We start from the raw sequence: 114,309 nt of genomic DNA, 5'->3' as shown, positions 1-114,309 counted from the left end.
CCCGAGCCAGGACTCGCCCCTGCTCAGCCCCGGGGCCCGTTCCCAGCCCCGCACACGCAGGACAAGGGCTCCGGGCACCGCCCGGCTCGCTCCGCGCTGCTGAGCCCAGGAACCCACCCCGGGGCTGAGCCCCGAAGCCCCCGCCGGGGCCGGACAACGAGCGGGGGGGGTCGGGTCGGGACCGGGATCCCGATCCCGAGCGGTGCTTGGGAACCGTCGGGGGGACCCGCGGAGCGGGCCCAGCCCCGTGTGGCCGCGGGCGAGGACGGGGGGCGCCGGCTCCGGCCCTCGGGCTTGATTCTCCTTCGCTCCCCCGGCGCCCCCAGAGCGGCTCCAGCGCGGCCGCCCGGGCTCGGACTCTCCGCAGCCGCCTCCGTCCGGAGCAGCTCCGAGCAGCCCCGGCCCCGCTCGGCCGGGCCCCTGCCCCGCTCCCCGGCCCCAGCTCCTCCCGGGGCCCCCCCCGCACCAACACCCGCCCCGCCCGCTGCCGCCCCCAAAACGGAACCCGAGCCCTTCGCCCCACGCCCTGAAATAGCCTCGGCCCCGCCCCGCTGCGCACGCGCCCTGCGGCCCCGCCCCCCGCGCACCTGGCCCGGCCCCGCCCCGCTCGGCACGCGCCGCCTCTTCAGCCCCCGCGCGGCGCCGGCCCCGAGCGCGGCCGGACGGAGCCGGGGCTGGGAGCGGAGCTGCGGCGGCGGGACGGCCCGGGGGCTGCTCCTGGAGCCGTGCGGGGCCGGGGAGCCGGGCCGGGGCTTCGGGCCGCTGGGCCCTGCGGGGCCGGAGCAGGAGGCCCGGCCCGTGCCCGCTGCTCGCCGGGCGGTTCCGAGCGCCCCGAGCCCCGTTTGGCCGCCGCTCTCCCGGCCCCTTGGGCAGGAGCAGCCGCGCTCCGGAGCCTGGAGCGGCCCTCGGTGCCGGTCCGGCCCTGCCGGCTCGGGAACGGTTTTGCTTCGGCCGCGGTGGGACGGGGGAGCCGGGGTTCTGCCGGTGCCGGGCTCATGGCATAAAGGCGGTGGGTTTGTGCGGACACCGAGTAACGGCTGGAAGGGGAGGGTGGAGCGGGTTTTCCTCCCTCTGCCCCAGTCACGGCCCCTTTCTCCCCGGCTGGGGCAGCCCGGGCTGCGGGCACTGACCCCCCGGCCCACAGCCAAGGCCGACCCGGTTCGGCGGGTGAGCCCAGAAACAGCTGCTGGGCCCCCCCGGTGTGCCCGGACACACAGGGCTGGGGCTCTGCTCCGGCCCCCAAACACAGGACTTAGTCTCTAAGCACGAAGCTGGCCGAAGGAGCCCGGGTTTCAAGCCCCCGCAAAAACCACAGGGCTTGGTCTCCTCAGCCCTGGAACTGCCCCGGGGAGCCTGGCTGCAGTTTGTAGAACGCAGGACTTAGTGCCTGTTCCTGAGCCCCCGGGGACTCTGCTTTCAAGCCCCCAGCAAGCAGGACTTCGTTTCTCGCAGATTCTAGCACTGGCAACGTGAGCCCCATTTTGAGCCCCAACCATTCAGGACTTAGTCTTTTTTTTCTGAGGGCCAGATGAGCTGGGTTTCAGGACTGCAAAATGCAGGACTTGGTCTCCTTCTCAGGCCAGTTCCCAGCCCCCCAAAACGCAGGACTTAATCTCTGTTTCCAAGCTCTGAACCTGTCTATCCCCCCCGAGCCACAAACCACTCCCTGAAGACACAAGACTTGTTCTCTGTTTCTCAGCTCTAACACTGGCCAAATGAGCCTGGGCTTGAGCCCCAGAACTGCCCCAGGGAGCTGCTTTCAAGCCCCCCAAAGTTGCAGGACTTGGTCTCTACTTCCAGCCCCCCCAAAAGCAGGAGGTAGTTTGTGGGTTTCAGCCGCACCACTTGAGCCCTCCCTCCTCAGCCCACATGCCCAGGGCTTGGGCTCTGGTTCTGAGACATGAACTCGTGTGTCCTGGTTGGACACGGCAGCTAAATCCCAGGAGCTGCTCGTTCTTCCCGGGGAATGGGGGGGGGGAGGGAATCGGGAAGAAGCAGAGACTCGAGGGGTGAGATATAAACAATTTAATAATTGCAATGTAGAAATAATAACGATGACAATAGAATAACAACAGCAATGACATCAAGAATAGAACATACAACAAGTGAAGCCCAGTGCAGCTGCTGGACCCCCCTCACTCCCCAGCCCATCTATCCCTCCACAGCGATCCCGGAGGAGGGAAACCCCCACCCCGCAATCCGGGAAGAGCACACGCGCTTCCCGACCCTCCCCTCTGTGCTCTGAGCATCCCATGGATGCGTTATCCCCAGTCCCCATGGGCAGGGACCCCCGGCTGGGGCCGGAGCCCTGGAGAGAGCGGACGGCGGTCCCGGGTTCCAGTCCTCGGGCTTTATTCCCCGGCAGCCCGGAGAGAGGGAGGGAGAAAAGAGCCGAGCGGCCCCGCACCGCTCCGCGCCCGCCCCCCGGCCCCGCACTCACCGCTCCGCGCCCGCCCCCGGCCCCGCACTCACCGCTCCGCGCCCGCCCCCCGGCCCCGCACTCACCGCTCCGGGGCCACCGCTGCGCATCGACCCGCCGCCCCCGGCCCCGCCCCGCGGTAATTACAGAGGCTGGGGCTAATTACAGAGTCGGCCCCACCCCTGCTATTTATAGACCCGGCCCCGCCCTGCCAGAAACCGGCCCCGGTGTGTTCGGCGGGTGTTTGGTGCAGCCCCCGATGTACAGCTGGTGAACATCCCCCCGTCTGCACCCAGAGCCCGAGGAAGCTCCTCTGCTCCCGGGAAGAGTCACGGACGTGCCCCATCTTCCCTGGGGGGGTGTCAGCCCCTTCCCAGCTCGTGTCCCCAGCCAACCATCCCGCATCCTCACCTGCAGATACACATCCACACAAACACCCAGTGACCGCAGCGCAGGGCTGACCCCATCCTGCCCGCTGGCCTGGGTGTCAGTCCCACAGGCTCCCTGACAAGCTGGGACACCGCAGCACCCCCAAAGGCCACCCTGACCCCCCTCCTGGGGATGCTCAGCCCCCCCCGTGCCGGCGGGAGGGTGGCTGTCACCCGAGCCCCAGCAGTGTCGCGGGGGCCACTCGGTGGTCGCTGCTGCTCCGACGCTTCCCCCGGTGCTTCCCGTGTCTCCCGCCGGAGGCATCCCCTCCCGAGGAGCCGGGCCAGCCCTGCCCAGGGTCCCCGGGGTGTCCCACGGGGGGACCGAGCATCTCAGGGCTCCCGGGCAGGAACCTTGTGCCACACGAACCCCCCTCCAGCAGAAACACCCCGCCCGGGTGGGCTCTGCGCAGCATCCCCGGAGGCTGCACAGCCCAGCACGGCCGGGCCGGAGCTCCAGCCCCCAGCGCGGCCAGGGGGTCCCCACGGCGACCCCCAAAGCAGCCACTGAGGACCTGCCGCCCCGGGGGTGGGCACAGGCTCTGGCCACGACCAAGGAGCTGCCGCGGCTTCGGGCCAGGGAGGACAGCAGCAAAACTCAAACCCCGGGTGCAGCTTCCCCGCGGCTCGGCGGGGGTCAGCAGCACCTCGACCCCCTGCACCCCGCAGCCACCACCACATCCCCTTCCCCTCCGCCCCCAGCCCAGGTGCGGGTCATTTGCCATCGGGTGCGAGAGGCGGGGACGAGGGGAAAGCCCCACCCAGACGGGCTGTGTCGTGACGGGCTGATCGGAGTGACCCGCCCTCATTGTGTGGTGGTTTTTGCTTTTGTTGTTGTTGGCTGTTGTGGGGTTGTGTTTGTGTGTGTGTGTGTGTGTGTGGTTTTTTTTTTTCCCCGTGCTCTGGCAAGGGGGGTTGGACTCGATGATCTTCGGAGGTTCCTTCCAACCCTGAATTGTGATTCTATGATTCGGTTGCATCGCGACAGCTCGCGATGTCGCTCCCCTCTGGGGGGGCAAGGGGGTCGGTGCTGTGGGAAGGCTGCAATCCCAGTTAGCCCAGTCACGGGGGTGTGTGGAAACGGGACAAGGGTGGGCTAAGCTGCCCTCCGTGGCCGCTGGAAACGCTTTGGGAAGCAGGAACATCCCCGCTGCCGGCCCAGGGCTTTGTCCCAGCGCAGCCGCCCCTCGCTCCCTGCAGCCCCGTCCAGCCGGTGCCCCCTGCGCTGGGGCTCCCGGGGCTGTTCCGGGGGATCTGCAGCGGGGGCCGGCTCGGTTTTCCCGCAGGAAGCCGCCCCCTCCAGGCCTTTTTCTGGAGGTCAAAAGGCACCTTTCCCTGTGCCCCTTCCCCGTGGGGTCGGGGGGTCTCATCCGTCAAACGCTCCCTCCCCAGCGGTGCTGCTGCCCCGGCTCAACCCGCGGCTGGTTCGGTTCGGGCTGGTCCCTTCGTGCGGGCAGCACAAGCGCTTGGCACGATCTGGGCAGGGCACCTTAAATCCCTTGGAATGAAGGTTTATTTCATCCGCCTGCCCGGTCATAATGCAACAAAAAATACCAGATCAGAACCGTTAAAGAACCCCGGGCAGGGCAGCAGGTTCTGTGCCTGGGGGGCAAACCAGAGGTGTACCTGCCTGCCCCGGCCCTGCACCCACCCCAGGCATCCCCAGCCCCATCCCGGGGAGAAGGTTCCTCCAGCAAAGCCCTCCTGGTGTGACACTCTCCCCCCAAGCCCCAAGGCACGACGCGGGCAAAGGCAGTTCTGGTGTTTGCCAAAACCACAGCAATTCCTTCAGTTCCTCCCTGGCTGGGACAAAGGGGCTTTTGGGGCTGTTTTCCCCGTGGAGATGGGCTGAGGGGAGGCCAAGGAGCCCCCGAGGCTCAGAGCAGCCCAGGCCCTTCATCCCTGGAGCTGAGCAGGCGAGACGGGAGCGGTTTCAGGAGTTTATTGCAGGGCGAGTCGGTGTCCCCGGGCTCCCAGGGGACGTGTCACCTCCCAGGGCAGGCGGCGGCCCCCGGCCGGGACACGGGAGGATGCTGGCGGTGGAATGACGGTGCCCTTGCTCATCCTCCTCATCTTCTGCATCGGAGAGCGGCGACCTAGGGGGTAACGAAACCCCTGTGAGTGTCCCCGCCCTTCTCCCTCCTGCCTCCCCACCCCGCCACCGCCTCCACCGGCATCCCCCGGGTGCCTGGGGATCATCCCCCGGGTGTCTGGGGATCACCCCCCGTTGCCCCCCACCTCGGGCCCGTGTGCTGGGGCCGCGGGGCGGCTGCCGCCCCCGCCGGGTGCCGCGCTGCCCGGGCCGGCTGGGGCCGCGTCCCCTGCGGCGGCTGCTGGGGCGGGCGCTGCGGCTGCGCTGGTCCCGGGCCATGGCTGCTGCCTTCGGGGGGCTGGGGCTGCTGCCTTTGGGGGGCTGGGGCTGCTGCCTTCGGGGGGGCTGGGGCTGTGCTGGGGGTCTGGGCCTTCTGGGGGCTGCGCTGGTTCCCCCTGGATACAGAAGGTTGGGTGGGTGTGACGTGTGGTGTCATCATAATGCTGGTGGTGATGCAAGGGGGCAGCCAGCAGTGCTGGGGGAGAAGAACGGGGGGTGTGTAGGGGGGGTGCCCCCACAACCCACCCCCAGCAATGTGTGCTTCCCAGATTTTCAGCTGTTTTCAGTGTCCTCAGCTGCCCGAGCCAAGTCCAAACCGAAGCCAAACGTGCGGGGGTTTGGTGCTCCAAGCAGCCAAATACAGGGCTCATCTCAGGCGGGGGTGTGTGTGTGTGTGTGTGTGTGTGTGTGTGTGTGTGTAACCCCAAAGCACATTTTCCAACCTAAACTTGAACATCTAACCTTGAATTTTTTTTCTTGTTGTTTTTCCCCCTGGCTGAACACCCAGAAACTGTATTGTTTTGAAAGCCTGAAAGGGTGTCTACATCTCTAGTTGGATGTTCAGCAAATAAGAGAACACTTTCAGGGGTGCTGGCTACATCATTTTACACCTTCAGGAGTGACCACACTCAGCAAGGGTGATGCTGGTTCTCCTTTAAAGCATTTAACCAACCAAAGACAGAATCAGATACTTACCTTTTCACAGCACCAGGTTCTTTCTGGTGTGGTTGGAGTGCCCTGTGAAAGGAACCACTATTGGGTAGTCCCAAGCAACATCTGTTTTTGTGGAAACAAATATGTTACCGAGGCAATATGCACATACTGCAGTGATTGACTGTTCCAGTTACAGGCTGTTTTCTTCCAATTACCCATTTTCACCTGCATGTGCCCTGCCTGTCACACCCAAACCAGAGGGAATGCTGCATTGGCAGGGAGAGCTGTTTACCCAAACAGTTGTCTCTGCTCCCAGGTAGTATGGAACAGAGAGGTGTTGGTACCTCAGATGGGTTGCAGAGGGGGAATTAACACATCACAGTCACTGAGCAGTCACAGGCTGCGGAGGTTGTTGTCCCCCTGTGATGTCCTGACCCACTGCAGGGAAGAGGGAAATGTACTGGTCTGTACTGCGCAGAAATCCACTCTGCCTGGGTGGGAACCAGTTCCTTAGTCCCCACTGTGCATCCCTCCTGCATCATTCCTGCACATCCACTTGCCCCAGGAGATTTTCTGTGCTCTTGGAAGATGAAGTTCTAACATGTTCCTGCTTGACTCCTGATTCCTTCTCTCCAGAGGTCACAGAAGTGACACCCAGGAGGAAGTAGCAGGCAGCACACTCTTCCTCCCTCTCCTTTCCTCTTCTGTGTCCCAGCTGTGTCAATGTCACCTTCAATTTCACACCTGCTCTGACATCTTCTGCATCCAACTCACCAGGTGTGATGAAGGAATGAACTTATGTTTTGTTTTCAGCATCTGAAAAGCAGAGGCTGAGGCTCCTGCCAAGATGCTTTTGGCCTTTCACGTGTACTTTGTATTCCAGGTGAGAGAAAGCTTTGCATTTGCATTTACCTGCCTGCATGTTTCTCACAAGGGACTTTACTTTGAATAACTTTGCTTTTAGCCCCTCTTCACTTAATGGCCCCTTCCCACGCTAAGTGCACGGGGGCACTTTGGGAACATAGATGTGGTTCTTGTGCAAATGGCACCGGAGGTGGAACAAGCCACTCTGGGCTTTCAAGATGCATTTCTGAGGCTCAGAAGCACTTCAGCTTTAAACGGATTTCCTACAATAACTGATTAAGAGCACTCCCTTCCCCAGGTCACAGGAACCTGGCAGCATGTGAAATGTAGCAGGTTGCCAGGGCAAGGCAGGTTGAAAGCACCTGCTTTTCCTCAGAAGCATAAACCTCCTCAGCTGACACCACAACAGCTGGAGCCCCCTGTGCTGATGTGAAGTCTGAAGGGACCGTGACGTGAAACCAGCAGGAAAGGAGCATTTGGTGCTGCAGGTCTCTGTTGTGACCAAACGTTTGTAAGGGGTTCTGAACACACAGCACAGGGAAGGAGAAGGGCAGCTGGGAACAGAGGGCCACCCTCTGCCCCCCTCACACCTACAGTTGTTGTTCAGGTGCCCATTCCTGAGCACAGCCAGAGGGACCCTGTGCCTCACGGTCACTCTGCCCCCGGGGGGCCTGTCCCTGCCCACTGGGTGTCCCAGGAAATAAATGGCAGACAACTTGAGAGTTGCTACTTGATGTTTTTATTTGGTGTTGCCTCTAATGCTGTTAGTAAAGCGTGTTGGAGTTTCTCTGTGAGGAGCCTTGTCTGCTGGAGCAGCTCAGGTGGCCTCGCTTTCCCGTCCCTCCGCAGTGCAGCCGCGCTTGGGGACAAACTGAGCAGAGGGATCGTTGAGATTCTGCAGAGATGGTTTAATGTGGGATTGCCACCAGCATGTGAAGTGCTCCTGCATCCCTTTTTGAGGGTGACCACAGTGGAGAATTCTCAGTATTTGGGTCCAGGACCTGCGCCCTGTGAAACACAGAAAAGGAATTGATTTCAATGCGTTACTATAGTTTTCATTTCTTGAGCACCCAGGCAAGTTCCACGTGAAAGGCAAAGCAGCCACCCTGAAAGGAGCAGCTGGAACTCTTCCCTACAGAGCACAGCACTGGAAGAAACCACTTTTGCACTGTCTTAATATCAGTGTACCCAAGCCTGAACTTCCTTTCTGCGTTTTAAAAGCCTGAAAAGGACATCTCCTGCTTTGACCACAGATGATTGGCATCTTCCTAAGACACTGGTCACAGATGCTGGAATTGCTGCCTTAACTACAATTCAAATGGTAACAAACCATCTTTTGAAAAGACTCCTCACCCTCATACTATTTTTAAAGAGTTAACAACTGAATTTCCTCCCATGGAAACCTACCTGCTAGTCTTGCAGAATTTTTCAAGCAGTACTTGAACAAGCTCTCCTCTAGGAACGTTTCGAAGTTGCCCTTTCCTGTTAGAAGAGACATGCTCGGGTGGTGTCACCCTGTGAGCCAGCCCAGCAGGGGAAACCCAGCCCAGGTTACAACTGCTGCTGTCACCAATTGCAAAGCCCTTTGATTAATGGGGCTGTTTAATGCTCTCAGGTGGTGCTTCAATGGATCTTAGAATTCTTGTTTCAGGCCCTTGCTCATGCGATCTTAATTCTCTACAAGAATGTGAATTCAACTGGACACTTCAGATTTACTTGCCCAGCTGGAAACTGCCCAGAATGAACTTGGAGAACATGATTCTTGGCAGAATGAAGCTGAAGTTCAAGCTGCGACTAAAAGCTGAACCAGGAGATACAAAAAACTTCACCCGCCCAGGCCGTGGAAACCTGGCCTCTTTTTATTAACTTTGCTTTTGCCTTTTTTTGAAACATCACTTGGTGTTTCTACTGATGTGATGGAGCATCCAAATCAGTAATCACAGACCAGAAGACCAGGGCCAAATTCCAGTGCAAACCACCACAGCAGAAGAACATGCAAAGGCTGCTGCTGCAGGGCTGGGAGTGCTCTGGATGGACCAGGAAGCCTCTGGATCACTGAAAATCCACCCTTTTCTTTTCCCCCAAATTCTCTGCAACCCACACTCTCCCCCATGGTCAAATCAGGACTCCTGTTATTAAAAATCAAGTTAAATATTTAATTCAAATGAACTTTTCCCAGACAGTAAAGGTCACACCCAGGACATATCTGGCCCTTCATTTTGCAAAAGAGGACACTTAAAAATGAGACACCTCCCCCCCCCTCCCCCTCCTACAGGAATCAAACCAGAGAAAGACTTGATATGTTCAAGAATTTATTGCTACGTGCTCCCCAGTACAACAAACAGTATCAGTAGTGGACACTTTCTAGGAAGAGAAATGAGCTCGGCAGGAAAGAAACCAAAGAGGTAACGAGGATTCTCCACACCCACATTGTATATATATATATGTATAGAAGGTAAAGACGAGAGAAAAGAGAATTTGACTTTTTTTGGAAATTCATAGAAACAAACACACCTTACTTGTCTGTCTGAGGCTCAGGGATTGTCTGCACCATCTGTTTAATACTCCTTTCTTGGACCTTCAAAAGCCTTGCAGAAAGGTAGCAGCATTTCTCAAGAGGCCCAGATGTGTCCTGCAGGGTGTGACCCCACCCTTCTCCAGCAGGATGAACCTACCTGCAGTGCCTTTCCTTCAGAACTCTTCTGACAACCATTTCCAGCCTTCAGGTGTTTCTAGAAGTTCATCCTTGGGCTCCTAAGCTACAAGGCAGCATTTTAGAGGTACACACTCCCTGGGCTTGTAAATGTGTCCATCACGAGGACTTTTCAAGGGGAAGCAAACATTGCACCTGAAACTTGAATAACCTGTTTAGAAACTGAAGATGCCTGTAATAAAAAACTGTCACAAGACACTTCCTTTTTAATAGAATAAGAGCAACAATTTATCTACAGTAGTTGAGTTAGCTTAAATTTCTGTTCTATCCATATGACATAGCATGTACAGGGATCTAATTCCATCTCTCTATTTTATCTTGGCAAAAAGAATAGCCAACTGCCCTTAGTGTAAATATTTAGCACATAAAATACTATCAAGAAATCAACTTTTAATAAATATCTTTTAAGTTCTCAATCCTATATACAAGTACTTTACAGCAACACACAGGAGAGAGCGTGGTTGGGTGGCCTGTGAACAGATGGTTACTGACATAAATTACGAGTACATTATTGCAGTCAGATGCATTGTGGTCGTGGAGGTTTGGAGGTGAACCATGCAGAAAAAATAAATATCTCTCTCACCTTTAAATCAATGCTTCCAGAAGGAAAAAATAATATATATATATAACAATAAATTCTACTGTAAGTCTTGCCACAGCTATTTCTTGTTAGCACTGGGTGGGTGGCTCTAACTAGACTCAGACCTCGAGGTTTGCACTTATTGGTTTCCGCCCCCCCCCCCCCCGTTTCAAAAGAAAGCATCACATTGTTGATACAAAAAACCCAAAGAAACAAACAAACAAGAAAAACCCTTTCCAAGTGTCAGTAGGTGTAATTCCTGTGAAAATGGAACTCCTCCTTTTAGGACAACACTGCTTGAAAACTCAGCTCTGGGAATGTCCCTAAGGCAGTTCTCCATGGCAGGCACCAGCAACTGTCCAGAACACAACGTAGGGAAACAGCTGTCTGACAGCACAGAGACTCTGAAAAAATAAGACTGATTTTCTGCAATAAGACAGTATTTACACACCAGCTGCAAATCTGCTCATACAAGATCCATTTCTAGAGATAAATTAGCAAAACAAGTCTCATGGATTCAGTTGTTCCACTGCGGAAGGATGTTGTGGAGTGTAAACGTCGGTATCTCCTGTCGTGGGGCATTTTCTACATGTGTTTAGAACCAAAACCAGGGAGGTGAGTGCTGAGGTCAGGGCCACCTTTCTGTACCAGAGCTTGCCTGGGGCCCTCAGTAACTTCTACTCCCTGTTTGGGATATTCTTTGGTGCTTCCCTCCCGTGTGCCCAAGCTAGCCAGGAGGACGGTAGCAACTAGAAAGTGAACCAGCACTTCTTGGTCTTTGTATTTACAAGGGAAACCAGTTGATGACCTGCAGCGTCCTGCTCGTGGAAAGCAGCATGCACCAGAGTCTCCAGAAGGAAGGAAGTGACACCCCAAACAAAGCCTCTGTCCTCCCCAAGGCACTCACACTCATCTCTCCACAGCAGAGGACCTTGAAGGCCACCTCTTCTCAACCTGCTTCTCGCTCTTCCTGGAGGTTCTCGACGGAGAAGGGGCACCCATGGTGGTGTTACGAGCTGGCACCACAGGACCAGCTGCTGCCAAGGCAAGGGCAGGATGTGGATTGAGGCTGCTGCTGTTGGCAGGGGACTGGTGCAGCAAAGCAAACAGCCTGGAAGTCTTCCTTGCCTGAGCAGCTCTCCATTGTGGAAACTCGGCATCTTTGGGCTTGGAGTTGGACGGAGAGACGTGTGTATCTGTGTCCTCTTCTGCAAAAGGAAGCCTGCCCAGAGAACCTGTCCCGGGCAGGAGCTGTGCATGATGGGGCACTGCAGGGGTTGGGATCATCAAGGCCGTGGGCAGATGGCTCTGGTCAAACACGGCTTCCTCCTCCCTCTCAGCAGCTTCGGTGAGGAAGGGCGGTGGGAGGGCGCTGCTGCGCTTGCTGCAGGACTCGCAGCACAGCTTCTTGTAGCCAGGGATGGAACAGTAACGCGCCAGTACCTCCATTTGGCAGAAGATGGACTTGTCTCCCAGGCAGGGCTCGTCTGCAAAAGAAAGGCAACGTTGAGTGTCACCTAGTGAAGAGCAGCCAGATGCCCCACAGCATTTTGATGGGCACGGATAAAGTTCTGCCTGTGTTTCATCAACGATGGGCCACTCTGAATAGGCCACCAGAGATGCTTCATCCCCTGACAGAACGTCTTCAAAGAAAATGTTAGGGTTGGATAAAGTTTTGTTTGGATAAAGTCTGAGTTTTTCCATGACCTAGTGACTGGAGAACTGATGGAAAGGTTCTAACAGCTCAGTCAGAAGTAAGGTGCCTTGAAGTGAAGAGTGTGGCATCCCTTTCAGTCAGGGACAAGATCTTAAAGGGGGTCAAAGATCTATTAGAGATCGATCCCCCAAACATCAGGGTTTCTTTAAGCATTTGCTGGACATTTGCTCCACAAACAAAGATGCAGTGGTGGCGTTGGACAAAACTGGCAGAGAGGAAAGCACTGATGCAGAAGTCAGAAGGAAAAGAAAGCCCCAATACAGAGCTAAGAGCACATCAGCCCTTGGGTCCTTCCCACTGTCACAGGCTCAAAGGTGATGTCCTAATTTTGACTGTAACCAGGACTGGGACAAACACTGAGGGTTCCTAACACCTCATGAGCAGGTGGCACTGTTGAGAATTCCTGTTCTTAATCTTGCAGTCTGTCCTACTGACTGTACCAAGGGACAAGCTCCCTGGGTAGCCTGGGATTCTGTACAGGAATGTGAGTTTAAGATTTCACTCCAGTTTTTACAGAAAAAGCCGAATTCTCTGTTAAGTATCTGAGCAGAAAGACACCCAAGAAGGTGGGAGGTTGGCTCCAGGCATTTGAAATGAGCTGCACTATTTGCAGATTTTTCAAGGAGGAGATTTAATCCTAATATTATTCTCCTCCCTGTGTCTAACACTGTTACTGCTCTGTGCAGCTGGGAACACCATGTGCCTTGGCAGCACCATCACCCATCAGAGTCATGCAGGAGGACACCTGGGAAGGTCACCTCCTCCTCCCACAGACACCTGCAGGGACCCTCAACACAGACTGTGCCTCTCAGTGGCCTGTTCCAGCCCAATCCCTCTCTCTGGCTCTTAAACCAGGTGCTAAGGCCCTGGCAGGACCTTAATCAGGTCAGGAACCCGCAGACATCTCACACTTCACAGGTCATCACAGCAGCCATGGGGGCAAAGAGCAGCTCATTGCACCCCAGAACTAGCCAAACCCTTTGGGGAGAGACCAGCAAAAAGTTTCCATGATCAGAATTTTCCTAAGACATCCTGGCTGGCTTGAAATGGTGTGGATGGATTTGACTTAAAATAGAAGCATGCAAAATTCTCATGTGAGAAGCCAGAAGTTAACCCCAGCTTACTGAGAAGACCTGTTCCAGGCCTAGTCTTCCATTTGTTGTTGGCAATGACACAGTCAACATTTGATGGAGCAGCAGATGACACCTAACACCCCTTAGTAAGCTCTGAAATTAAATCAGCTTTCGGTACTGGGATATTTTTCTGACCCCCCTGTACAGATGCTGCCTCACCACATGTCAACCATGTGTTATTAACTGCAGCCCAAGCTCATGGAGCAGAGTCAGTCAGCTCAGTTCCAGTGAGCTCAGTGAAATCACACACACCTACAAGAGTGGGGCTGGGGGATGGTTTTTATAAAGAGAAAATTACAGGGACTGGGGCGTGTAATAAATAAATAATTTCTTATCCTAATCCGGGTCTGGTCCCTGGGCAGGTGTTTGTTGGTTCTGGGCAAACCTAGCACTCAATCTTCAGCCTCAGGTGGGGACAGACACACTCCATCAAGGCACATTTTCAGCAGGAATTTAGCATGGGAACCTCCAGGGCTGCACTTAGAATTCATCTAGACTAGGAAAGGTAATATTGAAACACGAATCTTTGCATAATTTATAGAACATGCAACTAGTGTTACCTGAAGTGGCAAACAAACAAACAAACAAACCAACAAAAAATTAAGCACCAAACAACTGGTTTTGCCTTTCCACAGTGACAAGGCCTCTTCCTTGGTCCTCTTCTATGACTGATTTTTGTGACAGTGGTTTGTGAGGGTTTCGATTTCATGACTGAAGGTGACAGGACAAAGGTTTGGTTTTGTGCTTATCCAGTAGGCCCTGTAAGCACGATCTTGGAGCTGTGTGCTCACACAACCCCATTTCTTTTATTTGTTTTTTTTTTTTTTCCCCTATTATTTAGCTTAATTCTGCCCAACCTAATCAACAATCTGCTCAGTCTGCACATGCTCGTGTCCTGCTGATGGTGATAGTGAAGGTTCTCCTACTCCCTTCAGGGTAACTAAGAGCAGAAGACACAAGACAGTGCATGGGCTCCCAAGGTCATCTTGAGAAGGTGAAGCTAATTTAGATCAACTAAAAAATGTTCCCACTGGACTTCAGGACTGACACAGCTCCTGCAGGAGGCATCACTGTGACTCGAAGTGCATTGCTTTCTGGCACCATCCCTGTGAGAAATCATGCTGAAAGCTGGTGTTTAAGGACTAGAATGCAAAACAAACCTGCTTGCTTTCTTTTTCATTCTGTACCTTGTGTTGCCAACAGAGACAGTTTTGAGCTGTTAACTTTCAAAAGGCTTTTGGAGGGGCTGTTCTGTAACGGGCTCTTTGGTGGAGCTCATCTATTTGTCTATGGATCACAAAAACCCACTCTTCTCATCTGGCACAGCCACAGAAGGATGACTGCTGCTCAGGTGACTGGTGTGGACCTGCAGGATAAACTCCTGCCTCCTGTTTCCTTCTAATCACAGAGACATATCAAATTGAAGTGAAATACCTATGGGAGGTGTCCTCTTTTTTCCACAGACTCAGCTCCACTGAGGCACGTGGTGGAAGAGCCGGTGTCTCTGCTCCCATACACAGACATTTGTTGTTTCACGAAATGGAAGAGAAATGCTAAGATAGTGCCAAAGAAATCCCACCACCTGTGGCCAGTGTCAGATGTTCTGGCTGGATGCAGCTCTCCATGCCCTTGTAGCTCACATTGTTTTCACAAGCTCAGCTCATGCTCTGGGTTTGTTGCATCAGGGCCAGACAGATCAGCAACCACTTGTTCACTCTTTTTTTGGTTTTGGGATGTGCTGCTTTGTCCTCCCTCTTTAGGAAATGTCCCTGGGGTTTCAGAACCCAACTGGGCTCCCCCTTAATGACAGAAATCCTTCACTCACTGGGGCATGCAAGATAGGGGGGCCTGTTAAACATCCCAAAACGTAAAACCCAGTGAGTATTAACCAAGGTGATTCAACTGCAACTTGCAAAGGGCCTGTGCAAGGGCACCTATTGCTTATACTCCACAGAAGGAGATCACAGGTCTTATAGGTCAGAGGCTCTGAGTATTATGATGGTGGGAGAGCTGTGGTGCTCTCACAGGGAGTAAAAAGATTGTGACCTGCTTAATTCTGAAAGGCAGGAATTTAACACTGGCTGTTCAAGAAAATCCCAACTGATGCTTAAGGTACTGATTCTTTAAGGTGATGCTTAAGGTACAAGATCAAAACACTGGTATCACCAGTGAAAAACAGGATTTTGAATTTGTAGAGTCACAGACAGTGATTTGCTCCACCTAGTGGATACGAGGTTTTGGAACTCTCCATTGCTGCCAGAATCGTGCTCTGCTCCAGTTCTTTCACTGACTGAAGACAAGGAAGAGCACAGACCTGTGGCCAGCAGTTTGATGCACTGTGGGAAAACACACTGCATCTTCTAAGAACTCTTACCCTGTTTTTTCTACCAGCTAGTCATCAGGGCTAGGATTTAAAAAACAAAATCACTCCCAAACCTTCTTGGAGTCACAGACTCCAAGGAAGAAAGGTTTTTGTCTTAAGAAGCTTAAAAAAATCTGTTAAAAACATTCCATGAGAACAATGTAATGAGATCCCCAGGAACCTTATTAATGCCCTGGGGTGCAATTTGTAGATATTATTTTCATTTCCTCAACTGACAGACTTGTATAACTTATCCCGGGATGACTTATCCAAGGAGCACCTACTTTGGATTGACCTTCACCCCTAGAACACATTTTTGCGAGCGCAACTCAAGTCGAAGGAGTCTAAACTCCTCTTTCAGCAGGTCTACAAGCCAACCCCTCTTTCAGCAGGTGTGCAAGCCAGCCCCTGCTGTGCCTGGAGCTGCCACACCAACCCCCCTGCAGGCCAGAAGACCAGGAGAGGTTCTCTTACCGTGGCAGGGAGCCAGTTTGCAAGGCCTGACAGCTTCAGGCTTGTCCCCGGCGCAGCGGTCCCCGGCGCGGCAGGTGATCTGCCGGGTCTCCGTCCCCTCCCCGCAGGTCACTGAGCACTGTGGGACAGACACAACTCAGGATGTTTTCAGCTGGCACAGCAAAAAGTCATGTCTCTCCAACAGCCCCAAGGTCAGGCAACATTTCAGCAACTGGTTTTTGAAAAGCAGAGTTTAGGGAAGGTAGATGTTGCGGAGAAATACGCAGAGGAGGAGGATGGTATTATCCTTGGTTCTGGCTTTCATAGAGCCATAGAGTGGCCATAGAGTGGTGAAGGTTGGAAGGGACCTTCAAGATCATCAGGTTCCAAACTCTCTGCCATGAGCAGGGACACCTCCCACCAGACCAGGCTGCACAAGCCTCATCCAACCTGCCCTTGAACACCTCTAGAGAGGGGGCATCAACAACTTCCCTGGGCAACCTGTTCCAGTGCCTTCCTACCCTCATGGGGAAAAATTTCCTCCTGATGTCTAACCTAAATCTCTCCTCTTTCAGTTTAAAACCATCACCCCTTGTCCTATCACTGCCCTCTCTGATGAAAAGCCCCTCCCCAGCTTTCCTGGAGCCCCTTCAGGCACTGGAAGGTGCTCTAAGGTCTCCCTGGAGCCTTCTCTTCTCCAGGCTGAACACCCCAACTCTCCCAGCCTGTCTCCAGAGCAGAGCTGCTCCAGCCCTCTCATCATCTTTGTGGTCCTTATTTGGACCTTCTTCAACTGCTCCATGTCTTTCCTGTGCTGAGGGCTCCAGAGCTGGACACAGAGGGGTGGGTCTCAGTGTTTCTATAATGTTACATTTATTACTAGGGCATATTAGGAATTTTGCTACTTATTCTACCTGATCTTGACAATGTAACATAAGGAGAACACAAAAGGCAGAGAAGACTCTCTGCTCACTGAATTAGCTGTAAGATTCAGCTGCTTGCTCCTGAGTCATTCTAAAAGCATCAACACTTGCAGGAACTCTGATTCCAAGAGTTCAGGTTATAAGGGCCACCAAGATGACCCAAGGGCTGGAGCAGCTCTGCTCTGGAGACAGGCTGAGAGAGTTGGGGTGTTCAGCCTGGAGAAGAGAAGGCTCCAGGGAGACCTTAGAGCACCTTCCAGTGCCTGAAGGGGCTCCAGGAAAGCTGGGGAGAGGCTTTTCATCAGAGAAGACAGTGACAGCATAAGGGGTGATGGTTTTAAACTGAGGGAGGGGAGATTTAGGTTAGATATTAGGAAGAAATCCTTCACTCTGAGGGTGGGGAGGAACTGGAATGGGTTGCCCAGGGAGGTTATTGATGCCCCATCCCTGGAGGTGTTTAAGGCCAGGTTGGACAAGGTTTTGTGCAACCTGGTCTGGTGGTTCCCTGCTCATGGCAGGGGGGTTGGAACTTCATGATCTTGAAGGTCCCTTCCGACCTTCATGATTCTCTGATAAGAAATGTGACACTTCTGGGGAAGGCAGAACAGCGGGGGTTGTGCAGGGAAAGGAGAAGCTGGAGACGGCGCTTCCTACCTCAGCCCAGGGCCCCACCTTCCAGTGGGCAGGGCAGGGGATGCGGTTGCAGGGCCGGCGGCTCTCGGGGCGGTCCCCGCTGCAGTACTTGGAATGGACCGAGCGGTTGGTGCCCTCGGGGAGGGGCTGGAGGCAGCGCACCGTGCGGAGCTGGTAGCCGGAATTCCCACAGGTCTTTGTGCAGTATTCCCACTCATCTGCTGCCCAGCTGGGAAGTAAAAAAAAAAAGGAGTCAGATGCCATCACCACTTTCACTTGTTATCCACACTGCTGCTAGCCCTTAGCATCCAATGTTTTGCCTCTGCATCATGGAATCACAGACTGGTTTGGGTCGGAAGGGACCTCAAAGATCATCTAGTTCCAACCCCCCTGCATGGGCAGAGACACCTCCCACCAGACCAGGTTGCTCCAAGCCCCATCCAACCTGCCCTTGAACACTTCCAGGGATGGGGCAGCCACAGCCTCCCTGGGCAACCTGGGCCAGGGTCTCACCACCCTCACACTCAAGAATTTCTTCCTGATGTCCAAACTCAATCTCCCTCTTCCAGTTTTAATCCATTCCCCCCTTGTCCTCTCCCTCCCTGCCCTTGTCCCAAGTCCCTCCCCAGCTTTCCTGGAGCCCCTTCAGGCACTGGAAGGTGCTCTAAGGTCTCCCTGGAGCCTTCTCTTCTCCAGGCTGAACAGCCCCAACTCTCTCAGGCTGCCTCCACAGCAGAGCTGCTCCAGCCCCTCTGATCATCCTCGTGGCTTTCCTATGGACTTGCTCCAGGCGCTCCATATGTCCTTATGCTGGGGACTCCAGAACTGGACACAGTACTCCAGTGCCTTACTAACTTCATGGTGAAGAATTTCTTCCTAATATCTAACCTAAATCTCCCCTCTTTATGTGGTTATGCAACCACTCCATATGATCAGTAGCCTCCTTAATCCAGGCAGGAAAACCCATCCGTAGCGCAGGAATTCAAAAGCAGTCAGCATCCTGACAACCCTGGCTAGGGTTAACTCCCACACCTACCCCCGGGGAGCAAATCCCTTCTCTGGTGACATGGGACATACTCACAGAGGCTGGGTGCATTCCTGGAGATTGCACATCCTACGGATGGGCTTTGGCTTTTTGCTGGCTTCACAGAAGCTGCGATGAACCATTTTGTGATCGCTTTTCCTGCGGCATCCGTACTTGGTGTACTGGAACCCTGGGAAATATTCCAGACAAATCAGGAAAACCAGGTCCTCGTATACAACTGTTGGTCTAAGGCCAAGTTTTATGGCCTATTAAATGGCTTTACAAGTATTTAAACATGCTCACAATCTGTTCAGTTGTCAGGCATGCGATTGCTGCACAGAGTTCTGTGGATGCTGCTTGTGACACGACACTGTGACAAGTTGTTAAGGCCAGAAGGGACAGTTACCACCCCTTAATCTCACCTCTGCATTACACACAAATCATGGCACAGGGAACGGGGAAATTACATCCCTAACATCAAGCAGCAGGTCACTGGCTAACCTGGGAAAGAACCCAAGCCTCTTTTTAGCACTCTTGCTCCCAGAACTCATCTCCTGCTCAGCTGCTCTACCTAAGAGTTCAGGTGACTTTGACACTTGCACTCCCCATCCAGCCTTTGCTCAAGAGCAATGTACACATCATCAGTACAAGGAACACTCAGCAGCCTCAACCTCTGAGTCTGTACTTCCAAAGTGGCTTTGGGTACTGAATTTCAACACCTCAAAAGGACTTGTCCTTTCTCAGCTGGAAGTGTGACACCTTGGAATAATCAGGCATTTCAGATATTTTAAGCTTAGGCACCCAAAATGCCAAAGTGCTTTTTTTTTAAAAAAAGGAAGGGCAAGATTTCTAAAGCAGTCACTTTTAGTGACTTTTAATTTTCACTCTGGGGAATTAGTCATTCATTACTAGGAGATGCTACATCCCCCCACTTACCTCCACCACAGGGTTTGGAGCACTGTGACCAACTCTTCAATGCCCACTCAAAAGTGTCTATTTCTTCCTGCAGGACGTTGTTGCTGTTGATGGTGGGCACTGAATCCTCATGGATGATGTACTTGTAGGTCAGGCTGGATCTTGTGTCGTTCTCCCGAGGAATGATCTATTAATAATCACATGTCAAGAGTGGTACAACACCAGAGCTATTATTTAGTCATTTGCAAAGTAAAGAAATCAAGGCCCAGCTCTTAGGGGAAAGATGGAAACGGTTCGTTAACTATCTGGGGGGAAGGTTGGGTTTTTTGTCTTCACAATTAGAACTAACAACAGTAAGATCAACACAGAGCCATTTCAAATGAGAAGTAATTCTAGACTAGCATTTTAAGCTGGCCACGTAGGCCACCACCATCCTAGGAGGAAAGGATGGTGCTGCCACATTTCCTCGGCTAAAGAGCACGGCTGCTCTCACCCATGGTGTGACCTGCAGCACCCTTTTCTGGCCCACGGACAGTGTCCCACTGATGTCTGACAGTGCCATACTGGGCTGCTGGTGGCCACAGCCCTGCTGCACTGACAAGACAGTGGTCTGCAACATGTCACAGCTGGTGAGAAACAGGCTCAGGTCTATCAGCTATCTCCTCAGCACGTGTCTTACCCCAAGTGCTCCGCGCTGGCCACGAGCTCTTCAAAGAGGACAAACCCACCAGCTCCCCACTGCTCAGCAACCAACCTACCAGCACCACCACGGCGTCGTGCAGGGGCCCGTCCGTGTGCAGGGTCTCAATGTCATCTTCAATGTTGTACTCCCACTCCACGCCCAGGTCGATGAAGGAGCGGGATCTGGCCTCCTCCCCCTTCCCGTTCAGGATATAGTGTCCCGTTGCCTGGTTCTTAATTGCTAGAAGGAGTGGAAACAGTGCCAGTCGTGCCTGCCACCACATCCTCAGCAGCCATGGTGGCTTAAGCCATGCCATCTCCAGCTTGACAGGAGATTATTCTAGAAGGTCTTTTGCAAATAAACCCAACACACCAACAAGTGCTGGCCTCCAAATTCCAGTTTCATGAGAGATGCACTGACAGATTGGCTTCCATTTGGTACCTCCTTATGGACATGAATGAGATCTGGATATAGAACTAAAGATCCACTGAAGCACCTCTTCCCATGCTCTGTGCATGTTTCACAGACCAGCTTAGTTCCTCAGAAGCACGGGTAGCAGCAAGGAACTTCAGAATCAATCATCCTTCTCATTTGCATTAAGACCAAAACCAGCATTTCTGGAATGCCAATTCATACAGCAGACACCTCAGGAGACTTTCAGTGCATCTCTTACTGTCCTCAGATTATGAACAGGACAACTTTTTCATGCCATACTAGTTTCTTTTGTGTACCTATGTACATACCATAAAATCAGTAAGCAAAGGGCTGGAGCATTTTAATCCTTGCTTGGTTTTGGGTTCCTGCACCACATCTTAGAAGTCATGTAGTGTGTGGTTTCTTATTCTTATTCTTATTCTTATTCTTATTCTTATTCTTATTCTTATTCTTATTCTTATTCTTATTCCTATCCTTATTCTTTCTCATTCTTATTCTGCTCCAACTAGAGGCCAGTACACTACAGAGATGAAAGATGGACTCTCATTTTTTTCTTTTGTACACCTTCTTCTAATGCACTGTAGAACATGAACAAAAACCAGGCAGGTTTTTAAACCTTGCAAGTTCCCGTGATTGTAGCAATCCAAGTGCAGGGGCTCTGCAGTACCTAATGGGCAGCTCCATGGAGCCACTGGCTGTCCAAGCAAAGCTGCTTTGAAAGTTCTTATCAAGCAGTGCTTCTTCCCAAATGAAGCTCTTTGACCTCAAAAGCCAAGTTTCCTCCTTGAACATTATCACAGTTGAAACAATTTCTTTTTATTTATTCCTTTTTTCCTTTTCTATCCCTACTTCTTTTTAGGAGCTCATCCAGCTCTGCCTGAAGGGTTTACAATCCAGACACTGCCTTAGCACATGAGGGGCTGATTAAAAGGCCTTTGGAAGGTCTCACCCCTGTACTGGGAGTTAAAAATTCCTTAACTGTTAGAAAATACTAAGGAGTAAGATACGAGTTGCTTGACAACAGCATGAACTGTCCTCTGCGAGGAAAATCTGAAATGAAATGGACTGTAAATGTAGCACGAGTTCCCCAATCTTCTTGCCATTAAAATAGCTGTTCCTTACAATTTGCAGCAAGTAAGAATTAAAGATACTGAATTTGCTCCACATGATAGAACATGCAGCTCTTACCCTGGCAGTGCCTGTTGAAATATGAGTGATGACAACCTTTTGTTAGTAAGCATGCAAACTGGGACCAGTTAAGTACTTTGAAGAATTCAAATGGGAAGTAAACGTTTGCTTGCTGAGCTTAGGCTGCCAGGATTCAGTCCCTCCCATGCAATTTTGGATGCAGGTCTTTACCCCCAACACTTCAATGTGGTTATCTCATTTCTCAGGTTCCTTGGCATGACTGCCCCGTGCTGCTCAGCATGCCTGAAAGCCAAACCTGAGGAGAGAAACACTTACCAAGAAAGTGAGGAGAAGCCTCGTCTTCTTGGACAAACACATGTCGAGCACCAGGAGGGATGTCAAACATCTTAAGGTACCCTTTGGCATGTGTAGTAGTCAATGGAGAAAGCAGGGATGGAAAGAAAAGTAATAGCCATGGTTAGGAGCGCACTGCATGATCCAGCTTCTTGGAGAAGAGGGCATCCATCACCAACTGAGAGCAGTGTCAGAAAGAAACGGAGTAAAGAGCTTTGTAACAGGTTGGACAGCACCTCCTGGTGTTTCTTCTCTTTCAGGGGAGAGAAGAGAAACCAGTTACAAATCCATCTGTCACTTGACTAGCTACACTGCTACCAGCCATATCAATCAGCAGTTCAGGCAAAACTATGTTTCCTATGTTCCTCAGCACAGCAGGGGAAAACACAACTCTTCCTGATTATTTTCCCCAATTCACTCTTTAGCCAGGCTTGTGGTTACTTGCTGTCATGTTAAGGTCTGAAGTGTGTCTGCTTCCTTCTGAGACACCAAAGACTGGAGAAAGGTGGACACAGCACAGTGCAATGTCACTGCACATCAGAAAAGGTTTGTCTGTGTGCAAGTTCACCCAAACTATTGGCAGCTGTGAATGTAAAATGCACCAATTAAACTGCTTCTGCTGAAGCCATGGGGCTGAATTCAACTCTCCAGAGCTAAATGCACAAAGAAAATTACTCTTATTTTAAAGTTCAGTTATTGATCAGTACAAGCCACAGGGAATTAGATAAGTATTGTCATTAGGAAGACTAAAATCCCTCTTAGGGACTGTCCACAGGAACTGCTGCATTGGGTTTTAAACAAGAGCATCATCAGCACTCTGAGTGCAGGGCTTACTCGTATTTCTATTGTTTACTTTAACACCTGCAGATGTAATGATGATAAATCTCTTCTTGAAGAGCTGAGTAAGTGTCTCTCTGTTTTGTACTCAGTTGTGCCATCTTCCTGAGCAACCCAGCCCTGCTATAACAGCAATGCAGACATGCCCAGAACTTTGTTCTTTGGGCACTACAAGCACAAAAGGGAGCATTTCAGTAATTCTGTTTCATCCTGGGGGAGCTGGACTGATGGGTGCATGGGGAGCTGCAGGCACCTGACACACTGCAGCTCCCGGCAAGACCTGAGTGAAGAAAAAGAGCAGCACTGGATATGTGAAACCATGGCCCTGGCTGGCGAGTGCCTGCACACCCAGTCCTTGCCCACTTTCTCATGGAAAGCCCTTAGAGCATAGGAAACATGAAGCTTTTGCCTGATTTGGAGATACCTATTGGTGCCAGGGTGGAGAGGAGACCTGCAGCAAGCCCTCTCCAGTTGCCATGGATGCCTCTCTCTCTCTGCAAGCACTCAGAACTTACCCAGTGTGTTTCTAGACTTCTTTGTTTCAGAAAGGGAAAGACTGCGAGCTCCTTTGGGCAAGGAAAAGGCTCCTCTCGACTGCCCTTAAACAGAACATCTGCCATGAGCACTGAGGGAGCCAAGGCCTGGGATTTCATTGACTACATTTGTGAGCCAGATGGTCTGTACAGGGGGCGAGTATCAATTAGGGTCCCTGTTCAAAGGCTCATCAGGCCAAATCAGACACATCCAGCACATTTTCACAGTCAATGAAAGTCAGGCCAGTGAAAAGTCAGGTGGGTGATTTTAAGGTGGATACTTGCAGATTTCATTTTCCAGAAACTTGAATTCTTTTTGGCACCTCTTGCTTAAATGTTTTCCTGTTGGAAGAGTTCAATTTGTCTTTTTAATGACTAGACTGCCAGAGTTACTGTCAAACAATAAACATTTCATAAACACTTCTATCACTTCCATCAACACTTGCAGACAGGTGACCCATCAGCAGCAGTCTCTCCTGCACTTTCTCCTCACATGGTCTGTCACTTGGCCTTGCTGTGCTCCCCAGGCACTGCAAACACTGAGCAAACATTCACCTGTCCTCACCCTGCTGGGTAACACCCAGGGTCTCAGGGCCCAATGGGGAGAAAAGCTGAGCCAGAAGGTGGTGGGGTCAGTAGCACGTTTTGGCCTGGGCTTAAGTCCCTTAAGCAGAAAGTCCATTACTCTCAAAAGTCTGACTGATTCTTGCATTATTCTGTCTCCAATCCATCAGCCTCCAGGGAACCATCCCTTCCAAAAAAGGCTCTCTACTGTGATTTGATAATTACAAACAGTAAACTTTTCCAGTTTGTTTGTAATCATTAATATTTTCAGCAGAATATTTTATGTCTTTCATTTCCAGCCAGACATTAACTTCTCCTTTCCGAAGTTCAGTTTGCCTGCTCGCTGTCCAAATCTAGACACTAATGCTGCAGTCAAGCTTGCTTCATGGCAGCAATTACCAGCCTCTGAACTGCTAATGCAGATATTTACATTCTCTGACCCTTGGCCTTTCTCTGCTTCATCTTAAAACACTTATTTCAGACAGATATTCCTGACATGACTGCTCCCACTCAGGCAGGAGATGCACTTCCCTGAGCAGCCTCCCCAAACTGAAAAAAAAGGCAACACAGGGAAGCCTTAAAATATAAAAGTCACAGCAAAATGTACAGGGCAATACTGCCCTGGCTCAACAAATAACTGACAAAACAGAAATTTCTGCAGAAGTTCAAGGAGACGTTGAATTATTTTTTACATGAACTGTGTTGCAAAATACCTCTGGGTGAAGTCCGAAAATTTTAAGCAGGTCATTCTCAGTTCTGAGCTAGCAGAATGCTCTCCTCTGTCCCCAGTCACACAACTTGAAGGGTGTAAGACAGACATGAGGATTTCTGCCAGAACACTTTTAGATGTGACTCTGAATTTGGCTGAATTTAGTTTTGTTTACTTGACTAAGGGGCTGCAATTTCTGACAAGGCACCATAAAAAAACAATTTGACATGAGCATGTCGAGGCTCATTTGATATGCCCAGAAATTCAGACTTCCATTTGAAACTCCTGAGTTTAGGTTTGAGAGGACAAACCTGTGAAAAGCTTAATCTCTTTAATGAGAGAAAACATGTTTCCTTTAGTCCTTCTATGGAGAGGCTTGTTGCCCTCGGTGTCAGGCAAAGCATCTCCACTCCCTCTGCATTTCTCTGTGCAAAGAATGGTTTGTTTTGTTTAGCACAACTCAGTGTATCCCTACTTAGCACCAAGGTTGTCTGGCCAGGCTTTAGCCACCACCAAGCAGCACTAAACATGGTGAGCACTGCTCGATCCACTCAACTGATCCAGCTGTCTCCTAACAGGCCCTTCCAAGGACATGAACAGCACCCTGCTTTCAAGAGGTCATGTCTTTACCACTTGTTCTGCACTCCAGCTTACGACTTGTGTTTTGCTAACTTAAAGGAGGTGGCACTTCTGATGGTTCTGCAGAAGCAGCTGGTAGGACAGAAACACCAGAGACAAGAGAAACCAGACCCAGATGCACAAGGTGATTCCTACCGAGCTTCTTGGGAGTGCGGGTAAAGGTTCCCTTCACGGTTCGGCAATGGGAGTTGTCCCCCCCACAGACACCACATTTATCTTCCACCTTGTTGGAGCCAATTTCCTTGTCACAGCCCACTTTCTGCAGAAGGAAGAGCAAAAAAAAAAAACAAAAGAAGAGAAGGCTCTGTCATTGCTTGTTGGTTTTAGTTACAATGGGAAGGCATCACAAAAATAATGTGCGGAGGAAATCACCTCCCAACACTCATATCTTTTATTTAAACACAAATTACTTGCAAACCTGGTGTGGGATAATGGTTTTCATGTGAAAAATAGGAAGTGATTCTTGGTTTATATTCACTGTACTTCAAGACTAAGAAAGATGGGAAAGTCAGAAAAATAGAGACAATTCTTTTCAGACACAGAATCACAGAATCGTCATGGTTGGAAAGGACCTCTGAGATCACCCAGTCCAACCATCAGCACAAACAGCAAAACAACAACAAAAAACCCCACACAAACACAAACAATCACATACACTTAACCAACCCCCCCCCCACCCCGCAACCTTGGACACTAAAACATGCTCTGAAATGCCTCATCTACATGTTTCTTGAAGATCTCCAAGGATGGTGACTCAACCACCTCCCTGGGCAGGCCGTTCCAGGGCCTGACCAGTCTTTCAGTAGAGAAATTCTTCCCCTATCCAATCTAAACCTTCCCTGCTGCAACTTCAGGCCATTCCCTCTGATCCTGTCATTATTTACTTGGGAGAAAAGAACTAAAACATGAAACTAAACACAAATCAGACAAATGAACCAACCAGCTGAAGAGAAGCAGAGTGTTTCCATGGGACAGGCATGTGCCCCCGCTCTAATTTCATTGAAATCTGCAGGGATGATGAGGACTATGATGCTGCAAATCATTTAGGAACATCTGCAAAGTCTGTCTCTGGTCAGTTGGCTGTTCTGACTGGTTCTGAGCAGGGTTGCTGTGGAACACAGCACAGCTCAGACTGGCTGGGCAGCTGCCACTCACCACGCACTCTCCGCGGACACAAATGCTGTAGGGATCTTTATAGGAGCAGCGAGTCCCATCGTGTGCCAGCTGCTTCATGTAAGCCACATCTCCAGTTTCTTTGGATTGGCAGTAGAGGTGACATCTCTTGTTAGCTGTGTGGCAAGGACAGAGAAGTCACTGTATAAATTATAAGCAACCCAGATGTGCTTCAGAAAGACAGAAGGCATGACCAGAACATGGCACAGATGGAAAGGACCTTTACCAGACAGCTGGGGGGGGGATAAAGGAACAATTCTGCTTCTCTGTGGGTTATGTGTCTATCATTTGGAGCTGTTCTCACAGGTATCAGTTCCCTTCCAAAGAGGCTCCTAGGATTGGGTTCTCAGCCATTCTGAAAGCAGCTTTCACTCCCATCCTGTTGGAATGGGGCTGAGTTTACAAAATCACAGGGATGCATTGAAACGAGTCTGTGAGATGATGGTGCTAAAGCCAGGTGAGAAGCACAGAGAGTCTGGGTCTCTTACTCCCTTTATCCTCTTTTGAAAACGCCAGCTGAACATGTGTTTCCTGGTTAGTTTCTGAATCAGACTCAGCCATCCCTGTACCCAGTTACACAGAGATAGACCTCAGGAGATACCTGAGGAAGAAATGCCAGCAGCTCAGCAGCACCTTTCAGTGAACTAGGAACTTGCCTTTGTGCTTGAAGCTGTCCTTGGCCCTCAAGGCAATTACTGGGTTAGATTAATGTTAGACAGACTCAGGCCGAGGCAGGTGGATCTATAAAAGAGTGGGCAAATACTAAGAAGGACTTCTCAAGTCACACCTTTAGAAAAACACTGTTCATACTTTCAGTAGCTGCCATCAAACATTGGCCCTTTTCACTCAGGTGGATAAAAAGGAGAGAGGGCAGGAAGGGTTGTCCATGACCCAGCCAGCAGCTTTCCACATGCTGCCCCAACAGCAGAGAGCCAGAGCTCAACAGTGCCGTGCACTACACGCTCTTGAGCACCCACCAACTCTTCCAGCAGGAGCTGAGAGCCTCAAGCCTCTTGTTACATCATGTTCTCACTAAGAGGAGAATGAAAGTCAAGGGAAGCCCCAAGGAAGGCTTGGGGAAACTTGCTACCTGTTCCTTCCTGCTGGGGCCAATCGTTTTCCCTGCTTTTTAGTCTCCCCTGCACTCGCTCACACCCTGAGTGTTTCTGGTCTCTGCACAACTGATCAACAAGACCCCCACAAACTCTGGGAGGCTGCAGGACCCAGGTGTAGAAAGGCAAATCACAGAACTTACAGTCAGGGTGCTCATAGGGCAGCCAGTGGTGCTTGCTGCTCTGGTACTCAAAGTGGGAATTGCGTTGCTGACATTGTTGCGCCCTGAAGTCCTCAAAGTGCTTCGGACACTCCTCTGTATTGCAGAGCTGAAACTCAAAATTGACACCGGCACAATCTTCACCTCCATTAACGGGCCTGCCAAGAGAAGAACACTCCAGAGATTCTAAACCCCTCTCTTCTGTCTTACGTGAAGTTTCTGTTAGAAGAGACAACCCTGCACTTGGGAAGGGGCAGGAATGGGGCCAGAGCAGTCATGCTGCACAGGGACACACCTGCAGTGCAGCCTCTGGGCTGGCCCAGGGGACATCAGGGCCAATGCTAAAATGCAGCAGTGACACCTGTGCACAGACATGCTGCCTCTCCTGGGTTTGCAAGTAGAGATTCAGTTTCTCCTGCAGCTTGCTGAGCTTGCACCCCAAGTACTCCTCACTCTCTGACACCTCAGCTAAATCCTTGGGATGGTTTTCCTCTAGAAATACTTGGGCTTTTACAAATGATCCTGGCTCCCTGCAAAAAAGCCATGTTCCAAGGGGCTGGGACACAAGATGGATTTTGGCAGACTCCATCCAAAATGCAAGTGACATTTCAACGGGTAACAACTTCCTGTTGACTGGCACCCCCACCTACATGGGATTGTTGCACTGGCGTGTTCGAAAGCGAACTCCCGTCCCACAGGTCCGTGAGCAGGAGCCAAACTTTGTCCAGGGTCCCCAGTTGCCATCCTGCTTCAGCTGGTTGGAGTTCTTCCACATGCAGTGACCTTTGTAGCACCACTGAGAGGAAGTGGGCAAGGAGAACAGGGGAGAACAGAAAGAGAACTCACACCAAACGGATCATCACAGTGCAATTCAAGAAATAGAGAGCTCGTGGGCTGAGAAGGGATATTTTGCAGAACAGGCTGCAAGCAGAGACTTCCCTGGGGACAATGGGGTGAGGGTCTATGGGCCCAAGAGCACCCGACCCCCCTGAAGGCAGTCTGCTCTGTGCCTGAGCTGGCAGCACAGCTGAACCTGACCCTGAACCCCTCCATGAAGCCCAACACATTCCACCCTCCTCTTCACTTAACTTACATAAGTCTCTGTTTCATCTGAGTCTGAGTTGCTGCCACCTTTTTGAAGGAATGTTGATGTTCTCAATATTAGCAGGATAAAGGTTTTGCTGAGGATTAGCTCATCTTTTTCTTTTTTTTTTTTAACCCTCATACTGGCCAAATATCACACTTATGCAAATAGGCTGGCACAGAGGGCTCGTCACTGGGCAGGGTGCTGCTCTGCTGCTGGCTACAAGTGGCTGTCCAGTATCTCAAAATACACGGCATTTGCTAAACAAACATTTGAGCATAATTTTATAATTAAAAATTAATTAGGACATATATTATTGGGGGTATTAACATGGAAAAAGAAAGAGCTACTCCTAAGCCTCCACAAAGGTTTAGCCACAGGACGTCTGGACCACAAGCGCTAAGAAGCTGTCCCACAGTAACGGCACTATCTGCCCCCTGGATTCCTCAAGATGCTTCATGGACACCTTGCAGATGGGACAAGAATCCAAAAAAACACCACAGAAAGGCCACAGAAGAGCCTGAGAACGTGTTACACCTCAACTGGGGTTTCTAGGTCTGAAATTCACTCTGTACTACTACAGCAAACCTGGTCCAGTTGGCAGAAGAGCTCAGTGGGAAAGCACCGCTCCCCTCTTCTCCCTTCCTCCAGCTCCATCCAGGGGACACTGGGCAACTCCCTGTTCTCCTCTGTGCCCTCCAGCCCACATGAACACGACTGCTCTTTGTTTGGTTTGTCAGTACAAACACAGCAAAACCACAAGACTCACTTTCCCAGGGGCACATTCTGTCCCGTCGAGTGGAGGTCCTTTCTTAGTCTTGCAGAAATAGGGGTTATCTGGGTGGCTGCACCACAACTGCTTGCACGGGTCAAAGGTTCGGAACTGGAATGCAGAACATTTGTGAGATGAAACTCAACGTTAGATGATTTATACTTTTCAGATAAGGATTCAAGCCACCCACTCAATTCATCTCATACACATGACTACCAGGAAGTATCTTCAGGAAGAAAAGGGCAGTGAAGAAAGGAAAGGATTCCCTGCATCCCCCAGCCCTGAGCTGGTGAGAAGAGGAAAGAAGGAGATATTAAACCACTTGGCTGGGTGTCACCCCTAAACACCCCCCGCCTCTTTAGAGAGCTGTTTCAACTACTGCTCTTCGCTGAGGAGGAAAGGTGGATTTTGCAGCTCTTCAGTAAGGCCTGATCCCAACCAGCCTGAACAAAGGTGGGTCTGTGCAAAGGGGCTGCCTGGGACGTACCGCTGTGCACATTTTGTAGCCGACGCCGAAATCAAAGCGGCACTGCTCGTCCATGGAATAATTGATGCCTGGCAGGTCAGGAAGCTTGGGCCAATCGTGCTCAAAAGGGTCATCAAGAAGACAGTCATAAGAGCTGCGGAAAGACACAGGGGGAAAACAAAAAAAAGATCACCAGAAGATCAGCCAGATCAAAGTACTTGGTTCTTAGCAAGGCAAAACTCCCTTTCTCCAACCTGTCTTCTGTCCTGTTGACGTCGTTATTGCCACCCCAAGCACGGACAGTCCCATCTGCAGGAATATTGCCTGGTGCAACGTGGCAGAGCATTGGATGGGAAGATCTTACAGCAAAATCCCTGCATGTGCCGGAGGCATCTTCAGCCTTTCCCTGGCAAAGCCATAGGTGTGAAATTGGCACTTTGCTTTCCTGTCACTCCCACTCTCGGTGCCAAAGGGCAACATCTCCACGTGCTTTGACCTGGTCCTAATGTAAGGCCTACCAGAAAGCCCACTGTAGTCACAGGGGGATTTGGCACTGACTTTATGGTGCTTTGAAACACAACAGTGGTCTGAGAACAGGCTTCCTTACCTGACATCTGCTGTATTCATGGGGATGAAGCCCTGCCTAAGCAAAGGGCAAGAGTAAGGGTTGCTTTCTTTTCACTGCTGTGTAACTCTGATGTCTAAAATAGCCATGTTGGCTGCTCCTCCTGCACTGGGATACTTCACTTTGAGCTCCAAGGTCTCCATCAGTTACTATTTTATGCTTTATGTTACAAACAGGGCTTCTTCTGTAGAAGATGTGGGTCAACTCATGGTTTCATTCAGCTTTGACTGGCAAACCCAGCTGTTTGCAATGGAAGAGGAAGCCTGAGTAAGAACTGGATGAAGAGCTATATACATGGAGAGAGATCAGGAGCAGGAGGAGAGAGATCTGTTCTACTTCTCACCCTAATCCAGACACAAGCACGCATACTGCCTTCTCTCTTCCACACCTTTTGGTGTGGAAAAGGGCTTCACCCTGCCAATTTCACAGCTTAACTCCTGGAGAAATCAAAACCCTAGGGAATACACCAGCTGACACAAAACCTACCAGAGAGACTGCCTGCCATGCTCCCCCCGAGGACGCCATGGGCGTGGAGCACAGCCCTCCGTGAGGAAGCACTGCTCCTGGTTGGTGGCTTTTCTATTACAGACCTGAGGGGAAAAGGAGTAGGGGTGCTGATGGGCCTTACTGTATGTATCTTTTGAGCTCCTGGCCACTGCATCTGGACCAGTGGTAGCGGTGAAAGGCAGCCTGGACCAAGGGGGCCATCACGCTCCCCATCGCTGTCTCATCCCCACATCTGTTCCCTTGCCCGTCGTGCTCCATCCCCAGCCTGTAACAAAGAACCAGCATCAGAGCCCAGGCAGCTTCTGCTCTTCAACTGGTACAACAACTGTAAAGAAAACAGCTGCTTATGCACATCTCACTATGCAAAAGGAAATTGTTCTTTGCATTCTACAGATACCACCTGCATTTCAAACTGATCTTCTTGGATGGCAAAAACATAAGGACTCTCTGCCTACTCAACGCCAGGAATGACCTAAGTAGATGATGAGGATTTCCTGTGCTTTGCATTAAGGAAAACAGCAATTCTGCTCATTAGGGAGCAGTACATTCAGACAGTGAATTGTTCATGCTTGTATACTCATTTATCATGAGCACCTATTTAAACATAGAGCTAACAGTTATCATGTTGCATCTCCAAAGAGGACATTACAGCTCCAAGAGTGCACCTGGTGCAGCTTAATATGCAAGTGACCTGGTCATCTCCAGTTGGGCTGGGTTCCTCCCAGGGAGCTGCACAAGTAGCCTGCTCTACTTAAGGAAGACAAAAATCACATCCTCAGGGTTTGACATTAATTCATCCAGACAGCTAACAGAGATCTTTGCTTCATCAGTTACTCCCAACTCAACATTCTTGAAGAGGTGCCCAATCTAACACATCAGCACTTTCCGTCCATGAGAAGGAAGAAGTTCAGGATGCTTGACAAGCTACTGTCTCCACTGCCTAACCCTTCCAGGCTTCTTACTCCTCTTCCTCACCCTCAACAAAACAAGTTCCCCCTCTCTCTTCCCCTTCCCTTCTTCCCCCCCTTACCTCTTCATAGCTTAACCCACTAATGCATTCCAAGGGGATGGAAATAAAGTTAGGAGAGCATCCATACAGCCATTTAAATCAAGCCACTCAAAGCAAGCAGGAGATGCAGCACCATATTTTGTTGGCAATCTGACTGTAAAAGTTGCACTTACACGTGACCGGTTTCGTGAGCAACAACAAAAGCTGATGAAAACCCATCCTCATGGTTGAGAGTACAGCTTCTGACTGGGTGACACATGCCAGTGACAGGAGCATATCCTATGGAGAGAAATCATGTCTGAATCTTTCACCCATTACATTTATTTTAAACAAGACCCCCCCCATAAACTTACTAGCCAAGAAGAACCTAGGATTCTCTTCCTTTGATTGTCAATTTTTCCTCTGTCTTTGCAATTGCTGCCAAACATAGTAAAAGGATCCATTCCACAGGCATCTGTGTTCCTTCAGGCACTTAAGACTTCTACCACCCAAATGCACAAGATCCCCATTCAATTAAAAAGCAGAGCTGGCATTTCTTGCATGTCTTCATATTAGCACCTTCATCTACATCCTGCCTGCTGCCTAGTGCCTGTCTTCTCCTCAGGAAAAGCTAAAAGCTTTCTGAGGACAGAGAAGTCTGCTTAACATCTTAACCCAACCAGTTTCACTCCAGGCATGTCAGCCCAGACCTGAAGGAGAACCCAGACCTTTATCTTCCCCTGAGAGGTGAAGGGAACCTGGTGGTACCAAACACAAATCTCTAAGACTTTGACCAGCCAGCCAAAACACAGTCTCACCCAGACTCTTCTTTATCTGCACTGCCATAAATCACACTTTGTGAATTTACTTCCCCTTAGTAGTTCTTTGAGTCAGAAACATTAAGGTAAGTATGGAAGGAGCTGGCACACTATCTAGAAAAAGAAATCTACAGCGAACAACCAAAAAAAGTGAAAGTGAAGTTGAATGCAAAGGGTGTTGAGTGTTCCAAGTAACCCCTTCACACCCACACGAACACTTGGTGTTTGAAGAAAGTAAATGGCTATTTACTTGCATCTCAGAAATAGACCTGTAATCTGCTACAGCTAGATAGAAATGGCAAGGACTGCTGTGGTGAGGGCTACTTGCTTTTTAAAAAGCAGGCAAAATGAAAGGGAGGAAGTACTTTCTCTCCACAACAGAGAAAAGACTACATGCTCAGGCTGTCGACGTGGGCCTTCCCAAAGCCAGGACAGGGAACTGAGTGTTACGATGAGTGCACATGCTTTCCCCCACAGGACCAGGTTTCAATACCCCTTTAAAACTGAACACTCCCCTCAGTATCTGCTGTGCAAAGGCCTATGGTGCTTATTGCTGTGAGATCCCGTTGTCATATGATCCCATAACAAAGCCATTTCCAATTGTTCCTCTTCTCTGGCAGCGCCAGCCAAGAAACACCAAGTCCAGACAGTTTTGCTCCAGCTCAGCTGCATTACCTTGCATACCAGCGGGCCCAAAATCTTGCCTGGTTAAGAAGATGGCATGGTCGTGGTGCTCAGAGTGACTGGGGTCCGATTTCTGCTGCTGATACGCCCAGCGGCAAACGTTCTCCAAGCTCCTCGAGGGATTCCCCCTTTCAATCAAGCTGATGGACTGAAAGAGCAACACATTAGACTCAGGAGCTCCCCAAGGCAGGAAGTTCAGACAAGTTCTTATTTTCTGGGAGCACCAACCAGGTCCCCATGTCTCTCTTGCACATCCTCTATGAGAACAGCTTCCTCACTGTGTGCAGCCTGTGGTGTGCCGGAGGAACACACAACTTGATGGTCAGATGGAATCAGGGCATTTTAATCTCTTTTCTTGGAACCTGCTGGGCTGCCAGGCAGCAGCATGACTCAGTTGAGTCCAACTGGCATGTAGTGACACACACAGCCTGCGTGGGGGAAATGAATACACAAACACAGGGACAATGCCTCCACTGCTGCCAAACACTGCAGTGCAGTGCTGATGAACATAGATTAAACAGCTGCTTCTCTGAGACTTTTGCTGCAGCAAAGCTCAGCACAAGCTCAGTAGATTTCATTCCAAGACAAGCATCAGACTGACCTTTTGGCTTGCCCAAATTCACTGACCCAAACAAACAGATATGATCTTTATCAAACCCGAAGCAGCATGACTGTTTTCCTCTCATCATGAACAACTTCACAAGCATCTGTTTCAAAGCTCTCTGAGTGTGTTTTACCAGCAAAATCCACGTACTGTTACAAGTGCAGGGTACTAAGTGGAGGGGTGTGCTGTGACCCAGAACAAGAAAAGGAGACAGTTACACTAGCAGACTGCTTGGAGGGGTTGTGCCAGCAAGTTGTGTTGGGCAACCCAGACAATGGCTTCTACTCAATTGATTTAATTCCCAGTGGACTCCAAAGGGCAAGAATTCTGGCTGCAAGCCTGAGTGGGCTGAGCCAGTCCTGTGCCAGGGTCACAAAAGGGACACTTGTGGTCAGCCTCAGGAATGAGGGCACAAGCACATTTAGCACGTGCCAAGGAGGGAAAGCAGCTCTCTGGAACTTGCTGTGCAGGAGATTTCTGTTTCCACAGCCCTTCATGTGAACCACATGGACTAGGCCAACCAAGAAGCTGAGGGTGGAGAAGTTGTTGAGAGGTTTGCTGACCTTTGCATACCCCAACATGATCATCCGGACCAGCACCACGTTGATATGAACACCCAGGGATTCGTCGTGGTAAATTTCATTCACCTGAGAAAAACAAGGAAAAAGTTACAAAGGGGACTTTTAAGGCCACAGATATGTCACTTCAAGTGCTCATACCACGACAGACTTCTCAGAAGAGGATTCGGGTCTCCAACCATTGCCATGCAGTGAGAAACGTAGATGACACTTCCCACCATCAGGTGCCCCCTCACACAGACCTTTCTGAAGCACGTGTCAGGGCTCCTCTCCAGTTTAACAGCCTTTAGATCAGGGCTGACAGAAAAGGTGACTGGGGAAAAGCCAGACTTCCGAGTCCAAACCCTGCCAATACTTCTCTGAAGGCTTCATCTCACTCCACTGATAAACATAACGAGGGAGATGAGGTTATTCCTGCAAGCAAGGTCACAGCAGCGTGTCCGAGTTCACTGAGGGATTCAAAAGCTGCCAGAGTTTGCTTCAACAGCAGATCAGCCCATCACCATCCACCCCAGGTGGCCACTCCAACCGTGGCTGAACTCCAGGTTCTCTTCCTTTTTGTTCCATTCCCCATTTGTCTCACTTCAATCCGTTTATCCACATGGGATGAGCAGTTGAGTGGGGAGAGCAAGCGAGTATATTTTTGTTCATTTTGTAACAGATTCTGCTGTCAGGAGCTCTCACTCAAGGAAACGTGCTGTTAACTTCAGCAGGGATTTGCCCTTGGAAAACACTTGAGGATTTAACTTAAAGCCATTTTTTCATGCTGAAGTTCCAGACTGGGGAGGCAGAATATTGAGACAACTACATGAGCTCCATTTCTGCACACACGTAGGCAACGTGTTTAGCTTTAAAGACACGAACAGCACTCGAGATTCTAAATGAATCTTAAAAATTGTGGGCAAAGTGTTTCCAAATCCCACAAGTGCTTTGGAAATTGTCATCTGAAAGCTGTAAAGTCAACAGCACTGCCAGAGCCATAAATGCTGCAGCATCCCTCACAAGGCAACGGTATCTCCAAACAGGCTGGATTTCTGCATGTCCCTGTGTCCTGTTCAAAAATACAACATGTCACGTTTCCGTGATCTGGGAAGACTTTCTACATGAAACACAAGTGCTGGCCTGAGAAAACCCCCAGCAGAGGTAACACTGCAGCTCCACTCCTCAACCGAACAACTGACATATTTCATGGGGGGTTTTGTTTGGATGAATTTTAGATATATTTTTTTAGAAGCACCTCATACTGCTGCCCTACTTTTAGAGAGAAACTAGAATTATGTGGTCACTTTTGTGCTAAAAAGAGTAGTTGTGGAAGTGAAGTAAAAAAAAAAACCCAGAATTATGCAGATGGGTCAAAAATTAATCTTCTTGTGCCTGGGAAGGTGAGAAATGTCCTGCCATCAGAGTAAAAAATTAGGGGGTTAAAACATCTGCACATCATGAATGAAGTTACTCATCCCCCTAAAACCAAAATAAATATTATATTATGGGTAATTGGTGAGAAAGAAATACCACTGTTCAGAGGCTGGTATATTTGAGCAGGATTTAGAGGTGGCTTTTTTTTTTTTTTAGTTAGGCTAAACAGAACTTCCCCCTTCCCCTTCAGGGAAAAAGGTGATTCTGAGTTGCCCAGACTGTGGGACCTGGCACAATGATTTTAGGTTTTTAAGAACATACCAGACTGTCAGCACAACAGTTTCACAAGGAAGGAGCAGGTAACTCAGACTGCCCACCTTGTAAAGCAATTATTCCAAAGCTCAGTGATCCCTCTCATATTTTCTCCCCATCCATGCAATAGCATTGCTCCTAGAAAGGTCTGCCTCAGGAAAAACAGTCACCATTTCCCTTGTGCCAAGATATAAGTAGCTTCCCAGGAGGGACTTTCCTAGAGGCAAAAAGTACCCTGGAATTGACCTTAAGATTCAAGTCTTCTTCAAAACTTCTCCACAATGTCTTTTTTTCTCAATTCTCTGCAGATTGCTTTGGAAGGCTCCAGTGCAGGATTCCCACAGGGAACAAGTCTTGTGATGGAAACACAGGGCACTTTGGAAGCCTGGAACCTCACTGCAAGGACACAAATCTGAAAAAAAGTGCTGAAAAAGTGAGTGCAGACTGTAGCACCTCCAGACTGCTGGAACTGCCATTGCTGAAATCTTGAGAGGAAGGACTGGAGAGTGACAAAAGCATCCCTTCTAGAAGGGGTGACAACCTTTCCTGTAGTCACCTACAGCTTCTGCAGGCAGTGGTGTTCCAGCTTGCTCAGGCTCTGTAATGACAGCTACTCCCAGGAGATGGAGCCACAGACATTTCAGAAAGCATGGAAGAGTTTTGGGACAGCACATCAGCTCTGCTGTTTACAAAGGTTCATGTTTTTACGACTAAAAAGACAATATTCTGATACTATCTTTACTGAAGACCTATTGTTGATGTTCATGAGGTATATGGTAAAAATAAAACAATTCTCTGCAAGGTCTGCATCAAGAATATTTTGTCACTCACATGAATTAAAAACTTTTGATCTCCAACTTCCTGGATTCAGAAGCTAACTTGCTTCCACACCTGCCAAAACTGCCTTCACTCCTATTTCCCATCCCTCAGAAACACAAATGACTGCAGCTCAGCACAGGCACAAGTCACTGCTCAGGGAAAGCAGCATCTCTGAAATGCTGCTAGCAAGAATGGTCCAGCAGATCTGCATGGCAAGATGTCCCAGATTCCCTGCCTCCCTCTCTCCTTTCCACGTGGCTGATCTGAGTTCTCTCCTTTATCTGAGGTAGTAACTATCAGACAAGTGACCAGGTTAGAGACTAGAGAAGTCAAGCCAACTAAAACTGTTATTCAGAAAGTAGGTGATACCCACGAACCTGCAATGTTGAGTGGACAGGGATCACCAAAAAAGGAATTCTGGCCAAAGCAAGTTGAAACTGGAGAATGAATGATGCATGGAAGGAACTACCACTTTACTGGCTAATTGTGGTTTATTCTCAAGAGAAAAAAAAAAAAAAGAGAGGTAGAAATACTGCCAAGTCCAAACCTGCTTAGAATCCCTCAGCATCACCTGCTGCTTTCTGTGTATATCTTTCTGATCTGTTACTTTAATCCAGGGAAGCTTTGTCTGAAGTAACCACACGAGGGAGTAACAAATGTCACTGCCTAATGCAGGAGACCTGTAATTTCAGATCTAACACCATAGTGCTGAAAACATCAGGCTTTTCTGAAGTGTCCAGTTCAGAAAGGAAGTGTGCCAGCTACTCCTGGCTGAAAGTGATGATGAATGTCTCCTTGTTCTGTCTTTGGTTAGTTGAAACACAAAAGTGTTCTGCACTGAACACAGCACCTTCAAGATCCTCTCTCTTAGGGAGAGGTTTCTCTTCGATAGCACAGAGGAGAGCAAGGCCATGCTAGGAGGAGAGACAGCAGCACACAGAATGGCCCTGGGGCCTAACCAGGAGGGGGACACAAGTGGGTGGGGAAGGAGGGTCAGGCTTTCTCTTTCCTACTGAGAATTCCTTTAGCTTGGAGAAGTGGAGACTGAGGGGTGACCTCATCCATGTTTACAAATATGTTAAGAGGGAGTGTCAGGAGGATGGAGCCAGGCTTTGTTCAGTGATGTCCAGTGATAGGACAAGGGGCAATGGGTGCAAACTGGAACATGGGAGGTTCCATGTAAATATCAGAAAAAACTTCTTCCCTGTGAGAGTGACAGAGCCCTGGGACAGGCTGCCCAGAGAGGTTGTGTCTCCTTCACTGGAGACATTCAAAACCTGCCTGGACACGTTCCTGTGTGATGTGCTCTGAGTGACCCTGCTCTGGCAGGGGGTTTGGACTGGATGATCTTTCGAGGTTCCTTCCAACCCCTAAGATTCTGTGATTCTACTGCACCCCATTTCCCACTCCTCTGCCAGCTTTCATTTTACATGCTGTCCTGCAGGTTCTCTGAGGGATGCTCCACTGGGATTGGGAATGGTGCTAGCACTATGGCAGCAGTTGGGAGATGGAGGCTGCAACTTCCTGATGTGCTCCTGGTAAAGGTAAGAGTGATTCTGTCACCCCAAGGAATTCAGTGAAACTGCCTGCAATGGACAGGCCACTGAGCTGCCCAAAATAACTTCAGGGCAATGACATTGTCTCCTGTGGGTGATTTTAGCCCTCAGCCCTCCTGGAAGGCAGACTGCCAGTGCCTTTGGCAGGTCATGCTGTGAGGGAACAGGAAAGCTTCACCTAAAAGCTAGGGACCATGCTAGATTATATTGCTTTGGGCTTAGATGAGGCCATATTTGGCTTCTGATTTCCAACACTGACCCTTACCAGAAAGTAAGCACAGGGAAGCATCTCCAGTATTTCTTCAGCTGAAACTGAACCTCCAGGCCTGGAGCTCCCAATGGCCTGGCCGTGCAGTGCTGGGTTCCCAGCTCTGGCACTGAGAGCAGGGAAGTTGTGCCAGCATGGCACAGTGCCCAGGATAACCAGTCTTGGCACAGGGTTGAATGAAGGTCACTTCATACTGCTTTTCTGCACTTGAGCAAAGCATTTGTACTTTTGAAGCTACTCTGGAACTACCTTGCAGATAATGCACTACATGGTGGCCAAACTGCCCTTCACATGGGCAAAAATCCCCAGGAATGCTCCTAACATCCATCATAAATTCTTCCTCATCTAGAGCCTCCCGTTTTTTATGACGAGTAAAACATACACGTTTAGATATGCAAGGCTCAGTTCTTGGACTTTACACCACTAGACCCCAACCCAAACCTGAACCAGAAGTCAGGCTCACATCTGCCAGGCAAATTCAGCTGTGTTTGCAGCAGCATCAACAGACTGGACTGTGACAGCTGCAGTCCCAGGGGCTCGTGATCTTCTAGGAACAAGCAAAGACTTGCTCATGGGCTTTCTGATTCCCTCAAGCCTAAAAAAAAAAAAGAAGCTTCTACTAACAACAAAGATACTAGCTGCATATTCATGGCCATGAAAGCCTTGCTGTTGATTCCCTCCTGTCTCAGAGGAATCTCTGTTCCTTTGCACTTTCTATATAAATACAGATGCCACATTAACAAAGAAACAGTTATTATTTCTAGAAGGGTTGCTTTCTTTCTAAGAGAACATTCTGAATGTTGATTCTTTACCCAGGTTTTCCTTCACAACTGTGTTTCAGGAGATGCTAGAAATTATTAGGAATGGATCAAGTTAACATTTTTGCCCACTGTTTTTCAACCCAAGTTCTTGGAATTGCCCGAGAATGCAGCCTGGAAAACTACTGCAAAAAAGGTCAATCAAAGGAGCATCTTGACAAGAGAGAACAGCATCCAACTGCAGGCAAAATAATCCTGCTTGCACCAAGCACGGTCTCCTAGATGCTCCTGCAAAAGCCTGCCAAGGCCTTTCACATCCTGGGAGAAGCGGCGCAGCACAAACCAGGACACTAGGGAAGCTACTCACGATGTTCATGAGGGTGAGGAGGTAGTTTTGGACGTGTTCTTTGCCGTGGAATCGCACGACAGAGTCATCCACACCCAGCAGCACCTCGATGTTGTAGTCGTCGTCCCCCGCGTGCCGGCGGCGCCTCAGGGTGTCGTTCAGCTGCTGCTCCACGCTGCCGCGCAGGGAGCTCAGCCCTCCCAGGCCATCAAGAAGAGACCCTGCAAGAAAGAGAAAGACATCAGCCTCTACTCCACTTCCACTTGAGAAACATCCTCCTGCACCAGATCCTCCCCCTGCAGAGTCCCCGGTTCTTCGGATGAAATAAATCAGGAACTCTGAAAAGATCATTCCAGTGGTGCAGGGGTGGGGGAAATCACCAGATACCCAATGAAGAAAATGCACGCAACCATATGGTTCTGTGATTGATCAAACAGCTCTTAATCCAAGTTTAATATTCACACCGAAGGAGATTCAGGCCAAACACTTCACTGCCCAAGCCAGAGTTTCCCACTTCCTCTTTCTGCAGCACATCAGGCATGGGCTCTAGAGTGCCTCAGCATCCACTGGGCATGTTGTGCAATGCTTAACTTGTGCCTGCAGGGCTCAGAAGCAAGGTGGTCAGCCCCAATTCATACTGAGAGGATCTCAAATACCAGTGTTGTCTGTTTCCTCCTCATACCTTGTCAGTGGAACAGCTAAGCTAGAATTTCTGACTTGTTTGTCATTCATTGTTTACGAAGCAGGTGTTGGAAAATCCTCTCCTTTGAGCATCACAGGACACTTGAAGAGTCCCTTGAAGACATGGGTCAAGAGGCAGAGTTCAGATGGACAATTCTGAATTGGCTTTAAAGGGGATGCACTCAATAGCCTGTATCTGCAACAACTCAAGATACTTCTTCCACTTAGGACAGTAAAAAGGTGACAGCTGGAGGTTACTTAGTTCTTCCTAAGTCTGAGCCAGCTCACCAAGGGGCTCTAAGTGACAAATCACAGTGAGGAGGAACATCTCACTGTGTAAACCACTAGCTGCGTATTGTGGTCCTCACTAGGAACTGGGCTGTTCTGGGAGCATCCCCCTTCCACCACTCTTCCATTTAGGAGAAAGAGACAATAGAGCCCCTAAATCCACAGGGATCTCCCTGCTCTGTGAGTCCAACAAAAGCAAACAGTGTCCAAAGGATGAAAAGGAGAGGCTGGTACTGCCTTCCATTTCTGTTCACTCATATAATGACAGGGCATTTTCCCACATGAGGGCACAGCTTTCAAGCCCTTCTTCTTCTGCACTGGAGCTGAAGAAAGCCAGGGTTGCAGGTACACAAACTGGTCCTTGACATGTTTTCAGGCAAGACTCCCAGTAAACCGGATATAAGTTTTGCTCGTGGAAGGACAGCAGGACCAGGGCCAATGTTGCAGAACATGCTGGATGGCCACACTAATTCATCTTGAGCAGATTCAACTGCTGGCTGAGCTAGCTGGGAAGCCTCTCCCTCCTCTCTACAACACATCAATAGCTCTCCCCAAGCCCCACATCAAATGGCAAGGTTGTCCCCAGCTGTTTGCAGAAGCTTAACCCACCACTGTGGGTGACAGATCAGGTCTGCAAACCCCTCCACAATCCAAACCACAAGTCCTCTCGCTCCAAGAATGTGACCCCTGTGATGGCACACAAGTGGGAAATTCAGAGACCAGCTCCAACTCCCAACTCCAAACATTGCCCAAGGGTGACCCACAGCAACCTCACGGGATCACCACACCCTGGGGCAGCTTGAGAACCATCTGCACTGGGCAGCACCTGGGGCTTGGCTGTCACCTCCCTGCCTAAACAGCTGGGTTTGTGGTTCCACTGATGAGGAGAAGCCCTTGTTGGTTGTGCATGTGAGCAGGCAGAGGCAGGCAAGAAAGGATTCCTTTTCCCCCACCACTTTCTGCACACAGAGGGTGTTCTCAAGATGCCAGTATTTTCCATTCGTGCACCCGCAGAATATTTTTCAAGTGTGCAATCCCAACAAAGTACGAAAAAAATAACCTCACTCTAGGAAGAAATGTAATTACCATTTTTGGCCAAAAAAGCAAAAAAAGTAGGACTGGAAACATTCCCAAGCCTTGAGCCTCCCACCTCCTGAGGTGCAACTTGCATACTTCTTTCCACAAAAACCCCAAACCTCCCCAGCTGGGCTCCATGGTAAAAACCAAGCCATTGTATTCCATGCAACACAGCAGGACTTCTGTGGATATTCAGCAGTACCTGCTCCAGCTACAGTATCCCTAAGTTTTTAGGTTTTTTGTCTGCTGTTCCTGGCACTATGCAACACTGGAAAATAACTGTTGACTTTAAGGCTGATTTGAGCTACTTACCAGCTAGTAATTACTTAGCAAGCCTCACTCTGTGTGTTGCCTATCCCCAGATCTGGCTGGGAAGCAAAGCTGTGAGGTCCTGTCCCTAAAAGCACCCCCTGTAAATTGCTATGCCCTGCCCAGAAAATACCAGGTATTACCAGTGGTTTATCTGTTCATCTATATTCCATAACCCAGCACTTCAGTGCCTTTAGAGTCAGGCAATCAGAATCAAACCCAGGCCACAGGTACTAACAAAAGTAATGAAATCTCTCTTTGTGTCACTGTTCATGATTCACCTGCTCAACACGAGTAGAAATTTAAGCAGAGCTCAGAAAGTCAATGAACCTTTTCACGGCATTAAAGGCTGTTTCAAACACCTCTATCAACATGAAGTTATTTACCATAATTGATAATCATTACTTTTGGAAAACAGTATGGAAAAAATCTTAGTGGAGAGCTACTTACTGCAGTGTAAGTGCTACAGCCAGTGAAGACATCAATGTTCTCCATTCAACTAATTCAGGGGTACTTACAGGTGCTGATAACAAAAGGACACACCTCAGTCTGATGTTTCTTGCACAAAATCTCTCTTAATGCCAAAGTAAGACTCTTGGCTGTGCTCAGCTAGACTGTCACAGACTTTCTGTTTTGCAATTAATAACAAATGCAACCACCCTTTTCCTCTTGACCTGCCTTGCTAAGCACAAAAGATAAACAGTTGTTTTCAGTCCAAATTGTGCACTCATACACATCTGCCCATGCCTGCTGACTTCGCGTGTTAAGGCAGGACTTGGGAAAACCTTGCAGTGCTTGAAGCTGGTGTAACTGTGCTGAGCATCAGCATTGCAGGGAGCATACCACCTGCAAATATTTAAACCCAGGGTGGTTTCAGTACTGAAATGAACATTTAGACACAGGTAGTCCCATGGATTTGCAAGCTGAATGCCCCAGGACTGCTTCTGGACACTCCCTGACCTGAAGCTTGGAGCTGCTGTCACCAGGTAACAAGAGAAATAAAACTCTTTGGAATTCAGACACAGGCCAAAGTTGGAGAAATGACCCCCTTCTGACAAGTGAGAAGAGATCCCAGGAACGCTTGCTGAGGTGAATTATTTCAATTAAACCTTTGAAGACAAAGGCTCTTTGCAAGTTAAACACCAAAGCCCACCCAGCAGCTGGAGTGCACTGTCCAGCACAGCAGAGACTGTGTCACCTGTCGCCGAGTGATTGATATCCAATACGTGCTGAGGAAACTAGTGGGTCTGTTTGCAGATTTGTGCTAGACAGGCTCATCTTTCCTAATCTCACTCTGGAATTAGCTGGTTCATTATCTCTCCCTTTTTTATTTTTCGCTGGTCACCTGCACCCTTTACATCACGATCTTACCAGTCAGAAAAAGATCAGTCCCCGCTCTTTCGCCGAGTGAAACGGTTACGGCAACATTTGGGTAGGATGAAAAGCACCCATGGGCAGCTGTGGGTTGGGTGTTTTTTCCTGTTTTCACAGCACTCATCAGAGCTGTCCACCAGGCATCCTCAAGCAAAAAGGAGGAGAGGAAAGACTGACATCCTTCTCTGGTCCAGCTGGAGTTCCGCTGCCAAGAAACGGCAGGAGGAGTTCCGTGCATGTAGCAAATGAAGTAGTGGAAATGGAACAGAGACACACCAGCAGGGAACGTCCCCCATGTGCCCTGTCCTCATAATTCACTGCAAACCCCACCCGTGCCACCTCGAGAGACTCAGAACCCTGCTGCTGGAGTCTGACAGTAGGTTTCTGTCAAGCACAAACACAACTACAGAGCCTCTTGGTGAATCCAGGTGTGTGTATTCAAAAAGCCATCACCCCTCAGCAGCTCAGTAGAGTCTGCCTGCCTTCTAAACCCTTTTTCAGAAAGACTTTACATTTAACACAAAATGCCTATGTCAAAAACTGGGTAAAACCATACCCCTCCTAAATGCTTTCCTGTATATATTTATATATTTTCTAGGTTACAAGAATGAAACTACAGTTCTTACCTTGCTATTAAATACAGCTGTGATCTGCTCAAGTCTTACTTCATGAACACTGTCATCAGTCACACCTCTGCATACCTAAAGGGATCCCTAAGCATTGCTCTCATGGAAGGTTCTTCCAGTCTTGTTTCTTGGGTAAAATAGGTGGGCTGAATATTGTGACACAGCGCCATTGGTATCAGCAGCATTCCTTATGTGTAGATGCTCCTCCTGTGTGTTTACCTGCTGAAGGAATAGCAGGGGATGTCTGGATGTTGCATCCTCTCTTTGGACACAGTAAGAGGCCCTGAGACCTAAGAACAAGGTGGAGATGAACGCAGTTTCATAGAATCATAGAATCCTAGGGGTTGGAAGGGACCTCAAAAGATCATCTAGTCCAACCCCCCTGCCAGAGCAGGGTCACCCAGAGCACATCACACAGGAAGGCGTCCAGGTGGGTTTTGAATGTCTCCAGAGAAGGAGACTCCACAACCTCCCTGGGCAGCCTGTTCCAGTGCTCTGTCACTCTCACAGTAAAAAAATTTTTTCAAATACTCACCTTGAACCTCCTATGCTCCAATTTGATCCCATTACCCCTTGTCCTATCACTGGTCAACACTGAGAAAAGCCTAACTCCATCTCCCTGACACTCACCCCTTACATATTTGTAAACATTGATGAGGTCACCCCTCAGTCTCCTTTTCTCCAAGCTCAAGAGACCCAGCTCCCTCAGCCTTTCCTCATCAGGGAGATGATCCACTCCCTTAATCATCTTTGTGGCTCTGCGCTGGACTCTCTCAAGCAGTTCCCTGCTTGAACTGAGGGGCCCAGAACTGGACACAATACTCCAGATGCGGCCTCACCAGGGCAGAACAGAGGGGGAGGAGAACCTCTCTTGACCGACTAACCACACCCTTTCTAATGCACCCCAGGATGCCATTGGCCTTCTTAGCCACAAGGGCACACTGCTGACTCATGGTCATCCTCCTGTCTACCAGGACGCCCAGATCCCTTTCTCCTACACTGCTCTCCAGCAGGTCAGCCCCCAACCTGTACTGGAACATGGGGTTTCTCTTCCCCAAATGCAAAACTCTACACTTGCCCTTGTTGAACTTCATCAGATTTCTCCCCGCCCAACTCTCCAGCCTGTCCAAGTCCCTCTGAATGGCAGCACAGCCCTCCAGTGTGTCAGCCACTCCTCCCAGCTTAGTGTCATCAGCAAACTTGCTGAGGGTACATTCTGTACCCTCATCCAGGTCGTTGATGAAGATGTTGAACAACACCGGTCCCAGTATCGACCCCTGAGGGACTCCACTAGTCACACACCTCCAACCAGATTCTGCCCCATTGACTACAACTCTCTGCCTCCTTCCTTTCAACCAGTTCTTGATCCACCTCACTACCTGATCACCAAACCCATTCTTGATCAACTTATCTACAAGGATGCTGTGGGAGATGGTGTCAAATGCTTTACTGAAATCAAGATATACCACATCTACCGCTCTACCATCATCCATCCACCTAGTAATTTCCTCATAGAAGGCTATGAGGTTAGTCAAACATGATTTACCCTTGATAAAACCATGCTGACTGCTCCTGATGACCCCATGTCCTTGACTGCTCGACATCACACCACGCACGGCAGAGCCAGACACTGCTTCTCCAGGGCACCAGACCCAGGGATAAGGGATTTGCCTTAATCTCATCCTGCTGAATAGATCCAACAGCTGCTGCTGCTGGATTTCTGCCTTTTCCCCCAGTCTCTTTTGGAGGCATTTTGTCACCTCAACAGAAGTCTGAGCTAGCAGGCAAGCGGTTCAAATTCCTTAGTGCACAGAACTCACCAGCAGGGAGAGATGAGGCTGCACAGGGGACACGCGGGCCACACATCCAGGCTCTCCCAGCAGGGTGAGGTCACCCAGGCTGCCCTAAGCTAGAGCTTCTTTTTGGCAAAAGGTTACGACCCACTGACAAATTTCAATCCAGTTGCCTAATTCAGCCTTTTCCTGAAAACACTGCTGGCCTAGGGAAGCTCCACGACTGCACTAATTTCAAAGGAATATGATGAAAAATCAGTTTGGAACCAACTGAGATCAATGTATATCCCTTCCTACAGAATGTGTTCACGTATCAAATGTCCCCAAGCCACATTCTGCAGCAAGGCAAACATTCCATTATGCTCTTTTCAAAGAAAGAAAACTAGGCCAACTCCTAATGTCACTTCCAAAGTTGCACTAGGGAGCGGTTGCACATTTTTCTGCTTGTTAACCACTGGAGGAATATAAGCTTCCATGATTGCTTTCTCTCCAAGTTACAGTTTCTTGAAGCTCTACATTTCCTTCAGTTCTCAAAACCAGGTCTACCAGGGTGCAGGTGAGCACTCTCACCAAGTTTTTCTCTGCCCTTTTTCCCAGTCTTCATGCTCAGATCTTTCAGGCTGCTGCCGGGCTTCGTCTATTTTTTGTTGAACTTCTGGACATTTGCTTCCAGAACAGTGACAAGAGAAATTACTGGACACGAGCTCTTCTTGCAATTAAATACAAGAAAGGTGCAGAGAAAAGGATGCTCCCTGTGACAGCAGTGGCTCTATCACACCCTGAAGATGACGTTTAAAACCCTTGAAGGCAGCCTTGCTCATTTTGCAAAGCATGAGCTTTGAAGAGCAAAGCATCTTTGTGAAACAAACGGTGAAGCTATTCTCAAGGAATTCTGCTTTTGAGGATATTTTTCTTTGTAACACAGGACTCTGCACAGAGAACACATCTGGAATAAACTACGTAGGCTTAACAGGTCCATCCAGTGGGCCAGGAGCTCAACATGAGTCGGCAATGTGTGCTTGCAGCCCAGAAACCAACCATGTCCTGCATCAAAAGAAGTGTGGCCAGTAGATCAAGGGAGGAGATTCTCCCCCTTTACTCAGCTCTTTTGAGACCCCACCTGGAGAACTGTGTCCAGTTCTGGAGCCCCCAACATAAGGAGCACATGGAGCTCGTGGAGAAAGTCCAGAGGAGGCCACAAAGATGATCAGAGGGCTGGAGCAGCTCTCCTATGAGGACAGGCTGAGAGAGTTGGGGCTGCTTGGCCTAGAGAAGAGAAGGCTCCAGGGAGAACTTCTAGCAGCCTTCCAGTTCCTGAAGGGGCTACAGGAAAGCTGGGCAAGGACTTTGGAAAAGGACTTGGAGTGAGAGGACAAGGGAGAATGAACTAAAATGGGAAGAGAGGAGATTTAGGTGAGACATGAGGAGAAAATTCTTTAATGTGAGGGTGGTGAGACCCTGGCCCAGGTTGCCGAGGGAGGTTGTGGCTGCCCCATCCCTGGAAGTGTTGAAGGGCAGGTTAGATGGGGCTCTGAGCAACCTGGTTTAGTGGGAGGTGTCCCTGCCCACGCAGGGGGGTTGGAAGAAGATGATCTTGAAGGTCCCTTCCAACCCAAACCCAAACCATTCTATGATTCTATGATTTCAGTGTTGAGGAGGTCATGTGGATGGGCCCTGTGATGCCCGACTTTCAGGGCCAGACACAAAAAAGACACAAAAAGCTGCCAAGAAACAGTTGTTGTGTAGCTTCGAGCCTACTAAAGCCAAAGACTGAGATTTTATCCAGATTTTAGCTATGCCTAATGCAGCTCAGATTGACAAATGTCCTCAGCAACCTGCTTTATGCCATACCTGATCTACCATTTAGCTGCACCCATTGAACAGATTTCAAAAAGTTTCAATCAAGAGATTTAGAAGAGTTTAACAGGTCCACAAGAGGTTTACCTGCTGAATTTGTTCCTTACTAGCTACCCTTAAATAACAATTCAAGATGCTGATGCCTTCTAAAGATCTGGCACAAGAGGCTATCAGGAGTGGATGGCCAGATGTTTCGGCAGCTGACTCCCACCCACTTCAGCAGGAAGCCAACAATCCCAGTTGGTTTCCGGGAAGCCTTTGCCAAAAAATTAGGATGAGAAACCTAGCAGGTTGCTTCATTACAACAAAGGCCAATATATGCACTTCTATAAACCCATGAGAGGCCCTCATTTTTTTCCTACTAAGGCTTATTTGGAAGAGTGTCTTTTGAAAAGGGAATCCAAGAAGGACCATGTCAGTCAAATGCTGATTCCAGGCACAGCTTTAGTGCCAGTCTAAACTTCTAACTTATTTCCCCAGGAACTGTGGATATGCAAAATTTTTGTGGCACTGCTGGGACTGTCTAATTATTAGGGACTGGTGCTTGCAAAAGAAACCACCCAGGGTGTCAAGTGGAAAATATTATGACAGGATGTTCTCATTATGTTCTGGGATCTGCTGGAACTTCAGTGCTTTGATTTTTTAGGGCCTTCAAATAAACCCTAGGAAAAAATCCTATGAAGTTAAGCACAGGGTCCCTTATCTTCAAGAACTGCATGAAATTGCCTTTTACTCCAGAAGCATCAGAATGACTTTCTAACAATACCACAGCAGCCTTGGTGGTATAAAAATCATAGCCATTAGGTTCAGACACAACTCCACTTTCCCAGTAGCTTAACCACACCGAGGAGTGAGGACAAGAGAAAAAACAATTTTTGTGTCTTCATATGCATTGTGTCTGGATATCTTTCAGCCTCCTGAAATGATTAAGCCAATTGCAGTGTAGAGCATTAGCTTTGTTGATCTTCCCTTCAGTGGGACCCTGAAAGTGACAGTGACTGGCAGAATTACAAACAAACAGGGATTAAGGGAAGGTCTGAATCTCCGGGTTGCAGGATTATTCATTAAATGCATGAACTCAATGGGCTGCAAACACAAACATTATCTGACTTTGTTGTTAGACTTAAAAGAGAAAAGAAAATATTTGGAAGTGCTGACTGCTTCCGTAAAATATTTGCTTCGCCGGTACCTCAGCAATTCCAGCTGCAGAGTAAGTCTGGGGAGGATGGAAGATTTCCTGCACTATATTCCTTGTTGGCTCTGTGGAGCCAGCTTTGCTCTGACATTAGGGGAAGGACTCTTCCCTTTTGCATCATCAGCAAAACCAGTTCTTAGCACTCATTTACCCAATGGATCGATGCCAGCAGCACACTTAGGAAGCCACGTAGAACCACCAGAGCCATAAGTCTGGATCTATCTCAGTATCTTTACAACCAACCCGGGATCAACTTTTCCAACGGAAATGGTTAGGATTTTACCCCCTAATTTTCTTGTCATTCCTTACCTGTCACGGGGGTTTTCTAGAATGGTAGGTTATCCTCACCTGGCAGCAAACATACACAAAACAAAGCCAGAACTTTCATGCAATAAAGGAATCTATAATTAAATATGTCTGAATTTGGGCCAACTATTAACTATTCTTTTTCCATTCCATGACCAGAAACTTGTGATCCAAAAAGCAGAAGAGGAGCTTCAGCCAGTTCCAGCGCTCTCACTCCTGGAGAAAGGAGGTTGCTGGTGCAAGCTTACACTTGACTTGTTCCCACTCTGACAGTTCTGCATTCAGTTCCTTCATGGTGAAAGCACCTTTAGATTTGCCTCTGAACCCACCTGCTCCAGGTGTTAGAAGGTTCCTGCACAGCAAGCAGGAGGAACACACCTGAGCATGCCAACTTTCAAAGGCAGAAGTTGGTTTTAGAACAGAACGGGGCCCACGGCGTGTGCCAGATCTACACCAGAGAATGCCTGTGAGATCATTCCTCTGCAGACCTTCCTTCCATGGTCCCGACACAATACCAACTTGTTTGCTATGTGGGCATGCTGGAAATCCCTTTGATGTGTTTTGTAGCCTTAGGTGAAACAAGCTGGTTTTATTCTTACAACTCTGCTGTAAAAAATACAGCAAAGCCATACAGAAGGCACTTGTCAGAGTCTCAGACAGCCTGGCAGAAAGTGCAACCAATGCAGGGTGGGACGTAAAACACAAACCATCTCAGATCCCCCAGGTTTACTGGATGACTGTCACAAAGATAAGGAATAAGTCTTGGGATCAAAGTGAGTCTGTTTCGAACGTGCTGCCCCTCTGCTCAAGGAATACTGGCTTCTGTTTGGACAATGAGAAGGCTAAGGGTGCAGGGAGGACACCCTGCACACCCACTCCTGCAGCAAAGAGAAGCTCTGTGCAGCACACACCAACACCAGGCCTCACACCACTAATAATAATCACAGCTGGGCAGTAGCTTAACACTGGCCTCAGGACTTGTCTGGCCTTGCCCTGGCTCATCTGCTCTTCCCAGTATTTTTAGCTTGGTTTGAGCTCTAACAAGGCATTGCCCATGGACAGGTGGCTACTGCCTGGCTACTGCTAGAAATAACTGCTGCATTTTGATCAGCTGTTCAAACATTAAATTTCAACTGTTTTGGAAGTGTTTCCTTCTGCCTGCCCATAACAATATCCTGACAGAGAAGCAGCTCATGGAGAAAGGCTCTCCTGTCTTCACAGTATCACAATATCATTCTGGTTGGAACAGACCTTCAAGATCATCGAGTCCAACCATCACCCTACCTCTGCTGCATCCACCACTAAACCCTGTCCCCTGGTACCACATCTGGCTTTTTAGTTGTCTCCAGGGATGGTGGATCAACCACCTTCTCAGACAGCCTGCATCACCAAGCCCAACTCCCACCCCAGCAAAGGATCCTTCCAGAATTCTTCCAGTCTCCTTCCAGAACAGCACCTCCCCTGCTTCACAGCTCAGCAGCTTCACAGCTCCCCTGCCTTCAAAAAAGGAAGCTCTAACTCCAAGATTTACCCATCAACAAATCCCACAATTACTCCTAAGAGAAGAAAGAGTTCATTTTTGTTTCCCTCATCAGAGAATGAGCTAGTGAATATATAAAAGTGTATCCAGATGGATTTTTTCAATAGACTTGGCCCATTCCTTTTTTTACTTTACACAACACTAAGTTCTTCACCTAAGGATCAGTGTATCTGCATGGCAGCTCCTGCCATAATTGCAGACAAACAACATGGCTTCATGTACTACCTGGCCAGCCCAAACAAGTCCCAGACCAGAGCTGTGCCTTCACACAAAACACTAAAATCAGTCCTGCAGTGAGCCCTTTAAACACAACTGTCAGAAAACATGAAAAATAGCAAATAAAAAAAGTCACATTTTGCAAAATCATCAAATGTATCCATGCCTAAAAATATGGAAAAAGCATCTTGGTAGGCTCTGGTATTCAGCTTGCAGATGAGAAAAAGTAAGTCAGCAACAATTTCCAGCCTGCTCTACTGCTGAAATGCATACCTGGATACTGAACCCATGTTTGGGTATGTGAGGTTTTACAGCCCTTTACTTTCAAAGTTTCCAAAGCTAGCAAGAATGCAGAGTGCATGACTTTCAAAGCCAGACACTCTCCCAGGAACATCAACGAGCTCTGCATTAACAACCCTAAAAAAGTACTCATGCATTCATGTATCATTAAATCAACCTGAAAAGCATTTCACAAAGGAGCACATGTTAAGAGTCCTTGGACTCCTAATTTGGATAATACATTATAACAGTACCTGGCCATTCAGAAAGGAGAGCACCTTTAAAGCCCACCACAGTTTGAAAACATAGATTGCATTCATAATTTATGTACTAACTCAGAACCTGCTAGAAGAAACGCTGGATGGCTTGAGTTGTCTGCATTTTGGGGCAGTTTCCCTGAGGTCTCTCAAGGCTTCAGAGGAGTTCCAGGGCCTGGACTCTTTAAACAGTTATTTTCAGTAGCCCAACACTAGTATGAATTTTCATTGCTGAAGAAAGTTGCTTTAATGGAGATGTAGCCCCCCCCAGCGCTCATTAACTAAGCTGTTACAACAAGGTCTCAAAATTGTTTCAGCCCTGGTTGGGGTTCCTTACTCCTAGACACAGAAGCCAGCTTCTGTCAGCTGCTCAAAAGCACTGAATGAGTGAAGGGAGCTCCTCAGACCCATTCCAAGGAATCTGTCTCACTATTTGGTTTTGTTAGTTCATTTCTTGTAAGGCATGTTGTTGTCAAGGATGTTCCCTTTATAGTCACTGCCTATAAAAGCAGCTGACAATTCCCTTCCATGATCAGAAAGATTTGGACAGATCAGGAGACACCAGAGTCCTTTCTGGATGGACTGCAATCTTCCAGAAGCAATGACAGCTGACACGCTACCCCTGTTAGTCATAATGACATTTATCCTGTTATATTTCAACTCTGAAATGTTGAACTTTCCTTGTAAACTCCCTAAGCCAATCTGAGGACACATCCATGAAGAGACCAGGCACAGTCATGGAGGGACTGGCCACCACTGCTGCCTGAGACCTCCCACTGGTCTCCCAGTACACACCAGCAGAGGAAGCTCTACACCTCCAGGGTGACAGAACCCAGCAAAAGCAAAAACCAGCAAAAGAAGAGTTTCCTAATCATAAAAGCTCCATGAAACACTTCTTGGACAGACTTCCTTCACCACTTTCCCTTTTGTATCATTTTCTCTCACCAAAGCGGCTCTTCCACCTCCTCTTTTGTGAGACACCTTGTTGGCTTCACCCAGATGCAGGCAGAGATGTGTTTACAAACAGTTGCTCAGGTTTAAATGCTGTGAAAGGAACTCGTTTCACTGTCTACTGTCAACACCAATTACACTCCAGTTGCTTTATCTGCCTTAAGCCCCTGACAGGCTGCACAGCCTATTGCCCTGTCCAGAGCAAGGGGTAAGGCAGCAGAGCACGGCTCCATTTCATCCAGGATGACTGGCAGCAGGGAGGCATGCCTTGCTAAAAGCAGAACAGCAGAAGGAGAAATTACTCCTGAAAAGGTGAAAGGTGTGGAGCTGGGTAGCTACTGAGGGAAGGGCTTCCAGATGCCACCGACGTGAAATGTAATGGTTCACCCAAAAGTGAGTATCTTAGAACTTGTGCATGTGGATCCACATATGGGGAAAGCTCTCTCCTCAGCTCAGGAAGAAGTGTTTGCCCTCTTCCAGGACAGCTTTTGTCTTTTCTTGCTGCTGGAGGACCAGAAGGCACAGCTCCCTCCCTAAAGAGCTTCAGGCTGAAGGGCTGTGCATGACTAACACAGCCTGAGCCAAAACTGCTCTCCAGCTGGAGAGGAGAGCTGCGAAAAGATGAAGCTGTTGTGGTGAAGCTTTTCCATTCATGTAATTACCAACAGTGAAAACACATCGTAAAAACCCAAGGAAAAAATGTCAGTTGTGAAGAGGTGGGGCACAGCAACCTGCTACTTTAAAAATGCTGAAGTAGAAGAATGTTTTGATGGCAACACACTGGAAAACCCAAAAAGATATTTGGAATATTTCTTTCTGTAAAAGGCAACAGATGCAAACGCACTTCTTGCTGACTTGCTCTGCTCTGGGCTCTCTGGAACCTGCAAGGGTCTAAGCAGCCCACCACCACCATCACTCAGCACTGATGACCAGTTAATGGTGGGACTTCATGATCTTAAAGGTCTTTTCCAACCAAGAATACTCCAGGATTAACACTGAGAGTTTGGTACACTCTGCTGCCTTCCTCTGACGTGTTGCTGACTGTACAGATGGAGCTCTGAAATCTGGACCATCCAGCTGGAGGACACTGGCCAGAGCAGACATTTGGCCTGACACAATGCAGCATCTGAAGTCTAAAAGGACAAATGAGAAGTGGCAGAGGGAGGAGATGAAGCTCTGTCAAAACATCAAAGCTAGAACCTTTGTGCATACGGAACAGAACAGCTTTGAATTTGTCAGGACTGAAACAAAGTCTTTCCAGCTCTCATCTGTTCATGTCAGTCCACAGAAGAGGTGTAACAGAAGGAATAGCTCAGCCTGTTTATCTTCTGAACTAAATGAACTTCTTTATAGGTGTAAAAGGCAAAAGTGTTCTTCAACACCTTCATTCTCTCTTCCAATGTGGCTACAACACACACAGGGCTGGGTCTGTTGGGTTTTTCGTATGTCCAGCTATCAGCTGTGACTGACCTGGTTGCACAGACTCGACCCTTGTCTTCCCTTCATCCAGGAAAGCTGATGTGTCTGTGGAGAAACAGCTCTGGTAGCTGAGGCCATATATGTAAGGTGTTGGTGACAATAAATTACCATCTCGGTGTCTTATTAAACATCAGGTTTTGCTTCAGAAGAGATATTTAATGTTGCTGTATTCACAAAGCAGGATTTAGAGAAGTGAATGAGGCAAATTATGTGGTATTTTTAAGGACAGCCTAGCAGAGCTATCCAGCAGCTGCAGGAGAAATTGCATCCCTGTTTGGATTAGGAAAAACTACTCTGCTTGACCAGTAATTTTTTACTTTCATTACACTGAGATTCAGACTTATTCTTTGTGTTAGTTAATTTAATGAAAAGAATTCAGCTTCACTTCTAAGGGAAAATAAGAAAATAATTTGGCCGAGCTGGTAGAGCTGGAGGGAGAAAACAACCTAAACACTGACCAAGATGTTCTTGTAATGAACACGTGTATGGGCAAGGGTGGCATAAGCAAGCACTGCAGCTTGGCTAAAGCCTTCTCCAGTTCAGACTGGAAGATGGAGCTTGACCATCGATCAGCAGCACCTAAGTGGACACAGGCAAACACTTCCAACCCTGTTCTCAAGTGCTTCACTCAAGCCATCCTGAATGAGGAACATTTTAAGAGCAAGATATAATGAAGTGCTGGACTGAGGAGCTCTTCTCTCTGACAAAGTTCAGGTGTTGCAGCCTTACTGCTACAGAGAAAACCTGCTGATTATCCTAAGTAATTCATTCATTAAAAAGACAAAAGAAAGACGTAACACCCACTTGGCAGAAGCTATAAAATGCTGACATGGAAAGGGCATTAAAGAGTTTCATTAAGCATCTGTCTTGTCCAATCCTTGTCGCTTTTTCTGCACATAATTTAATTCTGTACATGATTTTGAGGCAGCATTTGGTGCATGGTGACTTTGCTGGGAACCTCCAGGCCATGGATGGATGAGCACTTATTGCCTCATGAATGAACTTCACTGGCAGAGCCAGCAGGGCAAAGGAGGTGGTTCTGTCCCTCAGCTGCTCTGGTGAGACCCTACCTGGAGTACCGTGTTCAGCTCTGGAGCACCTGGTGCAAGAGGGACATGGAGCACTTGGAGAAGGTCCAGAGGAGGCCACAAAGGTGATCAGAAAGTTGGAGCAGCTCTGCTCTGGAGACAGGCTGAGAGAGTTGGGGTTGTTCAGACTGGAGAAGAGAAAGCTCTGGGGAGAGCTTAGAGCTGAAGGGGCTGCACTAGGCTGGGGAGGGTTTTTTTATCAAGAAAGGCCTGTGATTGGACAAAGGTTGATGGTTTTAAGCTGAAAGAGGGGAGATTTAGGTTAGACATCAGGAAGAAATTCTTCACCATGAGGGTAGGAAGGCGCTGGAATAGGTTGCCCAGGGAAGCTGTAGCTGCCCTCTCCCTGGAGGTGTTGAAGGGCAGGCTGGATGAGGCTTGTGCAGCCTGGTCTGGTGGGAGGTGTCCGTGCCCATGGCAGAGAGGTTGGAACCTGCTGATCTTGAAGGTCCCTTCCAACCTTCACTCTCATTGTAAATAAGTTTCCTCATATTAAATGGCACTTCCCATGTTCCAGCTCATGCCCATTGCCCCTTGTCCTGTCACTGGGAACTACTGAGCAGAGTCTGGCTCCATCCTCCCTGTACCCACCCTCTAGATACTTACAGGTATTAATAAGGTCTCCCCTCAGCTTTCCCTTCTCCAGGTTAATCCCACATTTGCTTTCCTGTTTCTTTTCAGGGAGGGCAACAAAGTAATCTGCAAGGCCCAGAACACCATGCCCCCCCATTAACTGCAACACAAGTAATTTCATTAAAGGATTCAGCACCCTTTGATACTTTCCTTTCTTCATATAGACTCTTACAAAGAGAAACACTTTTTTTTTTTTCTTTCCATCTCACCAAATTCCTGTCCGTGAGCCAACCTTGACTGCATCTTGCACAGATGTGTTATGGATATAACTCACAGTGTTTCCACTCAGGATATTTTGATTGTTCCCCTCTCCTTCTCCCCACCTCAATCCCATCCAAAACAGCAGAAAGTCATAAATTCTCCCATTCCAATCTCCATGTCTTCTGGCCTGAAAGGTGGTGCCATTTGCCTTTGCCTGAAAAAGCAGTAACTAAGGAGAGAGGTATTTCAGAGAGGTTCATTCCTACTCTGTGCTGTTAGACACCAGAAGGGAAGTCTGGTGGAAACACCTTCTGTAGGAGATGACTATGAATGCTGTTAACTTCTTTACCAAAGAACTGACCTTCCTCCTCCTGATACTCACCATTTGATCTCAAGACGGCTGAGATAAAACTGAATTTTCCAACTCTTAACACTCAAATTAATTTGGACACAATATTTGAAGATTATTGTGTCCAATTCTGGAGGCCCCAACATAAGAAGGACATGGAGCTCGTGGAAAAAGTCCAGACAAGGGCCACAGGGATGATCCAAAGAAGGCAGGCTGAGAGAGTTGGGGGTGTTCAGCCTAGAGAAGAGAAGGCTCCAGGGAGACCTTACAGCACCTTCCAGTGCCTGAAGGGGCTCCAGGAAAGCTGGGGATGGACTTGGGACAAGGGCAGGGAGGGAGAGGACAAGGGGGAATGGATTAAAACTGGAAGAGGGGCATTTAGATGAGATATTAGGAAGAAATTAGGAGGAGATTTAGGTGAGACATTAGGAAGAAATTCTTTACTGTGAGGGTGGTGAGACCCTGGCACAGGTGGCCCAGGGAACTTGTGGAAGCTCCATCCCTGGAAGTGTTCAAGACGAGGTAGAATGGGGCTTGGAGCAACTTGGTCTGGTGGGAGGTGTTGGAACAAGATGATCTTGAAGGTCCCTTCCAACTCAAACCGTTCAAAGACTCTGTGATTAATGCTACAACCTCACCAGAACGTATGAACACCCCAAACGCCATTTATTTGTGAAAGTGCCTTTCAAGGAGCACTTTGTGCTCCGTGTGCCTCTTCAGAAGCTCACTCTCTCTACGAAGCTGCTCCTCGAAGCCAAGGAATTTCCCTGTCAAGAGAAGAGCTGCCAACTTTCCCTATTTGGCGAGCAGGGTCCCATTCTTGCACCTCCCTCCATTTCCTGTGCCGCACAATTTAACGAGCCCTCCAGTCTGGTGGAAAGCTAACAGAGAAAAAAAGAAGGCAAAAAGGAAAGAAGAATAACTTGAGATGGGAGAAGATTTAGGAAGAATTTTCCATGGAACATAAAAAGACCTGGCTATAAATACGATCAAAAGAGACAGTTCTCCTCAAAAGGCAGATTTAAAAGCTAGAAGGAGAACAGGCCTGGGGCACAGACTGTTGTGGGGTGGGTGAGTGTGAAGGGGAAGAAAGTCTTGCCAGAATATGACCAGAACTGTTTGAAAGTGTCTCTGGACCCGAGTAGACAACAGGTCTCATTTAATCAGACAGCTGGTAACAATCCTGTGCTGAATGAGGATGGTTAAGATATCCAGATAATACCAAGTTACAACTCCTGAGGATCATCACTGACTTTCAGAAACCCGAACTCCAAATTAGACAGCATTCTATGGTCAAATTTGTTTGCAAGTTTTCATTTGAGCAGAGGTATGTTGTCCTCTAGGAATTTTTCTGAGGAGGTTAGCCTGATGTTTATCCTCAGTTAAATTCTAAATACGACTGACAAATGGCAAAACTTCTACATTTCCAGGCTGTTGCACATCAACACAGATATAAGCAAAGGACTCTCAAACCACACAGAAAAAAGGTGGCTGATAACTTGAGAACTACTAGATCTTAAAGTAAACTGAGATTCTGAGTTACAGGAAACCAATTTTTCTTTTCTGGCTTAAATGTTCCTTGAAAAATTTGGAGTACTTGATCCCCAACATAAGAAGGACATGGAGCTCCTGGAGAGATTCCAGAGGAGGCCATGGAGATGATCTGAGGGCTGGAGCAGCTCTGCTCTGGAGACAGGCTGAGAGAACTGGGGCTGTTCAGCCTAGAGAAGAGAAGGCTCCAGGGGGACCTCAGAGCACCTTCCAGTGCCTGAAGGGGCTCCAGGAAAGCTGGGAAGGGGCTTGGGACAAGGGCAGGGAGGGAGAGGACAAGGGGGATGGATTAAAACTGGAAGAGGGGCGTTTAGATGAGATATTAGGAAGAAATTAGGAGGGGATTTAGGTGAGACATTAGGAGGAAATTCTTCACTGTGAGGGTGGTGAGACCCTGACCCAGGTTGCCCAGGGAAGCTGTGGCTGCCCCATCCCTGGCAGTGTTGAAGGGCAGGTTGGATGGGGCTCGGAGCAACCTGGGCTGGTGGGAGGTGTCCCTGCCCATGCAGGGGAGTTGGAACTGGATGACCTTTAAGGTCCTTTCCAATCCAAACCATTCTATTTTTCTATGATTGAAAACCACCTATCTTGAGTAAGGCAGATGATGAACTGAACAAGTCCATACAGTATTTCTGCTCTTTGTTTCTGGAAAACTTAATATAATTTCAGTACTCTCACCCTAAAATGCACACTTCAGCTGGGATTCAAACCCTGACTAGCACAAAGGACAGCTTGCCCAGACTCTGGATTCAGATGTGATGGTGTGGTTGCAGTGGCAGGATCCCCAGAGGAGGATGGCAGTGTGAGGAATGTGAGACTACCAGTCAAAGCTAGAAAAAAACCTGTTTAAAATGAAGAGGCAACAGAAGCAACTAATACAGCAGAAGCCTAGAAGTGGCAGGACAGCAAATACCCATTTCAAAAAATGCATCAAAGTGTTAGTCACAGATAATAAGCCTCTCTTTCTGGCCACATGGAATTTCAGTAATTTTTTCAAAATTCCACTGGCATAAATATAAAGGAAAAGCTCCAACTATAAACTATCCCTGAATGCTGTTGAACTCCTGCTTGCTTTTTTTTTTTTTTTCCATTAATGCACTGTAAGTCAGCATTCCAAGACCAACAAATGTCTCCAAACCCAAGTTATTTCCAAACAGTCCATGTACCATGATATTGTCCAAGATAACAGCAAAAATATGTGCTAAGCCAGTCTCCTCTAACAGCACATAAAAAGGGGAAGGAAGGGGCTGCACCAAGAGACCATGCTGATCCACTGGGCTTGAAAAAAAGCTTTCAATAAAACAACTAGAGCAAAAAGATCATTCTGTTTCTGAACTGAAAAACAAATCCTATCCAAGTCAGCTCTCAGTTATGCCATTTGAAATTCCATGTAGCCATTAGTGAGACAGAGTGTCTGCTTGGGGCTGGGGAAGTGGAGACTTGGTTTTCATCTCTGCTGCTGCCAGGTAAAAAGTTTCAGTAAAGAAAGGTTTGGTGACCACATTGCTGGGGTAGAAGATGGTGTATGACACCACAGGGTTAAGCAGAAGAGCTCTATGCTCAAATGGAAATAGATTTCCATTTTGAAATTCTCATCTGTGAGCCTTTAGAAGAAAAACTGCATTTTGAATGTAATTGTTTATTGGCCTTCCCTCTTTGGGGAAAATCCCCAGCTCTTCACTAGAAGTCGGGGTGGAAAATTTGTCATTCCTGTAACCCAGTGTCTCAGTGTATACAGCCTGTACCATAGCTAAACCCAAGTTTCATCAAATAACGTTTCCTAGTTGCACCCACTACAATTTAGCAGCTCTCCCACATTAAGCAAAGAAAGAAAGACTAGGTGGTTTTTTTGTTGTGGTTTTTGTTTGTTTGTTTGTTTTGTTTTGTTTTGTATTAATGCAGATTTTTTTAGGCTCTAAAACCAGAGAAAGGGCAGCTTGAGGCAGAGGACTCAAGGTTTCCAAGGAGCATTACATCTGATGAGCAGCTGTGAACCAAGCAGCATGGCAGAGACTCAGGAATACAATTGTTCAGCTTTTTACATCCTATAGATGCAGACAAGGCATAAGCTAAAGGAGACACTTCTGGCTTTTCTGTATCACCTTGACCCACAAATGCCACAAGTTTATTCTTTACACAGGAACAAACATTAAGGCATCCAAAATATGAAGACAGGCTGAGAGAGTTGGGGCTGTTCAGCCTGGAGAAGAGAAGGCTCCAGGGAGACCTTAGAGCACCTTCCAGTGCCTGAAGGGGCTCCAGGAAAGCTGGGAAGGGGCTTTGCACCAGAGAGGGCAGTGAGAGGACAAGGGGTGATGGTTTTACCTGAAAGAGGAGAGATTTAGGTTAGACATCAGGAGGAAATTCTTCACCATGAGGGTAGGAAGGCACTGGAACAGGTTGCCCAGGGAAGTTGTTGATGCCCCATCCCTGGAGGTGTTCAAGGGCAGGTTGGATGAGGCTTGTGCAGCCTGGTCTGGTGGGAGGTGTCCCTGCTCATGGCAGGGAGGTTGGATCCTGATGATCCTTAAGGTCCCTTCCAACCTTCACCATTCCATGATTCTCTGAGGTATTAAAAAGCCCAGTCAATAAACAGGTATTTGGGTGTTAGTGCCTATCAAATTTCTGTCACTACCAGCAACTGTAAATGAGCCTGGAGATGGAAAGGGAGCTCATCTGCTCACTGCTCATAAGAAGTTCCTAGTAACGATGCAGATGTTCCCAAACAGAAAGTGGATGGGATGCCCAGATGTCTTTCCTTGTCATATTTTTCCAAGCAGCTTGACAAACTTCAGATGTAAAAAAATAAATATGAATGACGAGGCTGTCTAGCCAGCAAAAATAAAAAGCATGTTTGACAAAAAAGCCAACGAAGCAGATCTGCAGAGGTCAGAACTTCGTCGGCCTTTGTCCAATTAAGTTAGTGTCTCATCAGACACCGAAACATTGCCAGGCATAATGGGAACTGAACTGCTGGTCAGTCACAGACCCAATTCTCTTAATTAATTTATCTCACCTCGTGTTCCCTACTAAAGGACAGCTGTTAAGGAAAGGAGGACTTCTCTTTTCTTCAAGTAGTAAATGTTCTGGGCATCAGACACCTGGAACCTTTAACGTATGGGAAGTAATGAAAATATATTGTTACTTATTCTTGGCAGGGAAAGCTCTGCAAACTGATTAAGAAAAAGGACTTGAAATAAATGAAGAATCAGCCCTGTAAAAGCAAATTGAGAAATACCATTAAAATACCAAAGCACAGCCTCAAATGCAACTGTTTGCAAATTCACTTGCAGTGGAGGAGGGATAAAGAACTGTTCAGCTGGCTGTGGAAGAACCTGAGCAGAAGCCAGCTACAGGGTAAGTGCACTTTCAAGGACTGTTAAGGTCCAATTATTTACAATAGTTTCAAAATGAATTCTGTGGTTAAAACTGAGCATTAAAAAAGCAAGAAATTATTTTGTGAACTGAATTTCTGTTGCTATCACGGATCTAAAAATGAAATCCAGGGCTTTTGCTGAAAGCCAACAAAATCTAGGACACTGTTAGTTCCATTATCTGTTATTATATTAATTTAATTTTATTTATAAGCCACAGAACACGAGTTACCCTTTCATGGTAAGTTATTTTTTATTGATTTTTCAAAACAGCTTTTGCTGTTAAGACAACAGATACACTTCAGATGACTCGTGGTCTAGAAGTACCAGCTGAATTTTCTGGAAATCTGGCAAACCAAGCTTTGGTGAATAAGAAAGGAAGTTTCAACCAGTTAATTATTCCAGTACTAAGTACTGTTCCAGTACTGAAAGGGTGGCTCCCAAGAAGATGGAGATTCCCTATTTACAAGGAGTCACATGGGAAAGACAACGGGTAATGGGCACAAGTTGCTCCTGGGGAGATTCCAATGGGACACAAGAGGTAATTTTTTTCTCCATGAGGACAGTCAAGCATTGGAACAGTCTCCCAAGGGAAGTAGTGGATTCTCCCCCATTGGACAGTTTTAAGTCTCAGCTGGACAGTGTGCTGAGCCACCTCACATAAACTACAGTAGTACCTGGAAAGGTTGGACCAGATGATCCTTGAGGTCCCTTCCAACCTGACATTCTATGATTCCATGAACTGATCAAGAGAAAACAACATGGGAGAATGAAACAGCATTAGAAAAGTCATCAAGCACGGTGTGCCACTTGGAATGTGGAGCAGCTGAGCAACAACCCTGCTCCCACATGAAAGGGGTCACGTGGGCAAAGTGAGCAACAGAGACTTTTTTACAGCCTGGAGAAAATTAAGTAAACGACACTTGACTCCTGAAAGGACACAGGTGCAAAGGACCAAGTATCTTGGATGTAACACATCCAGAAATATTCAACAACGTGATTTTTAAGTTATGCTGGAGATATTCACTCTATGTTGTTAGAAGACCTGGAGGATCAGAATGCAGTTTCACTTAACCTAAAAACTGTTCCATGCAAGGCACGGGGGATTTTTCAGAGCTTCCTAACACACCTGGGCAGAGGTTCGCCAGCTCCACGTGCTCAGGTAATGCTGCTGGAGGCAGCAGCATCCAGCTCTGCTCTGGAGAGGGCTCCTGAATGGCACAGCTTGTGTCCCATGGCTTAGCCAGCCAGCACATCCTCACAGTTTGTACCCAGAGTTTAGGGAATAAAAAGCTCTAGTTTTGCTCTAGGATTGCTTCCCAAGGAACTTCTCTTGCAGACAAAAAAATGCAAATGGCTTTTCTGACCTAAGCAAGTAAAAAACCACCTCAAAGAAGCTTTATCAAATCACAGATATCCCAAAAAAACCTAATTTAAATCTACATCAAAAAGGGAAGAAGCAAGTAGAAAGTCCCAAGTGAAAAATCAATCAAAAAAGACAAAGCATCAAGCAGCAAACGTATTCTGTCTTACAACAAAGGTGACAAAAACAAGATTTAAAAGGGATATTTATGTTGTGTTTTCCACTGCTTTCAGCTGTGAAAATCCTGAGTTCTCTAGTTCCCAGTAAAAGGAAATCGTTACCTTCGCAATTTTTCTCAACAATCCACAGATCTTTCCCTGTCGGACAAAATAATTTCTTAACAATGTCAGTTTCAAAGCCATTTTAATGAAGTTGCAACTATGTCATTTATTCAGGCTTCTTCTGTAAACTGGCTTGTCTGAAGCTGCCTTGCTCCTGATGAGCTCTCCAGGGTGACTCCCTTCATATCCAAACATGACTGTTGATGTCCCAGACACCCTGTTGCTATGTCGTGCCCAGTAGTTAGGAGAAAAGAGCTGTAGGCAGCCAAGCAAACAAGTGATCCATACCTGGAGTGACTGAGCCTAATTACCTGGTACTGCTATTAAAAAAAGGCTTAAAAAAAAAAAGGCACTGCTGGTCATGCTGCAGAGGAAGGCCCACAAACCAAACACTTTCCTTGGCTACTCCTAAAGGTCCCAGCCAGCAAAGCCCTTCCTCACTCCCTGGGTTGTCTTCCCAAACCACAGAGTACTTGGCAGAGTCTAACCCTGATGTCCCAGAGGTCAGGTTCTCCTGGCACCCGGGCAGGAGCAGCCAGCTTCCCTTGGACAGCCACTCACTCTTTTCCAGCTCCAAGTGCAGACTCAGACTCGTGTGTCTTCTAATAACCTTCAGAATCCTAACTATCTTGACGATCTTGTCCGGTGTTATTAGAATACTCACAAGAATGATTAGGCAAGACATCCTGGCAAAACCCCACTGTTTTCATAGCAAACAACAGCTGGGTCATGCTGTTAACTGCACCATGTTTTACTATTGCATTTTGGAAGGATTTATGCACTTCTGTAACCCAGAAATGGATCTGAAGAAACTCGGTCCACTGGGAGCAAAATTGACTGCAAGGATGATGTTCTCACGTTAAGTCATTTCCACAGGCATTCCTGTCAGCCCCCGTGGCCCAACTCCATGTCATCCCATGTAAGACAAACAAGATAAGTTTACTCTCCCTTATCATCTTTAGAGGGACAAAGGGAAGCACGCTGTGAGCTCCAGGGGACATCCTGGTGCAATACACACAGTACGGCAAGAGTCACCACGCAGGAACACTCACAGAGGACAGGGACCACCAAAGGGAGGGGCACAGCCCACCTAGCCCACCTCCACAAGCATGCAGATCACTCATGCAAAGTAGAATCATGGAATGATTAAAGTTGGAAGGGCCCTTAAAGATCATCAGGTTCCAACCTCCCTGCTAAGAGCAGGGACACCTCCCACCAGACCAGGCTGCACAAGCCTCATCCAACCTGCCCTTGAATACCTCCAGGGAGGGGGCAGCCACAGCTTCCCTGGGCAACCTGGGCCAGTGCCTTCCTACCCTCATGGTGAAGAATTTCTTCCTGATATCTAACCTAAATCTCTCCTCTTTCAGGTAAAACCATCACCCCTTGTCCTATCACTGCCCTCTCTGGTGTAAAGCCCCTCCCCAGCTTTCCTGGAGCCCCTTCAGGTACTGCAAAGTGCTCTAAGGGCTCCTTGGAGCTTCCTGTTCTCCAGGCTGAACAGCCCCAACTCTCTCAGCCTGTCACTGTAGTAGAGGTGCTCCAGCCCTTTGATCACTTTCATGGCCCTCCTCTGGACCCTCTTCAACAGCTCCATGTCTTTCCTGTGCTGAGGGCTCCAGAGCTGGACACAGTATTCCAGGTGGGTTCTCACAAGAGCAGAGTAGAGGGGGAGAATCACAAGAGTAGCCAAGAACAATTTTCCTTCTCCTCTATCAGAAACCAGGGATGACTACACCATACCAGAAATTTTCAAAGATATAAACTGAATTAAATTGCCCAGCTCCCCCTCAGTTTGGGCTTTTACCTACTTCTGCATTTCTAAAATTTTCCTAAAAACATACTGAGCAAGAAACCTGTTCAACTCACAACGGGGAAAAATGCCAAAAGTGCATAAAATTCAAGGGAACAAAATCCAGCAACAGTCACATGGCATGAAAAGAACCGTTTTATATTATGAGATGAACTGCTACGTTTGAATTAATTTTCCCATAGAAGACATAGGTTAAAAAAGTCAACTGTAGAACACAGACTGATTCAAAAAGGATCTTTTCTTTCAGGGAAAGAGAGTCCCCTGGGGCTTTCCCAGTCTCACGTTTCAGTGCTGCATTTGTATAATGCGCATGTAAAACACATAAACAAGGACCAGCCCCCGCAAGCTGTGGGAGGACTCATTTCCTCATGGTCCTGACCTCTAATTGACATCAGTTCCTCATGATGAGGCAGCTCTCCTGCTTCCAATTAGCGTGGTGTCTCAGGCAGGGACCCTCCTGCTACATACCCTGTTTTACAGCCAGAGGTGAGGGTTACAGACAAGTGCCACGTGCAGGGTTTAGCACCTCCTCACCCATGGGAAGCTACGGTGAATCCTGTGGGCTGCTCCTCTCTGACATGACACCAGAGTTGTCCCTTATGTTGGACACGTGCTGGAAGGGCACAAAGGGTGGTCCTCACCTTGGCATGTCTTTACCTCTTAGGAAGTTACTTTAAGAATACCATCTATAAAGGAAGCAGGCTCCCTTCACACAGCAACAGCTGCTTACAGAACATGTAAAAATCTCTGCTGCCCCTTATCACCACTGTTCACTGGAAGCTTTATTCTTCCTGTGTAATTTGGGGGCATAAGGAGTTTCCATTGGGAAACTGCAGAAGCCTTGGAATGGCTGCAAGTCGCAAGTACTGATCTTTTTCTGTTCATTTTTTCAATTTTCCCTTCATACAGATTTCAGTGTGTTTTACTACTCTGGCTTTGGGTGCTTGTGGTTGGAATCAAGCCTTTATCCTTGGTTTTATTTAAGAGTAATTTTCCTTTGTTATTGCCAAGAATTAAAGATGACTTAACCAGCTGGATGTCCCCGCTCCCATCATGGGGAGGTAGGAGAACCTCCCTGACACAGACAGAGGGCGTGAGGCACTTTCTAGTGCTTTTTGATCCACTCCTGCTTAAGTTCCTTTCTTAAAAAATAGTCACAAGCTTTTTCTCAGATATGAAGTCTGGGTTTTCTTTTACTCATAGACATTTCAGAGCAAGCAGAATAAAGCCTGTACAGCAGAGACTATGGATCTTAAATCTATGTTTGATATTATAATTCTCTGGCGACTATGAAGGGGACTCCTTCCCCAAGCCCCACACAGCTCTGAACCTGAGCTTAGTCACCACAGCCTCGAGGACAAGCAGTGCCCAAAGTGGTGCACTCCACTGACAAAATTTTTTTGTTGTACCCTGAACATAGAACCATAGGGGTTGGAAGGGACCTCTGAAGATCATTGAGTCCAACCCCCTGCTGCAGCAGGAACACCCAGGGCAGGTCACACAGGAACTCATCCAGATGGGTCTTGAAAGTCTCCAGAGGAGACTCCACAGCCTCTCTGAGCAGCCTGTCCCAGGGCTCTGTTACCCTCACAGTAAAGAAGTTTTTCCTCATGTTGAGGTGGATCTTCCTGTGTTGTAACAGTAATACATAATTTCCATACATCTTACCAACTCTTACAACTCTTAAAAAAGAGGGATGAGTATTTGTAGCAAACGTGTCTGCTCCTAGCATTGCTACAGCCCTCCTACTTGATTACAGCAGGTCATGTTCTCCGCTTACTGACCACCTACACTTTTCAGCCCTGTTGTCTAACAGGTCCAGCTATGATGCATGCAAATGCTTTTCATATACTAACTCAACTTTTTATGTAGAGTAATTATATCACCTGTAAAAAGTCTAGGCTGGCTAGTGAATCTGCCAGAGCACACCAGCAACCTCATGGCCTACTGCATGTCTGGACACAGGGATCATAACTGTTCCAGCTTTTACTGGATGAGAGGTGATGGACATCAGCTGGAACAAGGGACATTCCAATTAGATGGGGGGGGGAGGGGGAAACCCAAACATTACAAGAGCAATCAACCACTGGAACAGGCACCCAGAAACGTTGTGTTCTCTCTGTCCTTGGAAATATTGAAAACACAACTGCTGAGTTACTGTGCTTTGATCCTATGAAAGGTTGGGCCACAGAGGCTGCTGTCTGGTGACACATGTCATGAAAATAAAGCAAAGACACTTTCCAACGACAAGATGAATCACCGATTCCACCTGATGCTGACATCCAAGCAAGGGAGGTTAAACCTAGTTCAGGTCATGCCTAACCAGGCTGAGAGCACACTTCTGTCTGCTGTGCACACACACTCCCACCGTTGGAGAGGGCTGGAATTCTGTTGCACTCAAAGATATTACTCATCTACTTCCATTTCTACAAGTGCTTGATGGTTTTCTCATCATCTTTCCTCCCACTTCTCCCCCTCCTTAGATTCCTTCTCTTTTTTCCCCATGTATTATTGTAAATACATCCATCACCACTACTCATTTTCCTTTGTACTAAGCCATGCTGCTCCTGCTTGAAAAGTACTCTGTTGGCTACCTTTCCTGGGATTAAGCAAACAGGTACCTGAAACAAAAAAGTACAAAAGCCTAACCCCACAAACCAGTCGTTAATCAAGAACTTCAAGGAATCATATTAAGTTTCACTTTTACAGAAGAATGCTGATTTAAAAGCCAAAGCTGTAGCAATTCTGGATAAAGAGGCAGGATGTATTTGGGTGAGTACATACACAGGTTGTTGCTACTTATACAGGAATGCCTGTATTGTTACGGAGCATGTTACAAACTGTGGTTTAGTAAGTCTCCACAAAAATCAGTTCCATCTTGCCTGCTACTGCCGATGCACAAATTTGTGTGGTGTGCTGGGCAGTATCTGAAACATCCTCCATCAGAATACAGGTCATGAGAAATTCTGCTGAGAAAGAGCTCAGACACCTTCCGGCACGATGACGTCTCTAAGAAACACTAATGTGCCTGGGGAAGTGCAGAGGGAGGTCTCCCAGGCAGGCAATAGTCTTCCCATTCTTCTACCTCCTATTCCAGGGTTTCATTCCCAGGCAACCAGGAGCAAATCCCAAATCATTTCTTCCTCCTACATGTTTCCCACCTGGGACAAAGACACTCAAAACCAGTACCATGGCAACCCCATCAGCCACACAAGCACTTTAGTTCTTTTGGGAAAATGGAAATTCTGAAAGGAAGCTGGGAGATAAAGGCTCCTACTCCTTGTTTCCCACTGTTAGGAAGTAATTACAAAAATAGTTTAATCTGAACTGCTTTCTGGGTGAATAGGTTGTAATTTAAAAAATACTATGATGTAAAGAGGAAGATAAAATAAGAAAACTCTTGAGTACATGAACATGCTGTGTAACCTCCAGGCTTAATGCTGGGTGTCATCATTACACTGTATGAAAAGAATATAATACATGAAAAATAATGATAGTTGAATGAACAGGAGAAAAGAGAAGTGGATGACCTCAGGCAGAATATGATCCAAACCCTGTCTCACCAGCCCATCATCCAAAACCAGTCTTCTCACTGACTCCAGTGGACTTGAATCAGGCTTTTGTATTTCTGAGAAATCCAATTTGGATTTTATTTTACAATAACACCAGAGCCTGATTCAGCTGAACTTGCAAAGAAGGCCTCCTGGGTGCAAACTTGATTCTAAACTCTACAGTTCTTTGCCTGTTCTTATTGTTTCCTGAATGCTCGCAAGGAATAAGGTTAATGATCACACATCCTGGCCATGTTTGTCAGCTTATGAACAAAGGAGAACAGATTCTTTTCATCCCATCCAGCCAGAACTATATCATCATTATACTTCAAAAACCTTCCAACTCAGGCTTGTCCAGAGAGCATTTTTTTTCCATTCCTACATGAAAAGCTATTTTGGTGAGAAAGTCTTCAAGATTTATTTAAATGATGTTTTAACATGACAGCTTCATACATTCTTCAAGGGTTTTCAACTTTGTATGCATAGCTCATGTGGTCGTTGTCCTCCAGACCCTTTGTACCCTGTCTTTTGATCTTTGTTGCTTTTTGCTCTAAGAATTAAGTGTTTTTTCTTTAACAGATGTTACTTGGGAACAACACTCATGATGGCGACTACCTGTAGTAGGCAACCAAAATAAGAAGCACAGTTGTTCAGTGTCTTCAGGTTCAAGACCTCAATTATGGGGGAAGCTGAGCTTACAAAATGTCATCCCAGGGCCATCCGACACGGAAAAGCCATTAGGAGACAATGCTGCCTATTTATAGCCATGAAGAACTCCAGAAATTGTCCTGCTCTATGAGAGGACTCCCAGACTATACCTAACCAGATGCTCATCCCAGATGTTGAGAAACCAACATCTGGTGTCCCAGAAGTGGCACTACTCCCTCCCCCTGGCCTGGCAGAGGGTTCTGAGTGTCAACATTCACCCAGCAAGCAGAGCATCTTCTGCTCCCTGGATGAGCAAGGAAATGCTACAGCAGAGTACGTGCCTGGTGGCATCCTGAAAGCTGCTGCCCCACCAGGCATGCCAGCATTAGCAGGGGATGCCAACTCCCAGAACTCTTCATATGGCTTCTGCAGTACAGCAGCTACTTAAAATATTTTCAGGAACAGTGCAGAGCCCACAGAAATGGCCTTCATCATCCAGGACTCTGAAGCTGATGGTCAAGTCGTAACACTTCAGAAGAGGGTCCTTCTCTAAGCAGCTCATTTCAGTCTAACAATAACCATTTGGTAGGTTAAACGTGGCAAGCCACCACAGCTCCAACCAGGAGTTCCCCTCTTTTCCTGCTGCTGGATTAAAGGATGTTCAGAGGCTGTTGGCTGTGGAAATAGCACCTCCTCCTCCCTCGGTACATCCATCACCTCCTCTAAAGCTGAAAAGATTAATTAGGGTTGCTGGGCTGCTAAGCCCCTGCTGTCATTAAATGCATTTCAGGGTTGTGTTTCTCCCTCAGTGTGAGGCAAGGGAAAGTATGCTGCATTAGCTGGGAATGCCTATGGAATTCTGAGGGCCACCTGTTTCTCCATGTTCCTATCAAGTCTAGTGAGAAGGTCCTCTTAGTTTCAACTCACTGTCACTTGCTGGAAGCACATCCCTGCTCATTCATATTCTCCTACCAGCTTTATGATGGTTGATTACATCTCACTTCTGAGCACAGATAGAAGCTTTCAATCATTTTCTCCAATTCAGACAAAAATTAGGACAGCACATGTAGTTTGGTAGGAGTGTTCCTGTTCCTGGTCAGGATTACGTTCAACATGATGAGCTGACCAGCTTTCACACGGTTTGCTGTGTGACTCCTGCCTGACCCACTTCTTCACAAGGAAGAATAATCAAGAGTCATTTCTGTTCCCAGGGGAGAAATCTGCTTGATGTGTGTGGACGCTGTGCCACAACCTACTACATTTAAGTGGTTTTCAATAGCTGGGACTTCCCGGGGGAGGCCTTGGCTGCCATCCTGCAGAAGAGGAAGAGCTTCCTCTCTCCAGAAGAACTAACCCAGGCTCAGTCAGCACTTCCAACCAGGCCTACCCAGCACAATGCAGTAGCAATAAGGTGGTTGTATTTTGTATTTTTTTAACATGAACTGATCGGGATCTACTACTTCTTGCAGGTCCCTGCATTGCCTCACATCAGCAGAAGAAAGATCAGATTCCAAAAAACACACTAAAACAATCCTTTGAATCAACAGATGGATTATCCACAAAATAGAAATAACCACTCCTGCCACCAGCCTGACAAAAACACAGAAAATTACCTGCATTTCCCTGGTATCACAGAGCAAGAGCCACAGGCATTTTAAAAGCATAAAACAACCAGGAAATATTCAGGGCCATTTATATGCAAAGGATCATAGTCACACCAGAATGACTGAAAAAAGGTATAAAAAAGGACTAACTAATTAAGGGTCCTTCAATGCGCCTAAATTGAGCATGCACATATACAAAGAACAAGATACCCCCCAGTTCCAAGGATCTGTGCCACCTCTTTAAAGGCTCAGCCTCTGGCATATTATTCTCATTCCTTAACTTAAAAGATAATTAAAATAAAATGAAAACAAAAAAACCCACAATGAAATGAAATGAAATGAAATGAAATGAAATGAAATGAAATGAAATGAAAGAAAGAAAGAAAGAAAGAAAGAAAGAAAGAAAGAAAGAAAGAAAGAAAGAAAGAAAGAAAGAAAGAAAGAAAGAAAGAAAGAAAGAAAGAAAGAAAGAAAGAGAAAGAAAGAAAGAAAGAAAGAAAGAAAGAGAACAAATGTGTTATTGCTTCCTTCTTCTTTCTGAAATATTTCCATTTCTCAGCATCTTCTGCTGGGTGTTTTGAGGGGCTCTTCCCTACATGTAATGAAAGAGGTAAAATTAAAAAAATAAATAAATTTAAAAGGCTATAGAAGCATTTTGGTGTGTGAAGATGCAGAAGCTCCCCAGCTTCTCCTGGCACAGACACAGAATCACAGAATGTTAGGGATTGGAAAGGACCTCTGGAGATCATCAAGTCCAGCCCTCTGCCAGAGCAGGACCACCTGGGGCAGGTCACTCAGAAATGCGTCCAGAGGGGTCTTGAAAGTCTCCAGAGGAGACTCCACAACCTCTCTGGGCAGCCTGTTCCAGGGCTCCATCATCCTCACAATAATGAAGTTTCTCCTCATGTTGAGGTGGAACTCCCTGTGTTCAAGCTTGCACCCACTCTCCCTTGTCCTATGTCAGGGCACCACTGAAAAGAGATTGGCCCATCCTTCTTGACACCCACCCTTCAGATATTTATATACATTAATAAGATCCCCTCTCAGCCTTCTCCAGACTAAGCAGTCCCAGGTCTCTCAGCCTTTCCTCATATGGCAGATGTTCCAGTCCCTTAATCACCCTTGTAGCCTCTGTTGGACTCTCTCTGGTAAATTCCTGTCCCTCTTGAACTGGGGAGCACAGGGCACAATACTCCAGGTGTGGTCTCACCAGGGCAGAGCAGAGAGGGAGGAGAACCTCCCTCGACCTGATGGACACACTATTCTTAATGCACCCCAAGATATCACTGGCCTTCTTGGCCACCAGGGCACATTGCTGCCCCATGGGTAACTTGTTGTCCACCAGGACTCCAAGGTCCTTCTCCATGGAGCTGCTTTCTAGCAGGCCAGCTCCTACTCTGTACTGGTACATGTTATCCCTTCCCAGGTGCAGGACTCTATCCTTATTCTATTTGAACCTCATTAGGTTCCTCTTTGCCCAGCTCTCCAGCCTGTCCAAATCTTGCTGAACGGCAAGGGAAGGAAAACAAGGCCTGTCCATAAATGCAATCCTACAGCATTCCTCAAACGAAGGAGGCAGGATTTCCCATCTGATTTCTGGAGTCTTGAATGTAATGCACTGCTGAGGAAACCAATCTCTACACAAAGAATATGATGAAAACAAGCAGGTAGGTGCATGCCATACACTGTCATTCCCTACGGAGAGCCATGGATACTTTGAACAGGAATCAGCACAGGGTCCTGCTTCAGGGGCAGGGTTACATCCCTGCCAAGGCAGAAAGGCTAAACCCAAACTATCCAGGACCTTCAGACACCCTAGTATCTTCTCCAGAAACCCAGATTTCTAGTTACACCCTTTCTAAGAGAGGTCCCTGAAACTACAGCACAAACAAATGAAAAGAATAAAGAATAAAGAAAAACAGGAAAGAGAAGGAGATCAATCATATGTGTGCTTATTTCTATGAGAACACAGTACATGAACCAATACATGCTCCACCACCTTGCAATCATTGCTAAACCCTTGATCTTCAGATAGTAGTTGTTGTTTTTTACTTAAAACTCCTGCACTTGTTCTGCCCCGTTGTTTGAAAGAAGTCCACCACATCCCCAAATGTTACAAAACCCTGCAGAAATACCAGGTGTCCCATCAGACTGAGAGCTTCTTCTGTATAGCTGGAGTTGGAAGCCCTCAAGAGAACAAAAGGCAGGATGTCCTACTTCACTGTGTGCAGGGAGGCTTTTACACAACGTTGCCCAGTTTGTATAACCTCTGACTACAAGCATTTTAAGTACTTTTTTATCTTCATGACTAGTTCGTTGAGTCATCTGTCATCTATTACTGAAACTTGAGATTCTTGTCTGCATTGTCTCAATATGCAGCTGAACTTCTAAGGGGTCAGGAGACTGTACTTGGCATTTCTGCCTCTGGCCAGGGCACCAGGCACGTGAGGTGGGGAGCAGGGGCAGAGGAGATTGAGAAAGGTTGTCATGCATCAATACGTAGCAGACTACTTAACCACTGCAAAGGGTTTCTATTTCCTGAACTCAAATGTGTGTAAAAGCTTTAAACTGTCAAAAGTAAGCAAGAGAGATTTCCTGTGAGCATGAGTAACCCTTCCCATTTGTTTACTCAGAAGAGCTGCAATGTTGTTAACCCCTTATGTGGCCCAAACATTTCCTCAGCTCCACAGGCTTGGAGCTTAAAAAGCATCTTGAGGAATTAAGGTTAAAGGCAGCATAACTCACTCCTTTGTTGTGACTAGTCGGACCCAAAGTGGAACCACCCAACACCAGTGTGGACAAGACTATAGTCTACTTTGCAAAAAATGGAGACTAGTGCCATGAAGATCAGGCTTTACCCAGTTGGGAGCAGTCAGTAACTGGGCTTGGTCAAGCATAGCAAAAGGCAGCTAAAAGTAAAGAAATCACTCCAGCTGAAAAGTAACCAGGAGGGAAAATTAGCCAGCCTCCATCTAACTTTTTTTCTTTGGAAAACAGGGAAGATGGAAAAGACTTCCTGTTTCCTTCACCTGAAACTTCAAGATCCATGCAAACTCACCTCTAGAAGAGAAAACACTTAAGACAAATCCTCTTAGGAGAAAGTTGAAGATACCAAGAGGAGTTGTAACATGTACAGAACCCTCCCAAAAGCACAGGCATGCCCTACTGCTATCTGGGCCAGGATCAGCCAGCCTTCTAGATATGGGCTGTTGAGAGCTTCTCCAGCCACTTTTAAAGCCCACATGAGCTGTATGTACCAAAAAGCAGTTTGTCCAGCACATCCAACTGTTTGGCAAAGCAATAATCAAGAGGAATTTTGCTGTGTATCATGTCCGTTAGAAAGGAGGTTAAAAATCTTCTGTCAAGACAAATTCACATTTGGTTTAGCTCGACAGGCACAGACACGGACACACAAACACCACCTGATGTTGTAAAGAACCCTACAGATCAGCAAATGACCCAAGTGATTAGCAAAGCCAATGGAGTGCCAGAATACATCAACACAGAAGCCAAAAGACCCATACTACCTTTTCTATTTTGTGCTGGCAATTCTTCTATGCCAGGTAAGGTTTTACCCAAGAATGTGAACTTTTGGGTTGGAGGAGTCTTGGTGTCTTAGCACACCACTAAAATACAGCAGCAATCCAGAAAGTATAAACCATGCCTATTTTCCTGTCCTGGTAAGCTGCGTGTTCTACAGGACTTGACCATACCTTGGCATCACTGAGCACCTTCAGCTAGGTACACATGGAGTTATCCACAAATCTGTGGCTATTAGTCTAGGAACTTGAAATTAAAAACATATCAACAGATCAGTTGTAAGCACAGTGGCAGAAAAGTGGGTGAACAGTTTTCCTTGAATATGCATTTCAAATTTTCAAAGGGGAGGGAGGAGAACTATCTTGCAGATGATAGAAAATAAATGCTACAGTACTAGTCACAGGAAGTACAATAAAGTGACATAACCTGGGTTCAGCTCTCTAATCTGCAGATTTTGCATCACAGAAGATGAGAGATGATGTTTCGTGTTTGATACATCATTAAAACACCGTAACAATATCCACCTCTCTAGTTCTTGGTTCCTCTGCCAGGGTGACCTGTATGACACACTACAGAGACTTTCCCAGGCAAATGCTAAAATAACAACACACAGCATCATACAAACAGATCCCTCCTGCCAAAGGATGCAGCAAAGTGACCTGCAGGAAACAAGCCTTTTTGGTTTGAACTTCTTCATAAGCAAGAGCTACAGACACATGACTTTGACACCAACTAATAAGATCCCCATGAGTTACAAAAAAGTAGCTGCTATTCTTCAGTGCTCCCTCTGACCAAACAGAAGACAGGAAGATGCTGAAGTCATTAAAACCCTCAAAGGACCAAATCCCAAACAACACTCAAGATTCTGAGGCTGGGCTCCTAATTCAATTTAATATTTGTATCTCATTCTAGTTCTTTGTGTTGTAAGTAGCTGCTCTTTCCTTCTCAAACCCTTTAAAGTTCCAAGAATACGTGAACACAAAGTACAAAAAGGAATTTGAGAAACTAAGAGATGTTGAAAAAAAGGCAGAGCACTGAAGGGGAATGGAGCTGCTCTTTCATCCTCAGCCCAGAGTGTCAAAAACCTCAGTGTTCACTATGCAATGCATTGGCTTGTAAGGATTTGTGTAACATTAAAAGGGGGGGAAAATGTACAAGCAAATGGATTAAACCAAACAAAAATGATTCTCAGATGCACCAACCACATTATCTTTGAGACAGAGGGGAATCCTTGGATGTGTCAAAACATATCCCATCAAGACAACTGCCTTCAAATTGCATTAATTGCAACCAGCAGGAGGAGGAAAACAGTATCAGTCGTTAGCAGAATTTAGCTATTACTCAGAAAGAAACAGGACCCAAACTTTAAACAGAAATTGTATGGACAGGCAAACCTTAATAACAGCTTAGAACATTAAAGACATATGAATATTTCTATTAACATCCCATGCCCCACAGTATCTTACCAACTTAAGCAGAGCTCAGACTTGCTCCCACTCAAATCACTACAAACTTTGCCCTTGGAATAAGGAAGGAAAAGCCAAGCATTTTGCAGCATTTCCTGACGAGAACATTTCATGGCTGAGCTCTGCTCTCCGAATCAAAAGCATGTGTGCTGTGCTTGGCAGAGAAACCACTTGTATGAGACTAATGGCATATTTCAGCAAAACATTTACATGCTTTCTTCTCAAAGAGCTCAATTAAAATTGCCTCTTTCCAAAGCTACTGTATAGCTATTACCTGGAACAGATTTGTAAACCATCAGAACAGGGGCACTGTACCTTCTGTATGGACATCAGGGAGAAGATCTGTGGGATGCTGTACTACAGCTGATCTCCTGTACACCATGTGGATTCTCCCCTTTTCTTCTTCCATCTGCTTTCCTCTTTCCAAAGGCTCAATGAAGTATTCATCCTTATCAGTTCTTATCATACCAGCCTGGTGAGGAAGGGAGAAAGCATGCCAACATGTCATTTGAGAGTCTAAAGACCCAGCCTGATGCTTTAAAACAAACATCAAGCAGGGCAAAGAAGCACAAAACACTCAGCAAGTTACCAAAAATTACTCAAATCACTGCTGGGTTTCCTCTGCATGGACTTCTTGCCAGATGCAATAATCCTTGGCACTACAGGGATGCTCATCTGGCTGAGGCCACTGTTCAAAGGCATTAAATGACCACCTTGTGTATGTGTGAGATACACAACCCCTTCAAAACCACAACTAAGACCAAAGTCCTCCAGAAGTTTACCATCTGCACATTATGCACAGCTATTTTGGACTCCAAGCATGGCACACTGAGCCCAGAATGCTGCACTGCTCAGCTAATCCTTAACCTACATATATTGTGAACCCCATATGGCTCCAGCTCTTCATTTTACTTCATTATGATCAGCAGAAGCCACATGGTCTCCTACTTACATGAACACACACTGTTCTGTCCTGTAGCTACATAGCTATTGACAAAACTTCTTCCAGCACAGCAGGCGATAAACAAGAACATCATGTAGGGGGAAAAATGGATACAGAACATTTGAAAATAGTGGAAAACACCAATGGAATATGTGTTTTGAGGAATGTGTAAGTTATTGTCAAAGACATTAACAGTCAAAACATGAATATTTGTATAAAATGTAGCAGAGCAACTGCTAACAAACATTATTCTTATGATCTTCCTTTTATACAATGTTCTCCTGCCACTTGCTCCTACCAGCTGAGCCACGTGTTGGCTTTTCCCATACACCAAAGAAAGCCCTAAAAGAGAGCAGAGCTGCCATGAGGTTGTGACTGAGTATTTCACTGCATCTAAGGTAGGAATTACAGGCTTTGATGCGACCACAGGCACATACAAAGTATGAACCAAAAAACCCAAACCCAAAGGAGACGATCCTAACAGCTCTGCAAACTCCTGACAGAGGAAGTGCAGTTGCAATGCTACACAGATTCATTGATTTGTCTGTTTTTTCCTCAAAAAAACTAAATTATCATAATCCAAGCTTAGAAGATTTGTCAAATACAATATAATTGTGAAGGTGTATGAGAGAGGATTAAAATGAATATTTTAATGAAAGCATTGAAAAGGTCACAAACAGTACTTCACCACAAGCCTTCCATGCTCTGTATATTTTCCTCCATCTACACTCAAATTTTCAGTTAGTGCATTTCTTCAGATGTTGGCTAAAGGACATCCATCTAAATGCTACATTCTTCCTTTGATTCCATTCTGTGAGTAGCAGCAATACATGAGACTTCTGGTTGGATTAACTCAGATTAGCATCCCATGTCAGTTTTTCATGTGGTTATTGTACATCATCAGAGTGGGCATAAACAAGTGCCCTTTGTATGTCAGTGGCTTATTTACTTGCCATTTTTCTGAGCAAAACTAAGCTTTGTGCCTACAGTTGCTATGTTACTGGTGCAGACCTAGCCTTGGCATAAAGATATTCTGGTAAGTAACCCATATTCTATGAAGCTGTTGCCTGTGAGTTGGAAGTAGCTCTACCCAGAGGCCCTGCTCCATTTATGCTTTTCCTTGACTGTGCTAAAGCTACAAAGAAAAAGCCACAATTGTAGATTTGAGCATGGGTGTGTCTTGCTGTAAAAGGGATACAAGAATAATACACAAGCAGCAAGCAGTTTCCATTCTCACAGCTCTCCATAAAACACTTGGACAGACCTAACACATTCCACCCCTTCAGCCACAACTCCTTGTCTGCTCCTCAAAGCCTCCTCACTTCACAGACACTGATCACCCAGCCCTATTAATGCCAGACAGTAACAGTTGCTATTTTAAAAGTCTAATTACTCATTAAGAGGAACACTACCCAAAGCAAACATCCTGTTTCACCTAATCACCCTAAACTAATTACCTAGTGATTGATGAGGAAAAAAAACATAAAAAGCAAATTGACAAAGTATAACCACTGAGATGAAAGGGCACCGAAAGGAGGACCTCTTCCTGCAAACACACTCGGCCTGTCCCTATCCAGCCCAATTCCTGAAGCACAGCCAGGGTTTTCCTGGAGAAGATGCCGAGCGGTCTCTTTCCCTCGGCACACGCCTGGAATCACGCGCAGCGTGGGGTCCTGCCCCTTCCCCAAGCTGGGTCCCACTTCAGCCAGACCGCACACCTTGTACCCACCTGCTCTTTCTTTTAAAACAGCTTTTCTGGGTGATTATTTCTAAACATAAGGTGTATCTCTACCTTTTGTTCCCCCCCCCACGGTAGCGGCCAAGTCCACAATTTGACCTCTCCCCTCCCCAGTTTCATAAATAAAAAGACCTGGAAATTCCCCAAATGAATGGAGAAAGAGGGGTGTTAGTAGGTATTGCATTTCCACACGAATCTTCACTGTAAACTCTACTGTCAACCCAGCATTTTCTTCCCCATCAACCCAAGAGAAAAGCAGGCAGGTGTTTGGAGCACCTATTTTTAAAGGCTCACTCGGAGAAAAAGGCTGCGGTGGATTTTCAAGAAAGAATTACGGAGGGCAATTTTTTTGTTCCCCACAAAAGCACGTTTATGGAACAATACAGGAAAGCGCAGTCTGAAATCTTGGAATGCTAGTAATTTTACTACTTTCTCTTATAAATGAACGAGGTTCAAAGTTTCCATCACCCAGAGGACACAGTCTGAAATCTGTGCTTCTGTGAAGTTTATCTAGAAATGTCCTCGTTAATGTGAAACCGGGACCACCACAAAACCACTAGAAGCCAAAAGAAGCCTTTGTGGCATCGTGGCTGGAAATGCTCCCTCCTGCTCTCTGCACCATTCCAGCCCTGACTTGGAGGAAGTGGATTAACTTCTCAATTTTCTAGAAGTGTAGCAAATTCCCCCTCTCCCCGAGGGGTGCCACAGGAGAACCTGCCAAAGGTCTGGTTGGCACCCCATGGGCACCCACCTTGCTGCCCAGTATCTCTAATCATCTTTAAATTACTCCCAACCATGAATCCATTTTATCCCTGCAGCTCTTTTTTGTCCTCCTCAATGCAGAAGCAATAGTGCACAGCAACAGAGGGAAAACCTTTCTGCTGAATTAAACCAACGTGGGAGCAAGTCCTGCCTGAGTTCACAATAAAAGGTAACTGGGAGGAAGGCCAAATCCAGTCTGGCACAGGCAGCCCACCTAGAAGCACTTCCCAAAGGACAGCAAATGAGCCATTATTTACTGGACAATCTAATGCTGAAGCAAAACCTAGAAATATGCATTTTATTTCATTTTCTTCAAATGCAAAAAGAGGCAGACAATAATAAAGGGAATTACGAACAATATAAAGCCTTGAGAAAATAACCTACAGGGGCAGGTTAAACTAAGGAATCACTCACTGAGCCAAAATCAACAGCACTTAAGGGGGAACATGATTCTGTATAAATATGCATGGGGTATTAGCAGCAAGAGAGGAAAGAACCATTCATTCCAAGAGCACAGCAGAGAACTGTGGAGTGACCATTAAGAATGGAGACATTTAACTTCAATATGAGGGTAAACAGTACGGGTGGGATTTTCAAAAGTATTTTAGGAAGTTAAATACCCCATTTCTAGTGGTTTCCAATAAGGGCAAGTCATTTAATTCTCAGGTGTGTTTTGAAAAGCCCACCCTCAAATGTCAGAAAGTGAAGGAGCTTGTTTGGCAAGGCAGCAGAGTCACAGTATCGGCCATTATCAAACCAAGAGCTGCCCACACTTGCCACCGAGCCTAACTGTGGAGTAGGAAATACTTTGGGTTGCTAAAGACTACAGGGCATTTATTTTACAAAATAAACCTACGACTGAACATCCCCACCCTATCTATCACCTCATGTTCAATGCAACAAGGTAATTTGTTGATGCCAGACTTCACTGCCCATCTCTATCCCATGTTGCGTGATTTTTTTCCTTCTACTGTCCTCCAAAAAACCGGACACGGTGTCCCCAGATGCTAAAGGTTCTTTCTCTAATGCAAACCCCTCCACAAAAAACACTCATTTGCCTAACTGCCTATGAAAACAAGCTTGAGAGAAGTTCAGTTTCTGAAGTACTGGGACCTATATTTCCTGTACTCATCTATCATATCCTACTCTTCCTGCCTCTGTCCTGTCCATATCTGCTTGCTCCTGTCTCGCAGTGAACTCCGTAAGCTGTTGACAGCAGAACCTGTCTTCATGATCTGTGTCTGCACAGCATGGAGCATGGCAGGACACCTGATCCCTTGGCAGATACTGGTATGAACCAAATACAGCACAGACAGTGTCAACTGAAACCTCTGTCTGTATACAAATCCTAGAAAGGAACACCAAACAACTCAAGAGGTGAGACCAAACTGATTCAAAGAGTCCATGCTGAGAGTAGACTCAAGTATGTGAGCCATAGGACCAGCAACCAGGGGAGCCTCTAACACCACTGGAGTGTGCTGGTGGGATGCCAAAGGAATTGCAAATACAGAGTCTTGGACACATTGGAAATGCAAATAAAGCAAGGTCTGTCTGCAGAGTTTAGGTTTCCATCCAAAGGGGTCACTAAGTTGGGGCAGGGGCAAAGACAGGGAATCTTAAAGACCACCAGAGGGAGGAGTCCTCTGTTGCTCAGGCTGGCCTGTAAAGGTTCAGAATACATTTCCCCAATGCTATTTGTAAATGAGCAACTAGCTGAAACCACAGCCCATCACTCAGAGATCCCTCCTCGCCCCATAGTGGGGATGACACCAGACCTGGGATCACCGTGAGCTCTACAGGCTTCCACCCAGAAGGGTCTCTGAGCTGCCTCTTTTCACATCACTAAAAACGTGTACGTTCAAGTGGAATGACTCAATGCACACACTTTTGGTGACAAACACTAACAGGTTCAACTATTCTTCACTGACTTAGGGAGACAGTGAGCGACTTATAATAACTATTTTCAGCATAGAATGCTTCCACCCCCAATCTTTCTGTGGCTTTGCCATTATTTTAACGTACACATGCACTGATATAGTTCACAATACCACATTTCAGCTGGAATCTGTATCTTGAAAACCCCACATTTTGGTAAAGACATAATTTCTATTATTACCTTCTCTGTGGTAGCTTCATTATGTTTTCCAATTGTCCTCAGGGTCCTTGTATGACAAGAAAACAGTTTGTAAAACACTGACACAACACTCTGGGGAACCCAGGCATTAATTAGCAGCTATTTCTCCTGAACCAGCTTTGAAGAGTGAGAGAACTGAACGGGTAAGGCTGCTTAAAGCAAATCAGGAGGACAAGATGGAAATATCTGCAAATGGTGACATGGCTGCTCCCAGACCAGTGTGGAGGACCAATGTGTCCTCCACAGGAGGACAGTGCAGAGACTCACAGCTGTTGAGATGCCAAGCTGGTTTTGTAGCCTCCTTCCATCAGGTTTCTCCCTCTCATGGGTTGTTGGTTTTTTTTGGTCGTGTATTTTTTTTTTGTTTGTTATTGAAAATATCTTCCTTTTTGACTTAGATGAGAAAGAAAGGAGAGATCACATTCCAGAATTTCCCTTGCAAGGACAAACTGGTTCTCACACCACACTTGCTCTCTATGCTCTACTGGAACTTTTCCAACCAACTTCTTTGTTGCCAGACTTCAAAACTCTGCATTTTTTGTTTATTTTTGTATTTTCTCCTTTCTCCCCTCTCAGCTAGAAACTAGGAGCAATATGTACATACTTTTCTGGATGTTGTTATATATATTTAATCCAGTACACTGAAGTGAAATGTTTACCTATTTTAATGTAGCTTTTCTGCAACTAACCCTCATACAGGCTTGTAGCGAAATAGCAACTGCTTCAGCTGAACACACAACAGATCTGCTTTATCTGCACCCAAGGCATAAAACTTGATCTAAAACCAGTCAACCATCCAATCTGAAATTAATTACACTGCACCCTGAGGGATACACCATCAACAGAGCGTCACTGCATCTGCCCATGTGAGAATCTTCATCTGTATCACAGACACATTTTCCTGTCTTTTCTGTCTGTCCATCCCCTGTAATACAGAGAGTAGCCTGGAAATACCACACACCACCCCCTTTGCTGTGAAGATTTGAAATAAGGGAGATGAAAAACTTAAAAAAATTTGAAATTGACCATCCTGTTCAAGGCTCTAAATGGAGTAGATTGTCAATAATATAAGAAGCAGATTAATACACAGGCTGGAGTTTGCTCAGCAGTAGGAGGTTGTTTCTAGAAGTCAGGCTGCAGTAACAGTTCTTGGTAAGACATGAGCAAGCTACATAAAGAATAAAAAAAAATCATCAATAAGCAAAGGGATCCGAGGATCCAAAAATCACCTTTGGTCTCCTTTAGAAGGTTCCAAAGGGACCCTTCAATTGTGGGCGGGTGCAAATGCAGAATAACCAAGATGAGCTGCAGAGCAGGCTTTACCTGCACAGGACAGCCCCCCTGTTTTTGGGGAGAGACCACGCTCAGAAGGATGAATCTGCTTACTTAGAAGAGTAAGACCTAAATCCAGTGACTGCAACTGTGGGTAAACACAATGACAAGTTGGTCTGCAAGATGTAGAGTAAGACTTCCAGAGGCAGCGACTGTTCCAATCAATTGTCATCTGAGTGCAAGCAAAGGGGTTATAACTACACCAGGTCAGGACAAAACACACCTTGGGCTGTGCAATTACATACTTCACTGTCCTATGAGCGTGTATGACAGCTATAAAGGGCTGCAGCTCATGTTCAAAGAAGAAACAAGCCCACCTAGAAAGAGGTTCCTCCACTATCTTGATGTCTGTCCTTAAAAACAGAGAAGGAAACTCTTCTTTATGTGACAAAAGACAAGGCCCCTCAGGCTACAGATGTACTCCCACATCCTGGTTTCCTGCACGGTAACTAAATGAATCAATCACCACACATGCCTTAAAAATGAAATGTAGAAACATGTGCAGCATCTGTAAATGTCAGAATTAGGATCTCTGAATTAGGACACCTCACTTCGGGCCAAAATTGCTTGTTCAGCTTGTCACAAAAACTCTTAAAAAGATTCTTCATGAGTGATAAGTTGAAAAATTAAAGTTGCTTGTGCTGACCTGAGTGGTTTCAGGTAGCATCATCATTTATTTAGAATCACAGAATCATTCAGGTTGGAAGGGACCTTCAAGATCATCAAGTTCCAAACCCCCTGCCATGAGCAGGGGACCCCACCACTAGACCAGGTTGCACAAAACCTCGTCCAACCTGGCCTTAAACACCTCCAGGGATGTGGCAGCAACCGCCTCCCTGGGCAACCCATTCCAGTTCCTCACCACCCTGAGAGTGAAGAATTTCTTCCTAATATCTAACCTAAATTTCCCCTCTCTCAGTTTAAAACCATTACCCATTGTCCTATCACTACCTTCTCTGATGAAAAGCCCCTCCCCAGCTTTCCTGTAGCCCCTTTCAAGTACTGGAAGGCCACTATAAGGTCTTCCCAGAGCCTCCTCTTCTCCAGGCTGAACAGCCCCAATTCTCTCAGCCTGTCTTCATAACAGAGCTGCTCCAGGCCTTAAATCATCTTGGTGGTCCTTCTCTGGACCCTCTCCAACAGGTTCGTATCTTTCTTGTGCTGAGGGCACCAGAACTGTACACAGCACTCCAGGTGGGGTCTGACCAGAGAAGAATGGAGGGGCAGAATCACCTCCCTGGTCCTACTGGCCACACGTCTTCTGGTGCAGCCCAGGACACAACTGGCTCTCTGGGCTCCAGCGCTCACTGGCGGCTCATGTCCAGCTTCTCATCAACTACCACCCCCAAGTCCTTTCCCTCAGGACTGCTCACAATCCATTCTCCTACCATTGATGCTGACTGAACCAGAACTCCAGCAAAAGTCCATTTTCTGGGAAGTAGCAGCTTTGTGTCAGTTTGACTGCTGCCTCCCAGAAAACACTTTCTTCTGACCATTCTATCAATGAAATCGGAAAGTGTTTCCAGGGCTCTCCCCCACCCCTCTTATTCCTCCCGTTTTCCCTGTTGGACAATCACAGGTGGCTGACAGCTCTATCCTGTTGCTAACTACATAGAAGCCCTATTGAAAAGCATGAAGAGCTCTATGTTCCCTCCATTTAATATCCCTGCACCAGCCCAGCAGACACTGGATCCTGCCAAGACAAACACATGGGACTTGGCAAAAGGGGAGGGGGGCAGTTGCTGGAGACAGCCCTCCAGTCTAAACTTCTTAAGGAGTTGATATAAACACACTTTTATGGAAAAGGTAGCTGCCTCGTCTAAAAACACAGATTCAGTGCAAAAACACTGCTACCTTTCACCCTTCTCTGTTAGTTTAAGGTGTGTTCAGGTCAATGACTGTGCAAAACCTGCGTCAGAGCTACCTGCTGCTCACTTTCTTCAGCCAAAGATGAAAACTTTCTTGGAGCCACACTGAACACTGGTTGATTTATTGGAAGAAAAATAAAATCAAAGAAGGATGCTTTGCCTGCACCACATTTCCTTTTGCCTGCCTCCACCAAACAGAGCTCCAGTGGGTGGAAACTGGTTATAAGTTTCCTACATGTGTAGTTCCAGGGTTATACCTTCAATTGACTGGGCAGGTATCATTTCTCATGCCACACAGGATCCATATTTTGTCAAGAATCAACTAATTCTCTAGGTTTCTTCTTCAAAAATACATTTGAAACTTCTGAAGCTCTAGAATCTGCCCTGATGCCCCCCTTCACAGAATCACAGAATCACCAAGGCTGGAAAAGGCCTTGAAGACCCTCAAGTCCAGCCTGTGACCAACACCCCCACATCTCCAGACCAGGGCACTAAGTGCCACATCCAGCCTGTCCTTGAACACGTCCAAGGATGGTGCCTCCACCACTTCCCTGGGAAGTCCATCCCAATGTCTGATCACCCTCTCTGTGAGGAAGTGCTTCCTGATATCCAACCTAAACCCTCCCTGGAGCAGCTTCAGGCCAGGCCCTCTTGTCTCTAGTGGCCTGGAAAAAGAGCCCAGCCCACACATGACCACAACCTCCCTTCAGGTAGCTGAAGAGAATGAGAAGGTCCCCTCTGAGTCTCCTCCAAGCTAAACATCCCCAGCTCCCTCAGCCCATCCCTGTAAGACTTTCCCTCCAGTCCCTTCACCAGCCTCGTTGTCTCCTCTGGACCTGCTCCAGCACCTCAAGATCCTTCTTGCAGTGAGGGGCCCAGAGGGGCACCCAGGACTGGAGGTGCAGCCTCCCCAGCGCTGAGCACAGTTCATGCCTATCAACCCCAGCGTTATTCCCCAGAATTCACTCGTGCACCAAGCACACATCTCTCTATTCAGGTAGGAGCACACAACAGAATGCCTGGCACGGTGTCATCCCATGCTAACTCAGTGCTGTCAGGAGTGTCACCTTGCTGCACAAGGACGGTGTCTGTGTTCAGGGTCCGCTGTCCTCAGGCAGCCAGTATCCCCAGGAGCCCCCGCAGCGCCCTGCCTGCACCGCTCCGTCCACAGACAGGGACCCGCACTCTCCAGCACCAAGCCCGGCTGGGGAGCGTCCAATTCTTGATAGACTTCAGGAGAGAAAGGAACAAAACCCTGTCCTCCTCACATACCCGTTGCCCACCGCGTGAGGTGAGGCAGCACCAGCGCCCCACCCTGTTTTGCTGAAGGTGATTTCCCTGAGCACACGGAACCGCCAGTGACACGTGTCGGTGGCACCGGCCACCACCCTGCTGGGCATCGCTGACCGCTGGCGCTCCCGTGGAAAAGAAAAGTCCAATTTTAGCAGAGTGCACGGCACTGTGTCAGGTGAGGGGTGGCTCCTGTGAGGGGCTGCAGGAAGCACTCCTGCCAGACCAAGCCCCTCAGCAACAGCGGTAACGCCCCTGAGATTAACTTATTTAAGAAGGGGGAAAGGAAACTGCTAAAAGACCTGTGAGGGAGAGGAGAGGGAGAGATGAGAGAAACACCTGAGCAGGGATAGCGAGGTTGGTGAGGAAGGCGGGGAGATGCCCGAGGTTTCCCCGCAGCCGGTGGCGAGGGGCAGCTGTCCCCGCACAGCCCGCAAAGCAGCTGTGGACGTGCAGCCTGTGAAAGACCCTGGTGGGGTAGATGGGGACCTGCAGCCGTGGAGGACCCCACAGCAGGGGAGGTGGCTGCTCCCGAAGCAGCAGTGACTCTGTGAGCAGCTCCTGAGGGACTGCACCTCGTGGGAAGGACTGATGGCAGAGGGGTCGGTGAAGGCCTCCCTACAGCGGGATGGACCTCACTCTGGAGCGGGGAAGACTGTGAGAAATCCTCCCCCCGAGGAGGAAGGAGTGGCAGACACAGTGTGGGATGAACTGATCATAACCCCCATTCCCTGTGCTGCTGAAAGGGAGAAGGGAGAGAAACGGGGAGCAAAGTAACTTGGGTCCAGGAAGAAGGGAGGGGTAACGGAAGGTGCTTCAGTTTTGTTTCCCATTGTCCTCCTGTCGTTTTTACTGATGGCAAATTAAACTGATTTCTTGGGCACATCGAGTCTGTTTTGCCTGTGACCAACATCAGTGAGAGAAGCCTTCCTGCCCTTGCCTCAACCCACCCACTTTTCCTGATGTTTTCTCCTCCCCGTTCCCTGGGAAGTAGCGACCTGCCACCCAGTGCTTGGCTGCTGGCTGGGCCTACACCACGACACATACTAACAAAACAATAACCATCCTAACAAAAGGAATATCAGAGTGCCTTCTACCACCAAACAGAACTGGCAACTAGAAGCACGTCAGCATAGTCCTACGGCTTCATTCAGCACTGCTGCTCCCACGCTACAGCACGTCCATCATCTGCTGGGGTTCAAAACCACACTACAATGCCTATAGGTACCTTTCTGACAGCCCAGATAAATTTTCCTGCTAGATGAAAGATTTGCTAGATAAAAAGTCTCTTTTTCCAGCTTCCCAAAGGACCATTTTGTGGCAGTACACACAATATTAGTGCTCTGTACCAAACAAAAATCCTCACAGCACATGTCCTAAACGTTAATTCAGTGAGACTTCTGTGCATAGATGGAGTCCAGTAACTTCACAGGCACAGATTAATCCTATTAATTGTATAAAGACATCTAGCAAATCAGGGAAGAGTTCCCCTTCTCCTAATGCTACTCAGACCCCTAGAACAATTACCTACTTTTTCCTCTGTTTCAATTTCTACTTTCTGTAATTTTGCTTGCCTAACTCACATAGGTCAACATATATAATGATTAATTGAAATAAAGTGAAAGCAATCAAGTATCAAGTATTTTCTTCTATTTATGACACTTCCAAGTAATGCAGACTCATTGATCTGTGTTATTTTATCACAATTCTGTGTACAACATCCAGTACTGACCTGAAAAAAGTAGCTACAGATACTTTAAAAATTATGTAAAATAGGGAGATTTGATATCGATGTAGAAAGCTTGCCCAAGTGACCAGAAATAGCACTCATTTTGAATTCCAAGCAATGATACAAAATCAATTTATTATCATTTTTTTACAAATCATTGCAAAACCCACTATTTTTGTCTTTCCCCAGGGACCTGGGGTGGGTGGCACATTTGCCTCGGGCAGAACCACTCCGTTAACGTCAGGGGACCCAGGCCCCTGTTGAGGTCTGTCTTGCTGTGCTGGCAGGCAAGGGGGAAAGCTACCCAAAAGGACATACTTCTCTCACTGCACATCTTCTGCATGGTCAAGTATTTATGGCCACGACATACTTGGCATATAAAAAATACTACACATTAGAAGAATGCTGAAAAAAAAAAAAGTAGTGCGGCAGCGCTCTGCACATGCTGAAAACCAGATGTTACTGATTCAGTTGCTGGGTGCCTACAAAGGTAAAGAGGATGTTTGCAAATGAAACTTGTCCTCCCCCATGGATGGGCTTCCAGCTCCCATAGACACCCCAGGACTCTCTCAGGACACTGGGCAGACACCCCAGCTTTGAGGCCAAACATCCACACACACCAGCTCCTTCAGCACTGGCACTCTTGGTGTTATTTCTAGTTAGAGCAAGCAGGAATGCAACAGCTCATGTTTCCTCTTTGGAAGATCAATGTTGATATAAAAATCCACATTATAGGACATGGTTTCTCTGTTGCACAACTCCTGGCAATGTGTTTCAGAATTAAAGCAGGAGCTCTTGAATAATTATAGTCTCAAGAGACTGCATTTATTGAAAAACATTAAAACCACTTCTGAATCAAATGAAATATTCAAACAGTGCCCATTGCTCGGGTTTCACAGCCAGCTGAATCATTCACACAGCAGAAGTTTGTGAGTAATCACCTAACAGCAGATTTTTTAAAACAAAAAAAAAAACCAAAACCTTTTGCAGCTACAAGGAAAAATATTACTTTTGCAGCTAAATACCAGGATGAAGATTCAGAAACAGAATTAGAACACAGGAATGTTTAATATCCTCTTCCAAACTACAGGCACTCTTTAGGAATAAGAAGATATACCTACTAAAATACCCAATATCAAGCTGACCTGAAACAATACAGTCATTTCCTCAACTAAGGAGAGATCTTCCTGTGGCTAATCTAATAAATACAAACATGTTTGTAATTTTAATCACACGTAGCACACTCAGTGCAATCTGAAGAATAGAAACACCCCTCTGAGATCACTGATCTAATCTGACATGATGCTGTGAGAAGTAATTTAGTCAAAAGCCACACACAACTGACCATCTGCAATGCAGTAGAAAAAGTAAGAACCAAGAACACAAGGATGGGATCATGATCTCTAACCGGCCCACTAATGCAGTAAAAGAGTAAATAAATCAAAAGAGAGAAGAGAGAATTAAACTGTGTATGAATTTGCATCAGCTGGTGGCGAGAATCTTTTTGTGAAATGCATGGCCCACCATAAGCAGGATACCAGGCTGGGTAACAAAAATGGAGTGATGCTCCCACAGAAACCTGCAACTGCATTGAAAATGCACAGAACTTAAAATTATAACTACCCCTTGTTCCTCTCTGTAACCCGTGTTGAGAGCAGAATCCCTTCTACAAATCAAAGCCTTCCCAACTGATTCACCACTGGAAGGGGCAAAAGACACTGGGAAGAGCCACAGAACTGAACCAAAATTCCATGGAATTTGCACAGAAGAGAATGGCAGCATCTTACTGGGACACTGTGCAGAGCTGAAATTAAGCTTTTTAACCTCCCCTATAAACATACATGCTGAAATTTCTCATGCTTGGTTTTAATCCAAATGCTGGGTTTTCTTCCCCCACTACCCTTTCAGAAATTCTAAGAAAAACCAATGCAACCCCTTACATGAAAGCAAAAACAAACAAATAAAAAAAAAACAACAGTTGATTTTATGTGGAAAAACATGTCTCTGGTTTTTTGTTCTTGGAAAACCTATATGGATTCACATTAAAGGCCAACTGGCAGGCAAAGTCCTTTGTCCTGAAAGGAGGAGTTGTGGTTTTAAAATAGCAGTTCTTAGAAACTGAAAAGTATGCATGGAACATGCTTGGTGCTGTCAAGTATCTCTCTGAACCCACCATATTTCAGCAGAAATAGCTAGAGAGTCCAAGTTTTGCCTTTGTGGCAATTACAACAGCTTTTATTTTATGGTGAAACAGGATGGGCAGTGGCAAAATCACTTAAATGAGGGAAGCCTGAAGTGGGTGCAGGATACAGGGCACTCAGGCCCTTTGCCACAGGTAAACTTTACATGCACAAGTTTACCAGCTCTTGCAATAAACCTGGTGCTTTCACAGCTCCTGAAATCATGGGATTACACAAGAGTCACAGCTTCCCCTAAAAAGCTGGAAGGAAAACAAAAAGCAAGGATATTTGATAGCCTTCAAGGACGGAAAAATAAGAACTTCACATCCAATGCTGAAGACTCCAAAACTACACAGCGAATAGAATACTCCCAAAATACTAACATCTCATGATCTGGAGGTTGGAAAAGGGGACACTTGAGGTCAGCTGCACCACGTCTGCTGTGGCACACAGAGGCAGTGTTTATTTATCTGCTGGTCATGAAGGTCATGAATGACACCACACAATCATCACGAGTCAGAAATGGTCCAGCTAATGAGTAACACCCCTTAGGGCAGAAAGCAACGCTGTGGCACTCGTGGGGCTGGCTGACCAGGTCTCAGGCTGCTGTTTCCCCAATGAGGCTGTCACTTCACACCACCAAGCACTCAGACAATGGAGGACAGAGCCACCTGAAGGGCTCTGACACAGACATCAAGGCTACTGATCTTACAGGGCAATGGTCCTAACGTACAGCCTGTGCAAATCAGGGGGTGAGTACCCATCAGAAAGGTCCTTCAGGTGACCCTTTAGACTCCTCCTCACTCTTCCTTGATGCAAAAATACAGGCTGAGTGGAGAACTAATTGAAAACAGCCCTGAGGAGAAGGACTTGAGGGTGATGCTGGATGAGAAGCTCAACATGAGCTGGCACCGTGTCCTGGAGCCCAGAAACCAACCCTGTCCTGGGCTGCATCAAATGAAGTGTGGCCAGCAGGGCCAGGGAGGGGATACTCCCCCTTGACTCAGCTCTTGTTGGACCCCACCTGGAATACTGTGTGCAGTTATGGAGCCCCCAACGTAGGAAGGACATGGAGCTCATGAACTAAGTCCAGAGAAGGGCCACAAGGATGATCAGAGGGCTTGAGCACCTCTCCTGTGAAGACAGGCTGAGAGAGCTGGAGAAGAGAAGGTTCCAGGGAGACCTAAGAGCACCTTCCAGTGCCTGAAGGGGCTCCAGAAAAGCTGGGGAGGGACTTGGGACAAGGGCAGGAAGTGATGAGGGGTAATGGATTAAAACTGGAAGAGGGAAGATTTAGGTTAGTCATTAGGAGGAAGTTCTCTGCTGTGAGGGTGGTGAGACCCTGGCACAGGTTGCCCAGGGAAGCTGTGGAAACCCCATCCCCGGATGGGCAGGTTGGATGGAGCTTTAAGCAACCTGGTCTAGTGGGAGGTGTCCCTGTCCATGCAGGGGGATTGGAACGAGATGATCTTTCAGGTCCCTTCCAACCCAAACCACTCTATGACTCAATGATTCCATGTATCAAGTAGGAATCAAATCTTTTTTTGCGTCATCTTGACGGAGTTCAGAGGCAAGCAGGATCATATGGAGACTTCCCTGTGGGCTATTCCCTCCACAGCTGGCTATAGCTTCTCTCCCTGTAGAACTGCTTCTAGAGGTCATTTTCACAAACCGTGTAGAAGTCTAATTATACAGCTCTAGACTATGACATGTGGCAACTCACAAGCTCCTGAGAAAGGATACTGGACAGCTTGGCTCGACCTTTCCCCACAGCTGGAAGGGCTGCACTCACCAGCTCTCTGTTTCACAGGACTTGATGCTACAGGCAAGCTACCAGAGACTTAACTGAAAAGTAAAATTCCTAGAAAGAAAACTGGTTCTATCCTTACTCAAACCCGGACACCAACAAAGATGCTCCTACTTAAAAGACCTTCCAAGACAACAGAAAATTCAGTCAACCTAAGGGTGAAAAACAATTGTCACCTCAGATACAAGTTAGAAAAGAAACAGAAACTGATTTACTTTCTTCTGAACGGAAATATGTTGTTAATCAGAAACTAGGAAGCATAATTTCAAAGTATTAAAATGCCCAAGCTAGTACTATTTACATCAAACTCATTAATTTAAGCTGGTTCTACATCTGTGTGCAAAAAAACACACAGCAAAATTTCCTCAAAGGAGAAGTAGTTTTACACATTAGTGATTGAGTCAGGTATGAAACAAAAATGTCAAATGACAGTGCGACTTGTATGAGCTTAGAAAGTTCATTTACTGTTGCATAGTTACTGCTTGTAAAAAAAAAAGTCAAAGTTATTTATTTAAGTTACCAGCCAAGTTGCTCAAGTTGTCAGTGAAAACTAGGTATCAGTTCAAATCTGAAGTGAAAGCAAATATTTCACCCCATGGCCAGGAACAATAGTGATACAGCTTTATCCATCATTTCAAGAAACTCCTAATGAAACATGAGGCCAGAGGATCAAACTGACCAACTTTTATTTCCATAAATCTTTCAGAGCCCAGATCAGAGTGTGATGATTAGAGTTGCAGAGTGGCCCTCCAAAAAAAAGGTAAGAACTGGTACAGATACTGAGTTCCTGCCACAAACCAGCCTCACCTGCCTTCTGTTTCTGCCTTTTCTCCACCCCACTGCACAGCACTTTCAGTCCAGCCTTGTTTCTTGCCTGCTTCACAAACCTCAGACCGTGTGGCTCTGAGGTCAAATTCCAGATACAAGTAAGTAGAGCACTGAATAAACAGGGGACATCAAAAAAGGCATTACTGAATGTGGCTTCTGTAGCACTACCCTACAAAATGCACTTTCAAATTCAGCACAAACTCTGCTGTCAATAAGAACTTTGAGAGAGGCTGCAAGAATTAAGCTTTGAGAACATTGACTATTTCAGTATCTATTTACTCTCTTTCACTGAGACACATACTTGACCACATGTGATAGGTGAAGCAGGAACATGAATGAGAGCTCAATTCATGTGCCTTATGTGTGTTATCAAGGCTCTACAGAAATTACACAATCTGGGTTTTATTACTGTCGCTGTAAAAAAGGGTTGTACTTAGTAATTTTAATAAGCTTGGGTTATTTTATAAACTGGTAGCTGTGAGCCTCCAGGAATTTAAAAAAATAATAATAATTATAATAATAATTTAAGAAGCATATGCCACTTTGGTAACAGTAAGCAAAAATCCAGAAAGGAAATGATTGGTCAAACTGTCTTAAAAGCACCATTTGGTGAAAAGAGGAAGCCAAAACTCAAAGGTGTGATTCAGTAACAGCTACAAAAGAGCCACCCAGAGCAGCACACCATCACCAGTGATCTGGTTCAGGCCATTTCTAACCACTGACACTGAGGACAGGATCCCTCAACAGAGCTCAGACACACTCACAGACAGCCCTCCACCTCTGCAAGTGTGGGCCCATCTTCTCCAGGCCTTTGGAAGGGGTCTTTGCACATTAAATAGAAGACAGCACTAAAACAGCAGTACCTTGAGAGGAGAAGCTGCAATCAGGGGGAACATGAATCCCCAGTTTTCAGCTTCCCAGCAAACCTCAGGCTGCTGTACTACCAGTGGCTTTGTCTACTCTTAGTCACATGAGATAGAGACAGCCGAGGAGAGTTTTACTGACCTGTAAATAGCAGTTCAAGCCCCTAAATATATTGCTTAAAAGGTATGAATTACACTTAAAGCCTTACTCTGTCATATAGACTAATTTCTCAAAATCAGAAACAAACTATAAGTAAAAAGTCTAGAAGCTGTGGCAATCCAAGCTGAGATGTTTTAGTTTTATGAAGAGTCAGAGCTTTTCATGCAGACTTTCTACCAATGCCTCTTTCTAAATCCCTTTCTAGAGAAGATGACCTGATTAAAACACCTCCATATTCAGCATTAGCATAACCAGAGCAGCTTAAATTTCAAACTGTGCTTCTCACCCCACCTAACTCCCAATATACTGTGCAGTCTCTTAATTAACCTTCAAATATGCTCTCCAATCTAGAAACACAGAAAGAAAAAAAAAAAAAGACTAGTAGCAGTATTACACTTCTTAGTGTCCTATTTTCTACTTGTCGTTATGTAGCACATACATGTCTTGGCAAACCTGGGGTAGTTCTTCACTTCCCAAATCAAGTGTTTTGGGCTACTCCTGTCGGACATCTCAGAGAGCCCCCAAAAAACCTCTAAAGTGAAGTCCTCCTCTTCAAGGGTTCACAGGGAACTGGGATTCCATCACTTCTGGTCACTCAGCTGCCAGCCTGAACTGACTCCATCTCCTCTTCTCCTTCCAATGCCCCAATGTATCACCTGAGGCAAGTAGCCTCCTCCTTGACCTTGTACCTCCTGGCTTCCAGACACATGAGCAGCACTTGGCTCATCCATTTAGCACTGATGTTTCTGAAAATCCAGCTGCTGAGGTATGAGCTGCATTACCTGACGCAGTGACAGCTCATCCAGCCATTTGCTTCTGATAGACTCTTTGGGCAAAAAGGTTGGCCAGCTCCCTATGCAGATGGTAATTCTGGAATTTTAACTGTCTACAATAAAATGAAATAGTATGCAAAGCCAGCTAAAAACCAATGCCTTCCGTGAATTCCTGTTAAGGTTGTTTTTCTAGTTTCCAACCTTTTTTTTGTATCCTTTTGTAAAGCTGTGTTACTTTCTTCAACCTGCTCTTTCAGGCAGGACATCATGTTCACTGCTGCTGCTACTGCAAAAGATATTAAGGAAAAAATCCATACTAGTCAAGTGTTGCCTAGAAGACACAGCAATGAAGAGTTCTGGTGCCAGTCATCTCATCACTCCCTAGCTGAAGGCTGAGGAATCATGCAGGATTGTCAAAACCAATGGGATTTGGAACGAGCCTTTTCCCACCAGACAGGCTCTCTGCAACCCACCCAAACCACCTCATTTCTGTCTCCAGCTGTGGACGGACTGATGGCTCCCAAAACTTCCTAACAGCTGTGTGCTCACTCCTGCTGCCCCAGGGCTCTGCACTATCTGGACAAATCTGGGCTCAAGAGCAGACTCAGGTTGAAATGAAGCACTAACAGCTTTGTTGGATTATACAGAAACAGGCTAACTCCTTTTTCCTCCCCCCCGCTGCAGAGCTTCCATACAACAGAAACACCAGGATAAGTCTAGTCTGCAGACAAGGGCCAAGGAGATGCAGCTTAGCAAAATCTATTTTCTCTTAAGATTAGCTCAGGAAGGGCTATAAACCCACAGCTGCTCTGTAGAGACACACTGCTGGAGTATGAACTCAAACCTGTCCAAATCCCCACAGGAGAGATGTTTATTTTCCCATATTCATAGCCATAAACAAGCTTCCCTTTCACAGCTTCACCACTTTCTCACCTCCATAAACTACTCCATCAATGCCATGAAGAGTAAGCAAAGGAGGATGGTAAGAACACAGTCATTCTGCTTTTTAAGACATAACACCTCCAGACAGGGACACGTGGACTTAAAATATACTACTTGAGACAGACTTCCTTTCCTTAAAACAGGCCACATGAAAAATACTTTAAAATAAACTAAGAAACTATTAACTGCTATTTTCAAGTTTAACTGCTATTTTCAAGTTTAACTGCTACACTACCCTTGAGGAGCAAAAGGTTTCCCTCTATATAAAAGATCCATCCATGCACATACACAGGCATCTTAATAAAACCAGTTTATACACAGTTTATATCTGTCTTATAAATTTGCTTGTGCTGCTAAATGGACTACTCTGAAGCCTAATGTACACAGGATGAAGTGATGTGTTCAGACACATTTTACCTGGCTAATAATGTGGGGGGAAAAAAAAATAAATCATAAATACATTAATCTTTGAATGTAAGAAAAGTAAGTAAGAAAAGTAAGTAAAGAGTAAGAAGGAAAGTAAAAGTAAGTAAGAAGCAAGTAAAAGTAAGAAGACAAATCTGATTTCTCAATCGAAAATAACTACAAACACTATAAAATGAGGCATCTTTTTTGAAGTTGGTTGTTATTAAGCGAGCGGAAAAGGGTTTTCTTCCCCCCTTCTTTTTCTGATCAAGCATCACTTGCACAGCAGCATAAATGAAGGAAGAACTCAGAGCACTTGATCTTTGGACAGCTTCTGTAGGAGACTGTGGAGCCCCTTGAAAGAAAGCTGTAAAAAAATTCTGCAGTGTCATGTACAGACTAATTCCAACATCCATACGACGGCAGTGCTGGACAGAAACCCTGGCTGGGGCCCCAGAGGAACCATGTAGGCTCCAGCAGCCCAGTGTTTTGTCAGGAATCACGAGCCCTGGGTTTAAGCAAGGAATTACTGTAATCAAAGCACCGAGGGGGAAAACTGGGTTACTTCAAAGGTAGGCTTCAAATAGCTTGCTGAGGTCTGCTTACAGTCCCAGTTCTTGCTCCTTGCTTCTCCCTCTGAGAAATCACAATTGGGGAAGGCTACTGGAAAGTAGGAGAAAAAAGGAATCTCAACATTTGTCCATGATCTCTTTTTTTCAGAGGCATTTCCTTGGTCATGATTCACACTCCATGGCCCAAGAGATCTGGAATCCCTCTGCTGATGATCCCCAGCAACATCCCCCTCCTTTGTCACGGCAGGAGCTGGTCTCTCTGTTCTATTAGCAGTTGGACAGAGAGGGACCATGGTGTGGGGATGCACCACGTACTTCATCTCTTTGACTTACTTAACCAGCTCAGGCCACACTCCCAGCTTTTCCTTACCTGGGATTCTTCTCAGCAGCAACTGCAGAGAGAAGCAGAAGCAGACAGGGCTGCTTGGTCCTGTTCCATGCAGGAGGAGAACAGCTCTCCTAGAAGGGATTTCTTCAGGTCAGCGAGGCCATCAGGCCCTTTGCTTTTGTGCTCCGCTTCAAAAACACACAACTTCTTTTTCCATTTGGAAAACCTATTACCCAAACTGCTCGTCTATTTCCATGCTATGAAAGATATCTGTGCCTCTCCTTATACTTTGGCCCAATCTGATCTACATGAAGCCCACAGCAGTACCACTGTGTAGCTGTTCACTTCTTCCGATGACCACGCAATCCCTGGAACAAAGGGAGAGGGACCTGCAGCCTGTAGGAAAACGATCATTTCAGAGGAGGACCCAGCGGTTCAGTCAGCCTTGAAAACGTCAAGTGTACAACCCAGTGGGAACTCTGAGCATAACCCTGTGACTCCTTCCTGCCCTGTACACTAAGTACGACAACCCCATTCACCACCCACGAGTAGGCTGCCAGGAGTTGGGGTGAACAACAGGTTTATAAAAATGAGGTTTGATGAGAGCTTTGGAAGAAAAGGTTCTGCATGGGAGAGGGTAGTTTGTTCAAGAACTGTAAAGCTGGAGGAGAGGAGGAGACACAAGGGCTAAGGTGTGAGGCACATCTATCATTAGCCCAAACCTGGCCCCATTAGAGAAACTTGTAACAATGAACCAGAAGAAATAAATTAAGCTTGAGCAACCATCTGCAGAAACTTTGACTACACTACACCAAGACGAAGTGCCCACTTGTTTTAAGAGAGAACTCCAAAGAGATGCAAACTAGACATATAAAAGCGTTTTTATGTAGTGTTATTTTACACTATACTGACATTTTACCCCAATCACCATCACTTCCCTTCACAATAGTCCTTCCCTCAGTGCTTTATGCAAGAGGCATCAAGTCCTCAATAAAAAACACCACGGAACTGCATTTTTCTAAGTTTCTGGAGCTTCCAAACTTGGAGAAAATCTGAGTTGCTATGGATTACTACATCTGAAAAGTCTGTACAAGCCTCTAGCAAGCACTAGGTACTGGAGAGGGGACAGGGATCAAGTCCAAGCCCAGCCAGACAGTGACCAAAGGCTGCTCAGTCACCCGGGGAGGAAGGGCTGAGGTTCCAGATGGGTTCTGTCTGTCTAAGGAGGCAGCTGCAACCTCTCAAGCCCTGTTAGGAAGTCGGCAGGGTTGCCAAGTACAGCCAAATGCAAGTGGTAAGAACAGGCAGGGCAGGTTACAGAAGTTCACTGCAGGGATGTAATCACTGTGGGAAGCGTGCAACAGGGCAGGGCAGCAGGAGCACAGGAACATAAAATCAGTCAAGATGCTCAGATTACCTTCCCACAGCAGCCCTGATCAACAGTCGGACCCTAGTAACATTCTTCTTTAGGATACTGGAATTAACCTCATCCCGTTTCCCATGTGCTATAACCAGATGTTTTGTTTGTCTCCAAAATGTGATTCTAATAGACTGAGATAAAATATCACTAGCTCCTAGAAAGCTGTTTCTCCATCTAGTCACATCCTCTTGCCAGCTTGGGGGAAATAATGTTGGAACAACACGTCAGGCTCAACACATGAACAAGAAATAAGCCTTAATACTTCAGTCTTGATGGAATAAGGGTAATAAAAAAGCATTTGAAACAAATCCAAACACCCTGAAGCTGCTCAGATCCTGGTATGCACTTAACCACATGCCTGAACTTAAGCATAGATTTAAGGCTTTTTGTGAACCAAGGCTTAAGTCTTTGCAGAAGTATCTCCAGTCTGAGATACTCCAGCCTGGATTTCACACATACTTGGCCAAAGAAAAGTAAGTTTGTCCATTTCTGTACATCTTTCCATTCAGACACTTCAAATAACTCTATAATCACTAATGAAGAGAATGCCAAAGCCACTGAGGGTAGGGGAACTCCCATCAGCTTCCCTTCAGAAAGGGTAAGATTCAGACTCCAAGTTAAGGATAACATTTAAGAAGCTCTGGACTCAAAACCCATGGTTTTCCAATAAACAAAATAAGTCTTATTTTACTTGGTATCTGAAGTCCAAGATCACAGATTCACCATACTGGGTCTGGCCCTTTCCTTTAAAACAAATAAGGTCCACGTGCTATAAGAAACAGAAGACAAGATTCATTCACACTTGGCATTGCATACAAACAAGATCACAACTCCAACAAGTAGGCATATCTAAAAAAACATGGTTCAAAATCTAAGTACCATCTCAAGGCATCATGTACCAACAACTGTTTCAGTGTTGTTACCAAGGGAAGAAAGCTAATTGGGAAACCAAAGTCATTTTCTCCACAACAAAAGGTAGAGACTGATTTAAAACTTCCACTTGATTATTTCTAACTGCTGAGTTTGCTGATTCTTTACCACCTGAAACATTTGCAGTGGTGTTTTGGGGTTAGTAATTTTCTGCATCTTCCACAGCAGACAACACCACACCAGGCAGAGGCAACCTGTGAAATCTGCCACATCTGCTTTGAACTTCGTTCAACCTCCTGGAACATCTTGCGGTCATTTCCTCACTTTTCTAAACCACATGCTCCTCTAGATGCATACCAATACTGTCTCAGCAGCCACCTCTGTGTCCACATGACTTGGACACAGAAATACTGTCTAGGATATGCCCACATGGGAGTAAATAACCACCCTGCTTAGGAATCTACACCAAATTAAACACACTCCTACAGTTATCCACAAGAGAAGGGACCACTAACACAATCTAACATGCTAAGTCAGATCTATTAAGTTCCTCATGACTGTCTGAATGACCTGATCTTTATATGGAGGTTAAAAGGAAAGATGCTTCTCAGATGTAAACAGGGAAGGGGCTAGGCAACTCACACAAGAAGGCTTATTCATCACCTTTAATGGTACTTACTCCTCCCCTAGTACTTTAATCCTGAGCCTAATGAGATGGACAGCAGTAGAGTACCAAGGTGAGATGTTATTGTGCAGGCATTAAAAGGAAGGAAAAGCAGGAAGGAGGCAGAAGACAAGAATTTAAAGACTACGAATGTGTGAGGGGAGCACATGTACCCTGCATGTGTTGTCTGGGTGAGCAGAGCCTTCTGCCTGGCCTCCTCATGCCCACACGATTGTATGTCCTTGCACTGTGACAACATATTCTGCCTTAGAACATTCACTAAACCAAAGCCAAATGAAGACAAAGCAAGTGGCTGATCAGGAGACTTCAATCTAGGCTGATGTCTGTGCAACTAGATTGTTACCATCTGCGTATCAAAGGTATTAAGAGCTTCTCTCCTTTTGCCCTTCTCTGGTAAGAGATTGCAGGCTCCAATTTCTCAGGCCGTGTAAACCCAAGGATGCTGTTACTTGGAGCTGGTGACGGTCAGCATGACACCAGGGGAAACTTCTCCACAGAGTTTCAGGTTTTTCACCAGCTCTCTGCCCTTCCCAGAGCTGGATCAACATTTCAGCATGATGACGGCACCATTCAAACCTGAAGAGTGTCACTGCACAGCAAGCTTCAGTAACAGAACAGAGTAGCTACAAGCAGTAGTAACTACAGTAGGCACCAGCAACCCATGACCAGGAAGGCTGGAATCTGCAAGGCACAACAAACTGCCCCATCCTCCTGAGGTATAACGAGGCAGGACTTATCCAAGCGCAATCCAACCTCTGGAAGGATGGTTTTGGATGATGGTAACTCAATGACAAGTTTTGCTGCAACTCTGGCAAGCATTTGATAAACTCAATAAACATTGTGACAATAAATATTGCTATTTTGACTGAAACAACAGCAGCACTATACAACAGAAACCTGGGGAGCCACCAGCTTTTTGAAATGCAGTAATAAAAACAATGGGCAGCTTCTACATGACTAAGGAAGGGTTCTTTTGCTATGGCAAGTGCATGAACATCCATGTGATTTTCTTAAATAAACAAGGCTCTTTCAAGAGATATTAAGCAGGTGTGAAGCCAGGAATTAGCAAAACTGATGGCATGCAGAATACTTTTACTGCAAAAGTAGATATCTAAACTATTTCAAAACAAAAGTGTTCACATATTTTGGTTTGTAAACATGGGTTTAGATTCTGGCAGAGACCACGGGCAAAATCCTGCTTTATTACTGCAAATGCCAATTATTCCAAACATTCACAATCAAGCAATACAAGTTTAGCACCCTTATGTTCCTGATAACCATACAGGTAGTGCTGAGTACATACTAGCAATCTGAAATTCAGCCCTGCCCGTGAAGCACACAACAGCAGGACACACAACTCTGCCCCACCATCAGCACGTGTCTTCTGAGTCATGATTAGAAATCTCCTTAAACCTAAAATAAAATTTGCAAGATCTTTTGCTAACTTGTGGCAAGACAAGTGTTCTTTTTCTGTTACTTTTGATATCAAAACTTCTTTTATAAGCTATACATCGAGCTCATTGGTACCACAGTGACTGCCTTTACTTTCTCCCAAAAGGTAATAACCTAGCTTGCTACACTGGAGAGCATCTACATTCCTTTCAAGTCCAAAATAAATCTCTTCCAATAGACACAAGGCCCTGGAATTTCTCACTCTTGTTCCAGTTTCTGTTAGGCCATATTATCTCACTCTTCACATCTTTAGGATACACTGAGGATCAAACATTCTAACTTGGTTGAGAGATGCATAGCAAAGCAACAGAGAAGCCAGAAACACTTCAGGTTTCTTCTGGTAACCTTGGAGGTGGTGAAAGGAAAAAAAAATAAATCTGAAACCCCATCAATCTTCACGATTATTTATGTATTTCACACTCGCTTGCTTTGAGCTCCAAAAGACTGTTACAACAGCTAGGCAATGTAAGCAAGCAGAAGTGCTCAAAAAGATGCTTTTCAACACGTGACCTGTTCTCACATTTGTTGCCGAAAGCAGGGAGCACTGAAGCCACTGCAGCAGCTCTCCAGCAGCCTGGGTGTCCCCAGGCACCCAAGTGAAATGCAGCTACGGTCAAGTCCTGGCACCACGGGTGCAAAAGCAGCACGGGCAGGGAACAGAGTCACCACAGCTTTGTACCACGTCTGAGTGCAGACACTGTTTCCAACCCTGCCACATGGTGGTTGAGGGGCTTGAGGAAGCCCCTTAACAACTGCACACGACAGCTTGGGTTGAGATGAACAACCACAGTAAGGACTCAAGAGTATTTACCCACCCTCCTCCTCAAACAAAACCCACATGTTCTCCTAGTCAGTCCCTAAAACCATGGACAGCAGATGAAAGGCTTCTTCTGGGTGATACAGGAGAAGAACAGCAATAAGTCACCCAACTGAGGTATCTCCTGTTCTTTACTTAGGACCTGTTTGGTATCTGCTGTCTTCTTTACAATGTAGAGGTTTGTGCAGACAGCAACTGCTTCATGTCAGCCAACTGAAAGCAGCACAAGCAGCTTGTCAGCCACATGGCAACCTCCACCGAAGCTGCTGTAATCCTTAGTCTAATTCCATTTAATCCAATTTATTCTCTTAAAGTGCTGTCTCACTGAACACAAGAACTTCATTCAGGATTACTGCTAAAACACAGGTCTCAACCCAAGGGCCTCATTCATTGCCAGAACTATGTCTGAAATTGGATTCGTGCAGGCAGGTATCTGTACAGACTTTGTAAATGCTGCCAATAGGCTCTCCTAATAAATAAATAAATAAATACCCAAAACACAAACAAAACACACCCAACTGATCAGGTGATCACCTCAGATGTACCCACCACCAGTATTCCTTTCTTTAGGTAAGGAAGCTTCGGTTGGAGGTCTGGGTGAGGAGTCTGGGACATGTATGGCACAGCTCAGAGGCGAGGCAGGAGGTCTGCTCACCAGCACTTAGTGCAAGATGGCATCACATCACCAACGTGTGGCACACAAATAGGAAGAGGGAAACCTGTTTCCAGGAAGGGATACTTGTTGCAGACTTGCTCCTATGACTCCTCTCCTGACTAGCAGTGGAGTAACCACTAGGCTAATCTTCCTGGATGTTGCAGTCGTGTTCCACCACTGCTCCTGCTACTTACAGAGTACAAGGTGAGCATTGTTAGCTTGCTTTGCCACATGACTGAATTAAGGAATGGTGTGTGTGCTCGACAGATGCCCAGTCTCTCAATATGGGATTTGTGCACCAAGCCAGTCACTGCATCTGCTGCAGCCACACCAAAAGACCACATGCTCCCAGGTCCCAGCCACCAGCCCAGGGCAGCTTTGAGAATGAGCCATTTATAGGTGTGAACCACTCAATTCTCATCTGATACCTTCTGATGGAGCACAACTGCATGTAAGAAAACTAAAAGCATGCTTATTTTATAAATAAACCCTTTAAAACTGAAACCTATTGCTATTCTTGGACTGCAGGGCAGCCTGACAAACACACAGTGATGATTTGGATGCCAAATTCTACATTCACTCACCAAAAGGTCATCTTTTAAGTCTTAGAATGTCTTCGTTACTCATTCTCCTGTTTGTAACACCTCGTGAAATTAAAAAGGAAAACCAGCAAAACCTAGGTTTGATTTCTGCCTCTCACAACAGTGACATCAAGGATGCTGCTCATCAAACTCAGGAGAAATTATCCCAGAACAAAGCAGTAGGACTGTGCACGTCAGTACATACCGATGCGTTTCCTACTGGATGTAGGAAATGGAGCTCTTTCAATGCTATCATTAGCAAGGTGTAGTTAAAAGCAACAAAGGCTGTGTACAGAGTGGCCAAACACCAGACATTATTGCCATTAAATAAGCCTTACCAGACCATCACAATTGCTAATGGCAACAGAAGCTCCAGGGATGTCCGTTATGTCTCCCACGTAGGCACAGTTGGTCCACAGGGGCTCTCTTTTCCATAATCTCTCTGTAGAGGTTCTAGTCCAGCTCGTGTTACCAGCATCGTCTCCAGTTTCCACAGAGTCTTCATACCACTCCACGACAGCCTCAGGGGCCACCAAGCGAGTGTTGGGTTTCAGCCGGAGATGGAATTCCCTTCCGAAGGCAGTGACATTAAAATAGAGCTGTCTGGGGCTTTGGGATACCTCCCGTGTGGATCTTCTTTGGTGACTTGCAGAGAGGATACTGGAGACGTAGCTTCCGTCTGCATCGGTGCTGATGGGAATCACTAACCCGTAGGGCCTCGGCCTGCTTTTCCGCAGCTCTGCCAAGAGAAACAGAATCAGAGAAATCAGAGAAACACCTAAAACCAAACTCGAATTAGAAGAGGAGCGTGGAAAGAGCCTGAAGACCGAAGATCAGATGTGCAGCTACAGAAGCGCACATCGGCAGCAGGAAGGGTGAAGGGCTCCACCAACACGTCCAGCTGAAGAACCGTAAGAACCTGCGTTGGTCTTCAACAGACCATGCCACTTACCACACCAGTGTGGACTGAATGATCTGCTGGACAGCTGGTCGGATATAAGCCCACCCATCTCATGTAGGCAAATAAGACCTGTGTCATGGCTCCCTTTAGCTGGAACACTCAGGCTTATAAACCTTCACTTGGATACTTGGATATATTATTATATTAGTTATAATATATATTATGTAACATATATTAGTTATATAAATTACTATACTTGCATATATTATAAATCTTCCCTTGTGACTGAATGGGTAGGTGTAGGGAGAGCAGTGGATGTTGTCTACCTTGACTGTAGCAAGGCTTTTCACACTGACTCCCTAACATCCTTGTGGGTGAGCTCAGGAAGTGTAGGTTGGAAGAATGGGCGGTGAGATGGATTGAGAATTGGCTGAACAGTAGAGCTCAGAGGGTCGTGGTCCACGGCGCAGAGTCCAGCTGGAGAGCTGTAACTAGTGGAGTTCCCCAGGGGTCAGTGCTGGGGACAGCCTTACTCAACATCTCAGCTGACTCTGAACACCATCACTTCTTAGGGTAACAATGTCTTGTACTCATTTTACACAGACACCAAGGGGACATGTAAGAAAGAAGAACAGTGTTTTGACACATGGTCCTGTTAAGCCAGGTCCGACACAGCAGGGACAATCCAAGAGGAATGCCACTGCAACCTGAGAGAGAGCACGTGGATCATGCCCAGGGGGACAGACACAAGGAGCCCAGTTATGCACCTCGGGTGAACACACCAGCGATGCTGGGATACACATCAAGCGCACACACGACACCCTCCACAGGCTGAAATTTTCAAGATACAGGTCTTTCATGACTTTTTTCACCACAAAACCTACAGAGAAACCCCCAAAATATTAATTTACATTGATCTGGGGAGTTTCCTGCGGTTTAGGTTTGCTTAACTGCCACCAAAGAGGCAGCAACCCTTGTGAATTCTCTTCTAAGCGGCACATGACTCCTTCACACACCTGCAACAGAACTGCCTGCTCCTGTGTCAAGACCTCCAGCAAGATTTTGAAAATGAAGTCCCATGCCTGCTTCTAACTGCTATTTGCATACAGGTTTCTGCAGTCTTTGAAAATGGAAACAGGGACAAGAATCCTGCAGACAGCCCCTACTGCTGGTAAATTCACTGACATCTGCAGTGGTACAACAGTAACTTTTCCCTCCACAGGTCTCCCCTATCAAATCTCTGTACCCAACCACTTGCTATTGCCCTTTCTCTCCTCCAAAGTTGAGTAACGGAGTTCAAAAACAACAAAGAAACAAAACACCACAGAAAACTTTGCAGATTTGTACCTAAATCCTGCACCTGACTGCAACACACAGAAGCTGTAAAAGCAGCAAACCCACACTCGGTTGATAACACTAAGAAATGCTCACATCGTACTATAGAAGCTCAATGGCACGACCCTCAGCTGAAGGCGCAAGGTCATCTTCCAAGGAGAAGTCACTGCTGTCACACCTCTCATCAGGATCAGAGCACCCCCTGATACCTGCAGGGGGTGGCCAGGCCCAGCTGTGGCCACCAACTCCCAGCAAAAGTTATGCCAAGGCTAACCTGCTTTAGCAGAGGCAGTGGCCAAGCAAGCAAAGCCATGGTAGAAAAAAGACATCAGCAATGTGAGCCCCACTTGCCTATCACTTTTTTGTGGTTCCCAACCAATCACCCCAGGATTCCTGTCCAATTACCAGCAACATTAGCTGAGAGGAGACCATCCAACTGGGTTCTTGATTTGCCTAGGTGAATACAATACTCCCTCACTCCTAGACGCCTCTTTCTGTGTAGCACCTTGCCTGCACCCAGAACACAGCATTATTAGCCTAAGAGAATAAGCTTTTTCCTCTCTGCTATTCTTGGGCACTGAGAGAAAGGGAAGAGAATCTCCTCTTTTGCTCAGAGAACCATCTTATCCTGTTATCGCTTATCAAATCTGCAGCCCTGAATCAGGACCCATGTGTGCGTCTCCCCCTTGCCTGCCAGTCATTTCACACCACTGCAAATCAAGTCCATCAAATAAGTTTATATTTTCTGTGAGACCTCTGTAACCTGGAAGTAATCAGGATATTCTGTGTCCAGTTGTCATCCTGTAAAAGGAGGAGAGACATTCCCTGTCCAGGCTGAGCTGTGGGCCAGACTGCCAGTAACTGCACCAAAGCCTAAATCTTACTACCTGCACATTACACTGTGTGAGAGATAAAAAAAAGACACTTAGCACAGAAATCATTATTCCCTAGCTCTTCTCTTCCTGAGACAACTGGCTAAAGCTCTATTAGAGTGATATTACTGACACTTCTAATTTTAAAAAGCTCCATGACTGGGTAGCTCAGACACTACCACTCAGTGCCACTGAGAATTCCTTCAAATAAATATACTTAATTAAATGAGCTAAATTTGACCCACTCCCAGTGTGATTCACACTTGAACTAAAAATTATTAGAGAAGCTCCTCAGCGTCTCGCTCCACTCTCCTGGTAGTAGTGGCTGCTTATTTTAAGAGGTTCACACTTTCAACAAATAACTCAAGTAGGAAAATGTTTCTAATGGCTTCACATAACTCTTTTTTTTTCCTCCTATTTTTTTTTTAGGCCAGCTACTGAGGGATTTGACAGAAAAACAACGTATGGTACTAGTAGGGCATACACAGAACATTTAAATTCTTGCACTATAAATATCTTTACATCACACACAAATACTGTATCCCAGGTTATCATTTTGAAGGCCAATGTTTGGAACATTTACTTTCTGCCCCACCACCAGCACTCACAGGGTGGTTTTAGGCAGCTGCCAACTCAACCTCTTTTGCCATACACCTACAAGGGCAGGTTCTAAACCTGGCATCCTAATTATCCTTCATATAATTCCCATCTAAAACACTGGGAATTGTCAGTCAGGATCGCTAATCTCTCTCCTTAGAGAATGGACCAAATTAAAACTCTAAACTCTTTTTTATTAATGAGACACCAGGCCCCGACCAGGAGACATAGCTGCATCCTAACTGGGTCAAAGTAAAAATCTAGATCCTTGCACTCCCCACACTTCAGCGATGAGATTTCATTCACACACTGACATTCCCCTTTTACCTTGCTGAGATTCTTTGTGGCTTTTTTTTTTTAAAAAAAAAAACAAAACAACAACAAAAAAAGCAGGATGTTCAGTGCCAGAGCCCACAGTCTGGCAATCAAATCCCCTGTTCCCCACACAACTGAGAACTCCCTTTGCACATCTTGCAGCAGGATGCCCAGACTTCTACTGGTGGGGGCAAAAAAAGAAAAAGAAAAAGAAGCTATTTTGCTAATAACAAGAGCAGCCAGCTAGCCACAAGAAGGTAGGAACAAAGGGTGGAAAATAAGAACTGTCAAGTTTTTGAGTCAGCAAAAGCCTTTTCCAGCGTCTCTGAATGCTGAGCTAGAAAAGGAAATGCCTTTTGTTCAAAGGCAATTAAAATTAAATGTGACATGACTGAATACCCAAGACATCTAAACTCCTCCGCTGACTTAGATTACCCTTTTTCCATAGACTGTATGGTCTAGGAAATGCAATTCCAGCCGTAGGTGTTCCCTTTCCCATGCTAACATTTCGGAGTCGCCCTGCTCTGCTAACCCAGAGCTTACAGTAACGATCAGAGAAGAAACACAGAGCAGGAGAAAAAGCACTTCAAATTGTCTTCTTTTTTTTTTTTTTCATCTGGCTTTAAACTGCTGCTCCAGTTGCACAATGTTTAGGTTGAAAGGAAGCACTTAAGAGAGAACATCGCATTCTTTCATTGTGTGCCAAAACATAATTAGCTAGAGAATGCCTCTGAAGAGGGCTGTCCCGGCTTTTTTTCCCCTCAAATACACATGAAACTGAAGAATTAACACCACCAGGCTCACAGTAGTTGTCTTTACATTGCAAAACAACTGTGGACAATGGGGGTTCAAAATCCCTGGACTGGGTTTTGGGTTTGTTGTGTTTGGTCGTTGTTTGTTGTTTGTTTTTTTTTTAAATATCCTTCCATTTGGAAGAGCATCGTTTTTTAGGCATAAGATTTTGTGAAACATATTGATCAAAAATGATTAATGTGGTTTCCCACAGTGAAATTCCAACTGCATAAATATTCACTTAAGATTTCAAAAGCACAGTCTAAATCAGAATCAGTGCAATCAGTGGAAAAGCAGGAATTTTTGAGAATCCAGATAAATTATGGCTATGTCTAAACCAAGCTACCCAAGCTTGAAGACATTGACTTTTTTCTTCTTTTTGTAAGTATTTAAACCTCATCTAGCATTCATTATTCCGATTTTTTTTTTTTTTCCTCACGGTGCATGTAAATAGGTTTTGATAACACAACTCTCCTTTTTCCAGCCAAGGAAAAAAAAGCACTGGATCTCACCTCTGGAGCATCACTGTGCCTGCATCTTCTGCAAGGAATTCACAAGCTGTGCCCCAGATTGCTGGATGGTAGGCACCCAGCTTGGCAGCATAAGGACTGGGGAAAAAAGATAATTACCTGCTGCTGCAGGAATTAAGAGGCCAGCATTTCAACATAAAGAATGTCAGGGGTACCTGTGTTCTAAGAGATTACCCTCCCAGCCCACAGACAACTGTACGGGATGAGCACAGAGCTGCTGCAGTCACTTAGCAAAGTGCTGCTTAATCATGGAATGGTGAAGGTTGGAAGGGCCCTAAAGACCATCAGGTTCCAACCTCCCTGCTAAGAGCAGGGACACCTCCCACCAGACCAGGCTGCACAAGCCTCATCCAATCTGCCCTTGAATAGCTCCAGGGATGGGGCAGCCACAACCTCCCTGGGCAACCTGTTCCAGTGCCTTCCTACCCTCATGGTGAAGAATTTCTTCTTATGTCTAACCTAAATCTCTCCTCTTTTCAGTTTAAAATCATTACCCCTTGTCCTACCACTGCTCTCTCTGGTGAAAAGCCCCTCCCCAGCTTTCCTGTAGCTCCTTCAGGTACCAGAAAGCCTCTATAAGGTCTCCCCACAGCCTTCTCTTCTCAATACCACAGAGAAATGGTGCAGAGACAAATAGCCCTAGCAGGGGTTTGGTTGTCCCTGTGCTCTGCCCTCAGCATCAGCTTGTGGCTTCCAGAAGCAACAAAGCATGTTTGGTCCCTCTCTTCCCACAATCTGGATTGCTTCATAACTACCACTCCCACTGTATTTGGCTGCCTTTTGGTGGCAGAAATGCCCAGAGAGACAAGATGGAAAAGGGGAATTCCTACCCAACTTTGCCCAGGACGAGGTTGTGCAGTCTACTTCTTGTTGGACTTAGGTGGGGAAGAAGAACAGTTTCCCACACTTCTGCACTAGACACTGCAAGTGGGATGAACCAAAGCATGGGACTGCAAGAAAGGCTGACACAGTGTACATCTCCCTAAAGAGTCCTCAGCCAGTCCTTTCCTTCACTGGCATCTTGTCCCAGGGACACAGACACCTCAAGAAATTAACGATGGTATTTCCACAGCTTCCACTGAACCACAGGTGAAGGTGTTTGATCCAGGCTGTGGGGCAGCCTGGCAGTGCTGTTTTCCAAGTGTTCTTCCAGGGGTAGCCCTGAGCAGTGACAAAGTTCTGCAGTGTGGGAGGCAGAGGCAGGTAGAGAGAAGATGCAGCACCCAAGTGCCAAGCACCTTCAGGCTCACTACATGCCCACTGCCAGCAGGAGCAGCTCCTCCTGACAGTTGCCAGGCCTTGGCTGTACACTGTGCAGCAAAGCACTTAGCCAAGCTCAGGGAACTCCCCATCTCTAGAATACATTCCACACTGATTGTAAAAAAAAATAAAAAAATAAAAATAACATCCCATATGCTTTAATTTGTCCTGTGTGACTTTCCAGGCTGCAAGAAAAGACTAGCTGCTGACAGCAGCCAGTCCTGGGCCAAATCAAAATATCCAACGTTGATGCAAAGCAACTCTTATAGAGACTTAAAAGTAGGACAGCCCGTTCAGAGGAAACGCTAATGCAGGTTGTGCTGTCGTCACTGAAACTCCAAGCTAAGTAAAGCCATACTGCTGGAGTCAGAATTTACAGGATCAAACATTATTTGAAATAGTAACAGCTTAAAAATGCAAAGAGTAGGACAAATCCCAGCGCCTGGAGGTGTTAACTAGCTACTCGTGCTTTTAAAGCACAGATTTCCCCTCAGCACATCACCATCAACCCCTAAAAGCCAGTGCTGCTCACAGTCTGGTCAGTCCTTCTAGCCTGAACCAAAAGCCACTGAGATGCCATATGGTTGTGCTGAGGGGACAAGGATGGGCCAGCAGCTTGCTGACACCGGGCACCAACCAACACCAAGTCCCATCCCAAGGGGGTCCTGCACTGCCTGGCCACAAAACAGGACCTCTGAGACCACACACTCATGGATCTTCAAGTGGACAGACCCACCAACATCTCCACCTCCCACCTGCCCCTTTCCAGGTAGAGGAATGCAAGATCACATCAGGTCCAAAAGTTGCTGAGATGCCACCAGCACTAGGCAGAGCCTGTCCCACCCTGAGCACACAGAGCTGGTGCTGGGTGCTTTGCTGGGGTGCCTGATTCACCCTCTGCCACGCAACATCATCTCTTTCCTGTGCTTCCTGTGCGCCTCAGATATTCCTGTCTGGAACATTCAACACCACAAAACAAAGGAAGAAGTGAAAGCAAAAAAAATAGAAAGTTATTTTCCAGGCTAAGGAATTTTGCCTGATGTGCTGTATAATTGGAAAGACGCGTTCCTGTGTAGCTTATGGTTTCTGAAATGTAAATACAACCCATTTCTCATGGAAACGACTAGAAATAAAACAAAAGACCCAGCATACCACTGGAAAAAAAGTCTGTTTGCCAGTTAGGTTTAAATGTACCTAACTGCCTCAATTCCCATTATTCACTGATCACAGTGGAAATCAACCTAAGCCTGGCGGAACGCCGTGCCAGAACTGAAATTGAGACAAGACCTCCAAAATAGAAATAATTACTTGAATATTTTTTTTTTTCTGAACAAAACTTCAGATCAGAACCTGGACCAAAAACCTCAGAACTAGAGGTCCAACAGCAACTGGATGTAAAATTGCCTGAGGTCCATTCCCACCCCTACTGCTCCTCTCGTCAAAAAGCTCCAGAGCACTCCAGAGCACTCCAGTGTGCAGACACTCACACTCAACAGCAAATTGCTGAAAGGCTCCATCACAGATGGGTAGGCTAAGGAGAGTGTAAGATGACAAATCCAGGGAGAGGGAACCAGCCCCCACAGCTCCCCACAGCCTCTTCCATCCCATAGAGCACCACATTATCCCTTAGTGCAAATCACAGAATCACAGAAAAGGTTGGAAGGGACCTTCAAGATCATGAAGTTCCAACCCCCCTGCCTTGAGCAGGGAACCACCAGACCAGGCTGCACAAAACCTCGTCCAACCTGGCCTTAAACACCTCCAGGGATGGGGCATCAACAACATCCCTGGGCAACCTATTCCAGTTCCTCCCCACCCTTATGGTGAAGAATTTCTTCCTGATGTCTAACCTAAATCTCCCCTCTCTCAGTTTAAAACCATCACCCCATGTCCTCTCACCATCTTGTCTGATGAAAACAGATGAACACAGACCTTCTGAAACTCAACTGTGCGTGCATGCTCCTAATTATATGAAGCTTCCTGTTTTAGAGAAGAGTCACAGAGGCTGAAGTTTCCATGTGAAGTACCCCGTGGGTGCTGGCAAGCACCTTTCCCTGCAGCACCCTCACCTAGCAGGCACTGACCTTGCTGCACTACCCCAGTGGATCAGCTTACAACCCACCCCTGGGCACCCACCAGCAGGCCTGCAGCAAGCACACCCTGCCATCAACATCACATCCAGAGTCCCTGGCATTAGACACATTTTTCCCACCTAAAAGAAAAAGGTTGAATACGTCCAACAGAGAAGAAAAATGGGACAAAGACAGGGCTTGCCCCAGTCAAACAGAGTAGGCATCTCCTCCCCCATCCAGAAACTAAAACAAAGTGTCTGACCTGGAGCTGATCTGCCATGATACTCAGGAGGGCTCGTTTAAGCACATTACAGATTTTAACTTTTGTTGGTTTATTTTTAAGCACAGATGTACAAGGATGCAAAACCACATAATGAGAGGGCATGTAAATTCAAGTCATGCCACATCACTCTGAAACTACAAATGCTCCTGGGTGTTACTGGTGTGGGGGTACACAAGGGAATGCCTCCTTGCACAGAGATCATTTTTCCAGAAAATAAGCTAGTTCGTTGAGTTTACTTCTTTTATTCCCGTTTTGACATGAGCAATAATAGTTAAAGGGACTTACCTATTTGGATCTGTTGTTCTTTACCAGCCTGCAGAAAAGAAACACATGCACAAAGTTGTTAAGTGTCATTACTATGCAACGTGTGACAGCACAGTGCTTTGAGAGGGCTGAGAAATTACTTGCTCTGTATTAAACCATTTGTTACATTTCTGCTTTGGGTTTCCAGGGATGGCATTTTTCCCTTTTAACTGCATTAACAGCTGCTCCCACGGATACACTGATCGAGTCCATAGTAAGTGTAACATTAATAGAGCCGCTGAGAAATCCTGATTCTGAATGAGCCATTCTAGGTACTACGAGGCTGTGCCAAAAAAAAAAAAAAAGCTGGGCAAAGAAAGGCCAGGGAAACGACGAGTTTGGGGGAGTTTGGGTACCAGACCCGCTGCGGGGCAGGCGAGCCGACCCTTCTCCTTCGTCTCCCTGCCAGAGCACGGGAAAGCCACCCGGGTGGCAGCGGCGGGAGCCGGGTGGCAGCGGCAGCGCATCCCGGCGGGGTCCAGGGGCTCCGTGGCAGAGGCAAAACTCCCGGGGGGCTGCTGCGGGATCCGGCCCAGCCCCGGGGGATGCTCCGGCGAAGGGCCGGAGGGGCAGAAGCAGGCTGGCTTCGGGGGGCAGCGCTCCCCGCTCCGCCAGAGCCCCCCGCACCCCCAGAAGGGCTGCAGGCGGAGGGGCCGCTGCGGCCGCTTCCCGGGGCCGCGGGCAGAGGGAACCCGCGGGCAGGGCAGGGCAGGGCAGGGCAGAGCCCCGCAGGAAGGAGCGGAGGGGAAAGGAGAGGAGGGACGGGAAGCAGGGGAAAGGAGCCAGCGGTGCTCCCCGCACTCACCTGCCGCCCGGCTGCAGCGCGGAGCCCCAGGAGCGCGGCTGCCACTACCCAGAGGGGCAGGGGCACCATCCCGAGCCGGCCGCCCGGCCACCGCCGCCCCGCCACCGCCGCCCCGCACCGCCCTCCTGCCCCCGCCGCCGGCCGCCCTGCCTCCTGCCCCTGCTCCCCTCTCCCCGCCGCCTTCCGCCGGGGCCCTGCCGGGCAGCGGGGCCGGGCGGGCTGGGGGCGGCCGGGGACCGGACCGCGCCGCCTCCTCTGGCTGCCTGCGCCCTGCCTGCCCTGCCCGCGCCGCGCATCCCGCACCGCCCCGCTAATAAAGCCGCGGCGGCCCCGGGGGCGGCTCCGCCTTCGGCCCGGCCCGGCACACCCCCGGCACACCCCCGGCACGGCACGGCCCGGCACGGCCCCCTCGAGGCCCCGGGACGGACCTGGGAAGTTGGCTGGGTCACACATCCCACCCACCCCCCCCCCACAGAATTAATCACGGAATCGCCAAGGCTGGAAAAGACCTTGAAGACCCTCAAGTCCAGCCTGTGACCAACACCCCCACATCTCCAGACCAGGGCACTACGTGCCACATCCAGCCTGTCCTTGAGCACCTCCAGGGATGGTGCCTCCACCACTGCCCTGGGAAGTCCATCCCAATGTCTGATCACCCTCTCTGTGAGGAGCTGCTTCCTGATATCCAAGCTAAACCCTCCCTGGAGCAGCTTCAGGCCGTGCCCTCTTGTCTCTACTGGCCTGGAAAAAGAGCCCAGCCCCACCCAACTACACCCTCCCTTGAGGTAGTTGAAGAGAATGAGAAGGTCCCCTCTGAGTCTCCTCCAGGCTAAACAACCTCAGCTCCCTCAGCCTCTCCTCATCAGATTTTCCCTCTGGTCCCTTCACCAGCCTCATTGCTCTCCTCTGGACCTGCTCCAGCACCTCAAGGTCCTTCTTGCAGTGAGGGGCCCAGAGGGGCACCCAGGACTGGAGGTGCAGCCTCCCCAGCGCTGAGCATGGGGAGAATCACCTCCCTGCTCCTGCTAGCCACACCATTCCTGACACAAGCCAGGATGCCATGGGCCTTTGGGGCCACCTGGGCACACTGCTGGCTCATGAGCCACCATTTCATCGGCTGGCCCCTCAACATGCCAGGCTGTCCATCCCTGTGCCCACAACCCACAGGCTGTGAGGAAAAGACTTCCACACCTGTCTGTCTCTTGATAGGTCTGGACAAGACCTTTAGGATCATGGAGTCAAACCATGAACTCAGCCCTGCCAAGGCCACCACTAAACAACGTCCCTCAGCACCACATCTACATGGCTTTTAAATCCCTCTGGGGATGGCAACTGCACCACTGCCCTGGGCAACCTGTGCCAG

At 47.1% G+C, this 114,309-nt stretch overlaps 1 protein-coding gene across 1 annotated transcript; it reads right to left on the bottom strand.

Moving 5' to 3' along the window:
* Positions 1 to 10,188: 10,188 nt before the first annotated feature.
* Positions 10,189 to 113,015, bottom strand: ADAMTS3 (ADAM metallopeptidase with thrombospondin type 1 motif 3). The gene is made up of 22 exons (XM_051618777.1): positions 112,947 to 113,015; positions 112,124 to 112,151; positions 103,220 to 103,620; positions 76,063 to 76,219; positions 40,079 to 40,278; positions 34,628 to 34,711; positions 33,452 to 33,608; positions 32,153 to 32,258; positions 31,092 to 31,235; positions 29,860 to 29,992; positions 29,370 to 29,483; positions 28,167 to 28,312; positions 27,499 to 27,674; positions 26,226 to 26,359; positions 25,206 to 25,329; positions 21,771 to 21,851; positions 19,948 to 20,111; positions 19,211 to 19,376; positions 18,332 to 18,464; positions 17,272 to 17,479; positions 15,716 to 15,833; positions 10,189 to 11,516 (listed from the first exon to the last, which is right to left on the bottom strand). The coding sequence occupies exons 1-22, from the start codon at positions 113,013 to 113,015 to the stop codon at positions 10,939 to 10,941; spliced, it is 3,621 nt and encodes a 1,206-aa protein (XP_051474737.1). The 3' UTR covers positions 10,189 to 10,938.
* Positions 113,016 to 114,309: the final 1,294 nt, after the last annotated feature.

This window comes from Apus apus, chromosome 4 (assembly GCF_020740795.1).
Source record: "Apus apus isolate bApuApu2 chromosome 4, bApuApu2.pri.cur, whole genome shotgun sequence".
Taxonomy (NCBI): Eukaryota; Metazoa; Chordata; class Aves; order Apodiformes; family Apodidae; genus Apus; species Apus apus.
This window is presented reverse-complemented; position numbering and strand designations above follow the sequence as displayed.

Coding starts and splice junctions, on each gene's coding strand:
- ADAMTS3 (XM_051618777.1), bottom strand. CDS start 113,015: ATGGTGCCCCTGCCCCTCTGGGTAGTGGCAGCCGCGCTCCTGGGGCTC. Junction 28,313..29,369: donor CAGAATGTGCCCCTGGGAAA/GTGAGTCTTGTG, acceptor ACTTCCTCTCAG/TGGTGCTACAAAGGTCACTG. Junction 17,480..18,331: donor CAGGAATGCACCCAGCCTCT/GTGAGTATGTCC, acceptor TTTACTTCCCAG/CTGGGCAGCAGATGAGTGGG.